General features: G+C 45.0%; 3 protein-coding genes across 4 annotated transcripts; 2 read left to right on the top strand and 1 right to left on the bottom strand.

The window, feature by feature from the left end:
* The first annotated feature begins 33,027 nt into the window (after positions 1-33,027).
* CMBL (carboxymethylenebutenolidase homolog) lies at positions 33,028-55,727 on the top strand. The gene is made up of 6 exons (XM_065874736.1): positions 33,028-33,179; positions 45,210-45,443; positions 47,481-47,588; positions 51,392-51,534; positions 54,094-54,185; positions 55,339-55,727. Exons 2-6 carry the CDS (start codon positions 45,229-45,231, stop codon positions 55,516-55,518), a joined length of 738 nt encoding a protein of 245 aa, XP_065730808.1. The 5' UTR covers positions 33,028-33,179; positions 45,210-45,228; the 3' UTR covers positions 55,519-55,727.
* A 6,466-nt stretch (positions 55,728-62,193) lies between these two features.
* On the bottom strand, positions 62,194-75,940 carry CCT5 (chaperonin containing TCP1 subunit 5). Of its 2 annotated transcripts, XM_065875623.1 has the most exons (11): positions 75,440-75,940; positions 72,624-72,684; positions 71,979-72,143; positions 70,662-70,860; positions 68,705-68,897; positions 68,472-68,621; positions 65,890-66,009; positions 65,112-65,297; positions 64,250-64,387; positions 63,659-63,839; positions 62,194-62,391 (listed from the first exon to the last, which is right to left on the bottom strand). In XM_065875623.1, exons 1-11 carry the CDS (start codon positions 75,542-75,544, stop codon positions 62,264-62,266), a joined length of 1,626 nt encoding a protein of 541 aa, XP_065731695.1. In that variant the 5' UTR covers positions 75,545-75,940; the 3' UTR covers positions 62,194-62,263. The 2 variants fall into 2 exon arrangements, with proteins under 2 accessions (XP_065731695.1, XP_065731696.1); XM_065875624.1 differs by lacking the exon at positions 71,979-72,143 and having other exon boundaries at positions 75,440-75,544.
* Positions 75,941-75,974: 34 nt separating this feature from the next.
* ATPSCKMT (ATP synthase c subunit lysine N-methyltransferase) lies at positions 75,975-92,828 on the top strand. Its single transcript, XM_065873622.1, is given in 5 exon segments — positions 75,975-75,987; positions 82,086-82,375; positions 83,920-84,057; positions 85,590-85,640; positions 92,622-92,828. Coding segments are annotated over 5 exon segments (699 nt in total).
* Positions 92,829-144,179: the final 51,351 nt, after the last annotated feature.

Here is a 144,179-nt window from a genome sequence, read left to right as displayed (position 1 = left end):
AAGAGACCTACCAGGATTCTCCCCCAGGGCCTCCAGAACTGCGATCTCAGGAGGAATAGTGAACCAAAAGTTAGACCCCCTCTCTGAAACTTTTAGGAAAATTTGGTTTTGCTGAAACTTATTAAATTATACCCACTAACCAACCCTGGCATGGATTGCACCTCAAACTCATGACACGCCAGTAACCAAATAATCTCAAGCAATAAATTTAGTTCAAAATGATCCTGAACTACTGGGACCCCTAAGTACCTGGAAGATACAATATAGTAATCCCATATCTGGGATATATATATATATGTATACAAACAAGAACGTACAGATAACAGAAACCATCCTACAAAGACTTCAGATATGGGATTACCAGACAAAGATTGTAAAGAAAGTATACTTACTAGGACCTTTTTTGAAAAAAAGTGATGAAACAATTTTAAAATATCAATTTTATGCCAGAATTACATCTTTGCTGCCATTTAAACATACAATGAAAAATTTTTATCAACAAATGAAGGTAATAATTTTTTAGGGCGTACACAAGCAAAATCTTTAGAGAATTCTGCATTAGCATGAATGAGGCTACATCTGTCCTTGTGCACTTGGAAGTCAATGGCTGTGGATCTTCAACAGCCGTGGCCCCCTTTCATTTACTGATGTTTCCCTTAGGCCAACACAGGTCTGGACATGTAGTAGTAAGTCAATAAATATTGGCTGAATAAGCAAAGCATAATTTTCCAGTAGATACTTTTTGTTGCTGAAATAGCAACATGTATATGAATGCCTTTCTTAGCAAGAGACACATTCATAAGGTAGCTGAAATATCAGTTGAGCAACAGTGATATATAAGGTTTGGTGTGTCTTTACTTCTACATCTGCACTTCTCAGTTATGAATTCAGTTTCAATGCTTCAGGCAGATAGTCTCAACAAGGAGCTACATTGAGTCAAATCCAATCATCACAACAAGGTACCAAGTGTTTCTTATCCCTGACATATTCAGATACAATATTCAAATAAAAATTACTTGCAATTTAAGCCAAAATGTTACTGAGATGAAGGCCTTCAAGACCAGTTTTTTTCTGCACATTTTATTATGAACATTTTCAAATATACAGAAAAGTTGAAGGAATAATACAATGAACACCTATATGCCCTCAACCTAGATTCAACAATTATTAAGATTTAGCCATATGTATTTTAACTATAGTTTTTTTTCTGTGTCATTGGAAAGTATGTGTATGAACAACTTTCCCCCTAAGCACTTTAGCATGTATCTCCTACAGTTAGAATAATGTCCTTTAAACCCATTGCCACACCATAACAACATCTAGAATCTAAAGTTTCTATAATTGTCCCAAGAATGTCTTTTATAGTTTTGTTTTGAATTTTTTTTTTGAACAAGCATTCAATTGACCTTCATGCATTGCCACTGGTTTAAGCCTACATAGTCTCCCTTAATCTAAAACAGTCCTTGTACCTTTCATTTTTCGATGACAATCCCTGTTGGAAAATCACAGGACAGTTGTTTTATACAATGTCCTTCATTCTAGATTTGTCTGATTGATTTGTCCTGGTGTCATTTAACTGTTCCTTTAGCCCCTGTATTTCCTATAAACTGGAAGTTAGCCTAGAGGCTTGATATGACTAAAGTTAAACATTTTTTAGCAAGAATATTTTATAGATGATGTGTTTTTCACATGGTAGCAAATCGGGAGGCCAAAATGTCAGGTTGGACCATGATTACTGATGCCGAGTTTGATCACTTGGTTAAAGTGTTGGCTACTGAGTCTCACCATTCATTAATCACACATGAGTAGAGACTTTCCTGGTGGTCCAGTGGTTAAGGCTCCATGCTTCCAATGCATGGGGCCTGGGTTTGATCCCTGGTCAGGGAACTAAGATCACACATCCCTGTGGCATGGCCAAAAGAAAATATTTTTTTAAGTAAAACAAAAGAATCTGTGGAGTAAAACATGAAAGCCACAGTCCTTCATATTCTTTCATTTATATCTTTTTCACGAAGTAGGACAGCCAAAATTTTAAATTATTCTTAAATTTGGAAGTGCATGCTATCATTAAAAACATTCTTGTTGATATTTGTAATGACAAGTGTATCTTACAAAACCTTCTAAGCTCTTTATTAAAAATTTCTCCTGTAATTTTTGCACTTCCCTGGCAGTCCAGTGGTTAAGACTCCACGCTTCCAATGCAGCGGGTGCAGGTTTGATCGCTGGTTGGGGAACTAAGATCCCACAAGCCGTATGGTATGGCCATTAAGGAAAAAGTCTCCTGTAATTTTTCCAATGAAATAAAACCTTGTTCTGTTTGTGTCAATCTCCTAATTCTTGGAAAGAAAGAAAGAGAAAGAAAGAGAGAGAGAGAGAGAGAGAGGGAGGGAGGGAGGGAGGGAAGGAAGGAAGGAAGAAAGGAAGAAAGGGAGGGAAGCAAAGAAGAGGGAGGGAGGGAGGGAGGGAGGGAAGGAAGGAAGGAAGAAAGGAAGAAAGGGAGGGAAGCAAAGAAGAGGGACGGAGGGAAGAAAGGAAAGAAAGAAAAGAGAGAGAAGGAAAGAAGAGAGAGGAAGGAAGAAAGGGAGGGAAGGAATGAAAAAAGGAAGAGGGAAGGAGGGAGGGAGAGAGGGAGGAAGGAAGGTAAGAAGGAGAAAGAAAATGAAAAGAAAGAAAGAAAGGAAGGAGGGAAAGAAGGAGAGGGAGGGAGGAAAGAGAGGGAAGGAGGGCGGGAGAGAGGGAAGAAGGAAGGAAGGAAAGGAGAAAGAGAAAGGCAAATCACGGTTGACACCTGCAGTTCTTCCCAAGTGACAGCGTCCTGACTGTCCATGTGATGTAACAGGGCCTTGAGAGTTCCTTCCGAAGAGACCAAAGGAAGAAAAAGAGAAGTTGGGCTTAAGCCACACAAATTTAGATTGAGTTGCCACATCTAAACTTATTACTCAATGAAGCAGATAAAGAAGATACTTTATTTGGTGCCGTTTACACAAAGCTCACCCACATGTCCCTCAACTATGGTAAAGGAGCAGAATGTGAGGAGGGTCTCAGAGGACTTGGCATAACAGAGAGTTCTGTGCTCTCTGCTGTAACATCAAGCAAGTCAGTAAGTCCTGGGCAAACACAGCTGAATCCTGGGATGAAGCAACGTGTCAGCAGGGGAGCTGGTGCGGAGCAGAGACCAGAGCCCATTAGAGTCAGAGATTAAAACAAGCTCTGAGATTGCAAATAAGGTCAGAAAGGAGGCATAATCTGACATTCCCTCATTCTGCCAACACAGAAGACACAGTGCAAACACATGCTCATACATTTCCTTTCCAATAGATTTCCCTTCCAAAGCCAAGTATGATTTATGAGTTGTAAAGAGTTGCAGGCAAGTTGGGAAATACTGGGCTTCTCTACCATAGGATTTCTGGGTGCCTTTAATCGATTAAAATGTGTTGAGCATCCTCAAGAGGGAATATGGTCCCCAGTGTTGTTCGCATGTCCTTGGTCACTGAACTCTTTTCTCAGAGGCCATGTCACACAGCTGGAGTGCCTGGGCATGCACTCTGATAAATGCTAAACTATACAAGCCCCAAGGACCCCGAGGATAAATGGACCAAGTGGTCCACCTTTGCGAGTAGAAAAGTATCTACGTTGGCCATGAAGACTTCCACATGCAGAGGATCCTTTAGCCCAGGAATTTCTTGAAGCTCTGTTGGATATCCCAGCTATACCAGATTGCTGCAAGCTGGCAGTAAATGCCACCTCCAAGGGTGGCTGGATGATGGGCTGTTCCACGTGAGCTCATTGGCTCAGCTCCAGAACGTCTTGGGAGCTCCATGGCAGTCAACAAGCATTTTCAGGAGTGAACTATGAACTTTTTAATGTTCTTGCCTTGGGAGATGAGTGTCATGGGCCAAATGGTGGCCCTCCAAAACACATCCACGCCCTAATCCCTGGAACCTGTGAATGTTACCTTATTTAGAAAAACAGTCCTTACAGATGTAATTAAATTAAGGATTTTGTGATGAGGTCATCTTGGATTATCCAGGTGGACCATAAATCCAATGACAGGTGTCCTTATAAGAGTGAGGCAGAGGGAGATTTGAGACACACAGAGGAGAAGGCCATGTGAAGATGAAAGCAAAGATTGGGGTGATGCAGTCACAGGTCAAGGAAGACCAGCAGCCACTAGAAGCTGAAAGAAGCAAGGAATGGATTTTCCTCAGAGTCTCTGTAGGAAATGTTGTCCTGCTAACACCTTGATTTCAGACTTCTCGACTCCAGAACTGTGAGAGAGAAATTTCTGTTGTTTTAAGCCACCTAGTCTGTGGCAACTTGTTACAGCAGTCAAACTAATACTCATGCTTCCCCACCAATCTGAACCTCAATATTGATTTGCTGGCTCCAGAGGCTGTAGAGCCAGCAAGTGTCAACCCCCTCTGCCACACATGGTTACATGCAGTGTCCAGAGGCAGCTCCCGGGGCCCCAAGGGAGGATCTCTTTAACTGATGAGTCTGTTGAAATAAACATTTTCATCTGATATTTCAGATTCTAATCTGAAATTGTGTAGTTGCCCTAAAGCAAAGTTATTCCTAGAAATTTTATCTTGTGGAACCCAAAGGAACCTTTAGGGATTATCTGGCACCCCTCACTCCTGTACCTATGGAAACCATTAAGCTCTGAAGCTGAATTTCTTTTGTTACCTTCTTGTATGCCTTCATTATCTTTAAACAGTTACTGAGCACTTATTTTGTGGAATATGCTGTTAGGCCCCAAAGATAAGCAGGTCAGGTATGTCTAAGACCTGATTCCTATCTTCAAAGGTTACCACTGAATTAGGGATGACTATCTAGTTTTATTGGGAAAGAATCTTTTTTACAACCTCACTTGGAGAACCCATGTAATGATTAGCATTCTGACTAATGTAACTAGTCACATTAAATGTAATTACATTTAGATGTAACTCTGGAGCTTAACTAGAATTTCTAGATTTCTTAGGTTGAAGTCTTCTTTTTGCACAAACTTTAAGCATATGACTACACGTACATGTTATTTCTGTTTGTAAATCTCTCCATCCCCCCTTCTCCTGGCAACAAGATCTGCCTCTCTTTCAGAGAATGGATCCTTCCTCCAAACACAGAATGTTAGGGGACCTGCCAGGCTTTCCACTGGCCTATGCTTCTCTTGCTCCTCCGTCCCTGGGAAGGGCATGCAGTCTAGGCTGGACCAAATGGTGCCCACGAATGATGTGTTTCTACTACTGGCCCCTTCAATCCACTCACCACCCTTCTCTACCCTACTCTGAGGCCAGGTTTCCGACACTTCAGCTGACAGTTACATTCACACAATTTGACATCAATCCTAACAATATATTTAATTTCAGTTTTTGACCAATTATTCCAAAGCAAAACAATATCTAACATTGACCGAGCACTTGCCAAGTGGTGGGTACAGTCCAGTGAACGTGACTCACATTAACTCAATAATTCTAAGCAGTTTGATGAGGCAGGAACTGAAGCGAGCACTCAGGTTCAGTGAGTTACCCATGTCCCCACACCTCCGAAGGGGCCTCACTCCGCATCTAGGGCGTGTGCCAGGAACACAGCCCCGACTCACAAGGGGCTCTGAGAGTCCCCATCAGAGGTGCCCCTGCACCCTGTATTTCTGAGATCAGATGGGTGTTTAACATCACCCACCTCCCTCACTTTCCTCCCTGTGATGCTCCACGGCCCACCTCTCCTGGGGTGTTCCTCACAGCTGCCTCTCTACACCGCTCAGTGCCTCACTTCCTTGCTAATAGGACCATGAGGACTACTCTCTTGACTGTCTAACTTCTGGGTGTTCATTGAGAGACTGAATATACGAACGGACAACAGCCAGGCCATATATGACAATAGAACTCTGACCCACAGTCTGCTGCAACCAGTCCAGGAAGCCAAACCACTACCACTACAGCAAGCAACCCGGAACTGTCAGCACTTAAACTGTCAGCTTCCCGAGTTTTTGGCCCTGCTTCCAATCCAGGACCAATCAGAGAAAGCCAAATAAGCCACCCTCGCCAATCGCACAGGACGACCCCGCCCCCCGCCCGCCTCCAGCTTCCCCAGGACAACAGCCTCGGATCAGTGCACACCTGCAGCCTTCCCCTTTTCTGCTAGGAGCTTCCCCACGCCTCCCTCGTCTTTGAGTCTCTGCCAAACGCAGGAGGGCGGCTGACTGAACAGCAAGCTCTGCGTGAACAGCAAGCTCTGCGTAAACAGCTTTTGTTTTTCTCATTTGGGTGATCTTTGCTTATTTCCACCTTTCTTTAGTTTTAACTGGCCCTTACCTCTTTCTCTTGATGCCCTGACCACCTCTGCCCTGTAGATAACCTTCACCCCTTCCTCTCTCTGAGGCCTGTCCCCCAGCCTCGAATCTGCCCCATTTCTGCACAAATGAACCAGTCTAACAAGCGTCAGGCTTTTCCTGCAGTGACTCATCAATTTCCTCATCGGGCCACACAATTCCATGGCAGGTGAGACCTCAAGCACGGATTGACACCCACAGAGCCTCATTTTAGCCCCAGACCTGAGGAAGCAGTTGCCATAGCGATAGATGCAGCGGGCGGGCAGGAGAGTGGCTGGCTCACTGCAGCCAGCCCACGCCGGGAGGGGCCGGACCTTCCGCGGCGTCTGAGCTGCCGAACTCCCATTCTCACCTCCTCCCCGCCCCCACCCCAGAACACAAAAGGGCTGGGAGTGGGGACTGTCCGTGTGGATCCCTCTTGGAGCCTTGGCTTAGCACATCCCCTGGGTTGGCTGTTAAAGGTTGGCGTCCCTTGTTTGAGCAGCTTAGCCTGTGTTGCTTAGCAACGAAAGAACAAACAACGTAAATCGAGTCCCCCTTTGAGTCTCAGTGAATGCCTCGTTTGCATGGACGCAATCTCTGCGCAGCGTCAACCTGGGGGTGGAGACGGTCGAACCCCTTTCAAGTGGAGGATTAACACATACAGCAAAAAGGGCACAGAGCTTAAGTGCATGTCTTGGAAACTTGTAACTAGCACGCAGATCAAGACATAGAATATTTTCAGGACCGCACAGAATTCCCTTCTGCCCTCCCAATAATCAAGACCCACTGCCCCGTACCTGGGTGTGATTACCATCACCATCGATTTGTTCTGCCTGTTGTCTTCTCCTCCTCCTCCTCCTCCTCCTCCTCCTCCTCCTCCTCCTCCTTCTTCTTCTTCTTCTCCTTCTCCTCCTTTCTTCTTCTCCTCCTCCTTCTTCTTCTTTCTTCGTCTTCTTCATGTTTCAGGTGCACAGCATTTCAATTCGACATTTTATAACTTGTATACACTACGAGGTGGTCACCACTACGAGTCTAGTTACCATCCATCACCATACAGTTGACTCCCGTCACCCATTTCTCCCACCCCCCACCCACTTCCGCTCTGGTTACCACTAATCTGATTCTGTATCTTTGGGCTTGTTTTTGTTTAGTTTGTTTGGTTGTGTTTTTTTTAAGATTCCACATATGAATGAAATCATACAGTATTTGTCTTTCTCCATCTGCCTTATTTCTTCCCCACCAGTCAGTGCCACCAAAACCCTGCATCCCTTGATCCTAAGCCTGAGAGTTAGGGCATCCCAGAGCCGGGAGGCCCAGACAGTCACTGCATCTCAGCCTCAGGCATTAGAATTGTTTCCCCCAGACAGTATTTCACTTCTTTCCAATTAGTTTCCTCTTGTAATTTTAAAAACTGCTTATTCTGAAATAATTTTAGACTTACAGAAAAGTTACAATAATAGTACAAATTCTCATACACATTACACCCACATTCCCCAAATGTTAACATTTGCTTTGCCATTCTCTCTATCCAGACATGGGTAATTTGTATATGTTAATGTTTCTAAACCGTTAGAGAGTAGATTGTAAACATGTTGCCTCTTTGCCCCTAAATACTTCACCATATATTTCTTTTTTTTTGGAAAAAGGGACACTTTCTTACATAACCGCAGAACATTTATCAAAATGAGAACATTAGCATTGGCACACCATTGTTATATAATGTACAGAACTTACACACATTTTGCCAATCATTTACGAATGTTCTTTAAGTTGCCGTTTTGTAAAATTATTTTTATTGTGGTAAAATATATATAACGTTAAATTTGCGGCATTAAGTACATTCACAACGTTATTAGTCTTAGTCAGTTTGGGATGCTACAATAAAAATACTGTAGGCTGGTTGGGTGGCTAGAAACAGAAATTACTTCTCACAGATCTAGAGGCTGGAAGTCCATGATCAGGGAGCTGGCAGACTGGGTGTCTGGTGAGAACCTGCTTCCTGTTTCACAGACTGCCATCTTCTCACTGTGTCCTCACAGGACAGAAGAAGCAAGGGAGCTCTCTGGGGTCCCTTTTATAAGAACACTAATCCCTCTCATAACCTAATCACTTCTCAAAGGTCCCATCTCCCAATACCATCAAATTGGGGATTAGGCTTTAATGTGTGAATTTGGGGGGACACAACAGTCTATAGCAACCACTATCCATTTCTAGTACTTGCTCATCATCCCAAACTGACACTCTGTACTCATTGAACAATAACTCCCCATCCGCCCTGCCACCCAGGGCAGTAACCACCATCTATTCTGTCTCTATGAATTTGCCTATTCTAAGTACTTCATAAAAGTGGAATCACACAATATTTGTCTTTTTTTGACTGGATTTTTTCACTAAGCATAATGTCCTCAAGGTTAATCCATGCTGTAGCATGACTAATGTCCTTTATGAGGAAAAAAGGAAAAAATGTTTCTTCCTGGGCAGGATCCAATCCAGAATCCATATTGCATTCAGTTGTCATGCCTCTTTAGTCCCCTTTAATAAGGAACAATGCCTTAGTCTTTCTTTGTTGTTCACGATGTGGACATTTTTGTAGGGTGCAGGCCAGTTGTTTTGTAAAACGTCTCTCGATTTGATTTGTTTGGTATTTCCTCACAATGAAATTCAGGTTATGCATTTTGGGCATGTTGTGCCCTTGTGTTGCATCATATCAGAGCCACCTGTTGTCAATGTGTCCCATTAGCGGTCACATTAACTTTGATCACTCGGTTAAGATGGTGGCCAGGTTTCTCCACTGTGAAGTTAGTGTTTTCCCTTTCGTAGTATCCTGTGGGGAAAGAGCTTGAGACCATATACAAATCCTGTGTCTCATTAAACTTTCACCCACTGTTTTAGCATCCATTGATGAATCTCCCTGACAGGATTATTACTATGGTGGCTCCAAATGGTATTTTCTAATTCCATTATCCCTTCTACATTCATTAGTCAATATCATATCATAAGGAAGAGCTTTCCCTTCTCCCTATGTACTTATTTTTTTATTTACATGATTATATCCATATGCACTTGTGGATTCTTACTTTAGGCTATGATTATAATAGAATAAAGTAAGAATAGTTATAATTCAGTAATATCATCCTCTTAGATTTGTCCAGTGGGAGCCTGCTTAAGCTAAGTATCTTTTGTCCTTTTTTTTTTGCCGTATGCGGGCCTCTCACTGTTGTGGCCTCTCCCGTTGCGGAGCACAGGCTCCGGACGCGCAGGCTCAGCGGCCATGGCTCAGGGGCCATGGCTCAGGGGCCCAGCCGCTCTCAGGCATGTGGGATCTTCCCGGACCGGGGCCCGAACCCACGTCCCCTGCATCGGCAGGCGGACTCTCAACCACTGCGCCACCAGGGAAGCCCTCTTTTGTCTTTTTGATATGTTCCTATGATTCTTTGAGCACTTCCTCACTGTCTGGCAGAAATATGTTTTGGGCACATCTTGTATCTTGAACTGTGAAACTGGCCATTTCTCTGTGGAGCTCTGGTTCCTTTTAGTGGAGAATGGCATTTGGAATGCCCAGATCTGGGCGCTGGGTGAGCGTCAAGACTCTCTTAGCGGATAGAATGGGGCACGCCAGCATTAGCTATGTGGCCCTTCAGCCTTTACACCAGTGCGTTCTCGCACCAGTTCTGGTTCTCAGTTGACTGCTAAGCTACAGATATGAAAAATCATGTGTTTGTTCTGGGAGGTGGATTACAAGTGACTGATTTTCTTCTTCTTTTTTTTTTTGGCCATGTCACGTGGCTTGCAGAATCTTACTTCACAGACCAGGGATCAAACCCACGCCCCCTGCATTGGGAGCACAGAGTCTTAACCACTGGGCCGCCAGGGAAGTCCCTTCATTTTAAAGATGTATGTATTCATGTCTCCTTGCTACTGTAACAAACTACCACAAACTTAGTGGCTTAAAACAACACACATTTATGATCTTATAGTTGTGGAGGTCAGAAGTCTGAATGGGTTTCACTGGCCTGCAATCAAGGTGTCTGCAGGCCTAGGTTCCTTCTGGAGGCTCTAGGGGAAACTCCTGTTCCCTTGCCTTTTCCACCTTCTAGAAGCCGTCTGCATTCCAGGCTAGCGTCCCCTTCCTCCATCCTGAAAGCCAGCAATTGCATCGCTCTGACCTGTGCTTCTGTCCTCACATTTCCTGTGACCCTGACTCTCCTGCTTCCCTATTCTGAGGACCTCTGTGGTTGCACTGTTCCCCGCTGGGTGATGCAGGATAATCACCTTCTCATGATCCTTAACTTAATCACACCTGCAAAGTCTCTTCGTTTTTTTGTTTTTTATGGGGGGGAGGCTTTAACATGTGTACAGGTTGTGGGTGGACATCTTCGGAGGCCCATTATTCTATTCAGTGTGTTTTATCTATTGTTAAGTAATGAACACAAATTACTGTGGTAATAAAAACGTTGTAAGAAAGAAGGGCCAAAGGGACAGCTGCCCTCAGTGCTCACCCCTGCAACTCTTGATGGCATCTGCCTCCAGCTCCTGAAGCATCCCTCCACTTTGGCCAGAGGGCAGCAGAGACAGGAACTGGTGACAAGGTGGCCCAAGCTGGCCATATGTACTTTGCAAAGGCAAAGCTCCAGGGTCACCGCCTAGGTGAATGGCTCCGGCCTCGGTAGGGGCTCTCCTTCCAATCCCCAGCTCCCCGGGAGAGACGTCCCCTCTTTTCGGGTCTCTGAGATTCCTCAGGCTGGCGTGCATTTTAGAGGCAAACTCAGAGGACACTGTGGGGCGCCTGGGACTCGGTTTCCATTTGAGTGGCTGGATTGCAATCGCGCGATGGAGTTTAGCTTATCTCCGTGCATCTCCTGCAGGAAGCGTCCGCACGGCCGTCTTCCTTCGCAGCCCCTCGGCTTGCTAGCCCCGGCCCAGCCTGCCCTGCGAACTGTGCCCAACCCACCGGGCAGGGTCCCCACGTGATCCCGGATCCCCCCCCCCCCCCCCCCGCCCCGTCCCCCGCCCCGCCTCCGATCTAGCTCCTGGCCGCCTCTCTTCTGCTTTCTCCGCGACCCCCAATCCCTACTTCTCTGGACCCTCCTATTTGCTTTTCTCCGTAATACAAATATTGCCCTTTTACGAACCTCCCGCCCCCCGCAGGCCCTTCGATTCTGAGCCAGGTCTCGCTGGGAGAGTCAAGACGGATTCCGCTGACTCAGCGCCCCTTTCCCTGCGGGCCCTCCGCTTCCTCCTCGAGTCCCCGGCGGCCCTTGCGGGACCTCGCGCCCACCCAAGGACACCGCCCCTCTCGGGCCCGGCGGCGACCCCGGAGGGACAGGATCCAGGGGTGCCGCCGCAACCCGCGCCCCTTGAGAAGCCCTTTCTGGGCTGGGGGTGCGGTTTTGGTTGGTTTCGGGGTCTCCTGGGATGGCTGGGATTGCGCCTGGGGTCGAACAACTTTGTTAGTGTCGCGTGCCACCCTTTCCCTCGGACCGCAGCCCCTGGAGCTCGGCAGGGGTGGAGGGCCCCCCTGGGGCCCCGCCTGGCAACACGTGCGCGCGCCCCCTGGGGGTGCAGCTAGAGACTCCTCACCCACCCTCTGCCGCCCCTAACCCCATCCCACAGCATCTGAGCGGGAAGAGGGAAAAGGGAAAAGGGAGCCTTGCAGAAAAGGTGGCAGGGGCCAAAAGCAGGAGGCTGTTTCCCAGGCGATCTCCTTGCACTTAGGACAGAAATGGCATACCATATCCATCCCTCTAAGGACTAGAATACCCATCCTCAGTGCTCAAAGAACAATTATTTTTAACCTCTTTATTGAGATATAACTCACATTACCATGCCATTCATCCAAAGTGTACGCTTCCACGGTTTATACATTCACAGGGTTGTGCCATCGCCACCACAATAAGTTTTACAGCATTCTCCTTTCTGTAAAAAGAAAACTATTCCCACGAGCAGTGGCTCCCCATTCCTCCTCTCCCCCCAGCCCCTGGCAACCTCTAATCCGATTTCTGTGCCTATAGATTTGACTATTCTGGACCTTTCATGTAAAGGAAATCATTATACTATGTGATCTTTTGTGGCTGCCTTCTGTCACTTAACATAATGTTATCAAGGTCCATCGATGCTGTAGCATGGAAGAGTACTTCCTTCCTTTTTATCACCAAATAATATTCCACTGTGTGGATACAGAGCATTTTATTTCTCCATTCATTAGTTGGTAGACATTTGGATCATTTCCACTTTGGGGCTGTTATGAATAATGCTGCTGGGAACATTTATGAGTACGTTTTTGTGTGGACATATGTTTTCAGTTCTCTTGGTTATATTCCTGGGAGTGGAATGGCGGGGCTATATGGTGACTCTGACATTTCAAGGGACCGTCCAAGACCTGATTTTAGCTATTTGGGAAAGAGGGAGGTGGGGCTATAGGTCAGAAAGCGACCAAACAGGCCTGCAGCAGTACAGGATGACTACCTCCCAGCTGATGACAGAGAGCCTACCCTGTGGAGACCTATGAGAGGAACTGCTCACTATGCTGAGAGGAATAAGACCCAGCTCAGAGAGGGCTCGGTCCAGTGAGGACACCCTCCTCCCGGTGATGGAGACGGAGACAGACATCCCAGCTCCCAGCGGTCACCCTTTCACAGGGAGAGGGCAGAAAGCCAGGGGAATGCCCAGCAGTGGCTGTTTGGGGTGGGGAGGGTGTGGGGAGAGGGTGGCTTTACAGCTGAGATGACATCTGCATCCACCTCCAAGAGACTTTGCAGCAGAGAGGGGGAGCAGCATGGGTTAAAGCCCAGCCGTGTGAACGTGCGTGAACGTGCTTGCTGCATTTGGCTATGAGAAAAGGACAGGAGTGGGGCAGACAGGCCCAGGAGGGCAAACTGAAGCCTGACTTCGATGCCACGCTAGGGAGTTTGGACTTGAACCTTTAGGCCCCGGGAGCCACCCAGGACTTGGGGCTGGGAAGGGTGGTCAGCCCACGACCCGGAGCCAAGCTTTTGGAGGAGGGGAGAGGAAGGAGGCCTGAAGCGGGGGGTCTGGGTGGAGGCTGCCGTAGGAGAGAGATCAGGAAAATGTCGGGGCAAAGACCGGATGTGAGGGTGGGGAAAGGGGGGAGGAGGTGTATGGAAACCCTCACGGGACTGCGGGAAGGTGGGAGGTGGTGAGGGAGAGGGAGAGCCGCCGCAGTCATAAGGTTTAGTCCTTTCTTCCAGGGAGAAAGAATGGCTACGACCTGGACCGCGCCCAGGGCATGTACAGTTGCTAAACGCTTTTACTGTGTGCTTCTTCCCACTGAGCTCCAATAAGGAAACAGCTTCAGATGAAAACGCAGCTTCTTTGGGTTCAGGAGAAAGCCTTCACTAGCCGTCCCCGCGGAGGGGGGTGGAGCTGCCCATTACATGCCTCCCGCCCCTGGCACACACAGCGCCCCAATCCCCCACCCAGCCCCACTTCTGCAAACCCCTCCGGGCTCCTCCTAGATGGCTATTTAAGGGCCACCCTAGGGTCATCAGAAGTGTGAAATGGAAATACTTGTCTCCAGAAGCCATTTTTTTTCTTCCTTCTTTCCTTGTTTCTCTGTTTCTGTGCCTCTTCTCTCTACTCCCCTGTTCTTCTGTAAGAACTCAGAACTCCAGCTGCCAGTGTCTCTGCAGGGCCCGTTCCCAGGGTAGTGTGGCTTCCCCGCCAGCCCTAAGGCTCAGGTACAGGCTGAGGGTTGCAGAAAGGGTCCCTGACTCAAGGGATCAGAGGAATAAAACGTTCCCTAAGGATGCATGCGGGCAGAAAATCTGGGCTGGGGGCAACAGAGGAGCAAGCCAAAGCCCTTCCAGGATGCTGAATTTCCTGGTAAGAGTCATAGCACGCTTCATTACTTACCCTTGGGGGGTCAAGTTTGAGGTCAGGGAGAACTGCTAGTGCAAAGGCTTTGAAGTGGAAGAAAGCATGATGAACTTGGTGAGGTTGAATAACAGGGGCAGGTGTGGAAGCAGTTCCCAACTTTGATATTCTTGCATGCCACTTTCTTCCCAGGGAATTTCTGGAATCAGCCCAGACCGCAGAGGTGGTCAGATGTCGGTGTAGCCCTGGTCCTCATGCAACTGCCGCTCCTTACTGCCAGAGTGTGACAGGTTTGGCAGCCTGCAGTGACAAGAGGGCCAGGTCTGAGCTGCAGGCACAAGGGTTATCCTGGCCTTCTCTGTGCCTTCTGCTGCAGGGACCTACCAGCATTACAGCCCTGGTTCACGAGCATGTTCAGCTTTGCCCGCATCCTCTTGGCAATTGGGTCTTTTCATAATTCTACAACACTGTGAAATGTTTAGACATCAGGAAACCTAAGGGAGTTGACATACAATTAGATAATAATAGTACATTTAAAAATAGCCAATGGATTCGCATTACTTTTCTCTTAGTTGATGGTTAAAATCCCCATAAAAGCTGCAGGGTCAGATTTCTCTGGCTCATCTATAAGTGGTTTCTGATAGTTTTAAGTAAGGATTAACTGCATCAAAGCTGGAATGAATACAAGCTTCTGATCCAAAATAGATCTTTAGTCTAATTTCATCCAGGTTACAGTCTCAGAGCCAAGAGCTAATTTAATTAATGTTTATATGAGCTTTAAATGTTATTAACAATAGTGTGGTGCATTGTGACAGTCATGGCCCCCACAAATGGTGTCCTGTGTCCTCATTCCCTTGCAGTGTGACTTTGCTGCTCTTCCCTAAGTCAAGAGGTGACACCTCTCTCTCCACCCCTTGACTCTGGGCTGGCCTCCTGACTTGCTTTGGCCGATAGAATGCAGCAGAAGTGACTCTGTGCAACCTCAGAGACTAGGTCTTCAGAGGTATTGAAGATTTCATTTGCAACGTCTTGGAGCAGATAGAGACCATGTGGAGAGAGAAGCCCCACCAGCAGCCCAAACAAGGTCCCAGGATGTGAATGAGGCCACCTTTGACTCCAGCCTCAGTATCCCCACCAGCGGTCTGACCTGGGGAGACCAGCAGAAACTTGAGAAACAATACCTTGTTGTTTTAAGCCACTAAAGTTTAGGGACATTTGTTACGCACAAAAGATAACAAATATAACTCGTATCCTAAATGGTGGCAGAATGGAGTCCTTTCCTATAAAAACAGACCTCATTCCTAAAAACAAATGAGACATTTCCTCACTTTCCGGAATGGTACTGTAGAGTTTTCACCTTTGAAAGCAAGCAAGCAAGCAAGCAAGCAAGCAGGGTTGTTCAGGAAAGTCTTTGTGTTTAGGTTTGAAAGCCAAAATATAATAATGTGTATCCATTTTTTTAAAAATTAAGTTTTATTATTCAGACTAAGAGCTCGTTAGGGAGAAAGAAAAAGAAATTGATAAATGCATCCAATGATTGCCTCTCATTTGTCCTGGTCAGTGCTTTGTTGGCTTCCAACTCGGAGGAGTTGGACCTGCCCTCCTAGCACCTGACGCTGAATTAGCAAAATTGTGCTCTCCCTTTCTGTCCTATTTCCTTGCTGATGCCTCCTTCACAGCAGCTCTCACCGCACTAGATACACGGTATCTCTCCCCCTGACATCATGACCTTTCTCACTTGCAGGCATTTGAATTAAAATGTATCTTCCTATACCAGGTTCATGTGCCAGATGTACAAATGCTGAGATGCAGAGGCTTGCAGCACAGAAACTGTTTATTCACGAGACAGCCTCGCGAGGAGATGGGAGAACAAGTCTCAAATCTGCCTCCCCAAAGGCGAAGGGCTTGAGATTTTTATGGGATAAAGAATCAGACTGGCCTGAGGTGTGGGGAAAGAGGATCAAGGCCAAGAAAAAGGTGAAGGAATAGGTGTTCTATGAAGGTGTATCTGAGTTACATGCTTCTATGGGATGCATGTTCAGAAAATGGCTATGTTATCCTGATCGAATTTGGAGAACTGTCCAATTTCTGAAAAACAACTTAAGCAACCATTACCATAGCGACCCCATAGGTCAGAGGTGTCATCTACTTGTGATATATTGTCTAAGCTACATGAAGCTTGAGGGGAATGCGGTTTGCAAGGACAATTAAATCAAGCTAAGTCGGTGAAGACAGGTTACAGAATATTACTCATTAAGCAAGTTATAGTAAAAGGGATATAAGTGAAGACTCCTGCCCTCAGTTTCAGGATTTCAGGAAGGACCTCTTTGCTCTTTCACTGAAAAAGAAACACATGATGACAATACTCCTTTCATGGGGTTCTCTTGAAATTAAGGAATTTGATAACAGGATTTATTCCCTTTTCCACCAGAATACTGGGCAACAAATACCTAGAGAAAAAGATCCAGGTACAGAATTACTGTTTATCCTTTTTTATATTTGTCTCTTTACATATTTTAAATTATTTTAAATGTACATACTGTAAAATACACATTTGATTTTGGTACACAGCTCTGTGCATTTTAACATACGTGTAGATATGTGTATCCACTACAATCAGGATAAAGAACAATTCCAACACCCCAGAAAATTCTCTTGCATGCTTTTTTGTTGTCAACCCCTCTCCCAATCCCCAGCCCCTGGCAACCACTGGCCTGTTCTCCCTTCCTACAGTTTTGCCTTTCCAGAATGTTGTCTAATGGAATCATGTACTATGTAACTTTTTGAAACTGGCTTCTTTCACTCACCCGTTCATGTTTTTGAGTGTACAAAACAAATATAAATTTCTCATGTATATATTTGGACTTCCTCCATAGTTCCTGGCTTACAGCTCCCAAAATCCTTAGAATCTCCTGAGTCATAAGAGCAAGGGGGAAAAAAAAAGAGTAAGGGAATAATAATTGGTCTCTTATCCTCCTGAAATTTCAGGAATTTCAGTTCCTGAAATTCTTCAGGGAAGGTGACTTTTGAGTCCCACCCAAGATTGGGGCCCTGATACCAGGAGAATCAATTAAGGGATCAGAAGGTTGGAACTTTCATCACCACCATCCCCCAACCTCCAGGGAGGGGAGAAGGGGCTGGAGGGTCAACCATTAGCCAACAGCCAATGGTTTAATCAATTGTGCCTACGTAATGAAGCCTCCATAAAAACCCAAAAGGACAGGATTCAGAGAGCTTTTGGGTTGGTGAACACGTGGAGGTTGGGGAGAGGGCCTGGAGCATGGAAGCTCCATGCCTTTCCCCATGCTTTGCCCTATGTATCTCTCCATCTGACTGTTGATTCCTAACAAGCCAGTAATCTTGTGAGTAAATGGGTTTTCCTGAGTTTTGTGAGCTGCTCTAGCAAATTAATGGAACCCAGGGAGGGGGTCATGGGAACCCCTGATTTATAGCCAGTTGTTCAGAAGTACAGGATGCAACCTGGACTTGGGGTTGGCATCCTGAATTGGAGGGGGTCATTGGAACCTCCAATTTGTAGCCAGTTGGTCAGAAGCACAGGCTTCCACTGGCGTCTGAAGTGGAGAGTGGTCTTGTGAGATTGAGCCCTTTACCTGTGGAATCTGGTTCCATCTCCAGGTAGATTTAGTTGAATTCTTGGACACCCTACGGGCACCCAAGAATTGCTCGTTGATATGGGGAAGCATCCATACACAGACGCACACCACACACACATTGGAATTGGGTCCAGGAACCCTTTGCAAGGTGTATAAATAATTTGTTCCTTTTTCTATGTGAGTAGTATTCCATTGTATAAACGTACCATTGTTTGTTTATCTGTTCACTCACTGAAAGATATTTGGGGGACTTCCCTGGTGGTCTAGTGGTTAAGAATTTGCCTTCCAACGCAGGGGATGTGGGTTCGATCCCTGGTCAGGGAGCTAAGATCCCACATGCCGCGGGGCAACTAAGCCTGCGTGCCGCATCTACTGAGCCTGCATGCCACAACTAGAGAGAAGCCTGCGCACTGCAACGAAAGATCCCACATGCCGCAACTAAGATCCAATGCAGACAAAAAATAAAAATAAATAAAATAAAATAAAAAGATATTTGGGTTGTTACCAGGGGATAATTATGAGTAGAGCTGCTATAAATGACTCTTTATTTAAATTCATTAACTGTAATGTTATTTATTTCAAAACTACTTTATCAGCAGAAATATTAAACTGTAGTTTATGACACTTATTTTATTTGAAGTGTTTATTCTAGTAATTTGGGGGTAAATTAACATTTCTCTTGCATTCACTTTTATTACATAAATATAGATTATTAAATAACTACCATGACTTGTCCCCACAAATCATGCCAAGGCAAAGATCAAGTCCATATAATGGATACAAATAAAGTAAAATGGTGGTTTGGAGCAGGGCAGTTTTACACATGATCTGAAGATGGAGAGATAGAGGTTAAAATTTTTAGAAATTTGATGCACTTCGGTTGGACCTTAGAAAGTATTCAATATATTGGCAGCCAGAAATGGATAAGCGAAGGCATGGATTTGTGGATAAGTTTTTGGCATCCTTGAGGGTAGTTTTGGGTACAGAAAGAACTGTGTGGATGTTTATTTTAGCTTTACATTTTAATTTCCCATATATGAAAGTCACAAATCCTAAATCCTTATTCTCTTATTAGTTATTAAAGTTCAGTTTACAGATCTCATTCTTATTATTATACATCTAGTAAACCTGAGGCATCAGTTGAAAGAGGTTTTTGGATTTACTAAGTTAATGAACCATCTTCAGCTCTTTTAAACTACATTTATACATGTAATGTAACTGATTTTCCTTTAAAGTATTTTTGTTGCCCAAATTAACAACAAAAAAGATTCCTGAATACTACATAATTATAGGAAATCTAATAAATGAATTTACAAAAGAAGCAAAGCTTAAGTTCTCTTAATCCTTTCAGTATGATGAATCAACCTAGTAAGACTCCAGCCTTGAATCACAAATCTAAATTAACCATTTAGTTACACATTTTAAATTGGTGATAAATGGCTGACCTTCTAATTGGTCAAATTCTATTAAATATTCCAAGAACATAAAATACCAAATATGCACAAATCCTACCTGAGAAATTTCATGTTAATACTACGGCTTTGACTTTCATAAAGTTTTGATATTTAATTCTAAATCTTCCCCTATTAAAAGGTATTTACCCAGAGGAAAGGATGGTTACCATTCCAGTTAACTGAGGCTACTCAGGCCGGGGGCTTCAGACAAACGTGAGTCCTGATGCTGCAGACATTTAGAATGGAATAGAAATCTCTGCCTGACAGTCATGCACAGCCCTTTCCACAACTGTTTTGTGATAATTCAATACAATTGACCCTTGAACAACATGGGGGTTGGGGGTGCCAGCCCTACTCCCACCCCACCCCTCTGTCAAAAGTCTGCAAATTGATAAATGACTCAACCATGGGCAGGAAGCTGAAACAGTTTGGGTAGGATCAGGACTCAAGCCCTAGTTCTTTTGATACATACTGTGATCTCTAATCAAACACAAACTTCCCCATACTTCATTGTACCACGTGGAACAAGATTTTTAGTAAAGGAGCCAAGTGATCAAACTTAACATGACTCACAGTGGGACACCTAACGTTATGTTCCTCCTGATGTCCTAGAACATGAAGTTCTTCAGACTCTTGCCAAAAATGTTTGACCTGAACTACATCAACCCTTTAAACTTACCTTCCAGTTCACAGGAAATACAGGGGAGGGTAGTTAAATGGACACTGTATTAGTTAGCTATTGCTGAGTAACTAATTACCCCAGACCTAAGCTACTTAAACAACAATGAACAGTATCTCACACAGTGGTCCAAGAGAAGGCAAGGAGAAAGCCCCAATGCCTCATATGAACTAGACTCAGAAGGCACAAGCTGTCACTTCTGCCATATTCCATTTATTAAAAGTGAGTCAATAAGGACAGCCCACACTCAAGGGGAAGTTCCATCTTTTGAATCGGGAGAATCAAAGAATTTGTGAACATATTTTAAAATCACCACAGGGGTTATTTTAGTTTAAAAAAAGATAAAGAAAGCAGAAGAAATGTGTGAATCCTGATTGGATCCTGGATTTTCTAAAAAGTCATTTTGAGGACAATCATGCTTAGTGAAACAAGTCAGACAGAAAAAGACAAATACTGCATGCTATCACTTATATGTGGAATCTAAAATAATAAAACAAACTAGTGAATATAACAAAAAAGAGGGCTTCCCTGGTGGTGCAGTGGTTGAGTCCACCTGCCAATGCAGGGGACGTGAGTTCGTGCCCTGGTCCAGGAAGATCCCACATGCTGCGGAGCGGCTGGGCCTGTGAGCCATGCCGCTGAGCCTGTGCATCCAGAGCCTGTGCTCTGCAATGGGAGAGGCCACAGCAGTGAGAGGCCCACGTACCGCAAAAAAAAAAAAGAAAGAAACAGACTTGCAGATATACAAAACAAACTAGTGGTTACCAGTGGGGAGAGAGAAGAGGGAGGGGCAAGATAGAGGAAGGGGATTAAGAGGTAAAAACTACTATGTATAAAATAAATAAGCTACAAGGATACACTGTACAGCACAGGGAATATAACCAGTATTTTATAATAAGTATAAATGGAGTATAATCTTTAAAAATTGTCAGTCAGTATGTTGTACACCTGAAACTTAAGTAATATTGTAAATCAACTTTACCTCAATTAAAAAAAGGTAAGACACAATGATATGTTGTCTACAAAAGACTCACTTTAGATATAAAAACACGAAGATGGTTGAAAGTAATGGGAAGGAATATATGCACCTTGCTCACATAAGCTTAAAAAACTGGTATTACTATATTAATATTACTCAAGTAGACTTCAAGACAAAGAGTTTTGTCTGAGATAAAGAGAACTATTTTATTATGATCAAAAGATTGTCAATAGAAAAACATAAAAATCCTAAGTGTGTGTGCATCTAATAAAAAGAGCTTCAAATACACGAAGTAAACATTGACAGTATTGAAAAGAGAAATAAACAAATCCACAGTGAGACTGAGACAAACATCCCTCTCTCAAGATGCTTATCTGCTGAAAAAAAAAGTAAACAAAAATTAGTAAATGTATAGAAGATTTCAATAGCATTATTTACCAGTTTGATCTAACAAATATTTATAGATTGCAAAAAGAAAAAGAAAAAAGACATAAAAGTCATTTTGAGAACAACTGGAAAACTTGAATATGAAACAAATATTAGATGAATTAAGGAATTATTAATAATTTTCATAGATATGACAGTGGCATTGTGGTGATGTGGAAGAAGATTTTTATTCTTAGAGAAGCACACAGAAGTATTTAGCAATGAAATGTCATGAAGTCTGCAACCTGTTTTTAAACAGATCAGAAAAAAAAGAGATAAAACCAATGAGACAAAGTGTTAACACTTGAATCTCAGTAGAGAGTACAAATTATTCACTGTACTGATTTTTGACCTTTTCATACTTTCAAAATTTTTCAAAATAGACATAGGTAAATATATTAGGATAGTTTGGTGTCAAATTAGGGGTGAGTTTCTCAAATTCAAGACTGAGGAATTAGGTTGTCATCCTTGGTTTTCCAGAAGGAAAAGGAGACCCTCTGCTTTTAATAAATGCTCTTCTTTTGTCTAATATTCCTGGCAAGTGGGTACCACATTAGCTTCAAAGAACTCTCTTCCTGTAAGAGACACAGGAAGAAATCCCTGGTGTATATGTGGGGCTCCGTCTGCAAAACCAGGCAACAAAACCACTTTGAAGACATTAAAGACACTCTGGAGAAGCAGAGCCAAGCAGAAATTGATGTCAAGGAGAAAAGCCGGTGTACTTTACAAAAAGCAGAAGTTCCAGGGCCTTCCGTGAAAGTCTGAGAAGGAAGAGTGGAGGAGGTAAGGAGGTGGGGAAGGAGAGCCCCCTCAAACTTCCAGCCCAGGATTTCAAAGAAAACCACCAAGAAGCCTCTGTTAGACACTGAGAGACTCTGGAAGAAAAGGAGGGGAGAATTGTGTTTGAGGTCAACAAACGAAGGTCTCAGGTTTATGCCTCTGTAGGCAGATAGAATGGGTGTCCCGGAAGAAGAGAACCAGACATACTGTCTAACACAGGGGTCCCCAACCCCTGGGCTACGGACGGGTACCAGTCTGTACAGCAGGAGGTGAGCGGCGGGTGAGTGAGCAAAGCTTCATCTGTATTTACAGCCGCTCCCCACTGCTCGCATTACCGCCTGAGCTCCGCCTCCTGTCAGATCAGTGGTGGCATTAGATTCTCAAAGGAGCATGAATGCTACTGTGAACTGTGCATGTGAGGGATCTAGGCTGTGCACTTCTTAGGAGAATCTAATGCCTGATGATCTTTGAGGTGGAGCTGAGGCGGTGATGCTAGCGCTGGGGAGTGGCTGCAAATACAGATTCTCATTAGCAGAGTGGTTTGACTGCACAGAGACCATAATATATAAATTGCTTGCAGACTCATATCAAAACCCTATCAGCGAGTGCCAAGTGAAAACAAGCTCAGGGCTCCCACTGATTCTGCATTATGGTGAGTTGTCTAATTATTTCACTATATATTACAATGTAATAATAATAGAAATAAAGTGCACAATAGATGTAATGCGCTCGAATCATCCCGAAACCATCCCCCCCATCCCCAGCCCGTGGAAGAATTGTCTTCCACGAAACCAGTCCCTGGTGCCAAAAAGGTTGAGGAGGCCATTTTGGCCTAAGCCATTTTGTGATCTAAGCCTGTCTACAATGCCTGCCTTTGACCAGGCCAGGGAAATAACTTAATCATATCAGAGACAATAAATCAGTTATAAGGACTCCCAGTTCTGTTTGAAGGTTAGGATTAGCCTGAAGCTCACTCTTGTGCCATCTTGCAGGATCCAAACCCCCTTGAGCACTCAACCACCAGACTAACTGGAATCTAGGGAATGATGATGCTGACCTCTGCTGACCCTTGAGACTTCAATCAACTAGAACCTGGACTCTGTCAATCTTTTCCCCAATTCTAGACTGAATTCTCCTCTGCCTAAGCCCCCTTGTGAATATGCATATACCCTTGGCTTAAAACTTCCCCAGTTTTGCTCTTGGGGAGACACTGCATTGGGAAATATCCCTGGTGTTTTCCTTACTTGATGCAAGTTATAAATCCTATGTTTCTCTGTTCTTTGGCTTGGTTGTGTTTTGTGGCTTGGCATTCTCCAAGAGGCGAACTGAGTTTTTGGGTAACATCTTCAAAAGAAGACTACATCCCCTACTTCAGAATACTCAAAGGGAATCCTACATATAGAATTTGAGGTTAATAGTAGAATAAGTTAATAAAACATTATTTCAACATGCCATAATGATTTAATAACTCTTATTGACACCAAAACATTTCATCCATTTAATAACATGTGGTATTATTTTTAGCAACTAGATATTGATCTAAAAATCACATTTTATTGAAGTACATTAGAAGCAAGTAGATAAAGTCAGAATGTGGGAACTTCTACAGCAGCAGTCCCCAACTTTTTTGGCACCAGGGACCGGTTTCGTGGAAGACAATTTTTCCACGGATCGGGGAGATGGGGGATAGTTCAGGCAGTAATACAAGCGATGGGGGGATGGTTCAGGCTGTAATGTGAGCAATGGGGAGCGATGGGGAGCAGCAGACGAAGTTTCACTGGCTCACCGCCACTCGTGTCCTGCTATGTGGCCTGGTTCCTAACAGGCCATGGACCAGTGCCGGTCTGCGGCCCAGGGGTTGGGGACCCCTGTTCTACAGGATAACAACCCAATGGGGAGACTATTCTAGATAAAAGAATGTTAAGAAAAAAGATAATCTCAAAACTTGGAAATAGAAAAGTGATGATTTAGTGTCCTGTTTTTTCAATGTCACGCTGGGGCATTGCCTAACATGCTAGGGGCGTGTACCTTCATTTCAGGCTATTTAAGATTAATGAAGGTATTTCCCAGTTCTGTGAATAAAGATGATAACATGTATAAAACAGACTGATGCAGAGGATTCTTATCTGATAGCAACTGGGATTAATTTTGTCTGGTAGAGATGCAAATGATTTCTATTTGGTAGCAAAGATCATCAAAAAGATTTTGATTTTAATTTTTATTTTCTTGGGGGTTGTTAACCAGTTTTACAAAAAGTCTAACTTAGCAATCATTTTCTGATGCCTCAGTTTCTCAAAGTTTCTTTTAACCAACTTAATCATCTTGCTGCTTCCCTTATTACTGAGTTAATTAAATATTTAATACCTAGTTCCTTTATGTTTATAGGAGACTCGGGTTTTGCCTTTTAAAAAATTCTATGTTGAAAAGAGACTTGAAAAACAGAACACCAAATGCAATAGGGGGACCTTGTTTAGATCCTGTTCTCTAACAAACCGGTTGCAAAGACATTTTTAGGGAGATGGAGGACATTTACAAGATGGTCTAAGCATTAGATGATATTAAGGAGTAAGTGATAATTTTCTTAGGTGTAAAGATGGCATTGTGGTATGAAGGAAAAGATTATATCTCTCTCTATATATATTTAAGTGTATGAGTTATCTAGTGCTGTGTAACAAATTACCCCAAATTATGCTATTTTAAAATGTAGATTTTATTATTATTTACGTATGGCAAGGCCAATAGATCAGAATAAGAGTGCCATTGAAAATATAGTTTTCTATACTCCTACATCCCAAGAGAAGGGAGCACACTACACCACAACACAGGTGAGCTACATGGGGAAGCACCTGGGTCAGTCTGGAGGCAGAGGGACTGAGGGGAACATGTGGGCATGAGACTTTGTTGTGGTTTCTATGGGAAGGGACAGGCAAGGCAGGGAAAGCGGGCTTAGGATTGTCTAGTCTGAAAAATTTCAGTGGACTCTGGGGCATGGGGGCTATCTCTAGTTGTCTGGTCCCTGGCTATGCGGTCACTGGTGCAGGTAGATAGTGGCCCAGAGTGTGAGAGCCTGATGGAGGAGGTGGTTGGGTGTGGGCTCTGGATTAACGGGTTTGCTTATGAAAGCTAAGTTCTCTTTTTAAATTTTTAATGTTTTATACAATTTTTAAAGGTTAAACTCCATTTACAGTTATTACAAAATACTGACTATATTCCCTATGTTGCACAATACATCCTTGTAGCCTGTTTTACACCCAATAGTTTGCATCTCCCACTCCTCCATTCCTATATTGCCTCTCCTCCCCTCCCTACTGGTAACCACTAGTTTGTTCTCTATATCTGTGAGTCTGCTTCCTTTTGTTATATTCACTCCTTTGTTGTATTTTTTAGATTCCATGTATAAATAATATCATATAGTATTTGTCTTCCTCTGTCTGACTTATTTGATTTAGCACAATGCCCTCCAAATCCATCCATGTTGCTGCAAATGGCAAAATTTTATGGCTGAGTAGTATTCCATTGTATGTATACCACATCTTCTTTATCCATTTATCTGTTGATGGATACTTAGGTTGCTTCCATATCTTGGCAATTGTAAATAATGCTGCTATGAACACTGGAGTGCATGTATCTTTTTGAATTAGTGTTTTTGCTTTTTTTGGATGTATATCCAGGAGTGGAATTGCTGGGTCATATGGGTCATATGGTAACTCTATTTTTAGCTGTTTCAGAAACTCCATGCTGTTTTCCACAGTGGCTGCACCAATTTACATTCCCATCAACAGTGCACAAGGGTTCCCTTTTCTCCCTGTCTTTGCTGGTATTTGTTATTTGTGGTCTTTTTGATGATAGCTGTTCTGACAGGTGTCAGGTGATATCTCATTGTGGTTTTGATTTGCATTCCCCTGATGATTAGCAATGTTGAGCATCTTTTCATGTGTGCCTGTGAAAGGCCTGTTCTATCCCTGGGAATTGGCTAGCCCTGGGAGGGACAGTCTTTCCAGGCCCCAGAGATAAAAACATCAGAAACCCATGGTTAATACACATAGTGACTTTAAAAAATTTAGTATTTCATACAGTTTCTGAGAGTCAGGAATCTGGGAGTGGCTTTGCTGGGTGGCTCTGGCTCAGGGTCTCTCAGGAAGTTACCATCCAGTTGCTGGCCAGACCGCGGTCATCTGAAACTTGACTGGGGCCAGAGGCTCTGCGTCCAAGATGGCCCAGGCATCTTGTTTTCTCTCTGTTGGAAGAGAGTTCCTTGCTGACTTTGGCCAGCAGCCTCAGCTCCTCAGCAAGTGGGCCTCTCCAGAGGGCGGCTGGCTCCTCCCAGAGCAAGTGATCTGACAGTGAGTGAGAGAGTTAAGCCACACTTATAAAAATAAATAAGTATCAGAAATGACATACCATCACTTCTGCCGTATGCTATCGGTCAGACAGATTAACAATGGTCCATTGTGGGGGAAAGGGCTGCACAGAGTATGAATACCAGGAAGCGGGGTTCACTGTGGGCCAATTTGCAGACCACCATGGTCCACCAAAAGTTCATATCCTTCCCACGTGCAGAATATAGTCAACCCCTTCCAGAGTCCCCAGAAATCTCATCCTACTATAGCATCTGCTCAATGTCCAGAATCTCATAATGTAAATCAGGTCTATAAATTTATTATAGTTCCTTAAATCCAGTTTCTCCAGTACAGTTCTTCTTGACAAGCTATCTGCTCCACCCCACCCCCTCTGTATTAGTCAGCTCAGGCTGCTGTAACAAAATACCACAGACTGGGGGGCTTAATCAACAGACATTTATTCCTCCCATTTCTGGAGGCTGGAAGTCCAAGATCAGGGTACCTGCATGGTTGAGTTCTGGTGAGGACTGTCTTCCTGGCTTGGAGCTGGCTGACTTCTTTTTCTTTTTGGCTGACTTCTTATTGTATCCTCACATGGAAGAGAGAGAGACAGAACTAGCTCTCTGGTCTCTTTACAAGGGTACTAATCCCATCATGAGGACCCCACCCCCATGGCCTCATCTAAACCTAACTACCTCCAAAATCTCCACCTCCAAATACCATCACATTGGGGGTTAGGGCTTCAACATGAACTTTAAGGGGACACGAATATTCAGTTCATAAACCCTCTCCTACTGAACATACAAGGGGACAGACAGAATAACCACTCTAGAAACTCTAGCTGAAAAAGGGAGAAGACGAGAGCGTGAAGAAGTTGCTGCTCCATATAGATTCCAAGCCAAGCAAACGTCCTAAGTTCCTTAATTAAGTCTCAAGTCTTGGGAACCATACTCCAAGGCTTTGGACTGCCCTCTGGGCTCTTGGTTTTTCCCTGTGAGTCATCCTTCCTTTTTCATGAAAGGAAAGATATCATGCTGTAACAGGAAACGTATCATGTGTTAGCAGCTGAGTAATATTCTCAGCCTGCTTCCTGCCAGTAGAACTTTGAGGGTCCAAAGACCTCTTTTTATTTTGTACTGGCTCTGTCCCTTTCAGTCCAAGTTGGTAATGATTCTGTACATATAATTCTCATAAAAACTTTATGGATTTCCTGCGAATCTCCACGGGATCTACTCCATTAGGCAAAGTCAACACCCCTAAATCTCTTTGAGATGAGCCCTTCTCCACATAGATAGGGCTTCTGCAGACAGCAGAGGGGCAATGATCCGAAGCTTCTAGGAGCACTGTTTTTTTTTTTGGCCACACCGCTGGCATGAGGATCTTAGTTCCCTGACCAGGGATCGAACCCATGGCCTCTGCAGTGGAAGCGTGGAGTACTAACCACTGGACCGCCAGGGAAGTCCTGAAGAGCATTATCCTCTGATTGAGAGGGTCTGTGAGTGTCTTGGTCCACTGGGACTGCTGTAACAAAACACCACAGGCTGGGTAATTTATAAACAACAGAGATCTATTTCTCACAGTTCTGGAGGCTGGAATTCTGAGACCAGGGTGCCAGCATGGCTGGGTTCTGGTGAGGGCCCTCCTCCAGGCTGCCGACTTCTTGTGACCTCACATGTGAGGTACACCTTTAATCTCACAAGCATTCGGGCCACAGCAGTGAGGCGCACCTTTACTCTCCTTAGAGGGCCTTTTGTCTGACAAAAGGACTATGGGGTATGGCTTTATATCTTTCTGAAATCTTTTAAAAATTATTTACAGGCACAGCCTAGGGTCTATCTCTGGACCACAGGTTTTCCGGCAGGGCCCTGAATTTGGACTTTTGCTTGGAAGCCATTCCTTGATTCTAGCATAATTTGTCATCTGGCCCGGCTGAAAACCTTCCAGTCCCAGCTCCTTTCTGCTTAACGACCCTTCCGTTCAATTCTCTCTCTCCTCTGGCATCTTACTATAAGCAACTAGCAGAAAGCAGGCAGCACTGAAAACGCTTTGGCTTCAAATCTCCTTGACTAGATCACGAGTTCATTGGGTGCATTTTCCTCTGTCCACATGACTGCAGGCAACAGCATCACCAGGATCCCTTCCTCCAGTTTCCTCCACTTTCCTGCAAGCTCTGACCTGGATCTGTAACGACCTGGACTCTTATTCACAGCTTCTTCAAGGTGCTCCAGGCATTTACCAATGCTCTCAACAAAGCCCACCGCCTGGTGCCAAAGCCACTCCCACATTTTGGGATTCTGTCACAGTACCCCGCCTGCAAATGTATCCAAATGTGTTCTATCTGTACTACCAATTTAGCCCCAAATTTACCAGGTTAAAGCGGTAGAAATTATTATCTTGCATAGTTTCTGAGGGTCAGGAATCTGGGACTGGCTTAGCCAGTGGTTCTGACGCAGGGTCTCTCAGGAGGCTCCCATCTAGATGTAGTGGGGTTTGCAGTCATCTGACACTTGACTGGGGCTTGGGGATCTGTGTCCATGAGGTTTTCTTTGCCACATGGGCCTCTCCCTGGGGCTACTAGCGACATGGCAGCTGACTTCCCCCAGAGCAAGTGATGAGAGGGAGAGGGAGAGAGAGAAGGCAAGATGCAGCCACGTGTCTTTTGTAACTTAATTCCAGACTGAGACAGGCCATCACTACTTCTGTATTCTACTGGACCAACCCTGTACAGTGTGGAGGGTGTGAAGTCCCAGAGGCGAAATGTCATGTTGTCTATAACCTATATACTTCAGCAAAAAAAAAAAAAAAAGAAAGAAATGAAGTAAACTGCAAAAATATTCACAATAATTATATCTAAATCAGGGGAATGTGGGACTTTATTGAGCTTTTCTTTCTACTTTTCTGCATATTTGTACAGTTTCATAGTAAAAAGTGGGAAAAAAGCTAATTTAGGCTTTCTGTCTAGGGGTGACAAGATGGCTTAATGGCTCAAGAATCATCTAGAAACCAGCTTTCTTTTCTACCCAGCCTTCCGACCTGCCTTCAGCAGCAATGCCTGCCCTGCGCGCAGGACTCAGTGCTTTCCCAGCTGGCTACCTGCAGCTGCGTTCAAGGGGTGGGGCTGAGTCAGCAACACCACCCCAGAAATGGGAACAGATGACCTGCAATACACTCTCCCCCAGGTATTCCTGGGAGATGTTCTCAAACACACCAGCACTTCTGATTTTGTTCCAAAATTTCTTTAGAGGAGCAGTCCCATGGAATACTTTTCCTGACCTTGCCTTCAAGGTCAGTGTTCATACGGGGCTTTAGCAGAGTCTGCGGTCTTGTTTAACTTTGCCCGGTTTGTTAATTCAGCTTGGGTTCACTCAGTTCCTGGAATTTAGTTCGTTATTTCATAATAATAAATAAAATAACTTTGGAGGGACAACCAGCTGTGACTGCTGAGTCACAGCTCTTTATTAAGGAACTCTGTGAAACCCCAGTGTTCACTTATGCTAAGAGTTTCTTTAAGAATAGAGCTTTAAAAAAAATTTTTTTTAGAGTTAAATATTAACTTGTGATGAATTTTCCAGAGGAGTTTGGAACTAAAACTGGTGAAGGTGAAAAAAATGCCATTTGGGGTGTTGCAAGCAGTTTGTACGTTTTAAGATAGAAGCAAGAATTTATGTTTAGGGCCCACCCTCCGTTGGTTCTGGGTGGTAACACTTCGGTGACTTCTTTGACTTATTCAGATATTTAAAAATTACCTACACATTATTTTGGAGAAATCCCAAGGCAGTGAAGTAATTCAGTTGCAGATGTTTCAAACTGGCACATGAAAGGTTCTGTTTAATGCGAAACCAGTGTATCTCTAGCAGGATAACACCTTTGCCTTGGGGAGGACTGGAAGGGTACCCAGCCACGGTGCGATGGTTTGTCGATGTGCCCACTGGGCTAAACTGATCTATGTTTCCCAGGATTCCCTTTTCTTGTATGTTTCTAGTTTGATGGACCTATAAGATTTATTTTATCCTGAGAGTTGCACCTGCCTTCCTCCAGCCAGGCTTTCCTTGCTGAACCTGTAACATAAACTCATGAAAGGTTGACACTGACATGGCCTATACAGATTATCTAGTTCAATTGGGTCCTAAAGTTGGTCCATCGTAAGAGTCATCTGGGGAGTTTTTTTTTTTTTTGCGGTACGCACTGCTGTGGCCTCTCCCATTGCAGAGCACAGGCTCCGGACGCGCAGGCTCAGCAGCCATGGCTCACGGGCCCAGCCGCTCCGCGGCATGTGGGATCTTCCTGGACCGGGGCACGAACCCGTGTCCCCTGAATTGGCAGGCGGACTCTCAACCACTGCGCCACCAGGGAAGCCCCTGGGGATTATTTTGAAATAAGGTTTCCCCAGTGCCACCCTGTAAGATTCTGGTTCAGTAGGTCTGAGCCCAGGACATCTGAAATTTACAAGTTCCCTAGATGGTTTTGATGGTCAGCCAAGTGGGTTTGCTAGTCACTGTGATTCTCAAAGTATGGTCCTTGGACCAGGGACACCAGCATCATCACCCAGAATCTTGTTGGACCCACAGATTCCTGAGGTTCCCCCTGGACCTCCTGAATCAGAGGCTCTGTTTGTGGCCCAGCACTCTGTGGTTTAATAAACCCTCCAGGGGATTCTGATGCGTGCTAAAGTTTGAGAACCAAATCTAGTCTAATCCCTCATTTCATAGTTAAGGAAAACGAGTCTAAGGAGAAGGGACACGTCTTTGGTTTAATGCAAGAAGATGGACATAGGAGGCATCCTCTCCTTGCACTCAGGTGTTTCGAGCAGAGAACACTCACAGCCTGCCTTGAGAAACCTCAGGTTACTACACTTGTGAAAGCAAGGTTTTCATCAACTAGAAGATGTTACATGATCCAGTGACCCAGTTTGTAGTACAAAATGCCAAAGGAATCATTTTTTTTTTTAGGAGTGCAGGTTAAGGAAAATCAAGAGCTGTAGCACTTAAGCAAGCTTCATGAAGAAGAATTCTGAAAGCTGGAAAGGATTTGCATAAATGGAAAGAGAGAGGGCGTCCCTCTCCCCAAAGTAGGGAGACCACAGGGAGGAAGAGGCAGGACAACAGAGATTCCAGCCAGGTTCAGGGGGAAGGTGCACGTTAAGACAAAGAGGAGACTGTGAGAGGGGTCTGGGAGATAGTTTTAGGAAAATAGGTGGGAAAACAGTAGATATAAATTGTTTTTGAATGTTGTAAAAGAGGTGTACTTTTAATATAGCGCTGCCTCGTAATATTGGAATCCACTGCACAACTGTGCCAACTGAGACTGATTTGGAGGCAACTTTTTTAAAAATTACTTTTAAGTATGTGCATAAGTTTAACGCTGAGTTGGCAAATTTTGGCAAATTTTGGCAAGGCATAGAGTTGCGAATTTGAAATCCCTCATGTTAATAAGCGTTAATTAATGTCAGGAATGATGCTTGGAGAGCTAAATTTACCAAATAGAGAAAAATGATGTGTAAGCAGTCACACCTAGTCTTTCCATGTAACTGGTACTTCCAAGATGCTGGAAGATGCTTAGAAACAGTGTAATAGAAACAATTTCGTGTTTCGATGGAAACCAATGCTTGCCTAGAGGTCACCATCCAGGCTATCTGATTCTTGTCTTCCAATGTCTGGTAGCTGTTTCACAATTCTGTAAGTTGTAGGTAGATGACAGACAAGCAAATTGACCTCGTTCCGCATGCTGTGGAAAAAAAGCCAGTTTGCCTCTGTCTGCATTTCCCTTTCACCATTCCTTTACTCCATATGTGTGCACTTTTTAAGAACTTTCTTCTGAACTAGTTTTAACATCTGCCTCGTTTTCTTATTAATTAATGAGTACTGTAAAGTTCTCAACAGAGGTCATTTTTATATCTGTGTGAGCGTCATGATCTTACCTTTTTCTGAAAACTGCCCTTTAACAATCAGATTAAGTCTCACAAACCTTACCCCTCGAGGCTCTTTATATTACTGATTTGCCATCCCTCTGCAGAAAAGATCCCTTAAGAAAAAGTCACCCTCAATCAGAATTCACACCTTTTCCAACCGGAAGCGTCTTAACTAGTAAGGCTCTATCTCACGTGTCATGAGATTTTTGGTGAAATTCTTGTGGCGTCAAGAAGCTGCTGCTACTTTTCCCTGTCACTCATTTTCCTAATCAACATTTCTTCCGGTTTTCTTTCTTAACCCTTCTCTGTAGCCAATTGAATTGGTTACCACAATGTTAGGTGACCAGACAAGATATGGAGTGGCGGCGGAGGGAAGGAGGTCAAGTATGAATACGTAGTCATCTACTGTTTAAAATAGCCTAATTTTGATTTACAGTAAAGAAGTCACAGGTCTCAGGAGACAGGCGCACATGTAAATTTCATAGGCGGACTGTCTTCCTCCTCCCGGTCTCCCTCCCCCCCTCGTCGTCTACCTTCCCCTCTCCTCCCCCCTCCCTCTCTCCCTCCCCTCCCTCCGTCTCCCTCCTCCCCTCCTTCACTCTTCCTCCCAACCTCCCCTCCCTGCCCCTCCCTCCGGCTCCAGCCTTCCCCGGAGGCCGGGAATCCAGGACAGCCACTGGTCCACCGGGATCCCACCGCCCTCCGTCACCGCGTCCACTTCCGTCCCCGAAGGAGGCGCCTCCCCCTCGGCTTGCCCCTGACCGTCTCCCCTGTGTCCCGCGGGGCTGCGGCGTTGCCCGCTTCGGTCCAGCGTCCTCCGCGCGTAAGGACAGCGTCCTTCAGGCAGTTGGACGAGGTACGTGCGCTTCGCTAGCCCAGGATCGCGCTGCAGGTCCGCTCTGCTCTAACTTGCGCATGCGTTTGCTTGAGGCAAAGGAGGTCTTTGCCACGTGCACAGGTAATGAACCTATTAAAGTCCATTTTCAACACCAGCTTTTATCAAAGCAGTACATTGTCACTGCAGAAAAGCAACCCCGCCATCCTACTTTGGCATATTTTCCTGTATTGTTTAGCCATACATTTTGAATAGACAGTTGAAATCATACTGTATATAAACTTGTATTCCTTTTTTTCCATTTAACACTATGTCTTGATCCTTTCCTCCGTGCCATTAAATACTCTTTGTAACCGTTTTCCTACAGTTGAACATTTTGGTCGTATAGTTCTTACTACTGACATAAAAGTATGGGGGAAAAATGAGCGTATCTGCGTCCAGCTCATTCTCCACATTTTGCAGCCTTTGTTAAGGATGGGTGTTAAGAGAGGAGGGTCTTGGGCTTCCCTGGTGGCGCAGTGGTTGAGAGTCCGCCTGCCGATACAGGGGACGCGTGTTCGTGCCCCGGTCCGGGAAGATCCCACATGCCACGGAGCGGCTGGGCGCGTGAGCCATGGCCGCTGAGCCTGCGCGTCTGGAGCCTGTGCTCCGTAACGGGAGAGGCCGCAACGTACCGCAAAAAAAAAAAAAAAAAAAAAAAAAAGAGAGGAGGGTTTGGTCTAGGCGTGTTAGCGTCCTGTATGCTGGGTCCGTGTTGCCCGGAGAGACTGTACCGTTCCCACTCGGCCATGTGGGTCAGGAGGTGAAGCGGTGGCCTGTCCCAGGCCTTGCTGACGCTGGGCACTGCGATTTAGGGCTACTTGCTGATGGACATGCCACCTGTTGTTTTCAAAGCCCATTTAAAGTAAGGTGGTCAGAAGTGAGCCCTGTGGGTATCTGGGGGAATGCCATCCAGGCCTCACAACAGTCCAAGAAAAGGCCAGAGGCACCCACATGATTGGCAGTTCACAGGCCAATCTAGCTTCATCCCATCTAGTTTTCTAATTAATGCTGTCAAGACCGTGTACCCTTTGGAAAACACAACCATGATTACTGAAAAATAAAAATAATTGGAGGAGTCGATGTTCACAGAACCATCTAAGGATAAGGAGGGCCCTGCCTTCCCTGCTGCAGGATGGAAGATCAATTGCCATGCAAGTTACAGTGTTTACCCAGTAAAGGAAACCCCCAGCCCTCCCCTGCAGCCACCTTAGGGGTCCTGTAGTTGTTTTCGATGCCCTTTCAGGTGTTTCCGTTTCTAAATCTCTGAGGCCACCAGCATTTTATTCCTAGACTTCTTTGCTTGTTGCATTCCCATCAACACCAATCCCCTTCACTTATCAAAATCTGCTTCCCTATTTCTTTTGGAGATCTTCATTGCTTTGGGAAGTGTGACTTCTGAGTTATTTAAATCCTGGGGGGTATGAAAGCAGGAAACCACACTAGCTCAACCATACTTGACCACCCATTTCTCGCCTTCTGCCCTCCAGTGAGAAAAGGGGAATGTTCAATTATACAGTTAAAAGATAATTTTCAGCAAAAGGCAAAATCATGACTAATACAGATAGAGAAACGAACGTGTGTTAAAGATTCTATTTTATTCATTAAAGAGGGGACGAGGCAGATCTTATAACTGGTTCAGAAAAAGAAGTCAAGAAGCACAAATTTGTTTGGAGTAAAAGAATGCCTCCGGATGGTACATTTTAGGAAAGGGGGGAGGACACAGCAGCCCCTTGGAATTTGCAGGTCAAACATGCACTTGTGATCCCCATAGGTTTTGACTTACAATTTTGTGGAGGCATTTGCTGTGTGAAGGAGGACTGGAGGGTGTCAAAGAAAATATCATTCATTCGTGACACTTGTTAAAAAACGGTAAGGCAGACCTTATTCAGGACCGTCGTGATAGGGGTTAGGGACCACTCCAGGGGGATCTTGCAGTAGGAGAGAGACATTGGGCTCAACTCTGAATATAAGGAAAAGTGGGAGTTTCTAGCCAAGGGGCAGAGTAGGGGGTCAGTGGATGGAAATAAAGGGATTCCAGCTAAGCTGACCTAACAGGATTCTCGCAGAAGACAAGCCAGGGTGATGGGACATCACCTGGGGGATGATGGAGGATGAGGGAGCGAATCAGATAGGAGGCTGGGGGATTCTGCTAAACCGACCTAGCAGATTCTTACTAAAACAGGACAAAGCCCAAAAGCCAGGGCCTAGTTGAGAAGAGAGTTCAGAGGATCCTGACTAGAGTTCGGTCAAGGAGAGAATCTTTGTCAAGGGGCCAGAGAAGTCAGTCTGTAGGGGACGGGTCTCGCAGTCATTCACAATTATGTGGGCTCTTGCATGGGTGTTATGGGGGAATCATGTACTTCAGTGCTGCATCCTGGGTGGCACTGACAGAGAATGTGTCCATCAGGGTCTCCCCTGCTGGAGCATGTCCTGGCCATCCCTCGTGTCATAAAGAGAACCCTGACTTCTGGAGGCGTTACTGGTGGAAACCACAGATCTGATCTCAGGGTGGCTAGAGTGTGTTGCCAAGTCCACCTGACACGATACAGAAAAGCGCTTCTTGGTACATTTTATGAGGACCCCACCATACCTGTCAGACCCACAGTCCCATCCCCTTACAGGAGGAAACCTTATCCCTCACTGTGACCTTATAATGTCATAGAAGAAACTCTGTGTTTCAATGGAAAAGTACCCATCGACTATAGCCCACCCTTCCGGGCTGTCTGATTCTAGCCCTGTTCATTGTATTTGAGCTGTTTTGCAGCTCTGTGAAAGTTGGGGGTAACTGATAGGTTTGTAAATTCTGTCCTGTCTGGTGGAGAATTAATTGGCTTCCTCCCCTACTGTGGAAAAATTGGTTTTGTCTCCATTTATAATTCATCTCAACATCCCTCTACCCCATATAAATTAGTGGCCTTTTCTTTTTTCCTTAGGACCAATGGTAACATCTGCCTTATTTCCTCCTATCATATGAGTAAAATACAATCCTTAATGTGAATTCATTTTGGTAACTGTATAGGAGTCATAGTTTTACTTTTTTTCTGAAAATTGTGTTTTAACAAATGTGTCATTTGGGAGGGAAAAGAGCCCAAATCTTGAAATATATACAGAAGGTTTACGTATAGTACAATCAGTAGAGTGTGAAGGGTATGTTTCCCAAGGCTCTTGCCCACAGAGAGACTGTCTGCCCTGCCCACTGTGGCCTTGGCCCGGGACACACTGGCTGGGCTTGGCTGCTGTGCCCCGTGAAGTGTCTGGCAGGAGTCCAGCCTTCATGTGTGGCACATCCAGGTCTTCTCAGCCAGCACCCCTTTCTGTGGGAGAAAGGCCTTTCAGGATCAGTTCAGAGAGTGGCTGTCTTAGCTGTAAACATTCCTTTTGGAAAGTGGATAGCAATCGAAGGTAAGTAAAAAGATTCAGATTCAAGACTGCTTATTTTCTGTGGTCTCACATCCTCATAGGACAGCCAGGTAAGAAATCAGCCTGAGGAATAAGTTCTCAACAAGTAATGTGCAGTGGGACATAAAGTTTACTGCTATTGATACTGGATTGTTCTGACTTCTAATAGTTCTATAATGTAGTTTATGGAAACAAAACTATGAAAAATATCGTCAAATTTTTCTTTGATCAAATGACTAGCTCTTAATTTCTCTTTCCTTAAAATTTAGTCATTTCTAGTTATGAGCATTTAGAACATTCTGGAAAGTACAGGATATAATGTAATAGCCACCTATAGTCACATGATGCAGATTTATTTAAAAAAAAAGATATTAACATTTTGTCCTGGGCTTCCCTGGTGGCACAGTGGTTAAGAATCTGCCTGCCAATGCAGGGGACACGGGTTCGAGCCCTGGTCCGGGAAGATCCCACATGCCGCGGAGCAACTAAGCCCGTGCGCTACAACTACTGAGCCTGTGCTCTAGAGTCCGTGAGCCACAACTGCTGAGCCTGCGAGCCACAACTACCGAGCCTGCGTGCCACAACTACTGAAGCCTGTGCGCCTAGAGCCCGTGCTCTGCAACAAGAGAAGCCACCGCAATGAGAAGCCCGTGCACTGCAACGAAGAGCAGCCTCTGCTCGCCGCAACTAGAGAAAGCTGGCACGCAGCAACAAAGACCCAACACAACCAAAAATAAATAAAATTAATTAATTTAAAAATATGTATTATTCAGGGGTTTTAGTATTAACTTAGCATCAAAAAACCATTGTCTCTCTCTTTTTTTTTTAACATCTTTATTGGAGTATAATTGCTTTACATTGTTGTGTTAGTTTCTGCTGTATAACAAAGTGAATCAGCTATACGTATACTTATATCCCCATACCTCCTCCCTCTGTGTCTCCCTCCCACCCTCCCTATCCCACCCCTCTAGATGGTCACAAAGCACCGAGCTGATCTCCCTGTGCTATGCGGCTGCTTCCCACTAGCTATCTATTTTACATATGGTAGTATCTATAAGTCCATGCCACTCTCTCACTTTGTCCCAGCTTACCCTTCCCCCTCCCTGTGTCCTCAAGTCCATTCTCTATGTCTGTGTCTTTATTCCTGTCCTGCTCCTAGGTTCTTCAGAACCACTTTTTAAAAAAAATTTTTTTTTTAGATTCCATATATGTGTGTTAGCATACGGTATTTGTTTTTCTCTTTCTGACTTACTTCACTCTGTATGACAGACTCTAGGTCCATCCACCTCACTACAAATAACTAATCTCATTTCTTTCATTGTCTCTCTATATAGCATTATGTGTTTGAGATTTACTGTATTGATAACTATATATGGAGTTTGCTCATTGAACTGCTATGTAATGTTCTTTTTAGGAGTGTATTAGCTGTAACACATTACCGCAAACTGGGTGACTTAAGACAGCAGAAATTTATTCTCTCACTGTCTGGAGGCCCGAAATCTGAAATGAAGATGTTGGCAGGGCTGTGCTCTTCCTGAAACCTGCAGAGGAGAGTTTTTCCTTGTCTCTCTCCCGGCTTCTGGTGGTTGCTGGCAATTCGTGGTGTTCCTTGGTTTGTAGATGCATCCCCTCCAAACTCTGCCTGTGTCTTCCATGGCTGTCCCTCCATGTGTGTCTGTGTCTGTATCCAGATTTCTCTCTCTTCTTCTAAGGACACCAGCCATTAATTAGATTAGCATCTACCTTCATCAGGATGGCCTTGTCTTAACCTGATTCCTCTGCAAAGTACCTATTTCCAAATAAGGTCACATTCACGGGTTCTGTGGGTTAGGACTTGAACAGTAACTTTTTTGGGGGATGCATTTCAACCCACGACAATGAATAAATGGCAACGTATCTCATTCTCCTGATGGTCGTTATATTGCTTGCAATTATTGCCACATTTTGGTGGCAAGAACAGCCTTGCATACCCACTGCATGTGTCTGTGTGTACACACACACACACACACACACACACACACACACGAGTGTGAAATTCTCTAGGGAATACACCAGTGGGGGGATTTCTGGGTTGCAGGATGTGTTCCTCATTGCCTTTGCTGAACTGCTTCCCAGAGTGTGTATCAGTTTACACTCCCTTCCGTTTGCCTACTTGGGCACCATCTCTTGGTGTTAATAGACTCATTGCCAATCTGCAAGAGGGAAAACGGTATCTTGTTGTTGTTCTTGTTATAATTTCCTTAAATACCAGTGAGGTTGAGTATCTCTTCACATGTTTATGGGCCATTCAGGTGTATCCTTTTGTAAATTGCCTCATATCTTTGGAGCATTTTCTATTGGGGCTGTCTTTGTTTTGTTAATTTCTAAGAATTCTTCATATATTTTATCTGGATACTACGGCCTCTGCTTTGAAAATAATTTCTTCTTTTAGTCTGTATCTTGTTTTCTCACTTTTTTACGGAGACTTTTATCTTACAGTGTTTAAAATTTAATAAAAGTTTGAAAGCTTTTTGTTGTGGGAAATCTCAAGCATGTATGAAAGTCGAGAGGGGCTTCCCTGGTGGCACAGTGGTTGAGAATCCACCTGCCAACGCAGGGGACACGGGTTCAATCCCTGATCCAGGAAGATCCCACATGCCGCGGAGCAGCTAAGCCCGTGTGCCACAACTACTGAGCCTGCGCTATAGAGCCCGTGAGCCACAACTACTGAGCCTGCGTGCTGCAACTACTGAAGCCCGTGCGCCTAGAGCCCATGCTCCACAGCAAGAGAAGCCACCACAGTAAGAAGCCATGCACCGCAACGAAGAGTAGCTCCCGCTCGCCGCAACTGGAGAAAGCCTACGTGCAGCAATGAAGACCCAACACAGCCAAAAATAAATAAATAAAATAAATAAATTTAAAAAGAAAGTTGAGAGACTAGTACAATGGACGCTCCTGAACCACCCAATTCCAGTACTGTCGGTACTTAGACACTCTCCCACAATCTCCACAGCCTACTGGGAAAGTCCCAGTACACACATCAGCATGTAGCTATAAAAGATAAGGACTCGTTAAAAAAAACCCATCACTGTTATAACATTATTCCTCCTTCCCTTACCCCCCCCATTAAAATGATTCTCAATATCATCAAATATCCAGTCAGTTCAATTTTCCCCAATTTTCTTATAAGTATTTTTTACAGTTGGCTACTGCTGTGGACTGAATTGTGTCCCCCAAATTTACATGTTGAAGATGGTATTGGGAGGCGGGGCCTTTGGGAGGCAATTAGGTTTAGATGAGGTCATGAGTGTGGGGCCCCCATAATGGGATTCGCACCTTTAAAGGAGGCTGACAGGATCTCTGTGTGTGGTAGGCAGTGACTCACAGGGCTTTGTTTTCTCACCTGGGTTGCTTGGTGTCCATCCCACCTCCTGAGGAGTCACAGAGACTTCCTGCCCTTGTCATGACCCGGCAGAGCCCCGTCTGTTCTGCCGGCCTCTCCCTGCCTGCGTCCTGCAGCTGGACCTGGCTGGGGGACACGGCCTCACTGACCCTGCCTATGTTCCGGGCCCTCATTTTCCACTTCTATTCTCCCCTCCAATCTCCTCCTTCTTCTACCCTGATCTGTTGACTCTGCTTCTTAGTTCTCTGAGCAAACAGAGGCAGGTGGGAGCATCCACAACCTCCCTCCTGGCAGCGCCCACCCACCTGTGTCTGTGTCCTCACCCTCTGCCTTCTCTCCCAGGGCTGTGGGAGGACCTGCCCAGTGCCTCCTCTGCTGTGCTGGCCTCACCCCTCTCTCCAGAAACCACTGGTTCCCTCTCCGTGGTACATTCTCATCCACAAGCCAATATGCTGACATTTCTTCCATGAAGAAAAAGAAGAAAAAAAGACTTGTTTCCACATCTTCTCTCCATCTTTTGCTCACTCTCTTTTTTAGGACTGGTGACAGTCTAGAGAGAGCTTTCTGTATTTCCTGTCTCCCCGTCTCTCTTCTGTCTCAGCCCCCAGCAGTCCCGCCCTCCCCGCTCCTGCAAACCTGTTCTGGACGCCCTCAGCCTGACTTCCACCGTGCAGAGCCTGGTGGGCAACCCTGTCTGCATCCTCGGGTCTTCCTGCAGAATGTTGCATGGTCTACACCCTCCCTTTCTTTCTTTCTTTTTTATAAAAATTAATTATTTTGGGTGCATACACGGTTTTTCATTTTTAAGTGTAGTGGATTTACAATGTTGTGTTAGTGTCAGGTGTACAGCAAAGTGATTCCGTTACGCTTACACGCTCCCGTTCTTTTTTTTTTTTTTTTTTTGCTGTACGCGGGCCTCTCAGTGTTGTGGCCTTTCCCGTTGCGGAGCACAGGCTCCGGACGCACAGGCTCAGCGGCCATGGCTCACAGGCCCAGCCGCTCCGCAGCATGTGGGATCTTCCCGGACCGGGGCACGAACCCGTGTACCCTGTATCGGCAGGCGGACTCTCAACCACTGCGCCACCAGGGAAGCCCCACTCTCCTGTTCTGGAAGCCCTTTCTTGGCTTGGCTCCTGGACACCACACCTGGGGTTTCCTCCTCTCTCACTGGCCCGTCCTTCTCAGACACAGTCACTAGTCCCTTTTTACCTCCCCAAAGGAAGGCTTAAGTACCGAAGGACCCCAGGGCTCCATCTTCTGCATTCTTCTTTATTGTTATTCCCTGAAGGATGTGATTCACTCTCAAGGTTGTAAATACTGTGCTCAGCTGATTCTCATTCGCAGAAGTTATGTTCGGTAAAGTTGCCGTGAACGCTGAACTAGCCGCTAGTGGACCACAGGGAAATGTAGTCGGTTCCTACGAGCCTCTGGTCACGTTTCCATCAACTCATCAATATTTAACCCTGTTTTGTTTGTGTTTCTGTATGAAGAAACACAATATATATTTACTACATATTGTTGATTCATTAACATTGACTCATGGCCGACAGCAGTGTGACTCACACCTGAACAAAGCTTGTCTAACACGTATTTAAGGCACATCACAGCCTTCTTGCATTTCGATCCCTAGACGGCACTTTAGCGCTGCCCATGAAATCACCAACAAAGAGCACAAAATTACCAAACGTGTGGCACTAAATAGACCATGAGAAGGACACTTGTTTACAGCGTGAGAGCTGAAACAGGAAGACAGAGCACAGCCTTTTTCGACCTTGACTGGGAACGTGCATCTCAGTGACTCAGATTTTTTGTGGCTCTACACAGATTTGTGGAAGACGCAAAAAGCCCAGCAAGAATTGATTTTGGAGTTACGAATAAATTTAGCAAGTAGGCAAATTCATGAATACAGAATCTGCAGATAATGAGGTTCCACCGTGTATGCCGATCACTCTGAAATGCATATCCTCAGCTTGGACCCCTGCCCTGAACTTGTGCGTTGTTATCCAGCTGGCCGCTGGACAGGAATGTGCATGTCTCATAGACATTTCAAACTGCTTATGCCACAGCCTGAAGTCCTGGTCTCCTCAAACCTGCTCTTTCGGCACTCTCCCCTTTCATTTAGACATTCCATCCTTTTCCAGTTGCTCAAGCAACACCACTGACTCCTTTCTGTTAAATATCCTACCCATGCCATCTGTCAGCAGAACCAATTGGCTGCACCTGAAAAATCTATCTAGCCCCTGACCTTTCTCGCTCTTTTCACCATTACCATTCTCGTGGCAAGAATTTGGCTTTTTCGGTGTGAGATGGAAGCCGCTGGAGGATTCTGGGAAAAGCAGTGTTCCCCACCACGCTCTCTCCCTGATATTTCTGTTCCAACTACACTGTTCCTTGTTGTTCCTCAAAAACCGGAAGAAGGTGAACACTTGTGATCACCTAGATTCAACAGTTGTTTGCAATTTGCCATAATTGCTTTATGTTTCTGTACGTATGTCTGTGCATGTGTGTTTTATAATGATTTGAGGGTCAATTACAGATGCTGATACTCCATCCCCTACTTGAGCACACATATTTTAAAAATAAGAACATTCTCCTATAGAACTTGTATTCCCACACCGTAGAAAATTAATATTAATTTGTAATATCCACTATCATCCATATTCGCTTCCTCACTTGTTCCCCAAGTGTCTCTTACAGCGGTTCTTAACTTGGAACCAGGATGTAGTCAAGATTCACATGGTGCATTTGATTTCATTTCTCTTTAATCTCTTTTAATCTCGAGCTGTCTCATCACCTTTTTTTTTTCTTTTATATTTTTGAAGTTAAGAATTTTTTCCTCTCGTTCTGCATATTTGTCAGTTTTTTCTGTTTCTAAATTTATTAGCGTAAAGTTGTTTATACTAATTTTTTGGTGATTTTTTTAAAGGGAAAAATCTGTACTTACGTCACCTTTTTCATTCCACATATTGTTATGCTGTTGTTGTTGTGTGTCTTTATCATTCTTTCCTTTTTATTGATCGGGTTTGCTGGAGATATACCTATTTTATAACTTCGAAAATCAGATTTTAATCACTTTCTGTTTCTCCATTGTTTATGTTCATCTCATTATTTTCTCCTTTTGGGTTTATTCTAATTTTTCCCCTCACTTCTTGAATTGAACGCTTAACTTATTTCCAGTCTTCCCTTTTGTCTAATACATGCAATTGAAGAGGATCAAAGGATACCCTCCTCAAATATGGCACTTTGGCGTATTGATTATTTTGAGCTGAAGGCAATTAGGAAACAGCAGATGCAAAAAGAGTTTTTCTCCCTCCCCCCTTCTGCCTAAAATTAGGGCATAAATTCCCTCTCCCCTATGAGGGGAGCAACTCTTATCACCAGATTCCCCATATATTTCCCAGTCATGCCTCCACAATTTATCACCCTTTGTTAAAATGCTGTATAAACCATGTGTCTAACTGCTTCTTGGGTTTTCACTTCTTTTCTGCAAAACCACTGTGTGCTAAAAATTAAAAATATTAATAACGTGTATGCTTTTTCTCCTGTTAATCTGACTTCTGTCGGTTAAATTCGCAGGCCCTCGGTTGCTGAACCTAAGAGGGTAGGGGAAAGTGTTTTTCTCTCTGACTGGAATCTAGGGTATCAATATTTCTCTAAGTACCAGTGTATTGCTTCCACTTTTTGCTACAGAGTGTTTTCATTGTAATTCGCTTCTAAACCTTTTGGATGTTTATTATCATTTCTTCATTGTGCTAATATAACACGTTTTATATAAAATTTTTGTTGACTTGTGGGTTAATATGTGGGCAGTTTGGTAGCTGTTCACATCTGCTTGAAAAGACTGTATATTCTCTAATTGCTATTGAAGAGATCTCTATCTTTGGGTTCAGGCTTCCTAGTTTTTCCTTTCCAAGGAAACCTCTTTGAATTAAAAACAAAAATTTAATTAGAGAATCTGTCTCAAACAGTGAATTTAATATATTTATACTTGTTTGGATTTATTTCAGCCCACATTATTTTTTGCTTTATGGTTGATAGGTTTACTGTTCTTCTTCTCCTTTCCTGCTGTTTGTTTGGTCAAGTGTGTTTGGGTCTCTTCCTCATTTCTACCCCCATTCCCACCATCAGTCTTCCTGATGAGTGTTTATTTGGAGCACTTCCTCCTGTGAAGCTATTTGTAGTAAGCACCTCTTCAGTGGGAAGCATTTTTTGGCCTGAATTGTGAAAGTCTTGCATTTGTTTCTGCCGGGTGCCCAGGGATTTCACTGCCCAGGGCCCACTGTTCCGTCAATTTCTCAGCCTAGGTATTCCTACTTCAAAAGGATGGTGCAAATTTGGGGGATTGGTTTTTGTGTTGTTGTTGCTGAAGACTTTACATTCATTTATTTTCCAGTTTTATTTTATTATTTTATTTTTTATGGTTTCTTTTTTCCTTTCCTGGGCTTCCTTACCATATTCCTAGGCTTGGTTGGCAGAGTTTTTCTTTTGTTGTTTGTTTTGAATTTTGTCTGCTAAATATGAACCTTTGAGGGCTCAGACCTTGTGTGGGAAAGTCTCAGTTACAAATCCCTGTCTCAAGGGGTCCCAAGGCCTCACTGGATACAGAGTCCTAAGCACTAGTTAGGTGAGGGCCTGTCTCTGGGTCTGGCCCTGTCCCCAGCATCCTGGCTCCTTCACATCTGCTCCTGCCACCCTGACCCTGACCTCCAGTTTCCTCTCTCACCCGGGGATGGAGGTTGCTTCCTTTTCCCTCTGAGCTCCACCATTTTAACTTTTATTTGTTAGTTGCATTCACTCTGGTATTTCTACTGTTTATAATGGGAATGGATTCTTTTTTTTTTTTTTTTTTTTGCGGTATGCGGGCCTCTCACTGTTGTGGCCTCTCCCGTTGCGGAGCACAGGCTCCAGACGCGCAGGCTCAGTGGCCATGGCTCACGGGCCCAGCCGCTCCGCGGCATGTGGGATCCTCCCGGACCGGGTCACGAACTCGTGTCCCCTGCATCGGCAGGCGGACTCTCAACCACTGCACCAGCAGGGAAACCTGGGAATGGATTCTTCTTAGCTTAATCTCATCACCCAGAACCAGAAGTTATCATTGATTTCTTGCATGAATACACTGTAAGTATAGTTAAAATTAATTTTTTTCCTGTACTCTTGATTTTAGTTTTCTCATTGTTTATAATCTTTGGATGTGCCCCACTCAGTGTAATGCATGTGTCTCTCTGTAGCCTGACTTAAACATCTCCAATGGCTAACGAAGCTCACCCTTGTCCATGTGACATTGGCCATAGAATAGAGTACGGAGGGTTGGGGCGTGAAGTTCAAGTTGAGCACATCAAGGCTTATCTCACCGAATCCCCCGTTGACGCTGGCAAAGCTGTGATTGTCATTCAAGATATATTCGGCTGGCAGTTGTCCAATACCAGGTACATGGCGGACATGATTGCAGGAAATGGATACACGTACGTATAAAATTCTTCTTCTTTTTTTTTGTTTGCTTAAATTCATGTAAATTTCTGTATTTTGTTCCCTTCAAAGGAAATGAAACCAAAAAACCCTGAGTATATTCTGATGTACATTATGTATTTTCTTATCTCACTGGGGTGCAGGTAAATGGAGACTGTCACATACGACAGCCAGTGTCCAGTGGAAGCCAACTGCTCCCAACCCAATGTCTGGGCTTCAGGTCCTCCTAGGATGGCTAGCCCTGTAGACTTGTTGGACGCTGGGAGAGTTATTTCCCGATGTGAGGCGCTGCGCAGACACTGGTACAGGACCCCTAGGGCAGAACGCGCCAGCTCTGAAATGGATCCATTACTTGGCCCTTGAAGCATCTCCACCTGGGGTCAGCTTTCACACACAGGGCACGCGTAGTTATCCTGGTCTGAACACGAACTGTCATGGCCTGATGTGAGTTAGACTGGCTTCCAGAACTGGCAGAGTGAGACCTCAGCTCCCAAAGGCTACCTCTGTCACACTGTGTGACCATGGCCACCTTTGGTGACTGCTGTCACCTGCTTGCCCCGCACCGCTGTGCTGTTGGCAGCAGCTTCAGTAAAGCACGGAGGAGAGAGAGGAGGGACCATCCCTGCCAGCCCAGCTTCACTCAGCGAGCCCCGAGTGTGGTGCACCCCAATTCCCTTTGTTTTCTTAAAAAGAGGAGCTGAAAACCAAAGCGTGCACCCATCTCGTTTTCCTACAAAGAGAAACCCATTGAAAGGAAGCACCCCCACTGCCGTGTGATGCAGTTTCCTGTTGACTGGAAAGAGAACGTCCACTTGATTTTTCCCTTTTTCATGCCCTCACGTTTCTTCTTGTGGATGAGGCAACTTAACTTTCCAAGGGCAATACCAGTAATGAAAACAATAGCCAGCCCTGATTGCTTTCTGGCTCCGCCAGACCGGACCCCTAGGGCGTTCCCGGGGTAATTGCCCGTCATCCTTCCAACAACCCGGACAAGGCGGGGCTGTCACTGTTCCCATTTTGATGGTTAGGAAACCGCGGCATGAAGGCGGAGGTCTCAGTTGCCCCACGTCACCCGCTGCAGAGAGGAGACTGGATGGGGCGTGGCTTCCGTTGTCTTGGGTGGGTCCATTAGCTGGAGACGGAACATAAAAACGAGTAAAGATGCCTGTGACTTAACAAAGCCTCTCACCCTTATCTAAGTATTTTGCCTTCAGAATAATCCTCTGAGGGTGCAGGGCTCTGTTAGATCAAGAAAAAGAGGCTAAAAGTGATTAAGTGACTTGTTAAGGTTTCAGGGCAGAACGGGCAGTACAGGGACCTGAACTTAGATTCTTCTGACCCAGATTTCAGTGTTCCTCCCACCCCTGCAGGAGAGGTTGTGTTCCTCCATCCATGGCCGTGACCTTTACTTCCAAAACCGGCTCTCTGGCGGGGGCCGCGTTGCTCCACCCTGGGGTTGATGCGGAAGGAAGGTTGACATGGACCCCGCAAGCTGGCTTGTCTGCTCCGCGGCCCCTTTTAGAGCCTGCATGAGACCAAAGCTTCGGGGCAGGACCTTGTGCCCTGTTGGCATCCTGGGCGGAGGTTGGGAAATTGCTTGGTCATGGTGACTGGGCCGCTCACCAGGTGTGCCCTCTGGCCTGAGGCTAACGCGAAAGGCCAGCTGAGAGGTGCGACTCCTCAGGGGCAGGAGGGGAGCCTGTGTCCACCCGCCCAGGCCCTCGCCGCCTGGGAACCCTTGTCCTGGGCGTCACAGCTAGCGGGGAGTGTGCACGACCGAGGCCTCGGCCTTTCAGACGGGCTGGGCTCTCAGCCGGCTGCCAGAGGCCCTGCACCTTCGGTTGTGAAATCTGAGATGCTCTGGCCTGGAGCCAGTTGGCCTCTTTGCTGCGATCACAGCTGGCCCTTGTGACCACTACCTTTCTTCTCCTGTGGTCCAGAACCGCCAACGTGACAAGTTCTTAATGAACAGAAGCAAATATGGAGTCCCAACAGCTCTGAAACTAAGCAGGACGAATGTCCCTATTTTACAGAACCATTGTTCCAGACTTCTTTGTAGGACAGGAGCCGTGGCACCCCTCAGGGGACTGGTCCACCTTCCCCGAGTGGTTGAAGACAAGAGATGCCAGAAGGATCGATAAGTAAGTCCCAAGTACATTACCAGCCAGCGTGGCTGTCTTGGTGGCGCCCCAGGGCCCCAGGAGCAAGAGGCAGGAGGGAGAGGAGGGTCCGGCTTCCTCCGTCACCCACCCACCTGCCTGCCCTCCCACCGTGTACGACCTCAGAGGCCACAGCTCGCAGAGTCCTTCCTGAGGCGTAAAGGAAACAGATTTCGTTTAGTACAGTCTTTGCAGCGAAGGGTTGGTTAGAAACCAACAAGTACCCTGCTGCCCAGCGAGTTCACTTGCTTTCCTCTCTGGGAAATGCTTTGTGGCACCGATGCTGAGACAGTTTCCTTGAAGTACCTGGGGGTCCCATTTTCCTTGACGGTTGGGCTATAGGGGTCCATAGATCAACACTCCCTCCTTCCACTCTGGTTGCAGAACCAGTTGAAACAACAGGCAGAGAAGAGAGATCAGAGAACACGTCAGCCCCACGTCCACTCTGCTGATTGGAAACTGAGGCCCCAAGTGCCATCCCCTCCCCCCAAAACGCCACCCTCCCACCCCCTGCCTCGGGGAAACTGGGTCTTTAGACCAAACCCACCAGACCAGGACCGCGGTCTTGCCAGGGTCCAGGGAACTGTGGGAAGAAAAGGGGGGTGGATCCCCCAGGATTGCAGCCTTTTATTAAATTGGCTCCACTCAGTCCAGAAGCAAGGACCAGAGGGCTCAGCTGCCACTCAGATCCCCTCTTCTTGGTCTGGAGGAATAAGGATGGAGCGGGGAAAGAGGCAGGGATGTTCTCTAGTGCCAAGCTCCTCCTGAACAGGAAGACCTGAGCCCAGGGCAAAGGGGTCCCCCAGCCCTAGCCCCCGACTCACCGTGACCAGGCATCCTCCCGAACGCTGTCTTCTCCCATCGTCGGACGTCCTCCCGTCACGCACGGGAGCCTCGTGTTTGATAAGCTGTCCCCCAAACCCAGGTTGGGGCAGCTGCTGCTAACTCTGCCTGTGGCCACTTGGTCCCTGGAAGCCTCTGCTGCTCCAGAGCTGACGCCAGGGCTGCTGGCCCGTCCAGCTCCTGAGCCGGCGGACCCCGGGCAGACCTGTGTCCACGGCCCTCAGGGGCCTCACCTCCCTCCGCATACTCCCCGGGGCCAGACTCTCCTGCTCCCTGGCCACCCTCTCTCTGCGGGCCTGTGCCAAGCAGCTGTGCTCTGCAGCTCTGGCCAGGGTCTCCCTCGGCTCTCTGCACAGTCCGTCAGACCAGGGAGACGCTGCAGGCTGCCCTGGGGGCTCCCAGCTTGCCGGGCTGTCAGCAAGGAGGAACCTCGGGGTCTTGCCGGTGGCTGGAGGTGCGAAGCGCCTTGTCTTAAGTCCCACCCTGGGGAGCCTCACCACAGGGCTGTGGAGGCCCGGCTCCTTCACCCCCAGTTGGGTGCCGCCCCAGCTCCAAGTTCCCCGGTTGAGGCTTTTGTGGAGACCACACCACAGCCCAGCTTCTCTCTCTGCCCTGCTTCCTCCCTTGCCTTCCCCAGGGTGGACTCTGAGAGCACTGGGGACCCAACTTCCCACACCTTTATCCATTTCCAGGCCTCCCTCCCAGGGACTCAGACTGCAAGCCCAGGAAAAACAAAATGAAGCCAGAAGTTACGAGTAAAATACAAGTAGAAACACAAGAGACCCAGAGAGCCTGTGATGTGAATATGACATTCAGCTTTGCGTGGAGGGGAACAGTTAGGACATTTTGAGGAAAAGCCTTGTGGGGCTGCCTTCTATCTGTGACTGCAAATCAGGGTGATCCTTTCTGGAGGGCATTAGAGCAGCCCAGAGGTACGTCTCCACAGGGGATAAGGAGAGCCACACATTTTAAATCAAAATGAGACATGAAATGGAGACACTAACTTGGAAATTAGACTCCAGTCCTTGTGTCTAGTCAAATATCTTTTGTTTGAAAGAAAACCCATCTTGAATGGTTGCTGCTTAAGGAGTCATGGAATTTATTGGCTTAAGGTACTGAAAAGAGGTAATTTCTGGCTTCAAGCAGAGGTTGGTCTATAGCTCAGAAGGTATCCCCAGGATGCGACCTCCCAGCATCCCGCAGCACCCTTGTCTGACGCTGGCTCCATTGTCAGGCAGCATTTGCCTCTGGGTGGCAAGATGGCTGCAGCAGCTCCAGCCTCCCATTGGCTCCTTTCCCAGCAAGCCAGCAAAATTCTCGTTTTGTCCTGATGGTTATGACTGGGTCACAAGTCCATCCTTGAACCAATCGTTGTGGCTAGAGATTGCTATGCTGCGATTGGCCAGGCCAGACCCACATACTCCCCTCCAGGAACTGAGCCCCCCGAAGTATATGGACCGAGCATGGGGAAGGGAGGTTCATCCAAAGCTAAGTTCTGGTGTTCCCAGGAAAGTGGGGAATATATACTCGGCAACAAAAGGAAGATAGGTTCACTTGAGTCAGTGAAAGAACGTTTATAGAAATGCCCTCTTCCTTCTTGTCCCCTCCAGTTAAGGCAGTTATTCTTTTTTTTATCTTGTTCTCCTGTGGAAAGGAGATTTTTTTTTTTTTTTTTTTTTTTTTTTTGCGGTACGCGGGCCTCTCACTGTTGTGGCCTCTCCTGTTGCGGAGCACAGGCTCCAGACGCGCAGGCTCAGCGGCCATGGCTCACGGGCCCAGCCGCTCCGCGGCATGTGGGATCTTCCCGGACTGGGGCACGAGCCTGTGTCCCCTGCATCGGCAGGCGGACTCTCAACCACTGCGCCACCAGGGGAGCCAAGGCAGTTATTCTTAAGATCAAAGCATTCGAGAAAAACTGAAAAACAAAATGACGAAAACTATTCCTTATTCCATTTTATTTTGCAGAATTACCTAATTACAGCTCTTCTAACATTATGAAAATAACTACTTGCACACAGAATGGTATGATACATATGTTTAAATGTGTTCAAAGATATCTTACGATTAAAAGAAAAAGCAATAGAATTGCTTTTTCCTTTTTTTTTTTTTTTTTTCTTAAGTGCAAACAGACAGCGTTTTTTCCTTATCAGATCCAGCAGAACTTTCCGGGCCGGCCTTGCAGTACTACCTCTATTTTGGCATCATGCTTCTAGTTGCAGAAGCTGTATGAGTTCCAGACAACCAATTTGCAAACGAACCATTTGCAAGGCCAGAGCCACTGTTCCCCGTCCCCTCGGGCTTGCCTCTTCCTCCTGCCTTTCCAAATACTACTGTGCTCTTTGGGCATGGGAGGAAACAGGCGATGCAGAGTTAGGGTGTCGGGCAGGGGGATGGAATGTGCTGAGTCAGACAGAGCTGGGGAGCTGCCTCTTGGTTGAGGCTGCGCCCTGCTGAGAGAGAGGAGATGAAGGAGCTCCCTGGGGCCGGATCTTGGGATCAAGCCCTGGAGCCGCGCTGTGGCCTTGGGCCTTGATCTCTCCTGAGGCTGTGGAAGGCTGTTGCTCAAGATGGTCTGATTTGTGCCACCCTGTCAGGTGGTTGGAAGAGGCTGGGCTTGGCAGGGAGACTTGCCGGGGAGAGATGTCACTTGTTACTCGTCACCCGGTAGGAGGTGGTGAGGACGGAGCTCTGAAAGTAGGGATCTCAGAACCTCAAGGAACAGCTGCTGAGAAAGCCCTGTTACCACTAGTGCTTGCTGCCCAGTGTACTTTCAAGGGGCCACAAAATACCTCGTTTGTTTTTTTTTTTTGGCTGTGCCAGAAGCTTGCTGGATCTTAGCTCCCCCACCAGGGATTGAACCCGGGCTCCGGCAGTGAAAGTGCGGAGTCCTAACCACTGGACCACCAGGGAATTCCCTTTGAATAACTTTTCTTTCATTCTAGAGAAGTTGATGCGGTCCTGAAGTATCTGAAACAACGTTGTCATGTCAAGAAGATTGGCGTCGTGGGATTCTGCTGGGGTGGAGTTGCTGTCCATCACATAATGATGAAATACCCAGAATTCAGGGCGGGGGTGTCCATCTACGGTAAACCTGCCTTGTGCATTTTTACACAATGAAAACTGGACGAGGGGTTGAGTGACAAAGGCCACGAGCCTCTTCCCAAACTGAGGGTCCTGGTGTAACACAAACCCCAGTGGAGCAGAGATGGCCTATCTTAAGGAATTGGTTTTAAAAAATCTGAAGGTAGAGGCGGAAGTATGTAATATCTACCCAGAGGGAACCTGGGTCCTGACAGTGTGCCTTTGGGGAAATCCCCTAATCCGAGGTCTCGATTTCTTAACCTAGGATGAAGGGGATACATTTCTTTCTGTGATAATGGTTAATATCAAGCAATATTTTTATGAGCAATAGCTGTGAAAAGATTTTTCGAAGATATGACTAATTCTCAACTACTCACACATGCATGCAGTCCTGCACACACACACACATACACACACACTATATACACATGCATATATGTGTATACATATGAAAACAGGGAAAGGGAAAACCGACTCTAAAATGTAAATAGCAACATAAACATTTCATGCAAACAAACCAAATGTATCACACCAATGACATAAGAACATTATATCTGTGTAGAGAAATGGTTACTAAGTGAGGATATGGAAACATCCGACCTTGGCTTTCTTTCATGATAGTATATCCAACAGTTATACTAATGATTCTTATTTGACTTAATGGTTCCCTACTGCGGTATTTTCACTTACTTTTAGCGTTAAAAAAGCGCCCTTTACCTGTTTACTTACTCAAAGGCAGCAGCAAGCTGCCGGTGGCCGCTGTGCACAATGGGGCTGGCAGCCCTCGTGGCCCTTTGTGTGAATTAGCACAAGGCGCTCCGGAGTGGACTGCTCGCTGGCGCCCCCTCGTGGCCGCCTCTGCGCAGTGCGCGACTGCGGAGCCGGGCGGGACTTGGAGCCCAGGGGCCTCAAAGCGCTGTGCAGCCACCTAACGGGGCCTTCACAGAATAGGGCAGAAAGCGTGGCCCTCTTGCCCGTGGCTCCCTGCATTCTAGAGAGGAGTTACAGCTAAGGGGAGGCTCTCCGGCTTACTTGGCTTTGCTATACTGCCAACAGGAAATGGAAAACAATTTTTTCTCCTCCGTACTGACTGGGATTCTCTATGACCACCCTTGAGTCAGGCTCCGCTGTGAGTCCTCTTTCTGAGTATGTCCCGACCTTGGGCTCTCTCCTTGGCCCACTGGGTCAGTTTAGTGAGAACTCCCCATCCTTGATATGTGATCAAATTCCTCCTGTCCACCCCCCACCCATGCCTTGTCACCTGGCCTGCCTTCAGCAAAGGCTTTGTCAAATACTGTCCGGCCAGAATCCCCGTAGCCCCATGATTCCTTTGTCATTTTCCATCCACCGGCCCCCATCCTGCTCCGTGGTGGAAAATCCCACTTGTCCTCGCATTTGGGGTTGAGTCTGGTGTCCCTCCCTCACTGCAAACCCTTGTTGCCGTGGTCTCCTCGAATAAAATCTTCCTTACTGTCTTTGACAAGTGCCAGAATAATCTTCTTTTTTAAAATAAATTTATTTATTTTATTTATTTAGTTTTGGCTGCGTTGCATCTTCGTTGCTGAGCGCGGGCTTTCTCTAGTTGCAGCGAGCGGGGGCTACTCTTCCTTGCGGTGCGCGGGCTTCTCTTTGCGGTGGCTTCTCTTGCTGCGCAGCACGGGCTCTAGGCGCACTGGCTTCAGTAGTTGTGGTGCGTGGGCTCAGTAGTTGTGGCACGCGGGCTCAGTAGTTGTGGCTTGTGGGCTCTAGAGCGCAGGCTCAGTAGCTGTGGCGCATGGGCTTAGCTGCTCCACGGCATGTGGGATTTTCCCGGACCAGGGAGCGAACCCATGTCCCCTGCATTGGCAGGCGGACTCCCAACCACTGTGCCACCAGGGAAGCCCAGAATAATCTTTTCTTTAGAACTCCTCTCATCTCAGAATGACAGTGAAGTTTGAAACTTTTACTTATTTTCCTATAGGAGTGGGCACACTCAAAGTTGTCTGAATCTCCAAAGTCCAACATGCTTTTGACTAAATGATCTCTAAAATTCTGAAGGCACTTTAGAAGGATGAAAACTAATTATTATGAATGACCTGCTGGGACCCGCTGCCGTGCCCAGGGACTTCACACACGTGGTCTCCTCTGAGCACAAATACCCCATCAAACACTGACGTCAGAACCTTGGGGCTTGAGTAAACCATGAGAAACTTCCAGAACAGCGGTGGTCAGATGGTCCAGATTAGAAAGTTATCACCTCTTGGTAAATGAAGACACGTCCCAAGAGGGAGCATTTTTCAGGCTGCTCCGTATCTTTACCTGCCAAGCAGCTGGCCAGGTCTACAGCCGTCATTTAATGGCCTGATTCCTGGTGAGTGAGGTAGAGAGAAGGGAGCTCAGACTCAGTAACCTTCTCTTTGAGCCTAGTTTTATAGAACAGGCCACTTTTGTGGAATTGCTAAAAAGAAAAGACACAAAACCCCCAAAGCACATGTTTTCCTTTGAAAAATCTAACTCACATCGTTTTCTGTGGCACATGTACGGGAGTCATATCCTGTGTCCCTGTCCCGCCCCCATTCTCCAGGCATCATCAAAGACTCTGAAGACGTGTACAAATTAAAGAACCCCACGTTGTTCATTTTTGCTGAAAACGATGCTGTGATTCCTCTAGAGCAGGTAAGTTGGCATCTTAACTCTTCTCATCTCTGTGTTTAATAGCAGGACTTGACATTTTGGGGAAAACATCCCGAAGGATTCGTTTGTTCCTCCAAATATGTTTCAACATTAAAGTTTTAAAGGTGTGTTTTATCGGGGACTTTGAGGGGGTCTGTAACCCCCTAAGTGCTCCTGCCATGGCTGGATGGCTGGTTACTTACTTCCCTGCCCGTGCCCCCTCCGTGTGGAACCCATGAGTTATCATAAGATCTCTGTCCTTAAAGACACAGCTGTTTGTTTTTTTTAATTAAAATTTTTTTTTATTGAAGTATAGTTGATTTACCATGTCATGTTAGTTTCAGGTGTACGCCACAGTGGTTCAGTTATACATAAAAAAAATATATATACATATATATATGTATATGTATATATTTTTTGATTCTTTTCCCTTATAGGTTATTACAAAATATGGAGTATAGTTCCCTGTGCTATACAGTAGGTCCTTGTTGGTTATCTATTTTATATATAGTAGTGAAGACACAGCTATGTTAAATCCAATATGTTGATAAGGAAAAGGCAGATGGAAACTGTGGTTCAAAAGCAGTTGTTTAGAAATTACTGTTGTTATTCATAACTGATACATTTTATTGATATGTTTTAAACAACTTATACTTGAATCTATGAATTACATATTGAATACATTGAATATGGTATATGCAAATAGACTGAAGTATATATTGAATAATATATTAATACAATTTCAAATAATTGATGTATCTTTAAAAAAAGTATTTATTTTATTTTTATTTATTTGGTTGCACCGGGTCTTAGTTGCGGCACGTGGGCTCCTTAATTGCAGCACGCATGTGAGATCTAGTTCCCTGACCAGGGATCGAACCTGGGCCCCCTGCATTGGGAGTGCGGAGTCTTAACCACTGCACCACCAGGGAAGTCCCCTGATGTATCATTTTTATATCGCTCTGAATTCTCTCCTTTGCCAGAGGTGCGGACTGTGCCGATTATAAAATTAAAAGTGAAAAATTCATGATAGCTGGAACGTAACTTAAAGCAAAGATGTTAAAGCTCTTTGATAAGCATTCAGGGAAGATTTGGAGAATGGAAAATATTGCTAGAGGGTTAAAGTCCTAACATCATGAAATCTTTTGCCAACCAGGTCTCTTTGCTGACTCAGAAGTTGAAAGAAAACTGCAAAGTGGAATATCAAATTAAAACGTTTTCTGGGCAAACGCACGGGTTCGTGCATCGCAAGAGAGAAGACTGTTCGCCTGAAGACAAGCCCTATATCGATGAGGCGAGAAGGAGCTTGCTCGAGTGGCTGAACAAGTACGTGTAGCCAAGGCCAAGGGCAAACTTTCTCAAAATAGCTCGCATCCAGAAATTTGCTTTGAAATGCTTAGATCATTTGATTCATTTTCGCTTTACAGAAGATGAATGAAGGAATCCTGAAATTCACCTGAAACACAAATTCAGTAGGAAAAGTTAATGTATGAAATACTTTAACCTTTAACATGTGCATAAAGAAAAATTTTAACAACAGGTCAGGACCGGTAGAGTAATGTCCTATTAGTAAAAACCTAGAGCTATCCAGGGACCAGCTCACAGATCAGGCATGGCCTTCCGGCCTTGAATTGAGCACATCCTCTGAAACGAATAATATGGCAAAACCGTGAAGAGCCTGAAATGTAAACTCAGGTAAAGCCCACCTTAATTGGACTTTTATCTCTGTCTTAACACAGATGAATTTGTCATGTTCATATACTGCACTATGAGAAATTTTGAGATTAAAATAAGGTTTTAATGACTGACCTAATCATATCAAGCTAAAGACTTAATTTTTGAGTTTTTGAATCTGTGGCTTTTTCTAAAAGCTAATAAAAAACGATGGATGAGAGTTGCCATCCAGCTCCCTGCTAGGCAGTGGTGTTTCAGACAGTGACGTTTTCGGGTCCCTGGGGCTGGGGTGGCATCACAAATCTCTCCTGTGTTCAACCAGAAGGGTGATGTCAAGGGTAAAGTTTCAGTTTTTACATTTAAATTAATTAAAATCACATCAAATCGAAGGCCCAGCTCCTCAGTAGCCCCCACAAGTCAAGCCTTCAGTAACCGTGGGTGGCGGGTGGGAACTGCACGGGGCGTGCGTGTCCGCACCGGTCAAGCCACTTCACACGCTGTAGCTGCATCCTGCTGACGTTCAGTTAACCCCATCATCCCCCACGTGACAGCCCAGTGGTCGTCATTCTCAGTCCCGGCCCAGAGGATCTGTCTACCTGGCCAAGTGCTCACGACTAGAGCAGGTAGCCATCCTTCCCGCTGGCCTGCAGGCTCTGCAGATGCTGAAGGGCTACCTTGTTCTCCACGGGGCCGGCCCTGCAGGAGGCTCTTGCCAGGTGGGGCTGCAGGGAGGGGGCCGGCTTGGGTCCTGGGTGGAGGGTGGGCTTTCAGCCCAATGTGCATGGCTGACTGGGGGCCGTTTCTTGTCAGGGCTGGGGCTCTGGGAGGGAAATCGGGGAAATTTCTTGTCTGGAAGCCGGGGAGCAAGGAGGTCCCGGCAGCCTCAGGGAGCCGCTCCTCATCTTCTGTGGTCGCTGGGCCTGCAGAGGCCCCGGGAAGGGGTCCCGGGCTGGGCCAGAGGCCGGGCAGCGGTGGGTGGAGTGGAGAGGAGGTGAGGGCGCGGGGAACCAGGCTGGCTGTAGAGAAAATTAGAGGCGCGAGGGAAGAGCCCAGGACTCAGGACCCAGAGGGGCTTGACTTGTTCTGCTTTTTAAGGGGAGCTACTTGGTGGAAGGTGCGAGGGGGGCTGAAGGTGCAGTGGAGAGGTTCTGTTAGGCAGGGGGACCTCAGCTCTCAGGGTGAACCTGTCCAAGAGCCCTGACTCACCTCTGCTCCATGCCCACGGCTGCTGGAGGGGGCTCCCATCACTGTCCCTCCAGGGGGCCAGGCTGGAGTGGCCGCCTGGAATAACGCACCTGGCCGTGCTGAGAGGACAGCACCCTGGAGGGCCCTGCACGGCTAGTCAACGCTCTGGCCTGGAAGTGATGCTTCTCTCCCCTCACCGGCCTGAGCTGCTCACAGAATCTGGAAGCGCGATCCCGTCGGGTGCCCAGAAAGGGCCACGTGTTGGCGAGGCTCACTCGTGACTACCCGAGATGGGGAACTGAGGGAGCAAGCTTGAGAAGAGATGGAATCTAGGGTAACACCCCCCCCCCACCCCCACGACAGGAGTGTGTGTGTTTCCTACTGCTGCTGGGACAGATGACCACAAACTTTGCGGCTTAAAGACAAATGTATTATCCCGTCAGCTCAGCTGTTTATTCTGCTCTGGGTCTCACAAGGCCAAAGTCCAGCTGCTGGCTGGCTCGTTAGGCTCCCTTCAGGAGGTCTGGGAAGGATCCACTTCCAAATACATCTGACCCTTGGACAACAGGCCTGGACTGCGTGCGTCCACTTGCAGGTGGGTATTTTCCAACAGTGAACACTGCAGAGCTACACGACGCGTGGCTGGTCGAACCCTTGGATGTGGGACTGAGTGTACGTAGGGCCAAAGGGCCGGCTGTAAGTCACCCAGGGGTCTTCACCTGTGCAGGTGGGCGGCGCCCCTAACCCGTGTTGTTCAAGGACCAAGTGTGCACCCCAGTTTTTGCCACAGCCGTCCCCTGCAGTTTGGGACCGAGGCCCCGTTTCCTTCCTCGGCCCCTTCAGGCCCGTCTTCAGGGCCCGCACACGGTCCCTGCATCTCAGGGCCAGCAGGGGGGCATCCAGTCCTTCGCACCTGCACCTCCCTTCTGTGACCACGAAGGGCTCCTGTGACATCACGGGGCTCACCTGCATCACCTCCCTCTTAAGGTCAGCTGACTAGTACTTCATGCCATCTGCAAAGTCCCTTCACGGCAGCACCTAGATCAGCCTGATTGGATGACTGCGTAACCAGACTGAACCCTGGTTTGGAATCCTGCCTGCCACCGGGAGGGGGGTGGAGGGGCTGCACAGATGACCACGGGTGCGAGCACAGAGGCCGGAAGTTCACACTATCAGCTTCAACTGCCCTTGAAACGGGTCAAGATCATACGACGTCTTGGTAAGTGCAGATTTTCAGCGCTGTATAAACGAGTTTACTTCAATGAGTGAATGGTGCAAACTGCAGCGTCTCTTGGCAATGACCGGCATTATCATGAAGATTTAAGGTGCTAATGCAGTAATTCTCAAACGTTTTGATCTCAAGATCCCTGTATGCGCTTAAAAACTTATTAAGGACCCTCCCCCCTCCTCCCAAAAGCTTATATTTTTGTCAGTTACACCCGTTGGCATTTTTTTTTTTTTTTTTTTTTTTTTGGCTGCACTGGGTCTTCGTTGCTGTGCATGGGCTTTTCTCTAGTTGTGGCGAGCAGGGGCTACTCTTCGTTGTGGTATGCGGGCTCCTCACTGCGGTGGCTTCTCTTGTTGCGGAGCACGGGCTCTAGGCACGCAGGCATCAGTAGTTGTGGCCGATGGGCTCAGTAGTCATGACTCGTGGGCTCTAGAGCGCAGGCTCAGTAGTTACGGCACACGGGCTTAGTTGTTCTGCGGCATGTGGGATCTTCCCGGACCAGGGCTCGAACCCGTGTCCCCTGCACTGGCAGGCGGATTCTTAACCACTGCGCCACCAGGGAAGCCCCCGTTGGCATTTAGTGTTAGAAAATAAAACTAAAAAATTAAGGCAAATATTTATTTTAAAATAATAACGGACACACGTTAATATACACTTTTTCTAGTTTCCAAAACAAAAGAAGAGTGGCGTTGTTTTCCACTTCTGCAAATCTCCTCGATGTCTCTCTTAGCAGAGGACAGTGGGTTCTCACACCTGCTTCCAACAACACATTCAATTCAGTGCAGTGTAGAGTCTGGCCACATCAGTATGTTCAGTAGTTGGAAAACAGTGCATATTCTGTTTTAGTCTCTTCCAAAACAGAACAAGTGGTAGTTTCAATCAACTTTTCATTCTGTTACGTTGGTCCACCTACACAAGAACGAGACCGTAATATACTGCTGATTGAGCCATGCACAAATACCATCAGTCGTTGCTGGCGGGGGGCGGGGGGGAGAAAGAGGGAGACTCCAGAGACCCTCCTGGAGCCACTGAGGACACAGTGAACAGGTGGCTGCCGCCTACAAGCACTCTCACCAGACACCGGACCCGTCGGCACCTTGATCTTGGACCGCCAGCCTCCAGAACTGCGTTGTCTAAGCCACCTGGACTACGGTACTTTTGTTGTAGGTGTTCCACTGAAGTGACAGGGTCACAATTCATTTCTGAGCGGCCGTCTGTCACGCAGACGTGTGAGTAACCGGCTGTCAGTCACATTTAAGTAAAGACGGTGTCCACAGGGAGGGGCCAGTCCAGCTGCGGCGGCCGCCATGCCTGTTATGTGAGGTGCTTCACACACTTGCTGTGTTGAGCTAGCACCGAGACGCCGTTGTACTCAGGGGCCGAAACCTAATGACTCAGTGGCTGGCACTGCTTCGAGGTCACCCTTCATAAGCGGGTGGTGGTGAGGAATACAGCTTCTAGCACCGCCCCCTGATCCCTACTCACGAGTTTTACCCGTCACTGCTTTTGCACCATCAGTGCAACTGTCAGCACGGTGAAAACGGCAAATCAGCTCTTAGAAACTGCTGACCTTACAGCCCCTTGAAAACCGCTGTTATCACCTACGTAAGACGTTACAACAGCACTCAGGACCCAGCATGTTCCAGGCGCCCTCGCCCAGGCCACCTACCAAACATTGAATAGGGAATTCCCTGGCGGCCCAGTGCTAGGACTTGGCGCCTTCACGGCTGGGCCCGGGCTCGATCCCCGGTCGGGAACTAAGATCCCGTAAGCTGTACGATGCAGCCAAAAAACAAAACGAACAAAAACACTGAATAAAGCCGCAGTGCAGGAATCGGGAATCAACAGGACAATGCTGGGCCCGGCGTGGGAATCCGCCTTCAGGGTCAAGTGCCTTCACTGCTCTTGATACACACGGGATGAGGTGTGCGCTCTTGATACACACGGGGTCGGCTACAGTACAAGGGATATAAACGCGACAAGCCATTTGCAACTGGAAGATAAAAGGTAACATGGTACCCTGAAGAGGGGCTTTTACCGGAGGAAATCAAAAGCTTGTGAAACAACATGTGTACGAGTGTGTTCATGAGCCACACAGCTTCTCTCAACCAAAACCAGCAGAGGCATCTGTGAGGCCCACTCTTTGGAGGAGTGGTTTCGTAGCTCCTTTCATTCAACCACAAACCCCTTCTTGTGAGACTGGTCCAAAGCAAGTTGCTGTATGTTCTTTATAGGCTAGAATCCACCCGTGTAAATCAACTCACCTGAACTACTAGGTCAAGATATTTATCTCAGTGGGTCTAAGGCTGACATGATCCCAAACGACGCATTCTGACGCTGCACCCAGAGAGCAACAGTGTAAGTGATGACAGTGCCACTTCACAATCCACTTCACGATGAAATGCGTACCAGTTGTATGTTCATTAGGATGAATGACATTGGCGCTTACTACTACGCTTCCTAGCGAAACCACCAATGCATTAACGTGGAGAAAACACAACAACCCAACAGATAGGACTGGTCAGCACCCAGGTCCCCAGAAGGAACCCTGGATTGTTTCCTAATTCTATGGAACCTGACTGGTCCAAATCCTCTCCCCCTGGTGGCACAAGAGTGAGCTTTATCATCATGAGTCTAAGAAACATCCTTTTGGAGAAGCAAACACAAGCCAACGGGGAGAGGGGAACTCTCGAGTTAGACTGCCAGGGTGTGACCAAGCTCTACCAGGTACTGGCCAGAGAGGCTGGCAGATGATCAAAACTCACCTGTGGGATGGGAATAACAAGAAAACTGTCTCCTTTACAAGGTGGTGAGAACAGGTAAAGTTCTCAGAACACACCGGCCTTTGGTAAGGGCTGCCACTGTTAGCCAATATTATTTTAATAAGCAGAATTAATTCAATACCAATCTACTCACACATGGTCATTGCGAGGTATTTCCTCCCACTTAACCCATTTTTCTGCGTTTCACTCTAACCTCCACTCGTTCCGTTCCTCCGATAAGAAAACGCCAACAGGGTTCTGAATCGCCCTTCTAAGCACCTGCAGGTGGTGCAGGAGTCTGTGCCCACTCTGGCCTTCTCTGTACACGTGCTGGCCTGCGCTTAGGGTGGAGCCAGGGCAGGATAACGCCAAGGGGACTACGTGAAGGTTACGCTGCTGACGCGGTCTCAGTGGCACAGTAATAATGCCCTAGCACACGTCGGTGTAACCTAAAAGCACGTTAAGACATCCCACAGGGCTTCCCTGGTGGCGCAGTGGTTGAGAGTCCGCCTGCCGATGCAGGGGACAAGCGTTCGTGCCCTGGTTCGGGAAGATCCCACATGCCGCGGAGTGGCTGCGCCCGTGAGCCATGGCCGCTGAGCCTGCTGCTCCGCAACGGGAGAGGCCACAACAGCGGGAGGCCCGCGTACCGCAAAAAAAAAAAAAAAAAAAACAAAACAAAACAAAACAAAAACAAAAAAAAGACATCCCACAATCGTCTGGTGGATACTCACCCCTGACGGGTCTCTACAGTCAAAGATCCACCCATTTACACAGATGCAGCATTTAAATAAATAGGACCAAGCCCATAATTCCTCAATGTTAAAATAAATCTTGAGAACAAACGGAACATTTAAAGCTGTTAAATACAGGTCCTACGGCTTATTAAAAAAAAAAGAAAAAAAAGAATAAAAAAATCAACTCAAACCCCTTCAATTAAGGCATTTGATGAAGGTTACAGTGAATGTTTCTTAACTTGAAGAGCAGAATATAAAGGCTGTTTAAAGAGTTCTCTTTAATAGCAAATACAAAAAACCTGTGAGATCACATCTCTACAATTCCAGGTCTCTGAACAAGTCAAACTATTGCTACCAAACAGCTACTGTTGTTATAGCACCTACAGTGTCTAATGAAGGACATAGTAATAAATAACTGTAGATGCATCACGAGACACCCATTTATTTAATCACGGTAGTGGATCTTACTTCTACATTTTATTCTAAATTCTTTTTTTATTCTTCAGATTCTCCAGGCTTACGGATGTCATCAATCTTCAAAATCATTCTAACCACTTGTGTCGCAAGAGAGATCTGCTGCTTTTTGCCAATCAAGGTTTCTATGACGTGTTGTTGCTTCATATCTGAAAAACACATATAAATTACTATAAAACAGCATACATATTTATTACTAATACCTTGCTCCAATTTATGGAATTAGAGTAAAACTTAAGAAACACAAATTTGGAAGCCACTAGTCCTGGTTATATTTTCAGAAGAATACACTTCCACTGCTTCCCAGGACATTCTGGAATGTGAGCCTGGTTTTCAGAGAGCTGTGGGGACAGGGCCTCCTCAGCCACAGGCTGAGTTTCTCAGTGACCTGCCGAAGGGGGAATCGCTCAGCAACACCTCATCCCACAGCGCACCCAATGCCGTCACTTACTGATAGTAAGCCCGATGTGACCGCGCCTGAAACGTAAAGTGACTCCAACGAAGGCCTGGGCATTCAGGTTAAAGGAACTGAAATATGTGTCTGACAAGGAGTTGCTGCTGTTACTCAAGTCCTTGGGCTGTTAACCTAAAACCCAGAATATACCTACAGTTCTAAGTAAAAACAGAACAGAACAAAACACAACACCAAGGGCTTCCCTGGTGGCACAGTGGTTGAGAGTCCGCCTGCCGATGCAGGGGACACGGGTTCGTGCCCCGGTCCGGGAGGATCCCACATGCCGTGGAGCGGGTGGGCCCGTGAGCCATGGCCGCTGAGCCTGCGCGTCCGGAGCCTGTGCTCCGCAACGGGAGAGGCCACAACAGTGAGAGGCCCGCGTACCGCAAAACAAACAAACAAACAAAACCAAAACACCAACTGCTGGAGACTCTGTGGTCAGGACTAACTGCAGAACCCCAGAGACGACGCCATGGGGAATCACTGGGAATCGCCAGGACCACCGTTCCAACAGGCTAAAGCTGCACTGCCCTTTCAGCAGATGAACTACGCGAGTGCTGGAGAAGTTACAGTACATCCCATTTATAAAACACCCTGGAATTTATGGGACACGACCACAGAATCAGCTGTAAACCGAAAGTCAATTTCAGAGCTGTCTTATAGGTCATACAGAACCCACAGCGACAGACATTTGTGTAAAAAAGGTAAGATGGAAATTATTTTCTAAAATGGAAGTCACCTTTGGAATAAATACCGCACTGCAGCTTTTTGTTATTAAAATTAGTTGTAGGTTGCTAAGACCAGCAGTCTAACAATTCCCAAGGTAATTAAATCAAATGTTCTAAATTCAGGACCTGAATACCTGAAGTGTGTTTAAGTATTTAAAAAGAGAGGATAACACGCAGCATGTGATGTTTCCAGTTAAGTCGAACCGCAGCCCCAGAGTGGTGACGGTGCCTCACCGTTTGTTCCCCTGTGCATACAGTCAATCCCGAGGGCAGGGTTCATCTCCTTCACTTGTTTGGCTCGGACTTCGGTCATAGTCTGGATGGGATTCATGCCGCTGTTTTCAGCAAGGGCCATGGGGATGACCTCCAGAGCGTCGGCGAAGGCTCTCATGGCGTACTGCTCCAAGGTCGGGCACTGGAAGGGCACACGGTTACGGTCAGCGTACTTGGCCAATGCCCCCCACCAGCAGCTATTTGGAAACATAATTAAATCGCGTACTTTGAAAAACTAACTCATAAAGAATTCTAAGGACAGACCGTCCTATGAAAACGTCACTACGGGATAAGGATGGAGAAGGTACATGTGTGAGAAGTCGGAACAGGTCAGCCCTTCCTGCTGTGCCTGCAGGTACGACGTCTAATTCTGAATTTCAAGTAACATTAAGAGTGCACAGATTAGCTGTTGAGGCTGCAAGGTCTGAAAAAGGCTGAGACACGCTGGTTTGTGGTAACCCGCACTCGAGTACACGGGCACGAGAATCGACGCAGATCGGATGCCTGGGGTCTAGCATCCCCGCTGCACAGTCTGTGACGGGTCTCACTCACCTTGTCGGCCTCCTGGCTGACGGCCAGCGCACAGGCTATTTCAGCAGCGCCTCCGCCGTACACCACGCGGTTGTCACGGATGAGGTTCCGGATGACGCACAGAGCATCGTGAAGGGATCGTTTGGCTTCCTCGATGATCTGGGGAAAACAATTTTGCCTAAGTTAACGGGATCACAATCTAATCACTTTAGAGCTGAATGCCGTGCACCTGGGGTTTAATCTAAGTGCTTGCTGGGTACTGGAAATATTCCTACCTCGTCCCCAGTAATATCCTTGGTTAAAAAGACTGGTGCCAGATGGTTTCTATCTATTCTACTTTTCCTCCCTATAATGTAGTTAAAAAACCCCAAAATACAGGGCAGCCAGGGACTCGTTCCAGGACCTATGCCCAAGTGAAGGGGGTCAAACAAAAACGACAAAGAAACACCCTTACAATGAGTCTTACTCATCTCGATGCACTAAAAACCCATTCCTGGTGAATGGAGAGCATGCCTATGGTTACCACTCAGGTTCCCCATTTATACCTAGGAGACAGAGGAAAGGCAAGTGGGCCTTGTAGACCCAACAGTGGAACACGGTCTTCAGTATCTTACGTTGTGACATGTCTTTTTTTTCCCCGGCTGCACCGCACGGCTTGCAGGATCTTAGTTCCCTGACCAGGGACCGAACCCAGGCCCTGGCAGTGAATGTGCTGAGTCCTAACCACTGGACCGCCAGGGAATTCCTGGTGTGTCCTTGCTTCTCTAAGAAAGATGCTGTCATCTTTCTTAAGGTAACTGTGTCTCAGTTAAGTACATCATGGGAAAAGCCAAATCACGTTCCAAATTCTGAAAAAACGTAGGATAAAGAACTGTGTTCTCACCATCTTATTTCCTCCTCTGATGAAAATGGTGACGGCTCTGGAGTTCTTACACTGCTCGATGACCAGCATCTTGTCTTTAGTGGTCCCGAATGAGATTTCCTTCACAAGACCCGCAAAGCCCAGCTTCTCGGCCGTGAGCTCTGAGAACCTCGGGACGATGCGGCCGCCCGTGGCAATGGCGATCAGCTGACCGGCAGGCCGGGGGAAAGGAAGACCAGGCTGGTGAGCGGGGACTCTCAGAATCGCACCACGGAGGAGCCACACTTGACCCATGAGCGCCGTGTTCAGTAGAACCTCTGCCCCAGCCTGGCCCAGGTTTCGAAGTCTGCCCCGAAAGCCTGGCTCACTGAGCAAGGTTCCGAAGAGCTGGGTGTCCTGGTCAGGCTGCGGCGGCCCAGCGCCATGACCCCGTGCGCAGCCCTCAGCTCCCCACCCGTCCCCGCCACGAGCAGCCACGAGGCCACGTGTGCCGGGCTACGGACCACGTCCGCAATGGCTCTCAGTACTGATGGGGCTGACAGTGAAGCGGGCAGCCTGTGCTCCTGCCTCAGAGTGCCTACGAGACAGCCAGGGAGAGAGGGGAAAGCGTCTCCAAGTGCCGTGAAACATCAGAAACACATATAAAAATGGTGACAATCCCCAGCGCACCCTCCTCTTATCTGTGGAGCCCTGGCACAGTGCGCTGACTGCAGGCGAGCGAGGTCACTGCAGCCTCACGTACAGAAACGCACCGTAAGCTCAACCCGTGTTCACAGTCTCTTCACAGGGAGCCTCCTACCTCGATTTCAGGGCCTCCGACCCAACGAACCGCAGGCAGGTTATTCTGAAGAAGTAAATGATTTGCTTCGTCGTCAAAGCCCCACTGGCAAATGGCTAGGTTAGCGCCAGTTTCTTTAATCTGGGGAAAGAAATGCCGCCATCATGTTAATAAAAAGTAAGTACTCCTTGAGCTCTTCTGTTTGAAAAACGGTGAGAAACATAGCTAGGTGTGTAGGTGGGTGCATTAAAATAATGCACAGAAAAGAGAAGAAAAGAAATACCCAAACGTCTACCTTCTGTCATCTCTGAACTCTAAATATTGAACATGTATCAACGGGAATCACCTCATTTTTAAACAAAGCTTTAAACGTTAGCAATTCACGTGAATGCCACCATTACAAGTGAAGCAACACGGGGCACGTCAACAAGGCCAAAACCCTGCCCCCCGGAAACCAAGGTCACAGCTCCGTGTTGCCACGAACACCTATGAAGCAGTTTATTCGTGTGTGTGTTTAACAAAAGTTGAATCTTGCGATACAATCTTCTGTAGCTTGCTTTTCGCACTTGAGTAGGCTATCCTCCGTGGAACAGGATACAGACTAATTTACAGGCCGACAGAGGTGACCCTGATTCTAGCACTACCTTCCCCCGCCCCCAATGCCACAAACAGCTAAGTGGCTCGTCCCGGGACGGCGGCAGTGATCGGTACTGTCAATCCCTCCCCGGGCGGTAAGAACTATGCCGTGTCCCACAGCTGCCATTTCACTCCTGTCTCCACACACCCAACTGGTTCCCCCCCTCCTCCCCCCCTTCCCCGACCCTCTGGAAGCTTCCAGTGGCCTTCTGGAATTGAGCCTATAGACAAACTCCTTCTTGGCAATGTTCCCTTTTCACAGCTTTCAACAAGCTGTGAACGATCGCTGGCGTCCCCTGAAAAACCAACATGCCACGCCTCCTCCTCAAATGGCTGTTTTCCCTCCCACCTGCTCCAACAGGAGGGGCCCTTGCCTCTCCCGGCCACCCACAGCGCCCCTCTTTGGGTCACACTCTCATTCCTGACAGTGTTGGCATCCAGCCCCATCACCACTCCTGTTAGCATTCCTGGCAACCTGCACACCTATCGACACGGTCCACCTGACCCCCTTGGCATCTTGGTTCCTGTCCTCTTTTCCTGCAGGGCACCTCGGCCAGCACTCCCATGGCTACCCTAGATAAGAGCCCAGGTAACAAGCTTTCATTTACAACCCTCTGCCGGCATACCCAACCCCTCAGCCTTCTGTTCCCAGCCTCAGGGCCTTTGCACATGCTGCCCACTCCCACCTCGCCGCAGCCTGGAATGCTCCTCACCCAGCCATGCCGCTCTCACTTCTCTGAGGTCTCTGCCCACATGCCACGCCCTCAGAGGCCCTCTGACCAGTGTCTGTAACAGTCCCCCGACCCGCTTTCCCCTTATTCTGCACCCTAAGAGCAAGCGCTCTGCTTTGTTTACTGCCATATATCCAGTGCCCACGACAGCGTCTGGTATATACTAAGCAGAGAGATATACCATGAAAGCATAAATGAACTCAACTATTCCCCCCTCCCCTCAAAAACACTGGAACAGGTTCTAGTTTGTTTGCTATGATAATGTTTCAATAGAGACCCATGTTCATGCACCCCTGAGTGCTGGTGTTTAAAACTCCCAAGGACAGAGTCCCCAAAAGAGGAAACCGTTTCGTCGGAGAGCAGGCACGTGTAAAACGTTAACAGCCAGAGAGAAAGTTAAGTATTTATAAAATAACACTCTTGACTTGTTGAAGCAATGAACTGGGATGACTATGACTGCATTCTGGTTTGATTTCGGTTACTCAGCAACTCTTTTGTCTGAAAGTTATACTTGGAAGTCTCAAACATGTGGTAAGCCACATTACAACTGTTCAAACCTGGCACACACTAGCTCAGATGTGCCCAGGAGAATAAGCACATAAAATCAAAAGTGCAGCTCCAAATACACAGGCCGAGTCGTTCACGTGCCCCAGACACGTTACCATTTTAAGACTTGCCCCCTTATGCCGTCCTGTGCCATTTGATTTTTTTCTCACTGTGAATGTTTACCCATTTGATAATTTAAAAGTAAAGGAGGGGCTTCCCTGGTGGCACAGTGGTTAAGAATCCGCCTGCTAATGCAGAGGACACGGGTTCGAGCCCTGCTCCAGGAAGATCCCACATGCCGCGGAGCCACTAAGCCCGTGTGCCACAACTACTGAGCCTGCGCTCTAGAGCCCGCGAGCCACAACTACTGAAGCCCGTGCGCGTAGAGCCCGTGTTCCACAACAAGAGAAGCCACCGCAATGAGTCGCCCCCGCTCGCCGCAACTAGAGAAAAGCCCGCGCAAAGCAACAAGGACCCAATGCAGCCAAAGATAAATAAGTTTAAATATACAAAAAATAGGATTTAAAGAAAAAATAAAGGAAAGAAGCCTATACCTTTAATACCTTATTTGTAGCCACATAAAGTAGCAAGATTAACACAGATCAGCACCACATGTATTCACTACCTGGAGCTAACTAACTGCATCCTTTCAAAGTTTTAAATTTCACCAAGAGCCACGGTAAGACTTACCTGCCGAATCATCTCCTCAAACTTCTCCTTCTCATATTTCTGAAGGGCTTTAAAATCTTCTACAGACGTCACATCCAGCTTATGCTTCGTCTTTGGTTTCGGCGGTTCAAACGGACATGTTAGGATGGCAATCTTAGCATCTTCCACTTGCTACAGTGAGAGACAGAAACGTTATGAACAAACCAGTGGGCTAAAGAGGGAAAAGCCTGAAGCCGCAGAAGGTGCTGACTCACTTTGGGCATCTGCGGGTGACTGAAATCCTTGTCCACGATCACGCCCTTGATCAGCTTGGTGTCCTCCAGCCTCCCGCCCACTTTGCCTTCTACTTTGATGAGCTCGAAGTCAACGTCTCTGCGCTGCATGTCGGCCACAGTGAGGATGGCGTTCACGGCAATCTCGGCCATTTGTCGGTGACAGCTGTTAACCCTGAAACACATGAAACAAACCTTTCATGTTCACTGAATAGTGACTGCAACCAGAGCACAACACGTGATGTGGTAACTCATATGACACAACATACTGCGACCCACAGATACTGTACAAAAAGAATGCCACCACGACCTTCACTTTCAACCGTCTGGAGCAGGGATTCTCAACCTGGGATGCAGGGACCCCCAAAGGGAATCATAACCTGGGATGGGAAAAAAATTCCATCTTTATTTTCACTAACAATAACTGAAATTTACTATTTCCTTCCATTATGAATATACGTAAGAGACCACTGAAGTACGGCAAGAACCAAAAATTTACCAAGACTGCCACTTTTTAATACTATTAACATTCTGAAGTCCAAAACAGAATGGGAGAGCGATGAAACCACCAAGGAGAAGCCAATCTCGTCCACAGGAGGTGCAGCACTTAATGAGAAAGGACTGACCATATCAGTTACAGAGGGGGCACGTTATCTTTTTCGAAAGCTTTGAAACATCGGAAAAGACTGCTCAGTAATTTTAATTTGATTCTGGAGAAACCACAAGGGAACTCTAGTACTTGAAATACAGCGCCTGAAATCTTAGGTCACCTAGAACAGATAACCATGAAACTAAAAATACCGTGTGACCTAAGTAACTGATATACAAAGTTTTGCTTTATGTTGAGGATATCTGGCTCTCGTTAATCCATTTGGACATTTTCTATAGTAAAGACCTACACATACTGGGGTTTTATAAAGACTTGCAAATAAAGCAGGGTCAACTTAGAAAGCGATAATAACACACGACTTGTGTACTTCAAGAAAGGGTAATGCCTGCTTTCCAGGAGAAAAACAATGCTGTACTTGTGACAGAGGCCACCCTGGGTAGTCACCCTTGCCCCGGAGCTGCCTCAGCTCAGACATGCAACAAGGGGACGGCTGGCATCACCGAAGACTTCTTTGCTTTAACACAGTGTTGCAGTGGATGCCTTTCCCCGAAGGCAGAAGGCAGCAGACATGTTTGTAGTACTTCCCCTGACCTCTAAGTTGAGACCATGTCTTCCTTCTTGGTACAAATTAAAAAATTTCTCAAATTGATATGGATAAGAAAAACAGCGTAATAAGGCACCTTACACTGGATTTTTATGCTACATTTTTACAAGAGCCCAGGAGTCTCTACCGTTGTTCAAAGTAAGTGTGTCCTGGGGCTGACGCTGCTTTGAGTCTCTGGGGCAACGACTGTGTCTTGAGTCCCCAAGACTTGGCAGCAGGCCTGGCACACAGTCAGTACTGTGTAAATGTTCCAAACGTAAGTCACTTTCAGCTTAAGTCAGACTTCAAGACTGCCCCTTCATACTAAATCAAAATTCTGGATCATTAAGTTACTTGTTGAATGAATAAAAGCAGAACTTTCCCACTAAAAGGCTTCCTAGCAAAGAGATGGTAGAAAGAAGTGCTATGAAAAATTAATACAGCCCACTAGTAGGACCTTTTGCTAACCCGTCCTATCCTGCCAAATTAAAGAACTCTATAGTTTCCAAATACTGTCAAGAGGCCTTAATAACCAAACCTGGAAATTCAGCTTCCAACTAAAACACAAAATGCCTGTCTACATTTGCAGTAAAGACAGAGTAAACCAAAATAACAACACAAACCGAAAACAGCTCATTAAACCAACAGGAAACCATCAATGATAATTCTCAGTTGCCTTTCTGAACAAGCACACAAACCCTGCCCACTCTGTGAACGCGCCCGGCAACACTGTACTGTACACGCACACTTTGGAGCCCAGCGTGGTCTTCGCGGTCTGGATCAGGGGCTCGGTGTCCTTCGTGTCGACGAGGACACTATCGCTGATCCTGTCCAGGTACTCGATAGCAATGCGGGCGGCCTGCTCGTAGCCATCGGCGATCCTGATGGGGTGAATGCCGCGGTCCAGCAGCTGCTCAGCCTCTTCCAACAGGGCACCAGCCAGGACTGAGAATGAGACACCACACACCTGGCTCAGGAAATTGCTAAAACTCAAAACAAATTAGATGCTGCCGCTGGAAATGTGAAGGTTCCAGAATTAAGCTGGAAGCATCTTAGAGGCCGAGGCCATCTAATCTAATTCTGCTTCGGTTCTAACCTGTATGTTCAATTCTTGGTGATATACAGAATGTAAAGAACATAAATCGCAAACATTTTTATAAAGGGGAAAAAACTTATGTATCCTGGCCCAGGGATTTCTGTTCAGGGACATATATGTTGGCGATAAAAGGATTACAAAATTTGTTTATTACCCTCCCCCCAACCTTGCCTTTCCCTCTCGTTTCAGCATCACAAAGATGAGGAGTTTGTTTTAATGCTGCTGTATTCCAAGCACATCCAGAACAGTGCTTGGTACCCAATGAATATTTGAAATATTTGCTGAATAAATTAATTCAAATTTCAGATACAGAAAAAGTAACATTAAAGATATTCATCTTATCAATCCTCCCAAACTTTTAAAAAATTCAAACCTTCAGAAAAAATTTCACGACAGTAAAATGAACACTAGTTTACTCATTAATAACATTTTGCCGCATTTGTTTTCTCTACAGATGTGTGCCTTTTCTTTTCAACTATGTGAAAATTAGTTGCAGAAATCAGACATGTAACCCCTAAATACTTCAACACAGCTCCTAAGGAAAAGGTCATTCTCCTGCATCTCTGTAACACAACTGTCATACTCAGGAACCTTAACATTGATAAGATACTACTCTAATACATGACTCACAAATGACCCCATATGTCCCAAACATTCTTCAGAGCTAGGAAAAACAAACAAACCAGGCATCCAACCAAGTTTTACACATGAAAGCTGGCTGTCATTTCTCTTTAGCTCCTTTAATCTAGAATAATTGCCTAACTCTACTCCCCACCCCTTTCTTGTTCTTTTATGACAGGGACAGTTTTGAAGAGTCTGGGCCACTTGTCTCGTATCGTGTCCATTTGGATTTGTCCGACTGCCTCCCCATGATTTAATTCAGAATAAACATTCTCAGCAGGCGTGTTAGGCCTGTAATATTAAATAACACCTCTTAAATGAGAAAGGGCATTTTGCCGTTTCTTACCAACCACTCCTGTGGTTCCATCTCCGATTTCATCATCCTGTGATTTGGACAGTTCGACCATCAGCTTGGCGATCTGATGATCGACATCCATCATGCTTAAGATGGTGGCACCGTCATTAGTTACGGTCACGTCGCCATCCTTATCCACCATCATCTTATCGAGCCCTAAAAGACACCAATGTTTAAAATGGCTTTGACCTCTTGACCCAGTTCCTATCTAGGAATTTATTATAAATAAATAATTCAACATACATAAAGGAATATCTCCATGGAGACCTTTCTAGATTGGCTAATCTAAAGCAAAACACTGGAAACAATTAGAATGGCCAAAACTAGAGAAATGACAAAAAAATTATGCAGCATCACAAAATATAAGTCATCACAAAATATAATGTCGCAAAAGACAACAGCTATGATTCAGAAAATGCTAATGGTAATTATGTTAAGTGGATAGAACACCTCATCTAAAATTGTATGCACATTATGACTTGTAACCGTGTTTAAGGTCTGGAAGACACCAAAAACGTTTGGCCACATTAGGGGAGAGGATGCTTCCCTTCATTTCCTAACTTTCGGCAAAGATACCGTATTGACTATTTATGATTTATGACTTTTGTTAAAAAACAGAGCATGTTAGTCTCTTACCATTTGGTCCAAGTGATGTTTTCATTGTATTTGCTACAGCCTTTGCTGCCATTATATGAGACTAAATGAAACAGAAAAAGCCAATATTCAAGTTACATATAACTTTAAGAGTTAAGAACATAGAGCTGATGGTTATAAAAATCACTTATGACATATTTTCCATTCTCTAGAAGTAGCAGCAGACAGGTCCACATCTAACGGTGACCACTTCCCAACTGCTAGTGTGAGAAGACAATTCTTATGTAAAAGAACAGAACTAAGTGCTCTGTGTTCTCTCTTTAATCCTCAGCACATCTATGAGGCAGGTTCTACGGGCCCATTTTACAGCCCAGAGCATAGACAGTCTGACCTGACAGGCCCTGCAAGAGCACCGTGCAATGCTAACGTCATGTGAAGAGTCTGGCCGTCGACACACAGCACCTTGAACTGTCGCACTACGGCTTACTGCCCACTCCTCTCTCAGGTGGTCCAGCCAGTACACAACCCACAAGGCGGTCAATGCTGAAAATAACAGCAGCCTGAATGCATCCTTTCCTCCTTCCACACGATTACACTCATTTGCCTGGTTCCGTCTTCCTACTCCTGCCGTCACCGATCTAACCCTGATCCATCGCACCTTACAGATTTCCTGGTCTCTTACCTCACCACCGATCCTTCGGATTCATCCTCCATCCAGCTAAGCTATCCATTTCTCTCAAACATGTTACTTTCCAGTCCCCAGCCCTTAAATGACTCCCCAGCACCTCAACTCTCACATCTGAAAGCTCCAGCTGCTCTTCAAAGCCCTCTACAGTCTGAGACCCCGCCCCCTTCCAGTGAGGACAGCCTGTGCCTGCGACCCAACAGGTCCTCTAGTCGCTGAAGCACCGATGCACAGAAAACCCTCCACCTGTCAAAATCCTGACCAAGTCTCCAAGCAGTTCAAGCGCACACATGCCGCGAAGCCTACCCCTGTCACCCCATCTAACAGGTAACAAAACACACAAAGTTCACCAGGTTTGTGAAAATACTGGTAATCCTCAAAATACACCCTGACTGATAGGTCTGCACAACGGAATTTTTATAGGCCAATAACCACAGGGGCGTGGCATACATATTCTTAACCAGGGGTGATACTGCCCGCCAGGAGATATTTGGCAATGCCCGGAGACATTGCCACAGTCAGGGAGGGGACCACAGTGGGTAGAGGCGTAAACATCCTGAACAGGACAGATGCCACAACGGAGAAGGATTCAGCCCCAAATATCAACAGCGCCGAGGCTGAGAAGTGGGGCTTTAGACCACTGGCTGCGGAGTCACACAGAGGTGGGCCTGAACCGTGATCCTGTTCTTTACTAGCTCTGGGACCTCAAGCAATCCCTTAACTGCTCTGGGGTCAAGTTTCCTATTCCATAAAATAGTACCTGTCTCAGAGTGCGAGAACTACATGAGATGTGGCAGGTCCAAAATAACCTGGACCTTCTGTTATACTGGTATTTTGGGTGCATGTATTTGGCTGTTACTTTCTCTGAAGTGAAAAATGGAATTGAATGCGTAACACAAGCCGTGTGAGCATCTACCACATACCAAGACTGGGCGGCCACTCCTTACGTTACCCCGTTTAATTCTGGTCCTCAGCTCGACGGGGGTGTATTGCCCCCACTGGGTTGTGTAACTTGTCCTAAGTCAAACAAACAGCCCGGAGTAGAACTGTACTGCTTCTTAATTTAGTAAAACCCCAAGAAACTAAGCAAACAGGGACACCTCTGACCTGGTGACACGGTCCATACACAGCAACGTCGTGGATTCCATCCGAAATGCTACCTCCCCAAGTTTAGTTCTACTTAAATTGTGACTCTGTTCAAATCCTCTTCAATGGCTCCCCTCCCATCCCTCAGAATAACATCTCGATTGCGGGGCATGCAAGAACTTCCACTTTTCGGAGCCACTGTAACTTAAGTAGACTGTGCTGTTAAAACCGAAGTGCTGTCTTCTACAAGATGCCATGCGTTCTCCTGCCCTGGTCCTTGCGTTCGCTGTTTCCTCTTCCTGGAAGCTAGCTCTTTCCCATTCAAAACATAACTCCATCCCTGATCAAAAGCCAATCAATCCTCTCTCCAACGCCTGAAGGACACCCTCCAACTTTTACCTGCCACCCCTCCCAAATCTGGTGATTTTGGTCGCACACAATCTTGTATTATGGTTATTGGTGACAACTTTTCACTCCTGCAGTATTATGGTTATTGGTGACTACTTTTCACTCCTGCAGTATTATGGTTATTGGTGACAACTTTTCACTCCTGTAGCTCGTTTTTAAATTTTTACGACCCCACGTCCAGGAATACGCCATGCATAAACGGACTCAAAAATGAAATACGCTGTAAATGACTAAACCTTTAGGAAGCGACAAAGAAAATGAAACTCATTTCCTTTGGGGCTGTTGTAGGGACACCGCCTGAAGGCTAAGAATCAGAGTCCTAACCAGTCAGGTGACCTGAGAATACCTCCGCTGCATCTTACTGCTGAAAACGCTGCTCGGAAGGACTGCAGGCTGGAGAAACCAGCGGGGACGCGCCTTCAACGCCTGTGAATTCAAGCCACCCCACCCAACTCTGAAGGGCGCCTGCGGGCCTCTTTAACCCCCAAATGGGACTAGGGCTTCTACGTTGGCCTTTCCCGGGCCCGAGGTGTGGACCGCAGGACTGGAGACCAGAGGTGCTCCCTCGAACCTTCCCCGGGAGCACGTGGCAGAACCACTGTGAAGCGGCGCAGGCGCAGAGCCACTGGCTTCGGCCGCGTCCTCTCATCCCACCGCCAGTGCGTCCCCGTCCCGTTACCTTGAGGGCCTCAAGTCCCATAAGACGAGACTTGCGGTCCTGATCCTTGATGATGAGGAAAGGGCGGCCATACTCATCGAAGGCGAGGGTCCCCACAGACGCCATGATGCAGCCACTACAGTTACTCTCCCGCAACCGGCGGAAACTACCGCGGAAGCAAGAACACACTCTGCTCTCGCGGGCGGGCGCAAAAGCTCGCGCATGCGCAGTATAGGCCGCCTGAGACTTATTTCTTACTAGAGACTAGTTTAACGCCGGACAGTACCTTCTGGAATCAGCGGCCTTCGGAAACTTCTATCATCCAGGAAGCTGTGGGGGGAAGTTGGGAGACACGGACGGGAACTTGAGAACCCACAAGCCAGGAGTAGATAGAAGTTCAACATTTATTAAATCTATAAAATTGACTATTTCTTGATAGTGGTTCCCAACGAGGAGCTCATTTACTTAGAGCATTATTTTCTCCCTCTTTCCCACCCCGGCTCCGAGAATATGGTAGAGTCCACTTCCTGTTTTTAAAACTACCGGAGATCTCGCGATGGAAGGAGGAGGTGAGCGCGGCCGGGCGTGGTGGTGTGTTTCGGCCGCGGGTGCGGGCGCGGCGTGGGCTTCCTGGGATTGGTCGTTCAGCCGGGATGTTAGCGATGCGGCTGGTCCGTGTCGGCGCGGCGGGACTGGGAGCTGCGGGGCCGCTGCTCGGGCTCGAGGTCTGGGGTTCGGTGCTCAGTGCTTGTGCCTGCGGCGGTCCTGGTATCTGGCCACCAGGAACTGTTCTCAGCGCTTCAGAGCGAATAACTCACTTAATCCGGAACGGTCTTCTGAGATGTGGGCACTGGAGTCACACTGTCCGGGTGGGGATCACAGCTCTGCCACTTACTAGCTGTGTCTTTGGAGAAGTGACTTGTCTGCAAAAATGGCAATAGTAACAGTAGCATCTCTGTTTACGGCTGCTTTACGGATTCAGGGAGAACAGTGCCTGTCCCTAGCAAGCTCTGTTTGTTTGTATTATGTGTTTGTTAAAGAGATCACCGTTTTGCACGAATACTCCAGTAACTTGCCCAGAGTTACCCAGCTAGTAAGAAGCAAAATGGCCTGGCCTTGCGCTAAGAGTCCCACTTTGAAGCCCTGCGTTGTGCTGCCTCCGAAAGATCTTTTCCTGGCAACCCTATCTAAGTAATACCAGGTCCTCTGAATCCCCTCTGCTGCTTTTTCTTCGGAGTGCTGATCACGACGTAATAGTTTCTAGGCTTAGACTTATTTGTTATGGGTTTCCAGTCTCCCTGCACTCTAGCTGCTGTAGAATAGGGACTTACCCTGCTGTATTATTCCTAGCCTTTATCGGCTGCTCAGATGTTGAAATGAATGCGTGGGTTATAACATTTAACTGTGGCCTGAAAGTTAAGAACTGGCTTTGTCAGTGGATGCTTGGCGGTGGGCATTTAACCTCTCCTGTTGCTTGGCCCACTTCGGTGATGCTCCGAGGACATTTTGGCTCTGGTCTCAATTCACTTTGGCTTGGCCAAGTCAGTGTTTCCTCATTCACAGTGATGAATCCTGTAATCCATTTGGTTCATTAGATTGTCCTGAAGTATAGGAAATATCTAATGATGTCCCCTATGCAGTTTATTTCCTGTCAAAACATGGAAAAAAAGTTTTTTTCTAATGTCAGTACATTCTCTATTTCAAAAAGACACAAATGACGTTAGACCAGTACAAGAAAGGCTTCTTAAGGGACAAAATAATATACGTTAAAGGGACATAAAATATATGCTGTAGTTTTTCAGCCTGTATGTATATACAAGTACACGGTGAACAGCCCTAAAATATTGTGACGTTCAAATATAAACCCCACTTTAAACAAACGGCAGGTCCCAGTCCCCAAAAGGCCTGGCCTTTCTTCCTGACCTTTTTCCTTTGGCTTGAACTTGGATAAGAACCCTGTATCTTTTTGTGCCTCTGTCACTGCCTCTAGCTTTGGCTGACCCAAATCTGTCACTGAAAATAGAGATTTTCAACCATTATCAGAAGTCAGTAACTAGGCAAGGCTGGAGACAACAGAAGTTCACTTTTTTGGGTCATTTACTTTCAACAACTGGCTCCCTCCAAGTGCTCAAAAATAGCCAATGGTCCCCACAGCTCTCATGTAAAGGAATGTTGCCATGTTCAAAAGAGCGCATGTGACAGAAATCTTATGTCATTTATATGACAGTAAGACTGAATCTAACATGTTCCATCCAGAGGATTAGACATTTGTAGAAGCAGTCTTGATTTTAGCTTTGAATCTTTAAGAATTGGTTTTCACTGATAAAAATCAGTACATTTTTTTACTGAACGGACATAGCAATATTTTGGATATATACATTGGATTTACATAGTAACTTCTTCAAAAGCTCATGCAAGTTTTTGTGACGTTGAAAGACTTTTGCAGGTCTAAAAACTTGACACAGAAGATTGAGTGATTTCATCAAGGGATACGCTGCTGCCAGTGTTGACTTTCTAAAAAACACAAATACTGTAGCTTTTGCACAGAAAGTTTCATCGCAGTGCATAAGAATAAAGTACATGTTTAACCTGGTGTGAAAGGGCTCCCCCGTCCTTCCTGTTTTATCTCCCACCCCGTGCTCATCAAACTGCTCCCCCGCCTTCCATGCCTTGGTTCCAAGGTGTCCATCCTTCTTTTGAGAATGTCCCTTTTCTAATACAGGCATCCTTTGCTTTTTGAAGATGAACTTTACACCACTTTGCTTTCGTGAAAAACCTACATTAGCCCCTGTTTTCCCAAACTGAAAGGAGTCCAAAGAAGGTTTTTGCTTTCATGACAAAGGGGGAAGAGGGAACACAGCGTGCTGAGTTAGTTTTGCAGGGAGCTGTCCCGGAGGCAGTGTGCACCCCGGCAGCGGGAGCAGCCCCGCCAGGCTCCTTCCCCAGAAACCACACTCAGCGTCCAGCCGCCACAGCCCTGAACTGTGTCTAGGAGCATCCGTGCTTCACCTAGATTTCTTTTGCTTTAAGCCGTTTGGCTTACGAAAGATTTCATGGAAACACTCTGCTTTTGGACAGTGGGGGAAACCTGTACCCTCACGCCCCACTCAGATTCTGTTTCTGCCGACACCTTCCCGGTTCCATCATTGGGATCAGTCTTTCCTCCACCTCCTGTCGTATTCCCATGGCGTTTGGTACACGTTAGAGCATCTCTCACAACCTGCCTTGTAACTGTCTCCACTGGCCCCCCGCCACTCACTCAGGCTAATGGGGGCCCTGAAGACCAGGAGTTCATCACATCTTTTGCTGATTAAGTTGAAAGGTGAAACCGTTTGGGTCATCTGACTCGTGTTGGTCTAATCAACTCCCTATTGGCTTATGCTGACTAGAGAAACAGTCCATCAACAGACAAGTGGATAAACAGAATGTGGGCTGTCCATACAGTGGGATATTAAATATTTGGCCATAAGAAGGAATAAAGTGCTGATACATAGTACAACATGGATGAATCTTGAGAACATTATGCTAGGTGAAAAGTCACTCACAAAAACCACATACTGCATGATTTCACTCATGAAAGTCTGCTTTCTTTAGAGACAGAAGGCAGATTTGTGGCTGCTTAGGGCCAGAGGGGCAGGGGGGAGGATGGGGGGTGATGGCTAAAGCATAAGGAGTTCCTTCCGGAAGTAATGAAGAAGTTCTGAATTTAACCATGGCGATGGTTACACATGTCTGAATCTACTAAGAACCTTTGAACTGTACACATCAAATGGGCAAATTGTATGATATATGAATTACATCTCAATAAAGCTGTTAAAAATGATTGAGCCCCCCCGTGATAGTATTGAGAGTCATAATAATAGTGGCCAGTAGTCATCACTTTCTCGGGCTGTGCTAAGGGCTTTATATGCATTGTTTATTTAACTGACCCAGTAACTGTAAGGATAGTATTATTTTAGAATGTTACAGGCAAGAAAAATTAGCCTTACCAACAACTTAACTAGTGCCACACAACCTGTTCAGTTCTGAGACTCGAGAGTTGTGTGGCTGGAATCTTCCTAACCACTGTCCTCTACAGTTGGAATGCCTGCAGGAGGATTTTACACAAGGCATGACAGATGTGCCTTGACTTAAAAAAAAAAAAAATCGAATGCACTTCTATTAGCATGTAAGTCCTCCATACAATGCTGAAAAGTGTAAATGAGAATGTATTTAAAACTCTTGCTTTCTATCAAACACGATCACTTTCCTAAACTTTACTTTTACTTTACTTCCATCGCCTGCATCAGCGGTAGACTTCTGTTGTGGTGTCTGAACTGGTTTTCCTCCCTGACACTAGCTGTAAAACTCGCTTCAGGGCACCTCAGGCAGCAAAAACAAAGCTGCAACAAAGATGCTGAGGTGGGTCAGCTCCAACCCCCCCCCCCCAAGCAGTGACTCACAGCCGTGGGCCAGCTTCTGGTGTGTCCTGTGTTCACATTTGGATCTCACCACAGCTGTGACAGATTACCACATCTTATGGGTATGGTAGGTGGAAATAGGTCCATGTTTGAATCCCTGGACCCTGCGAGGCTGCTACCTGGGGAGCAACTTGGCAGATGAGGTTAAGTTAAGGACCTTGATGTGGGGGAATTATCCTGGCTTGTCTGGGGGGGCCAGTATGCTCACAAGGGGAGGATCCCTTTCCTATAAAGGAAAGGGGGGCAGGGCTGTCAGAGGAGGTGTCGCGATGGAAGCAGAGGTTGAGCGATGTGGGACCGGTGGCTGAGGAATGCGGGTGGCCCATCCTACCCTAGAGCTTCCAGAAGGAACACAGCACAGCCAGCCTATTTCAGACATCTGACCTCCAGAACTGTACGTTAATAAATGCGTGTTTTTATTTATTTATTTTTCACACACACACACACACACACACACACACACACACATACACACACACTGTATTTTATTTTTACAGGAGATAAATAGACTGACACCAAGCATTGTAAATGGATGACCACGACAAAAGCAACAATGACTGCAATTACCAAACACGAAACACACTCACACTGTGTCATAATATTGACATTCAGTCCAGGAATCCTCCCCTGTAACAGCTCCTTCACTTTGCAGTGAAAATTGATTTACATGTTTTTTGCCTCTGAGTCCTTGTGGGATTTTTTTTTTAATTCAAACAGAAAGTCACAAAAATTATAATCATCCGCATCAGCTATGCGTGTTGTTTTAACCCACCAACTTTGTGGTTGTTTCTTACAGCAGCAGCAGGAGACTAACCCAGTGGGCCTCTTGTACGGCTTACTAACGCCAAAACTATGAACACTAATGCCTTCGATGGATAAGACTCTGTTGTCGCCCCTCCTCTCACTCTCCTTTTTCCTGCAGATTCCTGTGGTTTTGGTCTTAGTGCCTCAGCGTGGTCGAGAGCTGGTTCAGGGCAGCGATGGGCTTGTTCCCTGTGGGGTTCAGGTGCTGGGCGGTGTTCTGAGTGCTCTTCCTGTATCCGCTTGTTTCGTCCTCACAAGGATCCCATGATCCTCACCTTACAGAGGAGGAGACTGAGGTTGGGAGAGGTGAAGAGTCACAGCTCTTAGTGAGGGGTGGAGCCAGGGTGCTGACCTTGGCAGCCTCTGCAGCCGTGCCCTTCGCTCTTGTGCTGTGCTCATCATTAATCCATTTAGAAATTAATTTCAAGTCAATTTCAACTTAAAAAACTTGAGATCCTATTAGGAATACTGTTCTAAAGGATAAACTCAAGAGGAGGTTATGTAAGGTTACCATTTGTTTCCTCTGTAATCAGTGACTAGAGTTTGCTTTATTCTGTACTTGTGATATCATTGAAATGGTTATTTTATTTTTTGTTCTTTGTGGATCTGCTTTAAAAATCTCCTTATTACCATATTTAGTAAAACCTGAGTTTTGTCTCCTCTGTACTTCACAATTGAATTTGTACAACTGGATAATTGATGCCTGACCATATTTGATGTAGAATACTTTCATCCTATTTGAAATAGGGTAATAATCAGACATTTTTTTTTTTTTTTTTTTTAATTTAATTTAATTTTATTTTTTTGTGGGACGCGGGCCTCTCACTGTTGTGGCCTCTCCCGTTGCGGAGCACAGGCTCCGGACGCGCAGGCTCAGCGGCCATGTTCACGGGCCCAGCCGCTCCGCGGCATGTGGGATCTTCCCGGACCGGGGCACGAACCCGTGTCCCCCGCATCGGCAGGCGGACTCTCAACCACTGCGCCACCAGGGAAGCCCAGTAATCAGACATTTTCATGCTTATTTCTTTATGGGGCTTTGTTCTGAACGGTAAAAATATGGAGTACATAGTTAATATTTGAATTAATGAATACTGATTCATAAAATACCAAATAGATTGGAACACATTGTTTTCTAAGGATGATGCCTAGAAAAAAAATTAATATGTTGGAAAGAAAAGGTTTTAGTCTTCCATGAGTATTGAATACTTTTCTGTAAAACACTTTAGTTGCTGGACTCTAGAACTCATTGTGGAATTCTACATTTGTAATTTAAATTGTATTGAGCAAAATTGTCCTTTAAAAAGCATGAGTTTATTTGTCAATAAGAATTGTAAAAAAAACCCCACTACTTTGGATTTCCGATTTGGTGCTACATAGATCTTTTCTGCTTGCTCTCAATCCAGGGACACCCCCAGAAACACTCAAAGAAGAAAGGCAGTCAGGATGTGTTCCACCTACAAGTCTTGAGGGCAACAGTTTGAAGAAAAGCAATTGGGGGTTCTTATTTACTGGCATTGTTGGGGGGACGCTGGTGGTCGTGTATGCTGTGGCCACACCGTTTATAACACCAGCCTTCCGAAGAATCTGTTTGCCTTTTGTACCTGCAACTGCAAAGCAGATTGAAAATGTTGTGAAAATGTTGCGATGCAGGAGAGGACCCCTGGTAGACGTCGGTAGTGGCGACGGACGTATCGTGAGTTATGTGAAGATGTTTTAAGGTTTATGTTTTTTTACGTTTTAAGGTTTAAAATTTCTGTTTCACATTTCTTGTGAGGCTTATGCAAAGACTTGCTAAATTGACAGCCTAATAAAGTAGTCATTTAATTTTGTGTTTGTTTGGCTGAACTTCTAAGCCCTCCAGCGGGATTTTGGAATTTATTTTTCTCAGATTTAATTTTTCTTAAAGGTGAAAGTGCACTGTAGATCTGCCAGGTAAAAAGGAACAATTAATTTGTAATTATGAAATTGTCCATTAAAAAACTTAGGCAGTAGAGGTGGCATAACCAGAAGAAACATGTTAAGTCATGTAGTTTGTTTTACATTTTTTGCATCATAAATGCTTCTACATTTACCTGTATTTATACAAGTATCATAATTCCTGTGTGGTAATATTGAGTTAAATAAGGAAGAGCCAATGTGTTGAACCCCACTTATCCAAAAATCAGACTTTCAGTGACTTCAGCTCATTGTGACCCCAGCTGGGAACCTATAAATAAAGACTTAAAGCCACCGACTGGCCAACAGTGTCCCTCGCTGGGCAAGGTGGCACCATCTTTAGGCCTCCCCCCGGATGATGAGCAGAAAGTGAGGATAGCAGAAGCATAGGCTCGTGTTCTGGAAACATTTAGCGTGGAAACCAGCAGGGTACAGCACCTTTCACTGCCCCTGCGGACGGGGACCCTGCAGTTTCATGGTAGTGACCTGGAATAATCAGCAAGAGTGACTTGTTTTGAAGAAATCAGGGGATGTATATATCAACTAGGAGGACATTTTAAAATCCAGATATGAACGCTTTACATCTCTAGATCGTCTCTTTCTGGTTTCTAAGAAAATGGCAAAGGGGCGACACTGTAGTTACTTGGGAAATTGCCGTAGATGGGACAGTTCCTTCAGGGCTGCTCCCTTGAACGGTGGTGGCAAAACAGGGTGAGCAGAGACCCCAGCCCAGCCCACCGTCCCTCTCACCTTTGGAGGCCGGGGACATTCGGCACTTGACTTTATCCTGACTCGTTCCATTTTGCTTTTACCTGTTGTCGATTTTGAGCGAACCATCTTTAAATACCAAGGAAATGTGTAATTAATTGCAGGTTCCTCACTGACCAGTTGTTCTCATTGCATGTTACAGCTAGTTCACAAAACAGCCTCCAGGCACGCTCAGTTCGCCTGCTGCCGTTCCGTCAGTGATGGAAGGAGAAGGCAGGTTTTCAGAAACTTTTTGTCAGCCCTTCCTGCGGTGGGCCAGTCCAGAATGAATTAGGCAGCTGTCCAAAGCAAGCCTGTTCTGATGCTCAAGGTGAAATCTTCGACAGAAAAATAAGAAAACTGAGTTTAAATGGACAGGCATTACGTTGTCCACAAAGCTATTGTAACTTCAGAGCCCCACCTTTAAATGGCGTCTTGAACAAACACCTTTCGATTGGATGTTTTATGATTATAGACCATAAATAGGAAGTTTTCATATCATTTGACTATGTGAGTTGATGTTTTTCTTATTTTGAACATGGCCTCTCCCCACAGGTAATAGCAGCTGCAAAGGAAGGATTCACAGCTGTGGGTTATGAATTAAACCCCTGGCTCGTCTGGTACTCCAGATACTGCGCTCGGCGGGAAGGGGTGCAGGCATCGGCCAGATTTTACATCTCAGACTTGTGGAAGGTAAGTAAGGCAGAGGATGGTGCTCGGAAACTCCACCCCCAAACTTTATAATTCATGATTAGTATGACTGAAAACTGAAGATGTATTAAAAGAAGAAATATAAGTGTATATTTCAGCATAATGAAATGTGAACAGCTTTTAAATTGATACATTTTACAAATCAACACTACTTTAGAGTAGAAACTTCAGGTTTATAACTTATAGGTCATGTGAATACTACCATTTTATTTACTCAATTTAAAAAGTTCTCATTTCTATTTATTATGCAGTGATAAGATTTTGATCTCTTTTGGAAGTCTTATGCATCATAATATAGGCATTAACTTGTTAATGTCATTCTTGGTAAATAGTAGGTGTGTGTGTGTGTGTTTGTATGTGTGTGAGTGTGTTTGTATATGTGTATGTATGTGTGTGTGAATGTGTGTGTGTATATGTGTGAGACTGTTTATGTGTGAGTGTGTATATGTGTGTTTGTGTATGTGTGTGTATATGTGTGTTTGTGTGTATATGTGTGTGTATGTGTGTATGTGTGAGACTGTATATGTGTGAGTTTGTGTATGTGTGTGAGTGTGTGTGTCTGTGAATGTGTGTATTTATGTGAGTGTGTACATGTGTGTTTGTATATGTGTGAGTGTGTATATGTGTGGTATATGTGGTTTATGTGTGTGTGAGTGTGTGTGTGTGTATGTGTGTGAGTGTGTGTGTGTATGTGTATACATACCTAGAGAGAGACAGAGATGGTGCAGGAGAAAAGAAGGGATCCACCAACCATGCTGTCATGGTTCCTTCATGTCTTCATAAAGCACAAGATATTTCCAAGTTTACTTGTTCTCTAAAAAGTGCTCTGTAATTTGCTATAGGAATGCTCCATAAAATGCTTTTTCTTAAATAACAATTTCCCATTGTAATATTGTCATCAGTAGCTTATAAAAATTCACTCGAGTTTTATTTTGTGTATACGTAAATGATCTCTCCATAGAGTAAATAAAACTTTTATTGGGCACTAAGAATTTTGACTGGCAAAGCACTTTTCCCCCCAGTTTTCCAACTAAAGACCATTTCATTGCATTTTTTACTTAGTATTTTAGAGAAGAGGAGGGGGGCTAGAATTCTAAGGATGGCTCAACAGGAAAAACAGGTGGTTCTGAAATCCCTTGAGCTCTTGCTAAAAGCTCGTTTGGTAGAGAGTGGAGTAGAAAGTGGGCCAGGGGTGCAGACGGCCCGGGCTACCTGGATGAGCACCAGTGGTCCCTGGATGAGTCACTGCCTTTCTGACAGTTGACCCCGGGCGGCCCTGCATGGAGTGGCTGTGAAGATGAGATGAGATAACTTACGGGAAACTTTTGGAAAACTGTAACAGATGAACTAACACGGGCGAAAGTGTGAACGTGGGAAATCTTAAAAAGGACCACTCTTTGCGAAAACCCACTGTTGGGTGAAATGGGAAATTGCTACTCATTTTGAAATAAAACTTAAGCTAATGTTTGGCTTTCAAAAATTAATCTGTGAATTGTTTTTTCCCTCCCCTTTAGGTCACTTTTTCGCAGTACTCAAATGTTGTTGTCTTTGGCGTGCCCCAGATGGTGAGTGTGCACTCTCCTGCCCCCTGCGTGTTTGGTTCTAGGTTATGAGGGGGCTTCCAGCCCGAACAGGCCACGTATCTCAGGCCTGCTCCCCCGTGTGCAAAATGACAGCCTCCCAAGATTCTGCGGGAACATCGGATTTTAGATCATTGGTTTAACAAAGTACTTCAGGGCCCTAGAAGATTAATCATAAAAGATCCAGTCTTGTAGTTTAAAACTTTTGCTTTAGATAAAGGTCTCCATGATCTACCTAAGCCCTAAAAATTCCAGTCTGAAAACTGCTTTATGAGCTCCTGGTGTCTAATATGGGTGGATATTTTCACGTTCACTCACTTATATTCTGCTGAAATCACTTGGGAAAGTTAAGGGGATGTTCCCTTGGAGTTGATCATTCCTTGGATTTTGCAGTGAGATGATTTTCAGGGTGCATGAGCGTTGACTAGTTTCAGCCGACCTCAGTTGACTGATTTGTATTGAACTCTGACTCTGTACTTTCACAAGTGAAAATGCTGCCGCATCAGACTGAAAATGATCCTAAATTTAGCCTTTGGAAAGGTGACCAGAATGGGATGCTTTCATTGTAATTGTTGGTTTACAGACCATAGTAAGAAATCCCCCTTCACTTTTCAAAGTATGTAATTGTAGCCATAATAATCTTGGTAAAATTGGATGTTTGCTGAAATGCCACTGTATGACTGATGTGGTTTTTAATTTAAAAAAAAAAGAAATTTACTTTTTTTGTTGTTATGCCTTCTTGTTCATACCTTACTTTTTGTTTAAGATGTCTCAACGCTGGAAAAGTTTTGTCTTACTATTAGGACTTTCAGTGCGATGCCATTTTCTTTAAGAAGTCTATTTAGAAGTGCTTTTGTTAGAAAATTTTGAAAGTGACAGGAGTTTATATGTTCGTCATTCTTAGCAAGCCTAAAATTAAGATGAAACCTCCCCATCTACACTTCTGTTATAGAAATGAAAAGAGGTAGAAAGGCATGATCCCTGGTTATTAAAAGAAAAGAAAAAAAACTATTTAGGATCATAGAATTGCTATGGAATTTGATGGTTATTTCCTACTTATTGTGAAGTTTGGGCATTCTTTTGGAATAATTAGCATTTTGGGGCAAATAACTTTAATTTGAAATCTGTACTTTCTAAAAATAGAAAGTTGATATTCATTCCTCGCTGTCTTGAGAGGCCCCGTGGGGGCTGCAGCAGCTGTGTCCCAGTGGGGGGCAGCAGAGGCCTTTGCTGGGCTCTAGTTCCTTGTGCTTCTAACCCCTTTTGTAGTCAGTCTTGGGAACTGTTCACTCAAGGGAAATAAGAGTGTGTAATTTTGATGAATACTGTTACGATTATTGTCCATTCTTCTGTACACAGAGAAATCTTAAATAAGGAACTTGCAGCATTTCACTGTTCCCAGGAAAAGGGAGCAGGTGAAATACACGAAGCACCCACTTTCCCTGGGTTAAGAGGGATTCAGCCAACTGGGAGTCTTCCATGCAGGGGGATCGATCGGGGTGCAGGGCCCAGATGGCTTCTGTGGGTCTGGGGGCCCCGGTTTCCGGGTGGAGGGCCCTGCTTTCCCCCTTGTCAAGCTTTGCCTACGTGGAGGCAGTGAGCGGAGGGGAGTGCTCCCAGGGGACTCACGGGGCCGGGTTGGCCCTCTGCGGGTCGTGTGAGCGCTGGAAAGTTCTTCAACCCGTCTGGGCCCCATCATGCCATTTTCTGTTAATAGAATGCATTTCCCTGGCCAGTTTCCTGGCAGTGGCTCGGTGGCCGGACAAAGGCAGCATGGCAGGAAAGGCTTCCAATGGCAACTGAAGCACACATAGGCCACGAGAAGCCGGAGGCTGCTTAGGGAGCTTCAGAGGTGGGGACCCTGGTGTTACACATCCTCACTCCGCTCCTGGTACCGGGCTGGTGCTTCCTAGCAGCTCTGTGCAGTGGTAGCTCAGATGAGAGCGGCCCTGACCTTTGATCCTGGGTGTGTGTCCGGCGTAGCAGGAGTAAGGGTGCCAGTGGACCTGGCAGGCCAGTGCTCGGATGGTAAACAGCCGCACTTAACACAAGCTCATGCCCCAAGAGTGTCTTTTTGGAATGTGGGACAGATCAGTTGTGTCCTTGTTGAAAACCCTTCTGTGACTTCTTGCTACCTGAAAGCAGTGAGGGTAAGGCCCAGCCCTCCACATGGCCCGAGTGGTCCTGCTTCCGCCAGCCCTCTGCACGCCAGCTCCATCCTTCTCTTGGCCCTTAAACTGCACTGTGTGGGGCTGTGTGTGTCCTTTCCTCCGACTTCAGTGCCCCCAGCTCTGGGCCTGGTTAGGGAGCGTCTGCTCGGCACTCGCAGGTCGGATGTCTTTTCCTTCGAGGAGCCATCCCTGATCGCCCTGTGAGACAAGCCCCAGCACCCCCGACTTCCAGAGCCCTTTCCTCTCTCTGAGGACACACGGCCGCACGCTTCCTTGTGCGATGGCTTTGGTGCTGTCGGCCGTGGGCACCGCGCACCGTGAGCTCAGGAGCAGGGCGGGCCTGTCGTCCTCGCTGCCAGGCCTCCAGCTCAGCAGCACCCGGCCCAGCGATGGCCCGGGAAACGTGTGTCAGACGAACGGATGAATATCGTATAAATACACCCGTTAAGTACACTCTTCCAGTGGGCTGTTAAGTTTTGTAACTTCAGAGGACGTGACTCCTTGAATTTGAGTTAGGAATCCTGTCATGACTGGATGAATGAAAATACTACCACCGTGTTCTGATCAAGAAACGTGATTCATGACCGGATCATTTATCGGTCATTCATTCAACAAGTGTTCATTCAGGGCCCACTAAGCCGCAGACCCTGTTCTGCTCGCTTGGAATACTTTAGTGGATGAAAAGGAAAAACATCCCCGCCCCAAGGTATTTATATGCTAGTGGGGAGAGCAGGTATTCAGTGAGATGTCTGTGTACTGACAGAATGTGTCGTACGATAAAAGGGGGTCAGTGCCGTGGGGCTAACTGAAGCGAGAGAGGGACGGGGCAGAGACTGTCCTGAAAAGGGGACCCGTGGAGGCGAGGGGGGAGCCGTGTGGCCGGGTGGTCGGGAAGAGCGGTCCAGGCAGAGGAACAGCCACTGCGAAGGCAGAGGCGCTGAGGGGTGTGTGCCTGCAGGTTCCAGGAGCAGCAGGGAGGTGGGCGGGAGGAGGGGAGCAGGGGAGAGGTGGGGTCCGAGAAGAGACAGGACTTGGGCGGGAAGGACACAGGCTGCCATGGGGAGCAGACGGGGAGGAGCCAGGGGACGGGGTCTGAGCTCTGGCAGGCATCCGGGGCCATCGATGGAGCAGCTGGTGAGAGGGGGTCCAATTCTGGATGCGTCGTGAGGAGAGAACCAACAGGGTGAGCAGGCAGGTCCAGTTGGGGGCACGAGGGAGGAAGGAGCCCAGGGTGCCCCAAGGTGTTTGGCCTGAGCTGCTGGAGTTTGCTGAGCCCAGAGAGGTGCAGGCAGAGTGCGCAGGGGCGGGAGGGGAGACCAGGAATTCCACGTGGCCTGTGCAGTCTGGGACGCGTGTGGATACGTCAGGTGGGCGGTGGTGGACGCCAGGAGTCTGGGGCGCGGGAGGGAGGGCTCGTGGGACGTTAGTGCCAGGAGTTGAAGCCAAGGAGTGGCTGAGGTCACCTGGGGAGGGGCCGGAGCCGTGTAAGGCCTGAGCCTTGACCCCCAGCAAAGGACTCGAGGGGAGGTGGAGGGGAGGGGAGGGGAGGGGAGGGGAGGGAAGGGGAGGGGAGGGGGAGGGGGAGAGCAGGTGTGTGTGTGGGTTACTCCAGAAGCCAAGAGAAGCCCGTTCCAGGGAGGAGTGACCAAGCGGCTTGGAGCTGCGGGTGCACTTCTCTAATGTGTCTTACGCCTTTGAGCTGGTTTCAACTTACGTTTAAAGTTTTGAAGATGTAAATAGAATACGATGAGTTCGTGTCACTTTGAAACATGTAATTGTATGAATAATTTTGAATTTCATTAGGCGGACATGGCACATCACGGCTTCTCTTTGTGTATGATATCAAGACCCAGGTTTGTTGCATATTTATGTGTAATTTAGTCAGTTAATTTCTTATGATTGAAATAGTGCCTTTCATTTGTACGTTTATCTTGACTTAGCGTATGATAGTCATTTGGAAATAAAAGATCTGTAAAAGAGCAAAGAAGAACGGTAATGTGAATAAATTTATAATTGTCGTTTCTGTGAACAAAATTACCATAAGAAACATCCGATATTTTGGAAAAACACATATTGTCCTATTCTTTGCTTATTTAATTTTTTCCTTCAAGGAAGAAAACTTTTCCCTTTTTTTATTTTTTAAAAAAGCAATCTTTTACTAGCTGTTAAAAGAATGGAAATATTCCATCCTTAATGGAATTTATTCTTTGTTATCTTGGTATTGATTCGAATGAAGAATCAGAATTCTGGCTCACTGCAGCCATAGGTCACGTAGAGGAGTTTTTCCAAACCTTCCTTTAAAGATATATAAATGAGGAATAAAATCTTCCTAGAAGCCCTATTGATTTGTTCATCTTGATTTAATTGGTTACTTTTAAAGGGAGTAGGTTTTGCTCAGATCTTGGTTTCTAAATATCATTTTCTCAGAGGAACCAGGAATGTTTGAGAAATGGCTGATCCCAGGGCTGAGGAAGGGAAGATACAAAAGCCTGGAACATTTTGTTGAGCCCAAATAGCAGGACGTGTTCAGAATGTTTGATGGGGGCACATCCACAGGAGAGAGAAGCCAGCTTGAGGGAGTTCCCAGTGGCCAAGCTGGGACAATTTGTGTGCTAGAATAAACAAGAACGATGGTGGGTTGTAACCCATAGAATGAAGTGAGGATCCAGGAGTTCACACTTAACAGTGATGGAGAGACAGAGGGGAAAGCTATTCCTCGATGTTTTGACTGTCGATCTGGGAGGAAGGATGGAATTAGCAAATTGCCACTTTCAATCTTTACAGTAAAACTTGACTCAGGCAGAATCATCAGGAATGCTGCATCGAGTGGGGGCAGCTGGATGAGTAACAGGAGGACATTTGCATCTTCTCAAGGCGTCTCCCCGCAATTGCTTACCCATTGCAAAGGAGCAGTAGTAACCACACTGTGGAGACACCAGAAAGCTCCTTGCCCGAGTGGTACATCACCCTCAAAGCAGGAGGACCCTGTGGGCTCGGGATCGTGGAGCCCTGCGAAGTCCACAGCCCCGCTCGTGGGGCGTTGCCAAGGAGGCACGCACCAAGTCATCATGAGCGCGTGTCAGAGGGACGCCCGTTAAATAACTGGCCTGTGGTTTTGTTTTTTTTTTTTTTTTGCGGTATGCAGGCCTCTCACTATCGCGGCCTCTCCCATTGTGGAGCACAGGCTCCGGACGCACAGGCTCAGCGGCCATGGCTCACGGGCCCAGCCGCTCCGCAGCATGTGGGATCTTCCCGGACTGGGGCACAAACCCGTGTCCCCTGCATCGGCAGGCGGACTCTCAACCACTGCGCCACCAGGGAAGCCCTGGCCTGTGTTCTTAAAGGAGGTTATTGTGAGAGACTAACGGAGGCAGAGGAACCATTACAGCTCCGTGCAGTGTGGGAGCCCGGCTGTGGGACAATGTGAAGGACATTACTGGGACATTTGACAAAATTGGGATGCTATTGGAATTATTATTACTGGAATACAATGTTAAATTTCCTGAATTTGATAATTGTGCTGGGTCTCTTTCTTAGAAAACACCAAAATACCAAGGAGTAAAGGGCCATGTTGTATACGACCTGTTCTCAAGTGGTTTAGAAAAAATGTGCAGAGAGAGGGGAAGAGAGCAATAAGACAAACTGTTAAAAATTGGTGAACCTGGGTAAAGGAATACAGGAGTTCTTTGCTCTATTCTTTTTTTTTTTTTTTTTTGCGGTACGCAGGCCTCTCACTGCTGTGGCCTCTCCCGTTGTGGAGCACAGGCTCCGGACGCGCAGGCTCAGCGGCCATGGCTCACGGGCCCAGCTGCTCCGCGGCATGTGGGATCTTCCCGGACCGGGGCACGAACCCATGTCCCCTGCATCGGCAGGCGGACTCTCAACCACTGTGCCACCAGGGAAGCCCCTTTGCTCTATTCTTGCAACTTTTCTATAAATTTGAAATTATTCCAAAATAACAAATTAAAGGAATAAAGTAGAAAAGATGTTTTTAGGAGGTGAAGGTGGTAATATAATTTTAGGACCTGAAGATAAAATTTTAAGCAGCTGTTAATTTGCTGACATAATTACAATATCAGTACTCTTAGCAAGCAGTAAAACTCCTCCTTCACAGATAGATTAGTAATACAATTATGCAAAAGTGATAAATAAGAGGATTTTATTTTTTATAAGTTATGTTGACTATCAAGAAATTATCAGTGTATTATGGATGCATTTTAAAAAACTATGAAATATTTCATCATATTTCAAGTTGGTAGAATGTGTATAGTTTTTCATGGTCTAATTATACCATTTTTTGTTGATTTTAGGTGCTGTTGATATTAAGATGTACCATTACTGTTGGGAAAGAAAAAAAAAATGTTGCCAATTATAATTCTAAGACAATGTCAATTGTAAGATGTATCCTGATTTCAGACATGTTAAAAATGTGGGAAAAGATAAGTAATTGAGACAGGGTAGATTGAAATGTTTAGGTAGGTAAATAATTTAAGGCTGCTTCTCACATTAATTACTGCCACATCATGATTTTAGTCAGGAGAGTGGAACTCTGTGATACACATCTGCTATAAATGGCAAATTTTATAATTGATACTAGAATATTCTTATAACTGTTGTTCATGTGACTTCTGTATTTTAATGGATTTTTTGATGATGTATTTATGCCCAGGAGTGATATTTTTACAATCAGTAATTTTGCACAGGCTTTTTTCAGGGATGCAGATACAAAAGGACATTGAGAAATCATTTCCTCCGACTATCCGCTCACTGAAATGATGGCTGTCGTTCTCCACAGATGCTGCAGTTGGAGAAGAAGCTTGAGCTTGAACTTGAGGACGAGGCTAGAGTCATTGCTTGCCGGTTCCCCTTCCCACACTGGACCCCAGCCCAGGTCACGGGGGAGGGGATAGACACCGTGTGGGCCTACGATGCCAGTTCTTTCAGGAGAAGTAAGAAAAGGCCCTGAAGATCCGTGCATTTCCAGTTGGTCATTCAAATATAAACTTTATCCAGGGAGTTTTCGGAAGTGTTGGGGGTCTTTGATTTTATAGAGACTTAAGGCTGTGTCTTCAGCAAAGAGTATATTTTTCCTTGTTATGGAATGAGAAATTATGATTGCTTTCCTTAACTTTTGGAGAAAATAAATATAAGTTGAGAACAGCAGGTAGATTTAAAGCCCCTTTCATGGTGTGTTCAAAACAAATGTGCTTACTGCTTTTCATGCACTTGGGTGTGTGAAAATATGGATGAGCTATGGTCATGTTGATGGGTGGGAGAGATGTCAGCAGCTCTTCACATTATAAAGAGCGTGCTTTAATGCCACAGATGAGAATAAACAATTTAAAGAGGGATGCATTTGCAAATGTTTGCAATTTCCTGTAACTTTATTCACACTTGAGATTTATCTCTTTTTTTTCTGTACTAGGTCAAAATTAATTTTCTAAAGGATTTAGAGAGGTATTTATATATATATATAGTTTCAAATTTTTAAAAAAAATTTAATTAATTAAGTTATTTATTTATTTTTAGCTGTGTTGGGTCTTCGTTGCTGCATGCAGGCTTTTCTCTAGTTGTGGCGATCGGGGGCTACTCTTTGTTATGATGTGTGGGCTTCTCATTGCGGTGGCTTTTCTTGTTGTGGAGCACGGGCTGTAGGCGCGTGGGCTTCAGTAGTTGCAGCAGGCAGGCTCAGTAGTTGCGGCTCGTGGGCTCTAGAGCACAGGCTCAGTAGTTGTGGCGCATGGGCTTAGTTGCCCCGCGGCATGTGGGATCTTCCCGGACCAGGGATCGAACCCGTGTCCCCTGCATTGGCAGGCGGATTCTTAACCACTGCTCCACCAGAGAAGCCCAGTATTTATATTTTATAACACTTATTAGGAATAATTTGTTCCAAAGTTAGTGGATTACTGTATTTTGTTGAATCTAAGCTGTGTATGTGTGTGTAAATGTGTGTCTATAAATACACATTTTAACATGTCTGAAATTGTGATGTACCTTCTAGTTGATGGTGTCTTATCACTGTAATTGGCAGTGCTGTACTTCATGATGTAGTTGTAAGTCACCCACCATAGACAGAATCTCCGATGTGATGAACTGTGGTATTCAGAGAAGACACAAGGTGTAGTGGAGTAGTTGGTATGGATTTAATAGTAAAATAAACAGTCCTGAGCTTTGGTGTAAGCCAGACCTGGGTTCAGATCCTGCTTCCTCATTAGCAGGGACCTTGGACAAGAGGCTTTCCCTTGGTTTCCTGAGCAGCCCTGTCGTTGGGATAATGATACACTGAATAGGGGCTGGGGACCGATCTGTAAAACTCATGGCACAAAGTCCATGGCCTGTAAGTGGCGTTTATTATTTTAGACACTAAAGAAAAGCTTGTTCACAGAAGTTGCAGATTATTTCTGCTAGTCACTTCTTTATTTTATGAAAGCAGCCATTTATTTAATATTTCTCATTTATGAGAAGAGACTTGACTGATTTAGAGAAAGACAAGTTAAGGAAAACCTCTGAATGTGAGTAGACAAGCTTCACATATCTGAAAAATTAATATTGAATGGTGGTTGAATAATCCTTGTGTATCATGGAAAATAAACTCCCAATTATATACCTGAAATCTAAATACCAAAGCGTTTTAAGAGAGATTTGATATAAAGTGAGATGGTTTGCATCTTTAACTAAACTGATAAAAATATGATCAATTTGATAATCTTCATTTTAGTGAGAAGCCGCTGTGGACTATTCATTCATTCAGCAAATGGTTATTGAGTGTCTGCTGTGTAATAAGCTTTTCCAATTTAATGGTTAATGACATGCAAGTTCCTGAATCTTATGGGATTTGTGTTCTAGAAGAGAGACAGACAGGTGAGTGAATGTCACTGTGTGTGAATTCTCTGGAAGAGGTAAACAGTGGGTGGTGTAGAGAGAAACTGTGTGTCTGGGGTGAGGGGCTGGGATGTTGGGGACATTTGTCAGGTTTTTAGCCGTCACCATCCATCTGTTTCCCAATAGTCCCTGATTTCCTTACGAAGAACAAATTCTTTCTCACTGTGTGTAGTTTTGCTGTCTTCCCCTTGCTCATTCCAGCCAGACCTGTAACTTGACTGGGTGCATCTGGAGAGGGACCTCTCATAGCTCCCTGCCAGGAGGGTGGGGTGGGCAGAGGCTGGGTTTTGTGGAACCTTGGAGGTATTCCATAATTTCCTAGACATATTCCTGCTGGACTTGTAGAGGCATCAGGCTATCTGCGGAGTCATGTACGACTTGGCTGTTTTGGGGGTTCCTCCTTTAGCTTCCTGAGAATTAGATGATGCTTGGTCCTGCAGCCTTAGAGACAAACGGACCGTTTCATAGAAGTTCTGTGATTCATGGCATTTGCAGGGTCTTTAGTTGATTTTTAGTTCCTAGGTTAAGGATATTGATCAAATTTGCAAACAACACGAGGCAGGGAATGAGAGCTGCTACATTTGATGTCAAAAGTGGGATTCAAAAAATGTCTATACAGGGCTTCCCTGGTAGCACAGTCATTGGGAGTCCGCCTGCTGATGCAGGGGACACGAGTTTGTGCCCCGGTCTGGGAGGATCCCGCATGCCGCGGAGCGGCTGGGCCCGTGAGCCATGGCTGCTGGGCCTGCGTGTCCGGAGCCTGTGCACCACAGTGGGAGAGGCCATAGTGGTGAGAGGCCCGCATACCACAAAAAAAAAAAAAAAAAAAAAAAAAAAAAAAAAATGTCTATACAGATTGAAATCAGAGGCAGGTACTAACCTGTTAAGAAAAACAGTAGAAATACAGCTTAGGGGTCATGTAGCATAACAGGAGCCTTTGTGAACAGACTTGGAGGTTCCATTAACACTCAGGTGCTCAAAGACTTGAGCGCATTTCCATCTGAATGCATCTTTCTCTGGAAGCATGGCCCCAGGATCGCAACGCTTGTGTTCCCCAGGTGTGCCAGGTGGGCACCTCATCAGACCCTCAGCCAACTCTGGCATTCAGACTCCTCGAAATGCTTAGCTCCACCAACTGCACGTGAAACCAAGTTTAGAAGATGTAGGAAATGAGACTCTTCCACATACATTGTTCACTGTTGCTGGGAGACGGCATGCACCAGGACAGGTGATAGCCAGAATTTAAAAAATGTAAGATTCCTGATATTTAAACCACACAACTGGATACTACCCCACTGCCAAAGTACTTTCCCTGATGGCCAAAATTATTAAAGACCTGCTGTGAAGAATTCAGTGTCCTCAAGTCCAGGAGTCTTCTAAGCTTGTGCTAGTATGTGTATTTCCTAGCTTAGCCCTGGCCGAGCGCATTCCAGAAAAGACCTTGAAGCCATTGCAGAGCATCCGACAGGAGTCTACTTAAGTCTCGACAGACAAGAAACACATCCCTTGGTTGTGTGGTGTGGCTTGTTGCCCACTGCGGCCCTAGTGTGATCAGCCCTTTATTGAGATTTTGGAGTCATGTGGGCCACGGTGGAGTATTCCTCACCTGGTCTGGACAGCAAAGTTTGCTGACCCAGGCAGCAGGGGGTGCCAGTAGACCAGCCAAGGGGGTGTGCAGACTCTGCTCCCTCCTGCCCAACAGCCATCTCCCCTCTCCTTGGTGACAGGCACCAGTTATCCAGGTGTCAGGCATCGATGAGTTCAGGAAACGTGGGCCCTGCCCGTTGTCTGATCCCATCCCCTAGGCGTCAGGATGGGCTGTGGGCAAGTAATCCAGTTTACCCCAGTGAGGTTGGAGGGTCCGTCCGCTGGGAACTTCGGGAAAGGTTTTGCGGCAGTAACACCTGAAGTTTTAGCAGCCATTTTGCAACCACTGGGGAAAAAATGAAGATGAAACCCAAGATACTGAGGCTGGAGGAGCAGAAAGAAGGAAAGACTCTGAGTCTTTCTTTGATGACGCACTGAGTGGCTGAACCGACCTGGAGCCTCTGACTTCAAGACATCTTGTGCGGTGAAGTGATAAAACCATGTTGTTCTTAAGCTGCTTTTACGTGGGTGCTGTGTTATTTGCACCCTCAGCAGCCTGACGGAGACAGGAGGGTTGAGGCTGCATTGGGGCGAGAGGTGCCCGGCAGTGTGAATGAGCCCACTCCCCCTGTCTGGAGGGCACTGGAGGAGGCAACACCTGCTAGCGAGGTTGGAAGGTATGTCTGGAGTGTCCCAGAGAGACGGCGAGCTCCCAGGAGCAGGGAAGCCCGCTCCCAGAGTGGTGTTTGGGAACTCTTTACCAAGTCAAGGGGGCTGTGAACTTGGACATGGCCTTCACAGTGACATCTGAGGAGAGCATCCTGTCCTTGGGGGCACGGGCAGGGATGAGTAATAGCAGAGCTTCAGCTGTATCCCTGCCCCCAGGGAGTTCTGTAGGGGGAGAGATGATTTCTCAGGATGGGAAAGGAATTAGAAAAAGGAAGAAATCACCTTGGACTGCCTTTCTTGACAGGTAGGGTTGCCAGGTAGAGGAGCTGTGTTATGGACTGCACGTTTGAGTCCCCCAAAATTCCTGTGTTGAAATCCTAACCCCCCCACCCCCCCCCACAGTGTGATGGTATCAGGAGGTGGGGCCTTCGCTTTAGGTCATGAGGGTGGGGCCCTCATCAACGGGATTAGTGCCCTGATAAAAGAGACCCCCAGAGAGCTCCCTCACCCCTTCTACCACGTGAGGACACAGCGAGAAAAGGGCCATCTATGAACGAGGATGCAGGCCCCCACCAGACTCTGGATCAGCCAGCGCTTTGACTTAGGACTCCCCAGCCTCCAGAACTGTGAGAGGTAAATGCTTGGTGTTTAAGCCCCCCAGTTAGAGCAGCCCGGGCTAAGACAAACTGGTACTTAAGAGAGCCACGCTTGGCACTGCCCAGACTTGTCTGGGCCCTAGCCAGCATTCCCTTAGCTCTGACGAGGAAAGGAAGTTAAAGGGAGCCAAACTTCAAGAGGACTCTCCCATGTGCCGGCTGTGAAGGGCAGCAAACCATCCCGCTGACCTGATGGTCAGGACTGAATAGGCTCCAGAAGTTCTACTGGGCCGTTGGAGGGTGTGGTTGGACCATGCTCGCAAAGGAGGCCTCCCCGGGAGGGGTCTCCTCTCCAGGTCTCCCCTCCAGGCTCACACGGGGGAAACTTTTGGCAGTTTGTCCCTAAACTAACATGTAAAAAACTAGAATTAGAAAAGGGAGCAGAAGAAACCGCATTGATAAGCAGAGTGACTTCTAGATGGTAAAGGGTCCTGAAAAGACATCCTAAGAGGCACAGAGTGGTTGTGATGTTTATCCTGGGTGAGAGACGGTTCGGAGGAAAGATCTTTCAGATTTTGAAGGGCTGCCAAGCAGCAGCAGAAAGGAAAGTGATAACACGGCTGTGTGCCTGGGTTTCCATGCACTGGAACTGTCCCATTCTCATCCTCAGGGAGGTGGTACCGTCTTTACTTATTTTTCCTTTTTTAACCAAGGGGTGGTGGTGGTGTGTCATCATTAACTTGCTCAGTTACAACCTGACCCGGAGGCGCAGGGTCTTACTACACTTACTACACTTACTACACTTACTACACTTGGCTGCTTCCCTGCAATTCGACCTGTTCTGTGGCTCTGGGGTGTGAACTGGGGTCATTGGGTGGGTGCCAGAGGGACGTGACATTCACCCTCAGGATGAAGTACAGTCCTAATAAAGTCATTTAAAGTCAAAATGTGTTGCCTCTGGACCTGGTGAGTCCCTTGTCACTGGAGATGCTGGAGCAGAGGCTGGACAGCCACTTGGTGGGGATGTTGCCGAAGGGATCCTTCCACAAGCAGGCTGAGTCCTAAGACTTGAAATGATGATGAGTTTTCCCATCTTAGCGGGGCCACCAACCTCCGGGGGTCTGGGAGGCATCACAGCAGCCTTCAGCGGTGAAGGCGAATCACACAACTGCAGAACTCAGCATCCCCAAACACGAGGAGGCTATGATTTGCTAACAAGGTAGTTGAAGTAGTGGGGTGCAGATGAGTGAAGAGAAACATATCAGGACTCCAGCTGAGAAATGTGTAGGACCAGAGAACAAAGTTGGAATCTATAACCCCCCTGCCAAGGGCTCAGCTGGAGACAACACAGTTGTGTTCCCTGGGTCCTGATTAAACCAGGGGACTGTTTTTGAAGACTCTGGTGGAAATAGGTCACTAACGGTGCCTCATTCCCTTCTGACACTGCCTCACCCATAACCTTGTCCCCGGAGCAGCCTTCTGAGGACCAGAAGCCCCCGACCCTTCTCCAGTTTGTCAGCCCAGGTTTGGACATGTGGTGCGGCTGGCGGATAGACGCGAGCTGAGCTATGGGATTCGGTGTTGAGAATTTTAACTGGAGAACAGAAGAATTGGGAAAATCTTAGTGGAAGTTAAAGTTATGAAGTTGAGGCCAGAGGAACTTGGTGTGAGAGACAAGAGCCAGGTTTCTCTCTGGGTCAAGGGCTCCGTGCAGGGGCCAGGCCATGGCGCTGGGGACATGGAGGGTGGGACCCCCTGCCAGGTGCCTGCCCCCACCCGCCGGGCGGCAGGAGGACCTGTCACTGTCCCTGGAACATCTCAGCTGCCTCCTCATCAGAGGAGTGTCCTCTTCCTTGAAGAGCTCCATTTAGGAACTAGGTCATTTTGGACGAATGAAAATACTACTCATCATAGCAGGTATTAAACAGGAGAAGCTCTTTTTCCCCAAAGACGGTGCAGGTCATATACTTAAATGGAAAAAGATGGATATTTGTATAAATGTAAGAAAATCTCCATCTAAATAACACAATAAAGTTTTTCGCTCAGGTAGAAAACTTTAGTCGTCCAGGTTCCTCTCGGGCAGGACTCCTTCTCCCTTCGGAGTGAAGTGTTGCCGTAATAAGGACGTGTTACGGTTGTATTGGAATTGGTGCACTCGTGACCCAGTGGACTGATGCAAATGGAATATGAGCAACAAAAACCATATGCCTGGGCTTCCCTGGTGGCGCAGTGGTTGGGAGTCCGCCTGCCGATGCAGGGGACGCGGGATCGTGCCACGGTCCGGGAAGATCCCACATGCCGCGGAGTGACTGGGCCCGTGAGCCATGGCCGCTGAGCCTGCATGTCCGGAGCCTATGCTCCGCAATGGGAGAGGCCACAACAGTGAGAGGCCCGCGTACCGCAAAACAAACAAACAAACAAAAACCATATGCCTTTTCCAGGTGAGGGAGATTAGATGTCTCAACTCTTTTTCATTTAATATTATGGTGTAAACATTATCCGGAAGGATGGATAAAACAGTAGCTCATCGATCACTAGGTTTAATTCAAGGATTCGAGGGAGGAATCAAGTGAGTTTTCTTCTCTGTAATATTGTAGGATGAGCAATTGGGCAGGTGTGTCAGAATAATTTCACAAAACTCCATCTATATCCCAAACCCCATGGATACATTTGTTTGGCGAGGTCTTGTACGGTTGGCTATAAATATAGCTTTGCGGTATTGTCCGTGGGGAACGTGACAGCTGAAGAAGGGGTGGCGTGTCACAAGACATTAGGTGAATGCCCGTACCGCATAGCTGGTAGTCAGCAAAATCCTAAGGCAAGTTCATGAAGCTGTTGCTGTTCCAGTGAACTTCCCTTTACCTCCCCCTGCACTGACCTTGTCCCAGGCTCTTACCCTTTACCCCTTTACCTTTTTGTTGTTTGCACATTTTTTCACAGTTTAACATTAAAAAAATTTTTTTATTGAAGTATAGTTGATTTACAATGTTGTTTTAGTTTCAGGTGTACAGCAAAGTGATTCAGTTCTACATATATGTATTTTCAGATTCTTTTCCTTTATAGGTTATTACAAAATATTGAGTATAGTTCCATGTGCTATACAGTAGGTCCTTCTTGTTTATTTTATATACAGTAGTGTGTATCTGTTAATCCCAAACTCCTAATTTATCCCTCCTCCCATCTCGTAGCCCCTTTTTCACATCTCTGCTATTAAGCCTTACATTTTCAAAGGCATTTGCATTTCGTTAAGGAGTGTGTTAATATGAATTTGAGTAAGACCGAAAGAGATGAATTTGTAATGGAGAAGTGTCAGATTCCTTGCTTCCACCTGCCCTTACCCCAGTCTATACTACTCAACTGGTACATCCGTGACAGCTCGGAAAGGCAAGCTGTGGTTGCCAGAAGTTTCTCTTGACTTGAAAATGTTAATTATGAATGGAAATTCGTAGTCCAGAAACTATGATAGTGCTCGTGTAATGACTGTCTACCATGTGATCAGCCTTTTACATACTTTATGTTTAATTCTTATGTTAGCTCTGCAGTGTAGACATGGTATTTCTTAGTGGGGTAAATGGAGGCATTTAGAGAGATTCGTTTGCTAAGGCCCAGGCACTGCTAGGCAAGTAGTGGAGCTGGTATTCAAACCCAGGCCCTCTGATATTAGAACTGCGGTTTCCCCCATTTCACTGCCTGGGCAGGACGCAGGGGACATTCTGTTGCTCGAGAATCAATCCCGTCTACCCAGTTAGCTTACGTATCAGCAACACTTGAGAAACTCTGAAGCCTGGGTTCTATCACATGGTAGCGGGCACAGGGTGGTCCTCGAGTAATAATACCTTCTAAGCAGAACTGAATTCCCGTCTACCTGCCTGATAGGTCTACCCCACCTACAGATGGGTTAGTGCAGACAGACCACCTATGCTGGGAAATAAACGACTGGTGAAAAGTACCCATCTGTATTAGTTTGCTCAGGTTGCCGTGACAAAATGTCACAAAATGGGTGGTTTCAACAACAGAAGCTTGTGTGTCACAGTCTGGAGGCTGGACATCTAAGATCAAGGTGCCAGTAGGGTTGGTCTCCTTGGCTTGCAGATGGCCGCCTTCTCACTGCGTCCTCACGTGGCCTTTCCCCTGCGCACGTGCATCCCTGGTGTGTCTTTCTCTTCCTGTAAGGGCACCAGTCCTGCCAGATTAGGGCCCCACCCTAGTAGCCTCATGTTAACTTAATCACCTCTTTAAAGGCCCTGTCTTTGAGGTCCTGGAAGTTAGGGCTTCAACACATGAATTTTGGGAGGACACAAATCAGTCCATAAGAACATCTGACCAAGTTAATTATGGCATCAGTTTCGTAAGTAAATAATTGGACCTAGCCTAAATGTGCATCATTTGGAGACTAGTTAGTACCTTCTGGTCTGTGTGTCTGGAGCAGCTGTGAAAAAAACTACAGCAGAGTGACACGTACCAATGCACGTGAGATTTCTGGAGAGAGGTTCCTGTGCTGTGACACGTGTTCTTCAACAATGCACATTAAATGTCACCTGCCTTATGGAAAAGTTGGGTTAATGAGAGACTATTCAAAATGGGTGCAACCTTGGAAATCAGAGCATTAACAGAAAGAATCACTGGTACCTGGGGAGATTACCTGGACTGTCCAGATGGACAGCTCAGTGGCACTGGAGACTGCCCCAGGGGATAATAATTTATTCAAATAGCGTGGGAATGCTGGTTTGGGGGAACAGCACAGCAACGATGAGTCTCCTAGGGCTTCCACTTGCTGCAAGCCCAGGACTGTGCAAGCCCTTGGGCGATGCAGACCCTCCTTTTACAATTTCTTAAAGTACAACAGAAAGGGCCCCAGGTTGAGAGCTACTTCCCTTCCAGCCGAAGCTTCCAATTCTGCTCTCATCATTCAAAGCTAAGCTCCCCTTGCAGGAAAATCACACATGAACCAATATGACTTACAGATTATTCTCTACTTTCTGCACCAGTGGTCTAAGAGTTAATTGGTGTTATAACAATAGGTGTTGTTGCAGCGTGGGATGTTGTCAGGTATAACGAACAAGGGGCAGAACAGTGATGTTTGCATCTGTTTATGTCATCACGGGGCATTCACATGCTCACACATGTGTTCTGTTTCTAACACACACACACACATACACACACACACACATCTGCCCGAAGTCATCTATGAATATAGGAGAAACTGGTAATAGCTTTTGCGTCTCAGGAGGGTGGGTGGCGTTTGGGACTTTAGGTAAGAGGAAGATGTCTTTCATTACATATTTTAAAAATTATTTTTTGCATTTTTACCATACATATGACTTTTCAGTGAAAAGTTAATTTTTACAAGTTCAGATAGAAGGTTAGCTCCAATTCACATATGAGATCCCACTTTTTAAAGCACATCTGAGGGACTTCCCTGGTGGCGTAGTGGTTAAGAATCTGCCTGCCAATGCAGGGGATGCGGGTTCGAGCCCTAGTCCGGGAAGACCCCACATGCCGCGGAGCAGCTAAGCCTGTGTGCCACAACTACTGAGCCCACGTGCTGCAACCACTGAAGCCTGTGTGCAGCAACGAAGACTCAATGCAGCCAAAAAAAATAATATGACAAAGGATTAATCTCCAAAATTTACAAGCAGCTCATGCAGCTCAATATTAAAAAAACAACCCAATCCAAAAATGGACAGAAGACTTAAATAGACATTTCTCCAAAGAAGATATACAGATTGCCAACAGACACATGAAAGAATGCTCAACATCATTAATCATTAGAGAAATGCAAATCAAAACTACAATGAGATATCATCTCACACTGGTCAGAATGGCCATCATCAAAAAATCTAGAAACAATAAATGCTGGAGAGGGTGTGGAGAAAAGGGAACCCTCTTGCACTGTTGGTGGGAATGTAAATTGATGCAGCCACTATGGAGAACAGTATGGAGGTTCCTTAAAAAACCAAAAATAGAACTACCATACGACCCAGCAATCCCACTACTGGGCATATACCCTGAGAAAACCATAATTCAAAAAGAGTCATGTACCACAATGTTCATTGTAGCTCTATTTACAATAGCCAGGACATAGAAGCAACCTAAGTGTCCATCAACAGATGAATGGATAAAGAAGATGTGACACATATATACAGTGGAATATTACTCAGCCATAAAAAGGAACGAAACTGAGTTATTTGTAGTGAGGTGGATGAACCTAGAGACTGTCATACAGAGTGAATTAAGTCAGAAAGAGAAAAACAAATACCATAGGCTAACACATATATATGGAATCTAAGAAAAAAAAAATGGTCATGAAGTACCTAGGGGTAAGACAGGAATAAAGACACAGACCTACTAGAGAAAGGACTTGAGGATATGGGGAAGGGGAAGGGGAAGCTGTGACAAAGTGAGAGAGTGGCATGGACATATATACACTACCAAACGTAAATCAGATAGCTAGTGGGAAGCAGCCGCGTAGCACAGGGAGATCAGCTAGGTGGTTTGTGACCACCTAGAGGGGTGGGATAGGGAGGGTGGGAGGGAGGGAGACGCAAGAGGGAAGAGATATGGGAACATATGTATATGTATAACTGATTCACTTTGTTATAAAGCAGAAACTAACACACCATTGTAAAGCAATTATACTCCAATAAAGATGTTAAAAAAATAATAAAAAATAAAGCACATCGGAGAGAGACCTGCTCAGCAATGCTGTGGGGCTGAAAGCTGGGCTGTTGTGACCATGTACGTTGGTAAATGAGTGGAAAATTGGAGAGCTGGGTATTTCAGGGCACATCCACCGGCAGTCAGAACTGCACTTTTGTGAAGATGGAGAGCTGAATTTCAGTGGTTTGTGTTGGTTACTTGTTGTTTGTGATTTCTTTTTCATCTTTTTTTTTTTTGGCCTTGCCGTGCAGCATGCGGGATCTTAGTTCCCCGACCAGGGATCGAACCTGTGCCCCCTGCTTTGGGAATGTGGAGTCTTAACCACTGGACCACCAGGGAAGTCCTTTCTTTTCATCTTCGGGTCTTTCCCTCTTTCTCCCCTGATATGTGTCTTTATCATCAAATGGAACAGAGAAACACGTGATTTGTATGATTTAGGTCAGCAGTCCCCAAAGTTAGAGACTGGAAGACAGGAGGTGGGTGGAGCGAGGTGGTGGATTCAGTGGGTGAGGAGGGAAGCGGGCAGCCCTGAGCAGAGATTCCCTTCCCTGGGCCAGACCTTCCCCTCCGCCGCCCTCCTTCCCAGCCGCTGTAGGTCCCGTCCAGCCCCCTCCCCCCCCCCCCACCACCTTCGTCCTCGGTGTCCTTTCCCTCCTCCTTCTCTGGGAGATTGCCACTAACGTTTGGAACGGGTCACGCCCAACACCAAATTTTGACAGCAAGTTAAAAGCCAAAATGCATTCTCTTTTGCTTTTTGTACTGCCTAAAAAAGGACATCCTGCGTAGATTAGCAAGTGACATGCACGGACAGTGCTGAATGGAACCTTTAGGTTATTGATTCTAAATAACCGTAACTCCTGTCTGAAATGTTTCCTTTGTGTCTAGGGAGCCCTGAGTGAATGCTTCCCGGGACTGGCAGTTCACTCCCAGCCCTTCAGGCAGCCCGTTTACCTTGGGCACCCCTGTTGGAAATGCCTTCTGTAAACGTGACTGAAACCAGGCTCCCTGGCACTTCCCACCCACTGGTCTAATTTTACCCCCTGGGGATCACCCTGAAGGAATCTAATTCTTCCATGGGCTAGAATTTCAAAGATTTGAGGGACTGTCTCCTGTCCCCAGTGAATCTTCTATTCTCCAAGTTCTTCATATAAACTAACCTCCCTAGGCTGGTAACTCTCCTCTTAACAGAAGCTAGAGTTTGTATGATGATCTTTCTAAAGTGTGACTTCTGGACCCAGACATGGCCCCAGATGTGGCCCAACCAGCACAGAGGAGAACGGATGACCGCCTTCCTCATCTTCAAGTTAGATGACACATGACACTCTCAACTCACATGGAATTTTTAGTTATGCTTCTAAGTCATCATCTGTCCCATATAATAATATTATATAAACCACATTCATGGAGTTTTTTTTTTTTTTTGACCCAAGTGGGTTTTAGTTTTTTGAAGCAAATAAAGAACCTTAAATATATTCCTTTTGAAATTTTATTGTGTTTGACTTGCCCGACTGCCAGGGGTTTTGAGGGGACTGCTGGATCCTAATTTCATCATCCAGTCATCTGGTTACCCCTGTGCCGCCCACAGCTGTAACCACCATGCCATCAGTCTTCTCATCCACGTTGTGTGAAGGAAGCAGCCACAGAATGAGGCAGAACCCTGACACCTCCCCACCTGTAACCTGTACTTGTGCTCTTCTGGCCACACTCCTGGGAGGCTGTTGTTCACTGAGCTTATACTCTACTCAGTGATGCTCTCTTACAGCTCATGTCCCTCTTTCTTGACTACAAGGATGTGTAGATGAGTGTGTAGCCAGAATGTCACCTCCACGTGGAATTCATCACTGTGTCCCAGCTCGGAAGACAGTGCCTGGATGTCTTAGGCGGTTGGTCCATAGTATTTGTTGAATAAATGGGCGAATGAAGGGTGTCAGGGGAGAGTTGTTCACATGTCTTACTGAAGTCCAGCTACACTGTTTTCCTTTATCCCACACCCAGTGGTGTTGGCTTCCTAGTTAAAAAAGAAAACCTGCTACCCTGCCATGATTCATTCCTAGCCATCCCTACTGTCTTCTGTAGTCCCTACATATTTTTTTGACTCTTTTTTTTTTTTTTTTTTTGCCATACACGGGCCTCTCACTGTTGTGGCCTCTCCCGCTGCGGAGCACAGGCTCTGGATGCGCAGGCTCAGTGGCATGGCTCACGTGCCTAGCCGCTCCGCGGCATGTGGGATCTTCCCAGACCGGGGCACGAACCCGTGTCCCCTGCTTCGGCAGGCAGACTCCCAACCACTGCGCCACCAGGGAAGCCCTTGACTCATTTTTTTAATTATTTGCTTTCTCACATTTTTCTTAAAAAACAAAACAAAACAGGTTTATTGAAGTCTAATTGATACACAAAAAACCCCCAACAAAATCCTGGATGTATTTAATGTATACAGTTTGATGAGTGGACATATACACACACCGGTGAAACCATCACCACAGTCAAGGTGTAAACATATCCATCCCCTCCAAGAGTTTCCTCCTACTCTTTTGTGTTTTGTAGTTGTTCTTGTCTTGGTGGTAAGAACACTTACCATGAGGTCTGCCCTCCTAACAAATTGTGAAGGGTACAATATTGAATTCTTCACCGTAGGCACAGTAGACTTCTATAATATATGTATATATATATATAAATTAATTATTTTTGGCTGCGTTGGGTCTTTGTTGCTGCATGTGGGCTTTCTCTAGTTGTGGCGAGTGGGAGCTACTCTTCTTTGTGGTGCACAGGCTTCTCATTGCAGTGGCTTCTCTTGTTGCAGAGCACGGGCTCTAGGCACGTGGACTTCAGTAGTTGTGGCACGCGGGCTCAGTAGTTGTGGCATGCGGGCTTCAGTGGTTGTGGCTTGTGGGCTCTAGAGCCCAGGCTCAGTAGTTGTGGCGCACGGGCTTAGTGGCTCCGCGGCATGTGGGATCTTCCCGAGCCAGGGCTCGAACCCCTGTCCCCTGCATTGGCAGGCGGATTCTTACCCACTGTGCCACCAGGGAAGGCCTAGACTTCTAGAATTTATTCATCCCGTATAACTGAGACTTTATACCCACTGAACACAGCTCCTCTTTATCCCTCTACCAAGCCCTTGGCAACCCTCATTCCACTCTCTGCTTCAGAGAGTTTGACTATTTTAGATCCCTTGTGGAAGTGGACTCATGCAGTATTTGTCCTTCTGTGGAGGCTTATTTCACTCAGCACGGCGTCATCTGGGTTCGTCCGTGTTGTCACATACAGCAGGAGTCTGCTTCCTTTTTGCTGCTGTGCATAAACCTTCTCAGCCTGACTCTTTCCTGAGGTCCAGGTCTTGTCAGTCTGTAGTTTCCAGAATTGACCTTCCTCCCCTTTTCAGGACTAATGTTTGCACACTGCTAAGAGATCTCCGTACCTCTCCTGTGGTACATGATTTCTCCAACCTCCCCAGTAATAATCTTATTTCTGGACAATATTTTATTCTAACATGGATTCATTAAGAGCAGTTAACTGACCCAGCTGTCTCTCTGTAGATTAAAAAAGCCCTAGTTGGAATACATTTTGCTATCCATTCTGTTTTTTAAAACTTTCTTTCCCTTTGGATGACTATGAAATTCTTGTAGTGCTGGTTTCTTCCTGAGTAAATGAGTCTAAATTTGAACTTTCTTTCTTTTTTCTGGCCACACTGCTCAGCACATGGGATCTTAATTCCCTGACTAGGGATCGAACCTGTGCCCCTGGCAGTGGAAGCATGGAGTCTAACCACTGGACTGCCAGGGAAGTCCCTAAACTTGCAATTTCTAATGAAGAAGTTTTTCTTAGCATAATCACTAATTGAGATAACATTTCTCTCTACTGACAATTTTTCATTTGTAATATCTCAATTCAAAATCTAAGTATTTTGGGTGGTGGGTTCCAAAATAGAACAATAGGTTTCACACTCACCATGTGTTTCTGCTTGTATTTACAAATCACTTTCCACTGTCCATCGGTTCAGCTTAGCTGACTTTTCTCCTCCTCTCTCAGACTCTCACCTTCATCTTATTTTCCATTCTGTCTCTCTTGCATTTTGGGACCTGGCATGTGCTGTGTCCTCTTTCTGTTCTTGAGGAGGTGTTAGGTGTTTTCCTTCCACATTTTAGTTTTTACAAATACAGTTTTTGATCACAAAAATTCACACCCTTACGAAGCCTCTTGTCGTTTTCTGTTCACGTTTAACTAGGCATCATCTTGTCTTTGTTTTGTTTTTATTTTATTTCGTAGCCTATCTGCTGATGCAGCATCACTTTTGTTTCCAGTAAATGAAAGGAAAACATTTCCACCACTTAGTAGTTAGGCAAAGGGAAGAAAAGAAGCTTGAGTGCTCAGCAGTTCTCTGAGGTAAGTACATGATGGATTTACATTTTATTCTGTTTCACTGTTTGGTTCACAGATTGGTGTTTTGTATCTTCTGTAGTTTGGTGATTATTTGTTAAGGTTTTTACTTGATGCTTTTTAAGACATGGATTTGATCCTATATAAAAAGAGGGAACAGAAGGTTCTGATTTTTTTTTTTCAGGCATAAAGAATTACTTTGCTACAGAATGCAATGGATTATGTTTAGCGTGATAGGAACAAACAAATATTTCAAATTATCCATATGACTGTTGGTCAAATCCTGCAAACTGCTAGCAAATGTGAAAATAATCCAGACTGATTATGCTGAATTTTTTCCCAGAATCAAAGGAACTGTTGCTGGAATTAAAACAAGAACGAGGATCTTACTGCTCCATTTGTATGTGGAGGGAAATGATGAAGGACAGGGATTTGCTATTTACAGTTTTTCTCCCACAGAGGGAGAAAGCTTCAAAGTTTCAAAGTGGGTTTGATATGGTTTTTTTTCTTTCAGTTGTCAATCCTTTGTTCAGAAAAACCAATATTCTAGCCTAAGGAAATATCAATGGAAATGTCTTCCAAGTGTTGGCCAATAACGATACCATATAAAAATACCATTTAGAATGTTTTAACCTAATGTTTTAAGGTGTTAATGGTAAAATATGAAAGCTATATGCTTTTAAAAATGGACGTATCATTTACATACAGAAAGACAAGCGCATACCGTCACCTAACTACTACACAGTCGAGATATAGAATAATCCCGTTACCCACAAAATTCCCTTGTGCCTTTTGTGGTCAGACCGTCTCCCCACCCTCACTCCCTGACAGCCACTCATCTGTCTCCTCTCCCTCTATTTTCCAGAATATTGTATGGATGGAATCATAGAGAATGTAAAGCTTTGAGTCTGGCTGCTTTCACTTAGCAAAATGCATTTGAGATTGTTTCGTGTTTATTAATCTTTATTACTGAGTAGGGGTCCACTGTATGGATATACCCGACTTTATCATTCACCAGTAGAAAAAATTTGGATTTTTTTCCTGCAATTCTTGATGATTATGAATAAAGTCGCTACAAACATTTGAATAGTGTTTATTTTATTTTATTTTTTTTTGCGGTACGCAGGCCTCTCACTGCTGTGGCCTCTTCCCGTTGCGGAGCACAGGCTCCGGACACGCAGGCTCAGCGGCCATGGCTCATGGGCCCAGCCTCTTCGCGGCATGTGGGATCTTCCTGGACCGGGGCACGAACCCGTGTCCCCTGCATCGTTAGGCGGACTCTCAACCACTGCGCCACCAGGGAAGCCCTTTATTTTATTTTTCATTTTTACTTTTTTGTGAACACGAGTGTTTGTTGAAGTTGGGTAAATCCCTAGAAATAGAATTGCTGGGTGTTATGTTACAAGAAATCGCCAGGCTGTGGCTGTATTATCCGCATTCCCGCCAGCAGTGCAGGGGAGTTCTGCTTGCTCGGCATCTTCATCAGCACTTGGTTTTCTGAGTTTTCTCCTCTCGTTCCAATAGGTTTGTTCTGGTTTCTTATTAGGGCATCATTTTATATTTTCCTAATGATGTAATGGGGAGCATCTTTTCATAATCTTATTTGCTACCCATAGCAAATCAGTTCTTTAATGAGGTGTCTGTTCAGATCTTTCGCCTGTTTTTAAAATTGGGTTGTTTGTTTACTTATTATTAAGTTTTGATAGTTCTTTATAAATTTAGGATCCAAACATATGTCAGACATGTGTTTTATCAGACATATGTTTTGCCAACATTTTCTCCCAGTCTGTGGCTTCTCTTTTTCCTTCGTTTAGCAGTGTATTTTGCAAAGCCAAAGTTTAAAAAAAAAATTTATTTTATTCAAGTATAGTTGACTTACAATGTGTTAATTTCTGCTGTACAGCAAAGTGATTCAGTTATACATATATACACATTCGTTTTCATATTCTTTTCCATTAGGGTTTATCACAGGATATTGAATATGTTCCCTGTGCTCTGCAGCAGGACCTTGTTGTTTGTCCATTCAATAAATAATAGTTTGCATCTGCTGACCCCAAACTCCCAATCCATCCATCCCTCCACCGCCCTTGGCAACCACAAGGCTGTTCTTTATGTTGCAAAGCAGAAGTTTTTAATTTTGATGAAGTCCAACTTAATCAATCTTTTATGAGTTGTACTTTCATATCATATCTAAGAAATTTTGCCAAGTCACAAAGTTTTTCTCCTATGTTTACTTTTGTAGTTTAGGTTTATAGTTACAGTTTTAGGTTTTACATTAAGGTCTATGATCCATTTTGGGTAAAATGTTGTGGAATAAGGTATGAATTAAGGTTTATTTCCTTGCATGTGGCCATCCAATTATTCTAGCAACATTTGTGGAAAAAACTGTTCTTTCTCTTTTGAATTGTCATTGCATTTGTGTTGAAAATCAGTTGACAAAATATATGTGAGTCTACTTCTGAACTGTGTGTTTTGTTCTACTGATCTATGAGTCTATCTCTCTTCAGTTCCTTACCGTCTTACGTATTACAGCTTCATGGTAAATCTCAGCTTTGTTCTTTGTAAAAAGTGTTTTGGCTTATTGCAGTTCCTTTGCCTCTCCATGAAAATTTTAGAATAAGCTTGCCAATTTCTACAAAAATGTCTACTGGGATTTTGAAGGAATTTGCATTAAATCTATAAATAAATTTGGGAGAATTGACATCTTAACAATGTTGAGTCTTCCAATCCATGAGCACAGTATATCTCATGTTTATTTAAGTATTTAAATTTTTTTCGCCAGCATTTGGTAGTTTTTAGCATACAGATCTTGAACATATTTATTGGATTTGTACCTCAGTAGTTTATGTTTTGGGGTTCTATTGTAAATAGTAGTTTAAAAAAGTCAACTTCCAATTTTTTATTTCTGGTACCTAAAAGTACAACTGTTTTTTATATGTTGATCAGGACCCAGTTATTAGTCCTTGTAGCTCCTTTGTAGGTTCTTTGGGATTTTTTTTTTTTAAACATCTTTATTGGAGTATAATTGCTTTACAATGGTGTGTTAGTTTCTGCTGTATAACAAAGTGAATCAGCTATACTTATAAATATACCCCCATGTCCCCTCCCTCTTGCGTCTCCCTCCCTCCCTCCCTATCCCACCCCTCTAGGTGGTCACAAAGCACCAAGCTGATCTCCCTGTGCTATGTGGCTGCTTCCCACTAGCTATCTATTTTACATTTGGTAGTATCTATAAGTCCATGCCACTCTCTCACTTCATCCCAGCTTACCCTTCCCCCTCCCCGTGTCCTCAATGGGATTTTTAATATACAGAATCTTATTGATGGCTTTTCATTTCTCACTTTCTCTTATTAAAAAATGAAGTAGGGATATTAATCTCTGATTTCTCCCTCCTTTTTCACGGATTAGTGAGAGAATTCTGAAAAGCAAGCTTCTCGTAAGAAAGGTGTAATAAACGTTATAATTGTAATGTATTTTAGTTAAGAAATCTATTAAGATAGCAATTGATACATGTGATAATTATAATTCAAATCCAGTATGATCAGTGCCCTCTAAAATCTCTTGTATATCCACAGTAACAGTGCTGGAATGATGTTAAACATAATGGAAATTTTATCCTCCAGTGTTTTAAACCTTCAGGAGCTTCTCTAGTTTTTTACATTGCCATTTTCTAAAGAATAATGGATTGAGCTTTAGAGCTGTAGGTCAATTTATATCATCTGAGGTTATGAGATAATTGTCATATTTTTATAATTATCTTTTAAGAGTGATCCTTGTTTTGATGAATATTAGATTATAGTTAGTTTCCTTGGACTGGTTGCCATTTCTTTTCCAAAATTAAAAACACGTATACACACACTGTATTTCAAAAGGAACAATGGTGAAATTTTTGATGAGTCAATGAATAGTCAGTGCAAAGTGAAAAAACTAGAGAATAAACTTCAATAGTTGCAAATGCCTGCCTTAACTATGGCTGTACTTTATTAAACTTCATCGATCAATTTTTTTGTAAAATGGTAAGCATGTTGAGGAAAGGGAGAAAGTGGAGCATAATCAATGAATAGACATGATTTGCCTCCTACTGAAAAATAATCATTGCAGAATCTTTTATGATAATTATCCTAATAAAAGAAAGGAGTGATTTTTTTGCCATTTTATTAGCCATTATCCTATACAAATGTAGCTTTGATGACACATTTTTACATCTACACTCTATGATATATAAAAGTAATGACAGGGCTTCCCTGGTGGCGCAGTGGTTGAGAGTCCGCCTGCCGATGCAGGGGACACGGGTTCGTGCCCCGGTCTGGGAAGATCCCACATGCCGCGGAGCGGCTGGGCCCGTGAGCCATGGCCGCTGAGCCTGCGCGTCCGGAGCCTGTGCTCCGCAAGGGGAGAGGCCACAACAGTGAGAGGCCCACGTACAAAAAAAAAAAAAAAAAAAAAAAAAAAAAATTATTATGATTTTTAGTGTTTTCATTTTCATCTTAATTGTAACAACTTTTAATATAATTTTTGGGACATAATCAGATTTTCAAATATCAGTATTTTGTCTGATGCTTTTTTTTTTTTTAAAACAGGAACTAGTACTTTATTGTTAGGGCACTGATTGTTATAAGTGTACAGTTCAGTGGTTTTTAGTAAATTCACAAATTGTGCAATCATAGCCACCATTTAACGTCAGAGCATTTTCTACACCCCAGAAATAAACCCTGTACCAACAAGCAGTAACACCCATCCTCTACTTCCCCAGCCCTTGGAAACCATTAATTTGTCTTCTGTTTCTATGAATTTGTCTACTCTGGAAATTTCACCTAAATGGAATCATACTATATATGTGGCCTCTTGCGCCTGCCTTCTTTCACTTAGCGTTATGTTTTCAGTGTTCATCCATGTTGTAGCGTGTAACAGTACTTCATTACTTTTTATGGCTGAATAATATTCCACTGTATGGATAGGCCAGATTTTATTATCCATTCATCAGTTGATGGACATCTGGATTGTTTCCACTTTTTGGCTATAATGAATAATGCTGTTATGAACATTTCTATATGAGTTTTTGTGAGAACATTCATTTTCAATTCTCTTGCTGGGCCTTATGGTAATTCTATGTTTAACTCTTTGAGGGACTGCCAAATTACATTCCAAAGTGGCTGTACCACTTTACATTCTCACCAATGACATATGAGGGTTCCAGTTTCTCTGAGTCCTCACCAACACTTGTTATTGTCCATCTTTTTTATTATAGCCATCCTAATGAGTATGAAGTGGTATCTCATTGTGGCTTTGATTTGCATTTCTCTAATGATGAATGATGTTGAGTATCTTTTCATGTGCCTATTGGCCACATATATGTTCTTTGGAGAACTGTCCATTCAAATCGTTTGCCCATTTAATAAATTAAATTATTTATCTTTTTTATTGGTGAGTTGTAAGAGTTCTTTAATTATTCTGGACACTAGACTTTTACCGGATGTATGATTTTTAAGTATTTTCTCCCATTCTATGGGTTGTCTTTTCACTTTCTTGACAGTGTCCTTTGAAGCACAAACATGTTTAGTTTTGATGAAGTCTAATTTATCTTTCATTGTCTTGTGCATTTGGTGTTATCTAAGAAATAATTGCCTAACTCATGGTCATGAATATTTACATTTATGTTTTCTTCTAGGAGTTTAATAGTTTGAGCTCTTGCGTTTGAGTCTTTGATTCATTTGGAGTTAATCTTTGTATGTGGTGTGAGGTAGAGTTGCAGCTTCATTCCTTTGTATGTGGATATCCAGTTGTCCCAGTCTCTGTTGAAAAGACTTATTCTTTCTCTGTTGAATTGTCATACACCTTTGTCAAAACTCAATTGACCATACATAAGTGGTTTAATTTCTGGACTCTCAAGTCTATTTCATTGACCTGTAAGTCTTTTTTTTTTCGGTACACGGGCTTCTCACTGCTGTGGCCTCTCCCGTTGCGGAGCACAGGCTCCAGACGCGCAGGCTCAGCGGCCATGGCTCACGGGCCCAGCCGCTCCGCGGCATGTGGGATCTTCCCGGATCGGGGCACGCACCCGTGTCCCCTGCATCGGCAGGCGGACTTTCAACCATGCGCCACCAGGGAAGCCCTGTAAGTCTATTCTTATGCCAGTACTGCATAGTCTTGATTGCTGTAGCTTTGTAGTAAGTTTTGAAATGGTGAAGTGTGAGTCTTCCAACTTTCTCCTTTTTCAAGACTGTCTTGGCAATTCAGGGTCCCTTGCATTTCCACATGAATTTTAGGATCAGCTTGTCAATTTCTGTTAAAAAGTCAGCTGGGATTTTGATAGATGTCTCATTGAATATGAATACCAATTTGTGGAATATTACCATCTTAACAATATTAAGTTATCTTCCATGAAATTGGGATGGCATTCTATTTCTTTAGATCTTTAATTTCTTTCAACAATGTTTTATAGTTTTCCATGTTCAAATCTTGCACTACTTTTGTTAAGAGTATTCCTAAATATTTTATTCTTTTCTATGCTATTGTAAATGGAACTGTTTTCTTTTTTTAATATTTTATTTTATTTTTTTAACATCTTTATTGGAGTATAATTGCTTTATAATGGTGTGTTAGTTTCTGCTTTATAACAAAGTGAATCAGCTCTACATATACATATATCCCCATGTCTCCTCCCTCTTGCCTCTCCCTCCCACCCTCCCTATCCCATCCCTCTAGGTGGTCACAAAGCACGAGTTGATCTCCCTGTGCTATGCGGCTGCTTCCCACTAGCTATCTATTTTACATTTGGTAGTGTATATATGTCCATGCCACTCCCTCACTTTGTCCCAGCTTACCCTTCTCCCTCCCCGTATCCTCAAGTCCATTCTCTACATCTGCGTCTTTATTCCTGTCTTGGCCCTAGGTTCTTCAGAACCTTTTTTTTTTTTTTTAGATTCCATATATATGTGTTAGCATATGGTATTTGTTTTTCTCTTTATGACTTACTTCACTCTGTATGGCAGTCTCCAGGTCCATCCACCTCACTACAACTAACTCAATTTTGTTTCTTTTTATGGCTGAGTAATATTCCACTGTATATATGTGCCGCATTTTCTTTATCCATTCATCTGTCGATGGACACTTAGATTGCTTCCATGTCCTGGCTATTGTAAATAGAGCTTCTATGAACATTTTGGTACATGACTCTTTTTGAATTATGGTTTTCTCAGGGTATATGCCCAGTAGTGGGATTGCTGGGTCATATGGTAGTTCTATTTTTGGTTTTTTAAGGAACCTCCGTACTGTTCTCCATAGTTAATTTGCCCAACTCTTAATATCATTATTGGGCATTTAATTATTTATTCCTTTTTGAAAACTTGGTTGCCGATTTCCACTTGATAGCCTCATTGTTTCCAAGATCTAAGTTAAAATTTAAAACTTACAATTTCTGTTCTTTTCAAGTCTGTTATATCTGACATTTTGTTCTTTAAGTAATTAATTATGATTTAACAAGGGTGATTTGACCTCAGGACATTAACTAACAGACATTTGTTTTTAAGAGATTTGCTACCACCATTAATCAAGGAAGATGAACATGAAAATAAGATCCTAAGTAAACTTGCTAATTGCTAATTTGATAATTTCTTGTAGCTCACCTTATCATTGTCTCTCCTTTAAGCAAAGCCAGCTACAAAGAAAATATTCTTAGGTGAATAAAAACATGTCCTTTCCTATACTTAAAAAAATCAACTGATGTCTAAAAAGTTTAGTTACCCCCAGTTCAGAGAATTCCAAAGCATTCCTCAGTCTTAAGGATATTCTTAGAGGTGGAAAAAAAGGAAATTGTGCTACAGCAAAGCAAATGAAAGTCTCAAAGTGAAAAATCTGTAGTGAGATGAATCGTCAATCACTCTTCAAGGTCTAATTCTTCCTATTGAATTTTCTTATTTTGGCTCAGTGACACATTCAGTGAAGGGTCATGATTTTATATAATTAATTCCATGACTATAAGTACTGAAAAAAGAGAGGTTATTAAAACTCGGGAGACTTCTGAGTTCTAGTAAAACCATTAAGAAGGAACTAATGTGATAATAAAATGAAAAGCAATTCAAAACTTATCAGCCTAATAAAGAATATTACCAAATAAAAATCTTTGAAAATGAAACAAAGGGAAAAAAAACCTCACCAGCTCAGATTAACAATCTGTTATGATGCGTTTGACCCTCATTAAATCAGCCATGATATCTTGAAGAGGGTATTTAATTACCAAGTGATTTGTAACCAGATTCATGGGAAAGTTATAGGGGGAATTGTAAGCATCTTGACATCAGCAACACACACACAAAGTCTAGCCGCAAACGTGGTCTATCCTTTGGTACTCACCTGTCTTTTCTGTCAACCAGTTAGAAGCATTTCTTTCCTCTGCAAGGCAGTGAGTTACACATACAGTGCATCGAAATAACAGCATTCTGCCAAGAAGGACACGGTATTTCATCTCTTTGAAGGGAGTTTGATGTCAAGAAATGCTTTGTGGTGGATGGCAGTGCGTACAGGTCTCCCCCCTCCATTTTTACAGTGGTGAAGGGAAGAGAGGATTAAGTGTCCAACCTTCGACTCTAATTCCTTACTGCAGAAGAAAGGCTGGCTTTCCCCTAAGGGGACTTGTGCTCATTCCATCTTGTTTCTACACAGGATTGTAGAGCACACAACTATTACATTTTACAACCACCAACATGCCTGAGATGAGCCATCATGCAGAATTCAGGTCATCAGGATCTCAGAGATGCCAGGTGTTCTCTCCTGCTCGGAGTGTCTGCTCCCACCTTAACATCCCTCACGGATTTCTCTTCAGCGTCTTCCATTCCTCTTTCACTTCCTTCTCCCTCGTCTCCTTTCTTCAAGGCTCTCCTTCTCCCAGTACACTTAAGTTACTTCTGGGTGCTGTTGACTGAAGAAAAACTCACAACCTAAAAGCTGCCAGTTAAGTTTTATTTGGGGAACTTTCTGAGGACTATAGCCCAGGAGGCAGCCTCTCAGATAGCTCAGAGGAACTGCTCCGAAGAGGTAAGGGAGGGGCCAGGATACAAAGGAGTTTTGCTGAAAACAAAACAAAACAAAACACGTAGTTGAACATCAAAAGATTACTGCTGATCACAAAAGCCAGACATCTCAGGTTAATGATTTCAGTGCTTTTCTATGTGTGGGAAGATGCAGGAGTCTGGGCTCATTGAAATTATTCTCTAGATATGCACCTTAACTACCTAGGACCAGTATCCTGTTTTTCTCCATCCTGAATCCCCTCAGGGCCCAAGGTGGTGGTGGCTACAGTGGCTGATGGCGTGTTGGCCACATTTGTTGTTTACTGAAACGGCAGGCCACGTTCTTTGTCCACAGTGCCCAGCAGAGTCTTAGAAATCTCACTGTTCTCAACTCCCCAGGCACAAAACCCATGCTTATGAGCTTTCCCATAATAATCTCCAGTAATTATAAAATTGGAATGGACTTTAAGAAGTAAAGGTAACTGAGAGGTAACTGAGAAAGTGGTGTGCGCCCCGTCACACAGAAGTGGCTGGACTGGAATGGGAATACCATGCCTTTGGACCTTCCTAAACGCCTGATGAGTTAATTCACACCAGGCTGGTTATAGCCAATGCTGGCACATTGTCAAGTCTCTGAAGTGTTTTTTCAGGAGTATATAGAGCCATTGGATGAATCAGTATGGTACATCTTCTTGGAGCATGAATTCAACTAGAACTGATATTGGGGAAAAAATGAAAGACTGTGTTAAGCTATTGTCTCTCAGCTTCCAATACCTTTCTGTGTTCAGTGTCGTGGTGTTGGGCTGAGACTCTGCAAACACAGTTCTACTTTGGAGCCGCTCCTTTTTGGATGCTGCCTAAAGGGGGCACTAAAGGGTGGCTGCTAGGCTGGAGGGGGGAGAAGGGACCTCCTTCTTCCTGTTTGTTTCCTGTTAGTGACCACCCAGGGACTGACTGCCCAGTGACAGTTTCTTACCCCGCAGCATCCGATGTTCCAGTAGCAATGGTTGCACTTTTTCCCACATGTACAGAACCCACCTCATTGGTCCCCTTAGAAACACCTGCACTGCTGTTTATGTTTCCTCCCGCAGAGAGCTCCATCCCCTGTGGGACTTCGCCTCTCTGCTTCTAGGGTTTAAGGATCCCAACTGCTTCCTTTTGTTTCCCAGGGTCCCCTATTTCCATTTTTTAGGTCACCAGTGCTTGGTTATCAACTTTATATGTTAAATTCTCAGTTAAAATCGTGGGCGTGGTTTCTGTTTCCTGACCAGACTCTGACTGATAGAAGTACTTCAATCCGTATTTACGATTATATTAAAATAATCATAAATATCTATGGAGTAGAGCACAGAATTTAGTTACATTTAAAAGACAAAACAGGGACTTCCCTGGTGGTCCAGTGGTAAAGAGTCCACCTTCCAATGCAGGGGACGTGGGTTCGATCCCTGGTTGGGGAACTAAGATCCCACATGCTACAGGCCAAGCCCGCGTGCCACAACTATTGAGCTTGCACGCCTGAACGAGAGAGCCTGCGTGCCGCAAACTGCAGAGCCCACGTGCCACACTAGAGAAAGAAAACCCGCATGCCACAACTAGAGAGAAGCCCACGTGCCTCAAGGAAGATCCCGCGTGCCGCAACTAAGACCCAATGCAGCCAAAGAAAAGAAAAGAAAAGAAAAAGCAGGAACTTCTTCAAAGGAATTTGACACATCTTCAGAAATGCCTCCTGCATTCCCTTCCAGACACCTTCATTATCTTCCTTTAGGGGTACCTTAGTGGGAAAGTTTAAGAAGCAGTGGTTTGAGGAGTTATTCCCTAGGGTGTATTAATGCCAGGAGGGGGGGCTTCCAGAGGCGAATGCCTTCATTTAAAGAGATGGAGATGGCGCACTGGTTGGGAGGATCACTTTTAGCAGCTCTCCACAAATTTTACCTACGAGCAAGTCAGACCGTATCATCAGAGATGAAGAGTGTGTGACTTTAAATGGCATTATGCAAGTAATGATCGGAAAATAGCAATGGATTGGTATCAGAAGCACTGTTTTCCTGAACTCTATAAAATTCTAATAGAAAGTTTCAGCTGGAGCTGAGTGGCCCACCCCATATGGGCTGGGTAGTTCATGCATGAATCAGAGCTTTAAGCAGCCCTTGGAGATGGGATAAGTTGAAACTTCTGATTGGAGCCAGAGCTAAAATAGCAGCTGTGGTTTGTTCTGTTCACTGATCAGCAAAGCTTCTGTTTCACATTGGAACACCCCTGCATATGTTTGGCAGGCGGATGGCGTCTTGTTTGCGACTCCCAGAGAAGACATAACCACGGAGCATCATCCTTCTTGAGCAGGCTTCCAATGTCCTTCTTGAAGAAAATAAGGCAAGAGAACAGCAAGAGAGCAACTCATTCTTGAGAGTGTATCAAACATTAAATTGTTCATAATGCAGTTTAGTGTCAGGAGATAAATCAGTCTTTTTTTTTTTTTAATCATAAATTTATTTATTTATGGCTGTGTCGGGTCATCGTTGCTGTGCGTGGGCTTTCTCTACTTGCGGCGAGCGGGGGCTACTCTTCATTGTCGTGCGGTGGCTTCTGTTGTTGCGGGGCACAGGCTCTAGGCGCGTGGGTTTCAGTAGTTATGGTGCACGGGCTTAGTAACTCTGCGGCATGTGGGATCTTCCTGGACCAGGGCTTGAGCCCGTGTCCCCTGCATTGGCAGACGGATTCTTAACCACTGCACCACCAGGGAAGTCCCGATAAATCAGCCTTGCATTGCTAAAGTAGTAAACGCAATGGTAACGATAGAAACAGGTACACAGCCTCCTAGTACTGCAAATAGAAAACCAGGGCATGGAAATTACACTGTGGTCAAAAGTAATGTCCAGTAATAGCTGGGTAAGATGTATGGAATAGGTTGGAATCAGTGAAGCTGCACATGTGGGTTTGGGTCAGGCCCATGAAGCTTATGGAATCTAGGTACAGCTTTCTTCTACTGTTAAGTGTGTAAAATTGCATGAATATGAATGACAAGGTAGTCTTTATGGGAAGGGAACCCCTAAAAAAGGGCAACTTGAGAAGAGGACCCACTCCATCCCCTTGCCTGATTAATGGTCAGAAGTAGAGAGCAGAGAGAATCTGTGATAGGAGAATGATGTATATGAAAACATCTTTCCATGTTACCTGGCGGAAGCTTCCTGAAATCATGGAAGCACAGAATATGAAACTCTGGAATGCTAGAGTTGGTTCCATGACACACAGACATCCTTTCCTAGTTACAGGTAATTTTTTGGATTCCTTCACTTATATCCTTGAAAATAACCAAGCCTAGAATTAATTCACCTGAGAAACAAAACTTAAACACAACCCAGATAATTCACTTACTGAATTATATTCATAGAAATGAAAGCCAGTCTCCCACCCAAATGTATTTTAAGGTCCCCTTGTTCCATGGGATGGTCCTGAGAAGTTCTGCAGTGAGGAAACCCGTTAAATGTTTTATCCATTTTTTTCAACTTTATTGGAACACACAATTCTTTTTTCATGTAGCATCTCTTAAGATCCAGTGGAACCTGCAATTTTTTTTTTTTTTTTTTTGCGGTACGCAGGCCTCTCACTGCTGTGGCCTCTCCCGTAGCGGAGCACAGGCTCCAGACGCGCAGGCTCAGCCGCCATGGCTCACGGGACCAGCCGCTCCGCGGCATGTGGGATCTTCCCGGACCGGGGCACAAACCTGTGTCCCCTGCATCGGCAGGTGGACTCTCAACCAACTGCGCCGCCAGGGAAGCCCTTTTTTTTTTTTTAATTTTCAACATGGACTTTAACTTTTTTCTGCTGTCCTTGATTTTGTGGTTTATGTTTTTAGAGGTTTTTTTCATATTTTTTTCTATTATGGTTTATTACAGGATATTGAATGTAGTTCCCTGTGCTCTACAGTAGGACCTGTTGTTTAATCCATTCTATATATACTAGTTTGCGTCTGCTAATCCCAAACTCCCAATCCTTCCCTACCTCACCCTACTCCCCCTTGGCATCCACAAGTCTGTTCTCTATGTCCGTGAGTCTGTTTCTGTTTTGTAGATAAGTTCATTTGTGTCATATTTTAGATTCCACATGTACGTGATATCATATGGTATTCATCTTTCTCTTTCTGACTTACTTCACTTAGTATGATAATCTCTAGTTGCATCCATGTTGCTGCAAATGGCATTATTTCATTTTTTTATGGCTGAGTAGTATTCCATTGTATGTGTGTGTGTGTGTGTGTGTGTGTGTGTGTATATATATATATATATATATATATATATATATATATATATATATATCACATCTTCTTTGTCCATTCCTCTGTCAATGGACATTTAGGTTGTTTCCATGTATTGTAAATAGTGCTGCTATGAACATAGGGATGCTTGTATCCTTTTGAATTAGAGTTTTGTCTGGATATATGCCCAGGAGTGGGATTGCTGGATCATATGGTAGTTCTATTTTTAGTTTTTTGAGGAAGCTCCATACTGTTCTCCATAGTGGCTGCACCAATTTACATTCCCACCAACAGTGCAAGAGGTGGTGGAACCTACATTTTAAAGATCAGTCTGGGAGGTGGCCTAAAATATTCTCCTGCATATAGAAACACAGTTGAAGATTGGTGTCTTCTTTTGGAAAATTTATTGGAGCTTATTCTTAGGTATCTTGATCTAAACAAGTGAGTGTGATAATCATAAGGACTGTTGATTATTATTTTGGTAGGTCTGCTTTTCACACGCCTGGTAGGATCGGAATTCCCCAACTCCTTGAAATTAGGCATGGCCGTGTGATTTAATCTGGTCAATAGGGTGTGGACAGAGTCTTTATGATTTAGTGCATCAGTTACTGCACTCACTTCTTCCTGCCATAACAGTTCCAGATGGTGGAGTCGTTGTCAGACGCTGTCCCTTAGTGAAGATGACAGGGAGCAGAGCCCGCTCTGTGCCCCCTTCTGGCTGATGCATAATGAACAGGTAACATGAGAGAGAAATAATTATTTATTTTTTTCTAGCCATGGGAGTTGTAGGGCTGTTACTTACTGCAGCATAGTTTAGCTTATTCTGACTGATACAGAAATTGCTACCAGGAGGTGGACGCTAGCATAGCAAGAAAGTTATAATTTGTCATTGGCTCGAAGGACAAGTCGTAGGCAGTGAAGAAACTGTGATAAAGCCTGGAAAGATGAGAATCCTCGTTATGCAGGTGCAAAACTTTTGGTGAAACTGTTGTTCACAGTTATTCGGAAGGCATTTGCAGTTCTAGAGAAAGAGGCAGGGAAACAATAGGGTTGACTCTTGAACAACCATGAATCACGTAGTACCTTAGTATTTACTATGGAAAAAAAATCCGTGTATAAGTGGACCTGCACCGTTCAAATTCATGTTCAAGGATCACCTGTATTAGTAACATGTTGGTTTCTGTTGGCTGCACTAGACAAAGTATTGTAAGAGACAAGGTCAGAAAAGAATTAGCCGGATTCCAAGCAGGAGGTCACGGAAGATTTGAGGCTTTGCAATATTGGAAAGGCTGACTGATTTTAGATTCCAAGCAGCAGGAGATAAAATTGAGAGAAACTTTTAGTAGTAAAAAACATTAAGTCTGGGCTTCCCTGGTGGCGCAGTGGTTGAGAGTCCACCTGCCGATGCAGGGGACGCGGGTTCGTGCCCCGGTCCGGGAGGATCCCACGTGCCGCGGAGCGGCTGGACTCGTGAGCCATGGCCGCTGAGCCTGCGCGTCCGGAGCCTGTGCTCCGCGGCGGGAGAGGCCACAGCAGTGAGAGGCCCGCGTACCACAAAAAAAAAAAACAAAAAAACATTAAGTCTGAGTCTTGCAGCACAGGGCATGACTTCTGTGCCTACTGTTATAAACCATTCAAATGATTATATTTCCTTGGCTATCACACCATTATTAAAACCTCTGCAGGGGCTGAGGTGCACCAGAGTAAAGATCCAAATAAGACATGTCTTGAAGGTGACTGTGGTTGTGCCTGTTGGCAGATGGAGTTTTCTGGAATCAAATAGATAAAAGACTGAATCGTTGCAAGGGGTACAAGGGGTACACTTGCAAGGGGTACACTTCCAAAAGAATCACTCTTTTAGTTGGACTAAAAGAGACTATAACTATTAAAGACCTAAAACGGCCCTCGGGCCCCAAACATTTAGGTCTGGAAGTAGGCTGAGTAAGCCGTGCAGCCCCTGAGCAGAGCATCCACCCTGATGCCTACTTCAGGATGTGTCAAGGAGCGTCACGTAACAGGAGGCCAGGGCCTGTGGAGGATGATGGATATGAGGCTTCTCGCAGGGAGCACGTTCAGGGACTAATATCCCCCCCCCCCCCCCCCCCCGCCCAGCATAGACCTCAAAGTATTTGTCCAGGGGATTGCAGAATTGCTGAAGGCCACTGTCTGTTATATACCTCCCATTTTCCTTCTTTCCAAATAGAAATGTTTGTTGGAGTTTTCTCTTCCCTATTTCATCTTCATAAATTGGGTGTGTGGGGGGTAGATAACTTGTCTTTTTATTCTGTAAGTCTCCAGAACAAGAAGAGGCACATCCAGGACCAGTTTAGTCGCTGTGTATCACCTCCTTTCACGGACTGAATTGTGTCCCCTCAAATCAAATACTGAAGGCTTAACCTCCAAGGAGACGGCACTTGGAGACAGGAACTTTAAAGAGGAAATTAGGGTTAAGTGAGGTCATAACATGAGGTCCTAAGTCGAAAAGATAGGTCTCAGGGGAAACCAACCTTGCCGACACCTTGATCTTGGACTCCCATCCTCCAGAACTGCGTGAAATAAACTTCTGTTGTTTAAGTCCTGCAGTCTTTGGAATTTGTTACACCAGCCTGAGGAGACTAATACACCTCTGGATGAAAGAACAAACATACATTACCCAGAGGTGCTGGATCAATGACTGGGGAGGGAATAAGTGAATTTTATTTAAAGGAAGAAAACGGAGCTGACTCTCCACTAGAGAGGTGGATTGCAGTGGATTCTGGTTATCATTAGGACTCTTCAGCTATTAATATTATATTTCTATGACCCCTTGAAGAGCGGCGTGGTCACGTGGCTCCCTTGGCCAATGAGATGTGAGCAGAAGTGACAGGTGTTTGTCTAGGCAGAATCCTTTAAGAGCTAACGCACCATTTGTCATCTCCCCTCCCCTCTGCCACAGCATTTGTGATGTTCCAGATGGTAGAGGATCTGTCAACCTGTGTCCCTGAATGCAGATTACACGGAGCAGTCCCAGCCAATCTATTGAGCAGGGTGAGAAATAATGTTTACAGCCATTGAGATTTTGGTGGGTATTTATAAACGTGGCATAACCTAGTCTACCTCGATGGATCTAATCAATAATATGGGTTGGGAAAATTTCCAAAATTCTTATAGAAAATTTGATTGTGTAATACGATTAAATCAATATACTAGAGCTTGTCCTTCATTAGATAAAGAAGTAGAGCTGATATCGGAAGATGCCCATCAGTCACTGCGCTGTCCTTTGTCTTCAAAGGTGATGCTATCGAATCACTGTCGGAAGAACATGTTTGAAGTTGATTTGTCAGCAGTGTTAATGGATTCTCTTAAAACCGTTCACTCTTCTCCACTCAGCTGCCTCTAGGAAGGCGAGGGTTATATGTAATCATCAATCAGAGCCAGGCGGGGCCTCAGAACCACCACGTCAGTTCCATTCACTCTGTGCTGCAGTAAGTGGGCACGAACAGCAGCAACAAGGCAGAGTCACCAGGGAATCTTCGGGTCATAGCTTAGCTTAACCATGAACCACAAACCAGGAACAAGGAATGGCCACCCACAGATTAAAGGCATTTGTACGATCAAGGCATAGTGACCTGAGGAACAACTGTTGTATACCTTCATGAAAAATGCGTTTGCAAGAAATTTCACCATGTGCAATGCCAATAACTCATCGATAAAATTCTAAGAATGTAGGCTGGTGCGTTGTTATAATAGGGAGTTAAGAGAAGCTGAAAACATTCTATGGAGTAGATTGCATGGTTGTCTGTTGTGTGGTTTGTTGTTTATTCTCTAACAGTGCTTCAGAAAGCAGAGAATCTCAAGGGTGTTTGTGTGTGTGTGTGTGTGTGAGAGAGAGAGAGAGAGAAAGGGAGGAATCTTGAAGAGTAAACTTTTGGGAAAGACTGCATATGAGGGAGAAGGTAGAATTTTAGTCTTCAATCAAACCATCGTCCCTGTCTTCTAGAAACTATCTTCTGCCACATTTGCTCAAGCAATCATTCCATGCAGTGTGGTCCCTCCTCACAACTATTTGCCCGAGGGGCCTCTTGACCCAAAGTGGGCCCTTCCCTGGGCTTTTTGACCAAGAGCCTAGAGTCGCTCTAGTGACAGAAGTCATAAGAGATGAAGCTGACAGAGTGGAATTGCTGGCAGAGTGGTCTTGCCCCTCTAGAAGGCCTGTGGTGAGAGGGGGAAGAATAAAGCAGGTTGTAGAGGGGATGGCTGGAGACCAAGCCTGTCAGGGTTCCAGGGCCTGGCTTCATCTGGTCCTGTCCTTGACTAGCACAAGACAACCCAGTGTCCTTATGTATTAGTTTCCTATGGCTGCTGTAACAAATTCCCACAACCTAGGTGGGCTTAAAATAACAGAAATGTATTCTTTCAAAGTTCTGGAGGCCAGAAGACCAAGATCAAGGTGTTGGCATGGCTGGCTCGCTTCGAGGGCTTTGAGGGAGGGAAACTGTCCAGAGCCCTCTGCTTGCTCCTGGGGATGGGTGGCTGTTCCTGGCATTCCCTGATGTGGAGATGTGGCACTCCAATCTGTGCCTCTGCTGTTACACACATGCTCTCCATCTCTCTTTGCATTGTCTTCTCTCTGTGTGTCTGTCTCTATGTCTCTTCTCCTCTTTTTGTAAGGACACCAGTCATACTGGATGAGGGCCACTGTAATGACCTCATCTTAACTTGATCACACCTTCCAAGACCCTATTTCCAAATAAGGTCACATTTATAGGTCCTGGGGTTAAAACTTGAACACATCTTCTGCAGAGGACATAATTCAAACCATAACACCTTGTATGTATCTTTTCCCTTAAGCTTCCTGGAAATGACCTCTGTCTCTTGCAGTTTCACTTGGATTTGCGGGGAGGGCACCTGAGGCAGAACTTGAGGCCCTGAAGACAGAGTGGGTGTGAGGGAAGGAGCACTGAAGAGAGCTGTACAAGTATCCATCGGTGTTGGGAGGGGATACTGGATTAGGAGCTGAACTAATAGAATGACTCAAAGGGGAGGCGTGTGAGGCTGCATAGACTCTTGACTCAGGAGAGGACAGCCAGGGTTAGAGCCGTTGGGACTCTTGCCTTTGGAAGACAGAAATCCAGCTCAAAACTGCTTAAGTAAAAAAAAAGAAAGGGGTGGCTTCCCTGATGGCGCAGTGGTTGAGAATCTGCCTGCTAATGCAGGGGACACAGGTTCGGGCCCTGGTCTGGGAGGATCCCACATGCCATGGAGCAGCTAGGCCTGTGAGCCACAACTACTGAGCCTGCGCGTCTGGAGCCTGTGCTCTGCAACAAGAGAGGCCACGATAGTGAGAGGCCCGCACACCGCGATGAAGAGTGGCCCCCGCTGGGAAGAGAGGAGATGTTATATATAAAGCAGAATAAAGTATAACTGTTGCTCTTTTATGTGGAAATATCAAAAAGAGCCAGGAAATATCTTGTTATTATGTCTAAAAATTAATAATACCAATAATAATATTTAAAAAAATGAGTACCCAGCTGTATTTGAATACATTATTGAATGGCCAATTTTTAAACTAAATATGACTCTACAATAATTACTTAAACTATACATGACATTCTTTCTTTTTTCTAAAGAAAGAAGAAGGCTTTTTACTGAAATAGATAGAAAAGGTTTCCTGGAGGAGTTAAAATACCAGCTATATTTGTCTGATGAATTACATTAATTTTTAAAATTTTTAAAAACTTTTTATTTTATATTGGGGTATAGTTGATTAACAATGCTGTGATAGTTTCAGGTGTCCGGCAGAGTGATTCTGTTATATAAATACATGTATCCATTCTTTTTCAAACTCTTTTCCCGTTTAGGTTGTTACATAATACTGAGCAGAGCTCCCTGTGCTATACTTGTTGGTTATCCATTTTAAATATAGCAGTGTGTATATGTCAACCCAAACTCCCTAACTATCCCTTCTCCCCACCCTTCCCCCCTGGTAACCATAAGTTCCTTCTCTAAGTCTGTGAGTCTGTTTCTGTTTTGTAAGTAAGTTCATTTGTATCATTTCTTTTTAGATTCCAAGTTGAAGCAGTATCATATTTCTCTTTCCCTGACTTCACTCAGTACGACAATCTCTAGGTTCATTACATATATATATATATATATATATATATATATTTTTTTTTTTTTTTTTTTTTTTTTTTTTTTTTTGCGGTACACGGGCCTCTCACTGCTGTGGCCTCTCCCGTTGCAGAGTGCAGGCTCCGGACGCTCAGGCTCAGCGGCCATGGCTCACGGGCCCAGCTGCTCCGCGGCATGTGGGATCCTCCCGGACCGGGCACAAACCGCGTCCCCTGCATCGGCAGGTGGACTCTCAACCACTGCGCCACCAGGGAAGCCCGGTTCATGATATTTTTAATCGTCCGCCATTGATATACTTTTAAGTCGTTTACAACCTTTTGCTATTAGAAATAATGAAGTTTTTTGTGCATATACATGATTTCATACAGGTGCGAGTATACCTGTAGAATACATTCCCCAAGGATAAATGTGTCAGACAGGGGTCAGTCAGGAAAACAGAAGCCAGTCCATGTAGTTCTGGTGTTAAAGATTTGAATAAAGGCAGTGAGGGCTTACATATCCTTGTCAGATCCAGGTCAGCAAAGGTTAGGGAAGATGCAAACGGAAATCTCAGGTCGAAGCCTCTGAGTCGGGGGTCCTTAGAAGCTCACTGCGAAATTGCTGTAGCTCCAGGAAGCTCTCACCAAGGACCTCACTGTGCAGTGCAAGGTCGTGGCTCTCAAGAGCTTACCAGGGGCAAGCATCAGACTCCCGGCTTCGACGCCTGGCTCCACCTCTATATGCAAAACAGTGGTGGCTCCTCTCCTGTTTCTCATCTGCAAGGGCTTCTCATTGGAGGACTAACTCAGAACAAACCTGCGAACGGCTTCTGGAGAATATAGCTCCTCCCTTTTCTTTTCTGATTCAGAGACTTTAGAAGGGGTGGGTAGTGATGAAGGGTTGACAGCAGACAATCCAGTGCAAGCAATGTGTAGAGAAGTGCTGGGTTGATGGGTATGTAAACTTTAAATTTCAATTGATACTTCCTAATTGCTGCTCAGAGAGGCTGTACCAGTTTACATCTCCAGCCAAGAGTGTAAAAGAGTATTTATAAGAATGCCTCTTTCCTTACACTCTTGTCTACACAATGAATTATAAAAAATTTTTAACTTTGCAAAACCAGTAATGGAAAATAATATTCTATTGTAGTTTCTAATTTGTAGTTTTAAATGATGAGACTGAGTGTTTTTCAGTTTTAAAAGCCATTTCCCCCCAACCCCGCCATGACTAGTCTGTTCATGTCCTTTGTCCATTTTTATATGAGGTTGCTGTACTTTTCCTTATTGATTTATAGGAGCCCTTTGTCATAGTGCTACAAACATATACCATTTCTGGTCTTTTTTTTGCCATGCATAAAATTTTAATGCTCTTTATTCAGATTTGAAAAATCTTCTATTTATAGCTTTTGGATTTTGTATCATACATGAAAGTCCTTCCCTACTTTGAGAACATCAGGGAATTTGCCCTTAGTTTCTTCAACAATATTTATGGATTTTTAAAAATTTAAATGTTTGACCCATTTGTGATTTATTTTGATATGGTGAGTGTCATAGGGATCCAACTTGATACTTTCCACACGAATCAAAGGAAAGCAGAGAGTTCTAGATTAAACTGTATTCCTTCTAGAAGTTATAAATTGCAGACATTCCACTTGTAGGCTCGAGCAATCCCAGGTCAGGTTGAGCAGGCAGAGGACTGGGAAAGACTTCGGGCTGGGACAAAGCTGGAGGCAGACGTGAGCTTGGCACGTTCACAGCTGGGAATGAGACTAGCCTAGGATGGGCTGGTGATGTGACGCGGAAGAGAGAAGATGGGTCCACCTGGAGGGAGCCATGCTACGGAGGCGCCTCAGAATCAGGCCAAGGTGATAAGGAACAGAGCCGTGAGTAGAGAGCTGCAGTCACCGCGTTTTGGGAAGTCTGGCCTGGCTGAGGATTGGTGGGAGGGAGGGCAGATGACACAGCAGGGGAACCTGAGTGGATGTGCTGTCCCAGCCCCAGGCTGAGCCCACTCAGGGCTCATTCCCCAGGGCTGGGTGGGCGGCTGAGGCAGAGGAACTGCCTACAGACAAGGGGAAAGTTTCAAACCAGGACTCTCAGGGGCATCCCTGGAGTCAGATCGGAGGGTCCCCAGGGGGCCTGGAGACATGGGGTTCTGCTTCTGCTCCTGACTCAACCCCAGAGAGCTTCACATCAGACCAAGCGTCCTTGTGGGATCCATGGCTCAATAATGAGACTTAATAGATCTGGTGAGGAGTTTGCACTGTGCCAGGGTGTAGGTGAGCTCTATACCTACCATCTCATTTACTCCTCACCTGCTACCATCCCCATTTTATAGATTGGGAAACTGAGGCTTAACTCACTCAAGGTCACAGGGATTGAAAATGGTGGCGCTGGTCCTGAGAAGAGTCTCTCTGACTCCAGAACTGAGCTCTTAATTGCTCTGAAGTTACCTCTGTGACTCAGGGTCAGTAAAACTTTTCTCTGCTCTTGGTTATGAGCGAAGGGCAAAGATTCATGTACATATATAAACTCTTCCATTGTAATTAAAAATGTACCTACACATTGGGATGTACAAGAAAGTAATTCTGAATTGTTGACATACCTTCTAGTGTGATCAGGTAAATGCCTACATAGATTTTAAGAACTTCATTGGGGAAGACATCCCCTTCTTCCCAAATTACTTGTCCCAGCTTCTCACAGATGCCTGGTGTTCCTCAGAGGGAGACAAGGGCTTTCCTGAGAGATAAGGTTTAAACTAAAGGCTGGGCTGCTCTCTGTTCCTCTGTGCCCTTCACATTCTCTGCAGGGCACCTGAAGCAGAGATTTAATTATTTTTTTCTAGAATAAGGGAGGAGAAAAGGTGGCTCTTAAAGTAATGTTTATCCTTCACATTCACTCGCTATTTTTGTGTAATTATTTGGTAAGAAAACCAAAGTTATAGGATTGACCGTGTTGCTGTGAAAGGGAGGGAACAAACAGTCTCTAAGCACTTTCTCAGCAGACTGTGACTCTCCCTTTCACTAGCAGTGGGCTTCCTGTAGTCCAGAAATCACGGCTGGCTACAGGGGCACCACCACCCAGGCTGTTGTACAGCGTCGCCTACTTAGAAGGGCTCCGTGTTTTGTTTAATGCACCATGGTCGCTGTCTTAAAATTCTTAATAGTTTTTGCACAAGGAACCTTGCATTTTCTTTTTGCACTGGGTCCTGCAAATTAGGTACACGTTCCTGCCTGAAATAACGTGGTTAGGGACACTTGTAGAAACTTGGGATAGAGTACTTTATTGACCTCCAGTGACATCCTGCATCTTAAGGGTAGGTGATAAAATGTGGGAGAACCAGGTGCAAGGAGCAAATTTGGTAAGGTTTTATGTAGGATGCCACCCGGCATCTTTCTACAGGCACCTCTGCAACCTTTCTGCCCTCTTCCTTGCTGTAACAATCCACAACCCACAATTAAAGCAGCAGAGCTGTTGTTGAGAGAAATGGGAGAACTAAGCTTGCAACTAGGACCTTTGCTCCAAACTCTCAGTTGTTTATCCTCCCATAATTCTGTGAGCCTGTCTGCCTGGGGCTCTTCGTACCTTGTAATATATAGTACCTGTCCATTAATACTGAGAGAATTTCCAGGTGGATCCTGTTTCGCCTGACAGCCTGGCACCAAAGAGAGCACTTAGGGGAGTGGGTTTTGAATCTGGTTCATGTTAAATCATTTGCAGAAGTCCAGGAGATAAGACATAAACTTGCGCTTGTTGAAGCAGAGATGCCTCAACTGCTGCATCTCCTTCTTCATACCTACCTTCCCTCTTACCTCTAGAGTGCTATAGAGAAAAGTTTACAAACTCCTGGCCTAGATCCATGTATGGTCCCACCAATGTTTGTCAAAAATCTAAGCTTACTTCAACCTGAAGCATTCCAGCTCAGAACACAAAAATTACAAGAAGAGTGAAAAATTCTCTATGGTAAAATGTATTGCCAAATATTAAAATAGTTCAAGGGCACTGTTCAGCTGAACAAAGGAAATGGAGAGAAGAGTCCAGAGCAGGCTGACTCTGTCCTTGGACATTGCAGGTTAGACACCCACTATAGATTCCTCAGTTCTTCTTGAGTATCTACTTTTTCAATCTTGTCATTGTATTGCTTCATTCAGTTCTCCTAACAACCCCAGAAAGCGGGGTACTGGGGTAGGTTGATCATGTGAATGGGCCCAATGAATGGCTCTACCCCCGGCCCCCTAGCTTTTAAACTCCCCCAACTCTGAAGCTGGGTTTGGCCATGTGACTTGATTTGACCAATGGGATGTAGAAAATGTGAGACTGTTTTGCTTGCTCTATCAGTCAGGGTTCTCCAGAGAAATAGAACCAATAGGGTATATATATATATATATATATGTATATTAAGAAATCCCACAGTCTGCCTCTGCAAACTGGAAAACCAGGAAAGCTGATGGTGTAATTCAGTCTGAATCCGAAAACCCAAGCACCAGGAGAGCCATTGTCCAAGGGCAGGAGAAGACTGATGTCTCAGCTCAAGCAGAGAGAGTGAATTCACCTTTCCTCCACCTTTTCGTTTCATTCAGGATCTCAGTGGCTTGGATGAACCCCGCCCACCGTAGCCAGGGCCATCTTTACTCTGTCTACTGATTCAAATGCTACTCTGTTCTGGAGACACCCTCACAGACACATCAGAAATAATGTTTTCTTGGCTCTCTGGGCCCAGTCAGTTCGATACATAAAACCAAGCATAACAGGCTATAATGAAATTTGCAGTCCTCAACCCATCCTTCCCCACTGCCGTCAGCAAACACTTTCCACCCCTTTTCATTGTTTTCTCATGTATTTCCCTCCATAACTCTAAGTATGATGCTTTTACTGCTATTTCTTGACTTTTAGTTTTTGATTACAGTTTTATTAGTCTTGAATTTATATTATGAAAAATCAGGATTTAGCTGTGTTTCATGATTACGTAACCCTCACACAAAGATATTTCCCTTTCTCAGATCTCCCCTTAAAAGTCTGAACAAATATTGTGTGTGTGTGTGTGTGTGTGTGTGTGTGTGTGTGTGTGTGTAATTCCCTTTTCTCCACATTCAGGGGTGGGTGGGTTTATATATCTAGTGTTTTCATTATTTTATCTGTGTAAATCTTGCTTACAAATGAGACAAATTATATCTTAGTGATTATATTTCATTTCCTGTGCATTTTTTCTGGTTCCTTCTATTGGGAATTGTTTTCTTCTTCGCCCCTTCCTGTCTTTCTTCATATCTCTTTCTGACGTTATCTTTTCACATTCTCAACCAGTTTTTTTTCCCAACAAACCTCTCAGACAACTTCTCAGATATCTGTTTGGATAAGCTACTGAGATTTTATGTTTTCTCCCGCAGCTTTATTGAGTCACAATTGACATACCACATTGTGTAAGTTTAAGGTACATAATATGATGATTTGATACACTTGTATGTTGCAAAGTGATTCCCACAAGAGGGTTCATTAATACCTCTATCACCTCACGTAATTGCCATTTGTTTTGGTGATGAGAATGTTTAAGATCTCCTTTCTTATCAAATTTCAAGTATATAATATCAACTGTAGTTGACTATAGTCATCATGCTGTACATTAGGTCCCCAGAACTTACTCATCTTATGACTGGAAGTTTGTACCCTTTGATCAACACCTCCTCATTTCTCTCACCCCACCCCCTGGCAACCACCATTCTACTCTCTGTGTTTGTGAGTTCTGCTTTTTTTTTAGATTCCACGTATGAGATCATACAGTATTTGTCTTTCTCTGTCTGACTTATTTCATTTCTCATAATGCCCTCAAGGTCCGTCCATCCACCCATCCATTAATTTTGTAGCAAAAGGCGGAATTTTTTTCTTTTCTTGTAACGGATGAATAACATTCCATTGTGTGTGTATATATCTGTCTCACATCTTCTTTATTCATCCATAGATGGACACTTAGGTTGTTTCCGTATCTTAGCTATTGTGAATAATGCTGCAATGAACATGGGGGTGCAGATATCCTATCCCATGAAAATACTGATTTAGGGAATTCCCTGGCAGTCCAGTGGTTAGGACTTGGTGCTTTCACTGCTGGGGCCCGGGTTTGATCCCTGGTCGGGGAACTGGGATCCGGCAAGCTGCATGGCATGGCCAAAAAAAAAGATATTGATTTCATTTTCTATGTATATACACTGAGAAGTCAGATTGCTGGATCACATGGTAGTTCTATTTTTTAAAATATTTATTTATTTATTTATTATTGCGGCTCGTGGGCTCCTTAGTTGTGGCATGCACACTCTTAGTTGTGGCATGCATATGGGATCTAGCTCCCTGACCAGGGATCAAATCTGGGCCCCCTGCATTGGGAGCATGGAGTCTTAACCACTGAGCCACCAGGGAAGTCTTGGTAGTTCTAGTTTTAATTGAGGAAGCTCCATACTGTTTTACATAATGGCTGTACCAACTTACTGTACTACCAGTAGTGCACGAGGGTTCCCATTTCCTCCACACCCTCGCCAACACTCTTCTAGGAGTCTTACAGTTTCAGTTTTATGTTTAAATCTTTAATCTAGTTTGAGTTAATTTTTGTGAGTGGTGAAAGATAGGGGTCCAGTTTCACTCTTCTGCATGGGATTATCCAGTTTTCCCAATACCATTTATTGGAGAGACTATCCTTTCCTCATTGAGTGTTCTTGGCTCGCTTGTCAAATATTAGTTGACTGTATATGTGCAGGTTTATTTCTGGGCTCTTGATTCTGTTCCAAATATGTGTGTATTTTTACGCCACCATCATACTTTTTGATTACTGCGGCTTTGTAATAAAGTTTGAAATTAGGAAGTGTGAAGCCTCCAGCCTTGTTCTTCTTTTTCAAGATTGCTTTCGCTATTTGGGGTCTTTCATGGTTCCATATGAATTTTAGGATTGCTTTTTCTATTTCTGTGAAAAATATCATTGGCATTTTGATAGGGATTGCATTGAATCTGTAGATTGCTTTGGGTAGTATGGCTATTTTAACAATATTAATTATTCCAATCCATGAACACAGGATATCTTTCTGTTTATTTGTGTCTCCTTCAATTTCTTTCATTAAAGTCTTGTAGTTTTCAGTGTACACCTTCTTGGCTAAGTTTATTCCTAATGGTTTTATTGTTTTTGATGTTATTATAAATAATATTGTTTTGTTGATCCTTTTTCAGATATTTTGTTGTTAGTATATAGAAATGCAACTGATTACTGATTTGTTGATTTTGTATCCTGTGACTTTACTGAATTTATTTATTAATCCTAATAGTTTTTTGGCGGTCTTTAGGATTATCTATATATAAGATCATGTCATCTGAAAATAGAGACAATTTTACTTTTTCTTTCCTGATTTGGATGTATTTTATTTCTTTTTTCTTGCCTAATTGTCAGTCTTGAGATTTTGTGGTTATTTTTTCACACAGGAAATAGCAATAGCTGAATGATAAAGAGGCTTTCCTCATATGTCTAGAGATCCTTGGCTGATGGCTCACTTTTAAGAATGGAGCACTGAAGACGGGCCCAAGACCCTGTGTGTGTAGATGGGGCTTGTGGATTATATAGTGACTGTGAGGGGACATAGATGTTTGATGGGGAGACTCCAAATGTAGTGTCTGCACATCTTGCTATTGTGCCACCACTTTTCCTGGGATGTCCTTGTCGCATGACTGGAGTTTATACATCTTACTTCCAGCAATCTGGTGGACATCTTCCTAGCGTATCTTCATATGGCAGAGAGAGAGTGCAAAAGCTCTTGTGTCTCTTCTTATAAGGACGCTAATCCCATTCATGAGGGCTCCACCCTCAGGACTAAATCATCTACCAAAGGCCCCACCTCCTAATACCATCGCTTGGGGGTTAGGATTTCAACATATGAATTTTGGGGGGACACAAACATTCAGTCCATAACACATCATGAGATAAAGTGTGGATATTGCTGAACCCACAGAGCACTGATGCTGGCTTACCTCTCATACTTGTCAGTAAGAGCTTTCCTGATCTCCTTGCCTCCTGCTTCCTGCCTGACCTGGAGGGGTCAGAGCTGGATCTAGCAAACAGGAGCAGAAACATAAGCTAAGGAAAAGAGAAGAGGCAGCTCCCTTCCTAACTGCAAAAGCCTGACCTGGGGAAGGAAAGAAATATGAACTTAGAATCAAGGTTTGAAGTTTGAATGCTTCTGTGGGACTGGATATTTAAAATGTGGAATCGAACTTTTGTTTCGTGATTTAGGTCTTTTTAAAGTTTTAAATTTAACAGTGACCAGAAAATTCATGGGGATGAGTTTTTATCCAGAAGTAGAAGAACTTGTCCATTAGCAGTTTTAAAGGGAAAGTGAGTCGAAAGTGGATGTTAATAAGTTTCAGTTGCTTTATGATTGTATCCCAGACTTTGGAAAGTTCATCTTCATGATTACATTTATCTGAGAATCTTTTATTTTCCCCTTCCTCTTGAGAGGATGAAATTCTAGACTATTATTTTTGTCATTACCTCAATGATATTATTCCATTGTCTTCCAACATCTAACGTTGAAGAGAAGTCTGTGTCACTGTAATTGCCATTTGTTTCTGATCATCTTGTAAAGGAGGAACTGGCAGCCTTTGTTCTGGACTATCTTTTTAAGGATGTTTGTAGAAAAAACAGCCTCGGAAGGTGGAGATGATGTCTCCTTCTGGAGCAAGGGGTAGGCTTGCTTAGAGCCTTGGGAGCTGAGAGAGCCTCTCCTCAGGGTCTTCGGCTCTTCTTAGTGCATTGAGATTTTTTCCCTGTTTGTTGTGGGAGATGTTTTGAGCCCAGCTTTGCCTTTTTTTTTTTTTTCTTAGAGCATAGTGAGTACTATTTAGACAGGAGGTTTACCAGTTGTAGATAAATAATCACTTTAATGAAGTTTTCTGGAGTATTTAATCACGTTTCATGGTAATGTAATTAATCTTGGAGTTGCATTTGTTGCCATAGCAATTCACTATTGATAATTCCATTTAACAACATTGATTTTAATTTTTGCAGATATTGTCTATATTTTTCCTCAACGTTTATTTCAGAGTACTTACTCTATTTTTTAAAAAAAACATAATTCATCTAGGCTTCCTTATTATACACTCTCTTGGGACTTTCAGATCAGTGGTATTACTACTCCTAGGATTTTACACTGATTCCAGTCCCATTTAATGCTCTGCACACTTCCCATTTCCCCTTGCTCATGCTAGATATGTTACATTTCCCATTTTATGACTTTTCACTTCTTCAAACTGCCCTTTATTGCTTGAAGTTCCACATTGTAATTTGAAAAGTAGAACACTAAAATATCTATTTCTGAATGATTTGCTAACTACTGGGCTGTAATTGTATTCAAAATTCATAGTTCAGTTGAAACTTTATTTTATTCAACTTGAGAGGTATTTTTGTAGCTGATTATTCTTGCTTATGGCTTTACCTAGAGCTTTTATTTCACGGTTACATTTTGTACCATGTTAAATATTTTTCCATCTATTTTCACAAAGCTAGATAAAAATGTTAACAAAGGCATAAAAGCCATATGTTAAACCAGGAATAGTATTGGAATCAGAAATGATATACTGTATCACCTTACTTTTATTGTTTTCTGAGATTTATTGCTGTGGAGAAGATTCAACCCAAGAGTATGATGGCTAATACAGTTATACCAAATTTTCAAACCTCTAAAATTATGACGCTAAAACTTTCATATGCTGACTGGAAATGAAAAGGAAAATATGTTCAGATAAATGTCCTGAGGTAGAAAAATAAATACCAGCCATACAGATGAAACAAGTCTTGCTTGTTATCTGTGTTAGATTGGCTGCTCTCCTGCTGAGAGCTGTTTCATCATTTGAGTCTTCCTTCAGTGATTTCCCACAGTACACTGTCACCCAAGGGGAGTCAGGAAACTATGTGTAGGATGGCAGAGAATCACTGCAGTTCTGCCCCTTCCCCATAACTGAAGGGCAGCAGCTCCTGACCTGGAGTCCAGATGCCTGGAGTCTCCGGGGTTCCCTGGGCTGGCTTTGTGGACAGGGTGCAGGACATGGGTATGTGTATATTTATGGGAAGTGGGTCTACATCTTTCGTCGCATTCTTAAAGGGGTCCATGATCTTCCAAATGCCAAGAACAGAGTGTAACAACTTCTCTCTTTTACCGAAGACTATTTTAGAAATGATTTTGGCTATTACAAAAGGGCTAATGGGTATTAAGCACATTATTAATAATAATGTATATGATTATGTGCAATAACTGACCTGAGCACTCCGTTAAAATATTATTATGGGTAATTGCGAATGTACAAAAGTAGGGAAAGCATTAAAATGATTCTCCATGTGCATATCACACAGCTCCAATCATTATCAACATTTTGCTAGTTGCTCTTAGCCACTGAAATGCATAGCCTGATATAATTACTGTAGGTACCCTAGGGGTAGGTACTGTCAATATTCCTTTTACAGATGAGGACCTGAGGCTTGGAGAGGCTCAGCTGCTGGCTGAGGGTTGCACAGCTGGGGAGTGGCTGAGCTGTAGGGAGGGGACTTGAACCCGGGGCTGGCCAGCTCTGGAGGGCCACCCTCACCTCAGGCCACTAGGTGTCTCCCTTCTTGCATGGCTGCCTCCCCTGGAAGATCTGTGGCCCCTGCACTGCTGTGCCTGGTTTCCCTGGAAGTGCTTTCATCTTGGAAGTAGCTACCGTTTACTGAGCATCTCCTCAGCTTTACACGTGGTTTTATTCCATTTTTTTCTCCCGTGTTTCAAAAAGTGTATTTTTGCTTTTATTTTAATAAAGACTCTCTGAGAGAAGGATTTTATTCCCACTTTACAAGTGAGGAAACCTCAGAACAGATGTTAGGCAACTCAACCAAAGTTATACCTAATCAGCGATGGAGTTGGTGCTGGAATCCAGACATTCCGTCTTCTACCCAGCACACACTGGGCTCCAGGCTCAGTTACATGTGGCATGAAATTAAGAAAAAAAATGTATAGAGTGTATTTTCTAGAAGAGAGTTTATATTCATGGGGTCAACTAAGGGTGGCTAGAATTGGACACCTAGCTGGAGACTGCCGCTATGTCAGCACAGGGGAGGGTGCGAGGCTTCCGGAGTGAGCCCCTGCCTGCCTGCGGGGCACCGCGGTGTCTCCCTGAGACCCTGCCCCCATCAGATCCTCAGCGTCCAGTGCAGGCTCTTGTTTCCCAGTTCCACGCTGGGCCCTCGGGCATCGCGGTGTATGCTCCCACGGCTTTGTGCACTCCTTCAATAGAGGAAGAAGAGACTTCCTGGAAGTGGCGGATTTTAGGACCGTTCCTCACCCCTGGACAGTGAGATCTGTCTTCTGGGACCAGAAGCAGCATCACTCGTCACCACCCAGAAGGTACCGTGCTCCATCTCGCTCAGACGAGCACCCAGGCCAGTGACACCACAGCATTCAGGAGACACTCCTGTCCTTCAGGGCGTGGCTGGCCTGTGGCTGCATCACTCCAATCTCTGCCTCTACCTTTGTTTTTTTTTTAATAAATGTATTTGTTTATTTTTGGCTGCGTTGGGTCTTCGCTGCTGCTCGCGGCATTTCTCTAGTTGCGGCGAGCAGGGGGGCTACTCTTCGTCGCGATGCACGGGCTTCTCACTGCGGTGGCTTCTCTTGTTGCAGAGCACGGGCTCTAGGCGTGTGGGCTTCAATAGTTGTGGCTCACGGGCTTAGTTGCTCCGCGGCATGTGGGATCTTCCTGGACCAGGGCTCGAACCCACATCCCCTGTGTTGGCAGGCAGATTCTTAACCACTGTGCCACCAGGGAAGCCCTCTGCCTCCATCTTCACATGGTCTTTTCCTTGTGTTTCTCTGCGTCCTCTTCTCTTCACATAAGGACACCAGTCATTGGATTTAGGGATTGCCCCCAATCCAGGATGATCTCATCCTGAGATCCTTAACTAACTACATCGGCAAAGACCTTATTTCCAAATAAGGTCACATTCTGAGTTTTGGAGTAGACATGAGTTTTGAGGGACACCGTCAACCCACTGCATTCTGGATGGCAGTGAGAAGGCAGGATCATGAAGTAGAGTTATCATGGTAGCCTTTTGTCGTGGGGGTAGTGAGTTCCACCAGCTGTGTCTTCAGAAAACAGAGGATGTCGGGATGGAGGGGCTGGCCTAGCCAAACGCACTTGAGCCCACTGCTCCCGGAATGTATGGCTGACCCCAGGCATCTTAGAAGCACAGCCTCCATGGGTTTCCAAAGAACGCTTTGGAAAGTGGGTCCTACCGAGAGAAATATGACTTGGAAAACTCAAAGAACAGTCTTGCAAGTCAAGCCACACAGCTGCAACCTCACAGGCTCCAATAGGCACAGGAGTAGAAATGCTCAACTGATGGATTTGCACATGTTACCTGCTCAAGGCGGAGGTTTCCACTACGGCTAATAGGACATTGCCAATTTAGTGTTGGGTTATTATTACCGTTGTTGTTACTGTAATGCCTTGCTGTGTCTTGGGAACACTCGTTGTGTCACTGACGGTAACCAGACATGGCGGGCTGTGACAGTTGCCCACCTATATCCCCACAAGGGGCTGGATTGTGGTGGGTCATGGCCGGAACTACTGCAGGCCCAATGACTCCTAGGACATGAGCCATGGAACATGGAACATGTCACTTAGTTGTAGTTTCCTTACACAGTACTGCTTAGACCCTTGTCTGCTGATGTGCCCCCAGCCCATCCTCGTAGTATAAAATGATGAATTCTTGGCTCTGAGCTTCTCTGACCTGGTGGATTACTCCTCCATGAAGGCTGCACTGACTATTAAATTTTGGACCTGCCTCTTTGAGCATATAGGAAAGCCACGGGTGTTTTGTTCTCTTACGTTTAACCTTATCTCAGGAATATCTTTTGCACTGTTTGCTACTCAGTGGCATACTGAAGGGGACTGAATTCACACTTTTTTTTTTTTTTTTACTTTTTTTTTTTTTTTTTGCGGTACGCGGGTCTCTCACTGTTGTGGCATCTCCCGTCGCGGAGCACAGGCTCCGGACGCGCAGGCCCAGCGGCCATGGCCCACGGGCCCAGCCACTCCACGGCACGCGGGATCCTCCCGGACCGGGGCACGAACCCGCGTCCCCTGCATCGGCAGGCGGACTCCCAACCACTGTGCCACCAGGGAAGCCCCTGAATTCACACTTTTAATTCCAGTCTGTTTTAGACTCTGTGGTCTGACCCGACTCCCAAAACCATGCCCGAATCAATCTCCATGGCTGGGGGATGGAATAATCTATTTGATTTTAGCCCATCTGGCTTGAACCTTGCATGGGGTGGGGTGGGGACGGTGGAGTCAGTCTCTCAACCACAGAGCTGAGTGGTACGGGAGGTTTGTAAAGACATTTGGAATTCTATGCCTTGAATAAAGGGAGGTAATGCTGGAGGAAGTAGCAGATGGCTACTTCATTCATGGGTGTTTTCTAGATTGCATGTACTCTTTACATGCCCTGACCAGATACTCGCAGATTTCAGTGTTTTCATTTCTTGATGAACTTTTTCTTCATAGTGAGAAGTATAAGTCTTTTTTTTTTTTTTCCTGGCAAATAACATTTCTCCTTTATTTTATGCTGCTGTAGCTCCATGTTCTTTTTTTTTTTTTTTAACATTTTTTTTTTTTTTTTTCCGGTACGCGGGCCTCTCACTGTTGTGGCCTCTCCCGTTGCGGAGCACAGGCTCCGGACGCGCAGGCTCAGCGGCCATGGCTCACGGGCCCAGCCGCTCCGCGGCATGTGGGATCTTCCCAGACCGGGACACGAACCCGTGGCCCCTGCATCGGCAGGCGGACTCTCAACCACTGCGCCACCAGGGAAGCCCTTAACATTTTTATTGGAGTAAAATTGCTTTACAATGGTGTGTTAGTTTCTGCTTAATAACAAAATGAGTCAGTTCTACATATACATATACCCCCATATCTCTTCCCTCTTGCATCTCCCTCCCACCCTCCCTATCCCACCCCTCTAGGTGGTCACAAAGCACCGAGTTGATCTCCCTGTGCTATGCGGCTGCTTCCCACTAGCTATTTTACATTTGGTAGTGTATATATGTCCATGCCACTCTCTCACTTCGTCCCAGCTTACCCTTCCCCTGCCCCGTGTCCTAAAGTCCATTCTTTATGTCTGCGTCTTTATTCCTGTCCTGCACCTAGGTTCTTGAGAACCAATTTTTTCTTTAGATTCCATATATACGTGTTAGCATATGGTATTTGTTTTCCTCTTTACTTCACTCTGTATGACAGTGTCCAGGTCCATCCACCTCACTACAGATAACTCAATTCTGTTTCTTTTTATGGCTGAGTAGCATACCATTGTATATACGTGCTACATCTTCTTTATCCATTCATCTGTTGATGGACACTTAGGTTGCTTCCATGTCCTGGCTATTGTAAATACAGCTGCAGTGAACATTGTGGTACATGACTCTTTTTGAATTATGGTTTTCTCAGGGTATATGCCTGGTAGTGGGATTGCTGGGTCGTATGGTAGTTCTATTTTTAGTTTTTTAAGGAACCTCCATACTGTTCTCCATAGTGGCTGCATCAATTTACATTCCCACCAACAGTGCAAGAGGGCTCCCTTTTCTCCACACCCTCTCCAGCATTTATTGTTTCTAGATTCTTTGATGATGGCCATTCTGACCAGTGTGAGATGATATCTCATTGTAGTTTTGATTTGCATTTCTCTAACGATTAATGATGTTGAGCATTCTCTCATGTGTCTGTTGGCAATCTGTATATCTTCTTTGGAGAAATGCCTATTTAAGTCTTCTGCCCATTTTTGGATTGGGTTGTTTATTTTTTTGATATGGAGCTGCATGAGCTGCTTGTAAATTTTGGAGATTAATACTTTGTCAGTTGCTTCATTTGAACATATTTTCTCCCATTTTGAGGGCTGTCTTTTCGTCTTGTTTATGTTTTCCTGTGCTGTGCAAAAGCTTTTAAGTTTCATTAGGTCCCATTTGTTTGTTTTTATATCCATTTCTCTAGGAGGTGGGTCAAAAATATCTTGCTGTGATTTATGTCATAGAGTGTTGTGCCTATGTTTTCCTCTAAGAGTTTTATAGTGTCTGGCCTTACATTGAATCCAGTTTGAGTTTACTTTTGTGCATGGCATTAGGAATTGTTCCAATTTCATTGTTTTACATGTAGCTGTCCAGTTTTCCCAGCACTACTTATTGAAGAGGCTGTCTTTTCTCCATTGTATAATCTTGCCTCCTTTATGAAAAATAAGGTGACCATATGTGTGTGAGTTTATCTCTGGGCTTTCTATCCTGTTCCATTGATCTATCTTTCTGTTTTTGTGCCAGTACCATACTGTCTTGATTACCGTAGCTTTGTAGTATAGTCTGAAGTCAAGGAGCCTGATTCCTCCAGCTCCGTTTTTCGTTCTCAAGATTGCTTTGGCTATTCGGGGTCTTTTGTGTTTCCATTCAATTGTGAAATTTTCTGTTCTAGTTCTGTGAAAAATGCCCGTGGTAGTTTGATAGGGATTGCATTGAATCTGTAGATTGCTTTGGGTAGTAGAGTCATTTTCACAATGTTGATTCTTCCAATCCAAGAACATGGTATATCTCTCCATCTATTGGTATCATCTTTAATTTCTTTCATCAGTGTCTTATAATTTTCTGCATACAGGTCTTTTGTCTCCTTAGGTAGGTTTATTCCTAGATACTTTATTCTTTTGGTTGCAATGGTAAATGGGAGTGTTTTCTTGATTTCACTTTCAGATTTTTCATCATTAGTGTATAGGAATGCAAGAGATTTCTGTGTATTAATTTTGTATCCTGCAACTTTACCGAATTCATTGATTAGCTCTAGTAGTTTTCTGGTAGCATCTTTAGGATTCTCTATGTGTAGTATCATGTCATCTGCAAACAGTGACAGCTTTAATTCTTCTTTTCCAATTTGGATTCCTTTTATTTCTTTTTCTTCTCTGATTGCTGTGGCTAAAACTTCCAAAACTATGTTAAATAATAGTGGTGAGAGTGGACAACCTTGTCTTGTTCCTGACCTTAGTGGAAATGATTTCAGTCTTTCACCATTGAGAATGATGTTGGCTGTGGGTTTTTTCATATATGGCCTTTATAATGTTGAGGTAAGTTCCCTCTATGCCTCCTTTCTGGATGGTTTTTATCATAAATGGGTGTTGAATTTTGTCAAAAGCTTTTTCTGCATCTATTGAGATAA

The sequence above is a fragment of the Phocoena phocoena genome, chromosome 3 (genome assembly GCF_963924675.1).
Source record: "Phocoena phocoena chromosome 3, mPhoPho1.1, whole genome shotgun sequence".
Classification (NCBI taxonomy): domain Eukaryota; kingdom Metazoa; phylum Chordata; class Mammalia; order Artiodactyla; family Phocoenidae; genus Phocoena; species Phocoena phocoena.
The sequence above is the reverse complement of the archived record's forward strand: the minus strand, read 5'-3'. Positions and strand labels throughout refer to the sequence as shown.

Bases quoted from the DNA above. Each gene is read 5' to 3' on its own strand.
- CCT5 (XM_065875623.1), bottom strand. From the start codon at position 75,544: ATGGCGTCTGTGGGGACCCTCGCCTTCGATGAGTATGGCCGCCCTTTC. The intron at 66,010-68,471 runs GTAAGTCTTACC...TTCTTTCCCCAG, and splicing joins TTGAGGAGATGATTCGGCAG to ATTAAAGAAACTGGCGCTAA. The intron at 65,298-65,889 runs GTAGGAGGCTCC...CCTGCCGGTCAG, and splicing joins TCGGAGGCCCTGAAATCGAG to CTGATCGCCATTGCCACGGG.
- CMBL (XM_065874736.1), top strand. From the start codon at position 45,229: ATGGCTAACGAAGCTCACCCTTGTCCATGTGACATTGGCCATAGAATA. The intron at 47,589-51,391 runs GTAAGTCCCAAG...CTTTCATTCTAG, and splicing joins GATGCCAGAAGGATCGATAA to AGAAGTTGATGCGGTCCTGA. The intron at 54,186-55,338 runs GTAAGTTGGCAT...TTTGCCAACCAG, and splicing joins CTGTGATTCCTCTAGAGCAG to GTCTCTTTGCTGACTCAGAA.